Source organism: Pelodiscus sinensis, chromosome 11, assembly GCF_052426305.1.
Source record: "Pelodiscus sinensis isolate ZL-2025 chromosome 11, ASM5242630v1, whole genome shotgun sequence".
Taxonomy (NCBI): Eukaryota; Metazoa; Chordata; order Testudines; family Trionychidae; genus Pelodiscus; species Pelodiscus sinensis.
In genome coordinates this window covers 26,060,421-26,194,891 of record NC_143062.1, presented here as the reverse complement: position 1 = coordinate 26,194,891, position 134,471 = coordinate 26,060,421, and the positions used below count along the sequence as shown (strand labels likewise).

Genomic DNA, 134,471 nt, shown 5'->3' with positions numbered 1-134,471 from the left:
AAAGGAGCGGTGGGACTAGAGGAAAGGATGGATTGGGGAGCTGGGAGGCAAGGCAGGGTGCCAGTGGCTGGAGTAGGAAGACGGTGCATGACTGGAGAGGATGAAGAAACCCTATTCACTTCTTACCTACTCCCCCTTCCTTACCCTCCAGCACTAGCTAATGTAAGAGAAGGGCTAAGTAGTCCACAGGCCACTGCTTGCCCTCCTAGGCCAGATCGGAACAGGTAGGAGGGTGGTTAGATAACTCGACATATCAGTCCACAAGGAGCCTTCATCTCTGTTCCTAACCAGCATTGCATATCACCCCTACCTGAGTTTGTCTGATACAGAAAAGATACAACTCGTGCTCTGACATCTTCCTTTATAAACTAAAAACACACAAGCAGAAAATTACAGTACATTCACATGGATTGCATTTCTCACCCCCCCCCCTTTATTTTTCCCTAATTCCTGCCTGATCTGTCCAGCTCTTTTGCTTCTTTTCTAGAAGTGCCAACATAATGGCTACTTCATATGCTGTTTATACTACCATATAATTTGCACAGTGAATTTCATAGCCAGGGGGTAGATGGAAATGAGAAGAGGAGGTGCACACAAACTCAGATCTGCATCCTCGCCTTTTTTGATTAAATTTACCTCTCTAATATTTTCTCCATCTTTTAGAGAATAGATAATAGGAATTATATTTCCTTGAACCTTGGGAAAGGAACTGAATGATGTAATACAAGCTAGAACTAGTCATCCCTATAAATTGTCTGAGATTACTCCCTCAACCCCCACCTAAAGACTCAGACCTGACAATAAACAAAAGATGAGTAATCAGATAATGCCGAGTTTTCAAATTTCATTGCACTGTTACCTCCTCACAACAAAAATTACTTCACAACCCCAAGAGGGAGAACTGAAGCTTTGGCCCATCTGAGAGCCCAACAGTTGCTAGTGATGGGGCCAAAGCTTGATTCTCACTGTTTTGGGTGGAGGGTGAGAAAGCTGAAACTCAAGGGCTTCAGCCCCAGGCTAGGGCCTGAACCCTGAACACCACTGTCCAAGACTGCAGCTCTTGGGCTTGGGTGCTCAGCCGTGGACCTCAGTCCAGGTCCCATGAAGTCTAAGCCAGTACTTGCAATCCCATTCAAAGGGAGTCACAACCCACTTTAGGCTCCTGACTCACAGTTTGAGAACCATTGCGATAATAGTGTATCACAAACACTGAATGTCACACAACTAGTTTTGTAATCTGGATTCAGTTCTATACTCCCAACTGACAAACATGATTCCTCCCATCACCATATGGTTGCCTTGAAATTCTTCCTTCCTTTGATCATTAGAGGGAAATGTGCTTCCTGCAGGCACAAAAGGAAAACCAGAAACTAGGGCTGAGAGAACAGGGACCAAGAACATTGGGAGGAAAGCAAATGACCAGAATTCCATTTAAATTAATGGAGGATACAGGTCATGCTAGCAAATACATTATCTTTCACCTACTTCCTTACCCCTTGCCCATGAGTCACTTTCAGTTAATCACCAGCTCCAATAACGCTTTTATGAGGAGGCTAATTTATGTATTACAGCAAGCTCTGGGATCAGTTTCATCAGATACTTCCTGGAAACAGCCTGTCAGACAAATTACAGAGCGCAGCCTTCTTTCACTTTCAATTCTAATATAAAATTTCATTGCTCTTTTGTAGCTTATTCTTTCTGCTAGCATATTTAGAGTTGTACCACACAAGAAACATTAAGAGAAGATATTAAAGACAAGAATAAATTATATAAAAGGAGGTTGTCCCTCATGAGAAGCCTTCACCCTAGCCCTGGGCCAATGTAAATAGAAAAATCACATGGGAAATCAGACATCAGAAATGACATGAGAGAAAGCTAGATTAGATCTCCTTCTGGCCATTTCCCTCTCTTTTCTATCACATCCTCCCTATGATTTCAGAGCTCCTAGACATATGGCTTGCCAACCCATATGAGATTTATGACTCTGAAAGTAGCCACTCTCAACTTTATCACTAGAAGATGCAAGCAACCTCATAGTGGACAGTTACGTAAATTTCCCCTTTTGGCATCTGCTTATTTCTAATCCCAAGCAGTTAGTAGTTGGTTTATTCTTTGAGGCATGTGGGTCTCTAACACTTACATTATTTTAATTTTTTTCTAGCAATAGTAACTAGGGATGCTCCTATTATTTATCTAAAGATTCAATCCTTTTTATGATACCTTCACAGGAATTTAAATTCCAAGATGGAGAGCCAGAAGCTCCAGAGTTCTTATTCAAACTGTGACAGTGACTTCTTCCTCAGACCTAGCTAAGTAAGAACTTACTTGCTTCAGTTTCCCCATCTGCAAAATGGGGATAAACAGTATTGACTTAACTTAAACACAAGGGCAATGTGAGGCAGTTAGGATGACCAGATGTCCTGATATTAGGTGTTTGTCTTAGTTATGCAACTATCCCTACCACCATCCCCCTCTCAAAATAAATAAATAAATAAATGGGAGGGGGGTGGGGCCTGATTTTTCACACTTGCCAGCTGGTCGCCCTAGGCCTAGGCATAATCTACTATACATTTTAGGGAGATGTGTCTCTGTCAGTCCGTCCATCCATTTGTTCAATAATGCCTGCTAAATGGACCACCAAATTTGGTATGCATAATTATAATTTAAAGTAAGGTCAGGGTTTAGTTGTGCCAGGACAATGGGATGTGTATGGAATGTGATTATTTCACATCAAATGGAAGAGGAGGGCTCTGATAACAGAACTCTTATACTGCAGAATGATCACAGGGGGGCAGCAAGCGTGCCAGCCCTGGGGGGCAACTGTCCTGTCAGGCACCAGGGAGAAGCCACTGTCAGGGCAGCATGGTCCCCCACACCTGCCAACCCCCTGCCCTGACTCCTGTACCCCCACCTTCCCAGCCCCCTGCCTTGAATTCCTCCCCACCTCAACCTTGATTCTTGCTTTCCTCACACATCCAGGCCCCTGCCCTGAGCCTCACATCACCAAGTCCCTCCCCTGACTTTTGCATCACCCCTATCCACAGCTTGCTGCCCTGAAGGACCCAAGCAACACTGGGTAAATCTTCTAATCAATGACTATTTGTAAAGAGCTGAGCATTGCTATTACAGAGGATTTATTTTTAACTCAAACCTCCTTAAGAGATTTAAACTCTAGATGTTTCTCAGACACATCTGTGCCACTGGAGCAGAAGCGATGCCCACTATTATCGTTTTTAAGAACTGATCACGGGCTAGGGCACCTCAAGGGTTAATACTCCATTGCCAGTTCCAATGATGGCTTCAAATGGTACAGCCCTGACCACCCCTAGCCCTGGCATGTGGATGGCACAGGCCAATGCTCCACTGGCTAATAGGCTGCTGCAGAGGTTTAACAGAAGCAGGGCTAGGAAGAGAATTCAAATCAGAGCCTCATTGTCCCCATTATCACAATGGAGAGAAACCACCCCCTTCACTCACACCAACACCTAGCAATGGCCATTGAACCAGTCCCTTTTAGTCTTATAGTTTCAGATTTGGAGTTTACACTGTGGAGTCAGAAAAAGCAGGCATTCTAGTGCCTTGCGTTTCAAATCAGGTTTCCCCACACTCTGTACCATGGTCACTTCCCACTTGCAGAAGAGAAGACTGGATTAGTATTTAAATATCTGACAGGTTATAGCAATGACTGTTGATATAAGACCCAGAGGCCCAGAATACAGAAGAAGATCTAAGCAATAATTATTTACTCAATGGAGATAGCATGTAATGGGTTCGGGCCTATTTAATCTGAAGTGTAGACATTACTCTTTATTTAAATTTCTGCATTTAAATAAGGGAGTGATCTTGCCTTCTTGCAAAATCCAATTATGCAACACAGATAGAGATCACCTTGCACAGCCCAGTCAATTACTGATGTGAAAACTTTAGGACCTGCTTAAACAGAGGGGCACAGGAGAGAAGCAAGAAGTTGTTGCAGCTCACCTCATTTGAAAGGTTCCTTTAAAGTTTAGCTCTTCCAGCTAAAAAGGAATTTTATGCAGTAGGAATAGTCCTTTGGATGTGAATGGAATAAGTCTCCATTCACTTTGCTATCCCAAGAACATGTACCGACCCTACTTTTTAAGGTAACGTTGTTGTTATCCCCGTATAGTCATCATAATATTAGCAAGCAGTCAGAATATACATGACTTGGAGTTTACTCACTGGCCAGCATCTACAGCAGATTGCATTTTGTTTACTTTTAGCCGGTACAAGAAATGAACAAGCAGGAGAACAAAGAGTTCTAATCTGACTTTACAAGTTGCTAGCGCTGATTACATATAGAGCTTGAACAACTTTGTCTAGTACTATACACATTTTTCTGAAATGGGGTTCTGAAGATGACTAGCTTCTAACAATATTTTGTATTGGGAAAGCACTGCACAAGCTATATACATACTGCAGAAGCTGACATTTGATTTTTCATTAAAATCCTAAATATAAACATCATAAAACTTAGGCACCAATATCACAGTGATGGGCTGCAAATAATGCATCAACACATTTGGACAAGGGTCACTAAAGCAAACCAACAAAACTGTAGTGAAAAAGGTAGTGTGATGGGCAGTAAAAGTGGGAAATATAAATTCTACTTCAGCCCATTTCACTGGCTTGCTGGAAAAATTATTTGGCTACTTTCAGCTTCAGTGTCCTCAGCTGTACTATGGACAATACTTATTGACCGTTGTGAAGCACTTTGAAATTCCTTGTGTCATGTTTGTACAGTACCTGATACAACAGGTCCCCGATTAGAGCATCTAGGTCCTACTAAATGAGAAATTCCAGACAATAAAAAGGTTCTTTAGAAGTTCTGAGTGTTATCATGAGGATCCAGCCTTAAAGCCACAAAATCGATTCTGTTCCAGCTTGTCTTCCTGTTCTGTTTACATGAGGAGAGAAGGAAAAAGCTGAACTCAGATTGCATTTCCAAGGCAGATCTGTGAAGAAAGAATGAGAGAAATTAGCAATGGAAAATGTCATCCAGTCTGTCTCCTCTGGGGGCCAGTCCAGACACTTGTAAGTGCCACGTCCAAGTTCTTCGTGACCTATCCCCACCCTATTGTAGATACATCTCATTAACCTCTGTATTTATCATTTTCTCACTGAAATTTTTATTTTAACTTTGTATCAATTCCTTTTAGCATTGTAATAAGTCTTTAGCTTTGATGTATTAAGTCCTTTTATATAGAGACTTTGTATATTTTCATATAGAACAGGGGTGTCCAACCAGTTAGAGACCAAGAGCCAAAATAGCAGTGGATAGAGTGCGAAGAGCCACATATTATATATTTATTTTTACATATCTATATATAGAAAGATAGATAGATACAGTACACAAAATGTAGTGATAAAAATAACATTACAGAAAATTTCGTACAAAAAAACAATACAAAAGTCTCTAGTCACTTAAAAAAATTCACGGCCAGTCCATAGATCTTCAGGGTACTTGACAAGGAACAAATATCAAATTAAAACAAAACAAAACACCTTTTAAAAATACAGTAATATTCTCTCTCTCTCTCACACACACACACACACACACACACACACCATCCCCACCATCTATTTTAAATTTAACACTACTGCCCTATTATGTCCCATGAGTTTTTTAAAATTAAACCGAACAGAGAAGTAAATTAGCACAATTTGAAGTACCTGTCTCAGACTGCAAATATAAGAGGCTCAGAAACAATAAAGGAGAAACTCATCTCTCAGAATAATTGCTTCAGCCTGGCAAACAATAACCTTTGAATGTTCTTTAAAGAAACACAGTGTAAACCAGGTACATGCGGATTCTTTTTTTGCCCTGGAATTTAAATGTGACATCTGTGTTGGCTGCCTTATTCTGCATCCATGAAGACTTTGAGTTTAAGGTGCTTCAGCTCCACCTTCAACCCAATGCCCCTCCCCTCACCCCCAGAGAAGGCACCCCCACCCCCTGCTCTAACCCAATCCCGCTCCCCTCTTCCAGAACCAGGCACCTCCCCTCCCCCAGAGCCAGGCACCCCCAGCCCCCTGCTCTAACCCAATGCCCTTCCTCAGAGTCAGGCACCCCAGCACTCCCAGCCCATCCCCCACTCTAACCCAATCCTCCTCCCCTCCTCCAGAGCCAACACACACACCCCAGCTCTAACTTAATGCCTGGGTCCCAGAGCCCCTGCCACCACACACTTCTCCCTCCAGGTGCTGGGGTGCATGCGCTGAGCGGCCGGCCGTGAACACGCTCTGGGACACTGTGCGCAGAGAGGCCTGGCCGTGAGCATGCGCTGGGTGCCTTGTGCAGAGCGGTTGGCCTGAGCAGTCCGGGTGTGCGGCTCAGAAGCAGCAGGAGCCACATTTTTTTAAATCAAAGAGCTGCATGCGGCTCAAGAGCCATGGATTGGCAACCCCGATATAGAAACTTTGTATTCAGTCTTTTGACATAGAAACCTTGTATCTTGTAGACTTTGTACCCCTTTTTGTTTGTTTGATTGTCCTGTTGAGTGAACGTGTTACTGGATAAGGCATGAAAGACAAGCACCTCTGGGCACTTGCAAAGGTTGCAGAGGGGATGGAAGTCAGATCCAAGAACAATGGGACCTGTGAAGTGGGCTCATTGAAAGAAGACTGGACATATGGACCAGAGGCATAGTGAGGGTGTTATGCGCCCGGGGCAAAGGCAACATTTGCACACACACACACCCCCCCACAGCAGGGCCCCAAACCTGACACAGCTGAGCCCGATCCTGGGTGAAGGGGAGGGAGCTTGTACCAGGTCTTCCCCCACCCCCTCTAGTTTGGGGTGCCGCATGCACTAACGCATCAGCGGAGGAGGGTTGGGCTCAGGGCAGAGAGGTGGGGAGGAGGCTCCAGCCAGTGGTGGCAGGCAGAAGAGGAGCAGGCGAGCTGAGGGATGACGGAGCAAGAAGAGGATGACTAAACTGGCACTCCCCCCCCCCCCCCACTGAAGTACTGGAGGTGCCCCCTGGGACACAGCCCAGGCGTCTAGCAAAAGCACAGACCATGCCATGCAGAGAACAGGCTTGAAATCTGTCTCTAGCCCCAATGGCCAAGAAGTGGAATGGTGCAGAAATGGGGGTGGAGGGCTTCACGAGCTGAAGGAGGGAAGCCTTGCTGCTGGCCCAGCAATGTGGTGATGAGAGCTGCACTCATCCCTCCACAGCCAGCTGGGGAGGGGGGAAGGACTCTTGCAAGACAACTCCCTCCTGAACTCTTAGGTAGGCTCCACAGGCAATGCTGGAATGCTGAAGCAGCAGGCTCACTAGTAATACTTTGGGTATGTTCAAAGGCCTTTGAGAGACATGGACCAAGCGATTTGTAGTTGAAAGCAGAGCAGAGCAGTGATGGGTAAAATGTGTTACCACCCGTCACTGTTGCCTCTCTCCATAGCTCCCTCCAGGTGCTATTTAAAGAGCACTAGGCTCCAGCCAACATGGTACACACATGAAATGGTACGTGCTAGGAAATCTGTTGGGAACATTTTCTTCTCCTGGCTCCTGTGTCTGCCCCTAGCTGTGTGGAATAGTAATAGAGACGTCGCCGTGTTAGTCTACACCGATGTAGCTACAGATGTAGCTGTGTGACGCTGCTGTTTTCCTCCCTGCCCTTGCAGAACAAGCTAAAGGGCTAAGCTGGCTCCCTCTGAAGTGCCAGCCCCCAGGATGGGAAAGCCGGTGAGCTTGAGGAGACTCTCATAATTAGGGTAACTCTACTCTAGCAGGCCATTTGGGTCTCAAGACAAAAAACAAACCAACAAAGCAATAATAGAAAGACACACCCACCCTGTGCCATCTGCAACAATAGGCAGGACTGGATAGTCTGGTGGGCTGCAGTGGTTAGAGGTCGATCACAGCGGCACTATTCCACACTTCTCTAGGACTAGGAAAGCCATTAGGAATCAGGTAAAAACACATGATATCAGTAACAAAGCATTGTGCCAAAAGACAGCTGTTTCAGAATTTCATGGCCCCAGAGTGTCTGTGCTCCAATCTGGATTTCAGTGGGGTGATTTTGAATTTAGATTTTTTTCAGTAAAGCCCATTTAAAAGAGGCGGCTTTTTTCCATGAGAAAAGGAGCTGAGCAGAGGTGGATATTATCAGGAGGGCAGAGATTCTCCAGGACACTGCTAATAGGATGCCAGGCTATCTGGAATATAACAGCTGCAGCCATTTAGCTTCTCCTCTGAGCACAAGTCTGCATGTGTGCATAGCCCTGATTTCATTAATCTGTTTTTGCTCCCTGGCAGGACAATCTAACATTTTACAGGAAGAACAGGACTAGAGGGGAAGCTGCCCTGCCAATTGTGGAAAAAAAACACCCCAACTTTTAATTTTGGGGCTACTCTCATCAGTAGTGGTTTATTACTTTGTCAGTCTCATGACTTAGTTTTAATCTCAATCAACTAATATTGCCATCTAATCCACTGAAGCCTATAATAGGCTTAGGAATAACAGGGGTTTACATCCTCATTAGTGTTCAGCACTAGATGTCAGAAGAAAGTAACAGCAGCAGTCACTTCTAAGAAAGTAAAATCCAAGATCTGGCTGAGAAGCTGGGGGGTTGGGATGCAGGAGTGGGCAGAGGATGTATAATGAAGAGGAAAGTTGTGAAAAGCCTGAGTCTGCAAAGTGACTATGAATTTAGTCCCACTACTGTCTATAGTGGTGAGTATTCACAAGCAATGTTCCCTCTAATCTTTTCCATTCACGTGCAGAATTTGTAATGTGCATCGTGGCATATGCAAATGTGCACCACCAGTAGAAACAAAACACCTTGCTGTGGGTACTCAGCTAATCAGCTGGGCAACATTTTAATCTCTCATGAGTGGCCACACAAGTGCACAGCTCACAGGGAACACTGATGCCAGGTAATTTTAAGGCAGACACTACCTCCACCTCTATGCCATTTGCAGCTTGGCCTCACTGACAGCACTTCCCTAATTTGCATACTTTGCAGTATATTGATATTAGGGATCTTAGATGTCATGTAATTGAATAGTTATATAACTGCACCAAATCTTATTGGTTACAGGACTATTCAATAGTTCCCAGGGGCAGGGCTAGCAGCCAGTGTGCTCCCAGCCTCGCTCCCAGGGAGTCCCCTGCCACACCACACTGCTGCCTCTGTATCAGAGGCAGCAGCAAGGGGTGGCAGGCAGGAGCCTTCCCTGTGCTTCCTGATGAAGGGGAACAGCCAACAATGTTCCCATAGGAATCAGGGGAATGGGGGTAGAAGAGCTTTAGCCCCCTAGCCCTCCCAAAAGGGCTCCTGGGTGGTAAAAGGCTTGGGGTTGGGGCACATCTGGAGGGGGAAGAGGAAGAGGAGTATCCCAGCCAGCTCCTTGTACCTGCCTGGTGATTTCTGTCTTTTTTCTGTATGGTTTTATGAGAAACAAGCCCATTATAGCACATCCCATTTTCCTGGCACAACCAAACTCTTACCTTGCTTTAAGTTATGATAAGGGGAGGCTGCATAGCAAATTTGGTGGGCCTAGTTCTTTCCTTTTAGGAGTTCTTGACTAGATAGAGACACAGACAAACTCAAGTATATAGTAGATTTAATACCCGTGGTTTACACAGAGTAGCCACATGCTTTTTCTTCTGTTCCCCTCATTCCTTCCCACTGTTTATCAGCTTCATTTCACTGTACTTTGTCTATCTTACATGGCCTCTGAGAAGGGCCTCGTTTGCCATCTTGGGTGCTATGAAAATAAATCCAAAGCGATAAAGGCTGTTGGTGATTCCAGCGATTTTTCATTTCTGAAATGCAAATGTAGAACATCATGTACAGCACTGATGCAACCTTAGGGAGTACGGTGCTGTGGACAGTTGTGGGTAACCTCAGTTCACACACACACACACACACACACACACACACTTACTTCATCAGCAGTCACTAAAATACTTTAATAAGGCATATGAGACCCTACATTCATTTGTACAAGTCAGTTTCAGCTTTTCAGCAAAACAATGCACACACTGCTCTGGCTGGTCACCAACACCCCAGCAGCAATACAGAGAGGGGCAAACTGGGAAATTTCAGCTCACTTCAACAGCAGACATCTAAGCAAGAACACTTGCTACCCAGGGTAGCTTCTAGGGACTAAAGATGAGTTGGGAAAGTGATGGCCAGGCCTCCCCATGAGGAGAGTGTTGGCACTGCTCAAAGAAGACAAACAAAACTAATAAGACCAGTTTAGTTTGTTATGGGTGTGATGTTTCAAGTGGTATCTCTAGGAAAGCTACAAGTGGCAAGTTCCTGAATGCTCTCCCTCTTCTGGCCACCCTCTCAGCCAGCTAGTCCACAACATAGGCCTGGGGAACTGCAGGCAACAGGATTTTTCTAGTACTGCTCTGCCTTTCATGCAAACAGTATGCTCTTTATTCTACCCAAGGCCAGGAGACCTTTGGCTCGGTCTCTCAAAGGCCCAGATCACAACATGCAGGTTGGGCAGGTATGGAGCCATCATTTGCAGCCAAAGAACAAAAAGCAAAGTTTCAAGGAGAGAGGGCAGCTTGTTTGGGGAAAGGAATGCGACCCCCTTCCCTCTCTCCCCCTCCCCGAAATACAAGAGGCAGAAAACTTGCACAGAGGTGCAGAGTTTTGTTTTAGCCTAAGATCACATTTAGTCTCTGTCCAACCAGACACACCCCAGCAGATTCAAATACGCTGCTGTCTCATCTTGCTGCACTTAATTGGACAGCAGGCTGCTGGTATCACATTGCAGAGTGCATTGTGGGAGAGCAGGGATTAGGCAGCTGTGCAGCCAAGATGGACACACAGGAGTCAAAGCTGACAGCTATCTGGGAACCACTTGAACACACACAGTATTTCAATTTCTGTGCAGTGGTCATTCTGTGTACCTGCAGTCTAGCATTGTTAGATACTGGGGTTGGGGAAGGCAATTAGTGAGCATGCATATTACTAGGCAGGGACAGTTTCCCAAGGTAAAGGCACCGAAGGGGTGGTGGAGCACTTCATGCAGGCTGTCAGGGGCAAGTGAGAGCAGCAGGCTGCTGGGGGTGGGAGGAGGGGGGGAGGACAGAGCAAATATCCTTAGGAAAAGGAGAAATCACATTCTAGGTACCTAGCTGGGTATGGGGGGGGGGGGGGGGGGGAAAGATAGTGGGACCTGGCACTGGACAGCTCAGGAGACAGGTCACATTGATACCCAATTAATCTGTGTCAGAATGGAGGATGCTCACAAGAGCCACCGCAAGCACCTACGGAACAGAACCACTCACAAAAGCCAAATCCGGGGTGGAAGGGGTGGTGCTGTGAGCTCGCCTCCCCCGCCAGCTCTTCTGCACGGCTCAGAGCTCGTGGCGATTTAACGGACCCTGGGCAGTTTCCCCCTCTCACTGTGAGCTTTTGCCCCCTCTTAAGAGCTGTGGTGCCCCATGCTGCTGTGCTGGCCCCGCCATGGTGTCGTCACACGGGTGCGGCACTGGACGGTGCAGGCACACGGCTCACACTAGCTGCCGCTGCTACAGTGATTTAAAAGCGGGAGGGAGCCCTGGGACTCCCCCGGCTACCGCAATGTTAACTGCCATGATTTAAAAAAGTGGCAGGGAGCACTGAGCCCTTTTCAATTGCCTGAGCCCCTGGGCAATTGCCCTCTTCCTACCCTCCCCCCTGTGGTGGCCCTGCCTGCAGTAGCTTTGTGAGAATCTGAGGGCTTGCCCCATAAATTTCCGAAGAGAAGCAAGTGGAAGACTCCCTGCATATTCCATATGAAAACCCACCACATTGATTAAGAGACAGAGCACAGCTCAGCCATCATTTAAGAAAGACCCACGGTATCCCTTCCTGCTGCTGTGCACAGAGCACCATTTACACACGGTCCCCAGAGAGCCAAGGAAATCAGTCACCGTGATAGGGCCAGTCCATCAACCAGAGCGCCAGGCCGGTGCTTGAGAACACACAGGGAGCTGGAGGACAGCAGAGTGCGGCAATAGAAACGCACCCCCAGGAAGAAGCCAGCATCTAACAAGGCCGGGAGCCAAGAGAACACAAACGTCCCAAGGTGATTTCAAGGAGGCTCGGGGCTCCTGCTGGTCACCCAAAGCCCATTGGGAATGAGGAAGGAGAGAATCGCTGCAGGGGAAGAGGCCGAGCTCTGCTCCCAACGGCATCTTCCCTTAGAGACGTCACTGAGGCTGCACCTGATAGCCCAGGGGGTCTCGCTTCATTGCGCCATGACCCCCTTCTGACCACAAAGCTACTGCATCACCCCATCAGCCCGAGCCCCATTGCCATGGGGCTCAGGCTTCAGCTTCCGCCCCAGGGTCCAGCAGGACTAATGTTGGCCCTGGCAACCCTATTAAAACGGGGCCACAACCAGGTCCAATGATGGCACAGGAGGCAGTTGCCCTGGGGCCTGCCGATTCAGAGGGGCCTCGGGCTCCAGGTGCTGCCATCAACACTGTGGCACGACTGCAATTCAGGCAGCACTGAGCAGCACCACGGAGCCACCCACCACACCACCCTGGGCCCATTGGTGGCTGTTGGCCCTGCTGGCTGCAACCCACTTCAGAGTCCCAATCCACGGTTCGAGAACATCAGTGATAGACTAGAGTGCATTGGCTGTTGTCCAACTATTCCAGTGTCTCTGGTTAACCATGTTGCAACAGGAGACCCCACACCTGGGCTCACTGAACTACAAGGCTACACAACAGCTGTCCACCCTTTTCATCCAGTGCCCTGGAAATCACTGATCGACCCCCTCTCTGTACTGCTAACTGTTCCTCCGTACTCTGCCGGATCTCACTCCTAGGAGGAGCAGTGACACAGAACAGCAGACAAGCAGCTTTGCTGAAATGAATAGGGGTGGATTATCAACAGCCGGCACCACAAGCTGCTTTGTTGAAACTTAAGTCCTGGGTTTCAGTCTGGTGTTTGATCCTGGCCTGGCAAACAAACAAGAAATGGAGGTTTCCTAGCCAGTCACTAAATGGTTTTAAGTTAAATCCCACTTCATAAACCCTGGGCCAATAGACTGCAGGTTGCACCTCTAAAATCCAGGATTCTCTGGTCCAGCAACATCTGTGGCCTGGCATGACCCTGGATGCTCCAGGACCAGAATCCCAGTGCACTGCAGGGGGACGGAGCCCAGGAGCCAGTGCATGTCTCATTGGGCTGCAAGGGGTGGGGGCAGAGTCCCAGGGAGTGTGGGCTCAGCAGGGTTATGGGGAAGGTGGAGGATGGGAGATCTGGGCTGGTGTGGGAGGGGAAGGGAGTGTGCCAGGAGCTGGCGCGTGGCTCAGCAATGCTGGGGAGGGGATAGGAACTGGCGCACAGCTTGTGTGGGCTGCAGGGGAAGCTGGGAAGCCTAGGGGGGCGGAGTGGGAAGGGGAGGGAGGAGTGGCAGCAGGGGGGGCCTGAAACGTCCTTCCCTGGTCCAGAAAAATCCCTCATCTGGGACCAGTCAGGTCCTGAGGGTGCTGGACCAGGGCGGTCCAACTTGTACAGTCATGGGCTTCATCTGCCCCAGAGGTGTCACGCAGATCCCGGCAAGCAGCGCTCTAGTGCCTGCCACACAGGTGGCCTGGATGAAGAAAATAAAGTAACAATCCTGCATGAGGAAGGCAGGAAGAGAAGCTGTGCTTGAGAAATCCCCAGAGATCTTAACAAAGGAGGGGCAGTGTAAGTGCCAGCCCATAACAGAAATGTCCTAGACTAATGAGAACCTCAGCCATCCAACTGATTGCACATCACACTTCCTTAAACACAGGGTGTGTGTCAGGAAATCCAACGGGGGGAGTGATGTTAGAAACATTAGGAGGCTTCCCAGTGCATTTGTTCTAATTACTCAGTTCATGTCACTGGGGAGGGCTAGGAATCATCAGGGCATAGACACAGTGCAACAGTTGCCACTGACTCACTGCAGACAATAAGACCCACGCAAAGGATCAGACACAACGGTAGCTTCCCTTATGCCAGCCGCCGTCATTCAGTGCTGGGGCACAATGAAAACACACAGCTGAAGAGATGCTGGTCTAATAATGGCCCATTAAACATAATGAAAACTCAAGTGTGTTATCTGTGCCTGTCACCTGCATTCGGCCTGGGAAGGCTAACCAGGCTCCAGGATAATGAGTTTACAGAGGGGAGGCTAGTTTGATTGCTGAGGCCTTTTCTCTCACTGCAGTTACACTGATTAACTGACAGGGTTCCCATCCACCCGGAAACTCAATGACTGAGGGAAACTGCACAGCTCCTCGCCATCCTGGCTGGGGGCAGAGACACTCTCCCCGATGGCATCCTGTGCTCACGAAACGCCACAGGCAGATATCTTCTGCTCCTTCACTTCACAGATCTCCTGTGGTAGAAGGGTCAGGCTTTCCCAATCCCATTGTTCCTGTCCATTTTCTCCCACGTCACGAGAGGGGAGATCCCACACCTGGGCTCACAGAACTACAAGGCTACACAAAAGCTGTCCACCCACTCTTTTCATACAATGCCCTGGAAATCACTGATCAACCCGCTTTCTGTTCTCCGCACACTGCCGGATCTCACTCTTAGGAGGAGCAGAGTGACACCCATTGACAGACAAGCAGCTTTGCTGAAATGTGTAAAGGGCGGGTTATCAACAGCCAGCAACACAAGCTGCTTTGTTGAAATGTAAGTCCCGGGCCAGGTGACCCGTTTCATGATGTTTATGATCAACCTTTCATATTGCCAAATCCCTTCCCCACCCGCCCCAGCCAGAACCGCTGAGATCCAGGGAGCGCACAAAGGGATCCTTTGCCACAGAGAAGTTTGGGGCAACACAAGAATCCTTCAGCTCCGATCAATGTGAACAGCAGCTTTCATCACCCTGATCCTCAGACTGCCCCCATGCATGTGGCTGGAGCTCCCTAGCCCACATGGGGACCTGGTGCACACTATTCTCCAAGAGGTGCCAAAGCAGGTTTTGCTGGAGTCCTTGGCACAAGAGGAGACAGTGCTGAGAAGAGCTTCCTGCCCTAAAGTACAAACTCTCCTGCTGGGCCGAGCTCAGACAGCTCCTGACACGGAGAGAGAGCCTTGAATTCCAGCAGCCTGGCAGGGGACCAGGAGCCAGTAGGAGAAGTGGTCTCTAACAAGCTGATACCCAGAAACATTCTCCGCTGCGCCTGGAGCAGAAGTGTAGAGAGGAAATAGAGTGGCCTTGAGACACAGCAATATGGGGCGGGGCTTTGACAGGAGGCTCGTTGGGGAGCTGCTGACCCTCTTACTGCCTTCTATATGAGCTTCTCTTCTCGAATAAAGCCAGAGCTCAGTATCGCCCTGGCATGCATTGGGGAACCCGTGCTTGGGGGAAGCCCTCTCTTGTGCTGGCAACAGCGCAGGGCGTTTCACTGGGGAAGCTGCCCCACTGGGCTAAGTCTTTCCCGCCACACCTGCATACAGCCCCTGGGGATCTCTGGCTTAAGTTTGGTGGCTCAGGCCCTGCGAGGGGTCGAACAGCGAAGAGGCCATATTTTCCTGCCACTTTGTTTCCTTCATTCCGTTTCCAAGTACACCAGACGAGCTTCCTTGCATGTAGCATTTCCAAGGTTCAATAGGGACACTAACCAATCTTCCATTGCCATCTTCCTTGTTGGCCTGATTTTGACAGTCTTCTGGATGGGCGGCCCACAAGTTCAGAGCAAATGTTCGCGAAGTTAGAAGGCAAAACTTACCTATTTTCCTTAGCCTGGAATAGTCACCAGTGAGATGCCTGCAAGAAGCAATTCCAAGCACTTCATAGAGTGTAAACACTGAATACATTCTGATAAACGAATGCCTATCCTGAGCAAAATTAACATACAAGCAAGCTGGTCTGGTCTCCAGCTATGAGTTTGTCAGTTCTTAGGAAACGCCTGCAGCTTGGGCAAGAGCTGGCATCTGGCCTCCCACCACCATGGGGACTCACAGGCATCAGTGGCCAGACCAGGGCAGAGCCAGTGTAGCTCCACACCAGGGACTGCACGTGTCTCATCGCAGTGTTGCCTCCCTGCTCCCTACAGTTCCAAACTTTTTGCCCCTCTTGCCTGCTCCAGACACAGGCACCGTGGCACAGCCCCCATTGAGCAGGGACCTGATCTGGCTGCCACCAGTGGAGGAGGGTGTGAAGGCCTCTTCCTCTCTCGCTGTGACGCCCAGACCTACCACATGGCATGACTCAAGACGGCAACTGTCCCCCCCGCCCCCCAAGAAATAGTGCCCTTGGTGGGTTTTGTCTGAGAAGGGAGGCTGGCAGGCAAGCCCAATGCTCTGGGAAATTGTCCCCCCTCAGATGGGCTGAAACAGAAAGGAATTACCATAAGCCTAGAACAGCTGTCAGAGCCCGGCACTCCAAGTGCCAGCCAGAGTCCTACCTCCCAGGCAACTGACAGCTCTCACCAGAGCATTCAAAACACAGCCATCCTAGCAGGCCGTATTCTAACGCCCACCGTATCCCCACCTCCCTTTTATCTACCCCATGGGAAGGGCTGAGGCTCTGGGAACAGATACATAGCTAGCTTCAACAGCAGCAGCTTGATTCCATAGTGCTTAATGAAGACCCTTCAAATCTTGGGTGAAGCAGGCTGCCAAGTGAGGTGGAAGCTCTGCTGGAATTAGACTGAGGATGTCTGCACTGGAGGACGTGACCTGCACTAGCATTCAACTCAAACACTTAAGCTACCAGAGAGAGGAGAGTTTGCAGGCTGCTGAGTGCAACATGGTGAGCAGCACAAGGGGGCTGGAACAGAATGGCTGGTTGCTGCTGTCCATTCCAGGCTGGGCAGAGTCCTTTCACTGGAATCTCCTCCCCGAAGAATGGGAATGTTCCCATCTTTTACTCCTTTCTACTCAGAGGCCAGAGCAGTTCGCTTTCTCCATCCCTGCTTTCCCCACCCTTTGCTGGAGACTGGGGAGGGGAATTGGGTTTGGGCTTCCTGTATTTCCCCGCATGGAGCTCCCATTTCTGAAAGTCAGCCTGCATTATGGTAACTCTCACTAAAAGATGTGCAACCACATACTTTGTACTAACATGTAGTGAACACAATCAAGCACGGGGGCGAGCGGCTCATACCATTTTGCACTGCCTTTCCTCAGTCCCCACAAGAAGATACAAGAGTCTCAGACAGTAACCGGATGCAGCAGACAACAGAAGTGTTCTCAGGAGTCCAGCTTTTAAGACTGTTTTATTCCTTTGCAGGTTTACATTTATGTTAGTGATTAAGAAAATACAGCTCCCTTTGACCTTCAGACATTCTGATTGGGAAAATAGATTGGTTTCTATCAGGGTTGTCTGTTAGCTTTGGATCCTCTAACACTGATTTCATGACTCACCCCCTCTTTAGGCTGGAGGGCCACCACAAGATCCCTTTCTGGGCTTCACACCAACATCACACGTGGGGCCCAAGTCCTCACCACACAGACTTCAAGTTTTGCTCATCCAGCTGCTAACAAACCAACCAACAGCTGCCTAAGTGTTTCCAGTTTCATTTCTAACAGCCTCTACACAAAGCACCGCGAAGCCTGTGCAGAACAAGAGATTACAGACCCATGTCAGCCTGCGACCACGTCCGTAACACACAGATTAATCCTTTTCACTAGAGCCGAAGAGACGCTGGCCCTCCAAGCTTATGCACAAGCAAAGCTACTGGAGACCAGGCTCCAGCAAGCTTCAGGCTGCTGGCACATGGAGAAGAGGTACAGTGAAGCAGAACCAACTGCTACTAAGCTCAAGGCAAGAAATCCACAGGTTTTAAGAAGAGAACACCCCACGGGCTTAGCTACAATACACACCTCTGTGGTGCTCCAGAGGCTGGGAAGACATTAGGAGACATGCTGCAGCTTTCAGTTAGCAGGGCACACCTTAGTGCTGCATCTAGGCCAGATGCCTCTGCAAAAATAACACTGCCTGGACAACGGTTACTACTCTGCCAGCACAGTGAGACACTCCCAGTTAATCATCACTACGGGAAAAAGCAGCTGCTGGATGAGGCCGTTAGCACCCCAGGTGCTGGGCTGTCGCTCAGAGAGAAGCCAGGGGACAGGAGGAAGTGAAAGGCTCACTAGACGCAGTACTGGAGACGCAGCTAGCTAGCTCCTTTGCCAGGACTGCAGCACATTTGCACTAGCAGCAGAAAACAAAACAGATGTTACAAAGGCTTCTTCAAAACACTGGCCTACTCCACTTGGTAATGCAGGGAGAGATGTGTGCCGGGACAAGGGTCAACCAAGCTACAACCAAGGCTTTTTACTTTGGGACCTCAGACCCCAGCACTGCTAACCATCCAAAGCCAGCCAGCAGCCAGGTCAGGAAGTCCCTCACTCGCCCTCTGTGCCATCACAGAGCTGTTGGCTGATGAATGCCTTCAGCCCCAGTCAGACCGTGGCACTAGGGCCAATCGTCCTCTTCCTTCCATGCCCTTAAAATGCTTTCTGCTGGGGTGTTCTATCACTGACACTTCTGCAGGGCCTGCCTGAACCCTCGGCCTCACCCGGAGGAATAGAAAGTATAAGCAGGACTGGAAGGGGATGGGAAAAGTGTCAACATGAGACATTTTTGTTCCAAGTGGCTCTCTCTTCCAGTCCAAGCCAGTGGCCAGTTAGCTGGTGCCTGGCAAGATTTCTGGGAACTCCTTATACATTTCCCAGATGATCATTTTGTCCATTTGGCACTGCTGCCCCTCCTCTTCCTCAGCCAAAATGCGCTGCAAGGTACCCTGCAGGTCAGAGAGGCGATGCTGATGCTGCAGGTAGGGTGTGGAACGCATGATTGCATGCATCAGAGACAGATACTCCATCCTCAGCTGCGGGGGGGAGGGGGAGAAGAGAGAGAAACAATGCAATATTTAGAATGAGACATACAACCGTTGCGGCTTCCAAAAAGCATTGCACTGAACAGATGTTGCTGTGTTACCACCAAGAGCGAGACTCCAGCATAAGCACCTGCTTTTCCGTGGGACTCATTAGTATCTATGGCATCTCGGTGCTTTTCCCAGAGCAGCTTTCAACATTTACATCAACAGACCCCCATCATGTACTTCTAGTGAGGGGGCTAGAACCAGGAACACCCTTCCCCTTGGGAGTTCCCAGAGGGAAGGGGAAGCCACCAGTTACCCAGGTGGGGAGTGAACACAGCAAGTGGAAGTAGAAAAATGATTCTCATGGGTAAGTTCTTCCTACAGCTTTCTGAGAGTGGAGGGATGGGAAAATTTTCCTGCCTTTCCCCATTCACACATGATCCCGGCTTCCTGATCACCAGTCCCAAGGGCTAGAAAACCTCATCAGCAATGCAGGGGCTCTAAGATGATAGGAGAATGGGCAACAACTCTCTAAAAGGAGTGGTCAGTCAAGTACCCAGACTGTGTCATTCCTCCTGCTGTCACAAGGGCAGACTGGTCCTGCCACACGCTCCGGTCCTGTTGCCAGAGAGTGCAGCCCAGACTAGAGTTGTTGAGCTAGCAATGGGCCGGGGATCCCAAGGAGTGCCTGTGCGCTGTTTGGCCTAAGGCCAGCCTGCTGAGCAGGCTGAGGACAAGAAAGAAAAGGGACCCAGAAACCCCTGATTAGCCTACCCCAGGGCACCACCCATTACTCCTCTGCGCCATTCTGCTTCACTGCTAGAAACCTCCTCCTCCCTTTCCCACCATGGCTGCGGGGAGCAAGAGACCTCATCTTCCATTGCCCTGAGACGCCCTCTTCCGCCCCAGTCCCAGCCCTAGCCTCTCTGGTTCAGCACCTTGTCCCCAGGGGAGAGATCCGCAATCTGCCGCACAGTTATGTCGATCATCACCATCATGTCCGTGTGGTAGAAGATGTTTGCGGTATCCTTGCTGGCAAAGATGTCCTGAAGGAACTTCAGCACTGAATGCGGCGGCTGAGGCTGGTGCTTGAAGATGCAAACCGGATCATCTGGGGGCCAAGCCGGGGGAAGGGATGGAAGGCAGGTTAGTAGAGAAAAAATGGTCTGTGTTAAAATCTAGAGTCGGCATTTGTTCAAGTCCTCCAGCCACCTTTTGGGGTAAATCTCTGCACCAGGACAGAGCCAGGATTTTACCTCCATGTGCCTTACTGAGGACATTTCCCGGAGGTAGCACGGCAACTCCAAAGCGCTAGTTCAGACACTGTGCCGTGCCTGGGAGAGCACCGGCAAGCAGTGTGCCTAAGGCAGGGCTGCATAATTGGGATGAGGGCTCTGCAGGGCACTGGGCTAAGATCAAACTCATCCGTTAGTCTGAGTATTGATCATTATTTGTGTTTCATTAAAACATCCCAGGGAAAGCTCATTACTTCAGCACCACCCAGCACCCCACAGAACTTGCTGGTCTCCCTGAACAGCCACCCTCATTTCCTTCTCCCTGGTTTATTAATTTTGGTACAAACCCCCCTCAACATCCTGCTGAGCTTGTATTGGAAATGAGCTTTCACCATGGAGACCAGGCTAATCACCTACCCAGAAGCAAGAAAATAATAAAAGCCTCAACGTTTAAATAGGCCAGCCGCATCTCCGCTCTCTTCAGAGCAAAATCTTCTCACACCCCCACTTCTGAAGTGACTCTGGGCCCTCTCCTCTGCCAAAGGGGAAGAAGGAAGCTAGACTAAGTCTCACCAAAAGGTATAAACTCCTGTTGGTTTTTGCAGCTGCTCAGGGTGAGGTGGTCGCCTTGGGCAATGGGGCAGTGAAAGAGTTAAGCAAAGGCTTTGGAAGAAAGTCAGGTGGACAGCATGGGGGCCGTCCGCAGTCTGACTGATGCTGTCCAAAGACCACGATTTACAACCCGGAAATGAACTGAAGCCAGAATAAAGAACTGCAAGTATCAGACACAGGACGGGTTATTTAACAGTATGTCAGCAAAGCAAAGCAACAGGGCCCCTGTGCCTCAGAAGGTATTAAAAGGCACAGTGCAGTGGCAGATCAAGGGGTAGGAATACTTGACATTGAGCAGACTGGGAGCTGAGCTCTGTGGGTTTCTAATGACTGGCGTTACAAATGCAACAGGTTTAACACTATGCTGGTGTGGGAAAGGCTGTGGTCCTGCAAGGAGGAATACTTGGCTCCCAGGGCAGCAATCGCACTGCTGAATAGTTCCTGCTGGGGGATGCTCCTGGCTGGTGAGTGGGGGGGACACCCCTGAACCCTGCGCATGCACACTTGTAACCAACTGATCTTGGCTGGAATGGACTTTTGCCTACAGTTGTCAATTAAAACCGAACCCTGCCAAGCCAAGCCAAGCCAAGCCATTCCAAGAAAAGCTGCACTAATTCCAGCTGCTGTAGTCAGAGGGGACCGGCTTGCAAGAGAACATCAGTCCAGCTGCCATTATTAGCTACTTAGCAGGTGTCATCACCGGGGCTTTATTTCAGACAGTTTCTTCCTCAGGAATGCAGCGCTGCCCACTTCACACTGAGACTTGTACGAGAGCAGCACGCCAGACTGGAGCCAGGAGCTCATCTGCCAGCCGCCCCCTCTCTCTGACCTCTCAATGATATCAGCCTCATCTCGCTAGTTCGGCGCTTCCATTAGCCTTTCCCACCCGCTGAGGATGTAATAAAGTTGCAGAGACACTCACCTCCCCTGTTCAGTAGCAGCAGCACCTTTTCCGTGAAGGTCTTGACGTTGGAGTGCTTGCTCACTGTCGTCATGATCACATTGTGCTCTGGAACTGAGAGATGAAACAGGCTCACTAGCCAGGACCCATCTCTTTGCAACAGATTTCAGGTTGGCGTAAGGGAGCGACAAAGGAAGAGAAACAAAGTGCTACACCTGTCTTCATGCCACTGACCTGGGAAACTGGGGTGTGCACAGAACGACTGTGGTGCTCAGAATGAGAATGCCAGGCAATGTCTTCCAAACTGAATGCACAACTGCTTTGGAATTGACACTGTCCATGCCTGGTGAGCTGGCTTGCTGCTGTCTCCCATGCAGGGGAACAGAGAAGCCTTTGCAAGATTCTGCAAGACTTTCTCTTCTGAAACATCATCACTTTCATTCTGCTTTAGATTCAGCACCAAAAGCCAGAGGACTCTCCCCTCCCGCACTACACCTGGTCAGCAATGCCCATGGTAGGCTGTCACCTTTTCAGACCTCATAAGTAAATGAGGGCTGGGCATGTGTTCATGTAACACTCCCCAAAGGAAAAGCCAGATGCTGATGACGTTCACCACATTAATTGCCCTAAAGCCTTGGCTTGGTGCAAGAGCTGTTCTCTGAGGCAGAATGAGCAACTCTTGATAGGAGATAATAGATTAGAGGAATATGTACATTTTTGCAAGAATAGATGGTTAATCCTAGCATCCTGACCAAATTCTCACTTGAGTTAAATTGCTTGCATAAGATTTCATTTGAATACAGATTTATTTGTCTCTTACTGCTCTGAACCATTGGGTGGAAACTGCTCAAGTGTTTGTGTGAGGGACAGGGATCCCTGTCTATATTGCTTAGGGTGTAAAGTACTTCAGGATTCTTCAGGTTGAAAGGAGTTAGTCTATTAACAGATCCTAAGAAAGTTTTAACTACCTTTGTGAAGGGCTGATACTCTGGAGGCTTGGGAATAAATATTCAACCTACTAATAAGGAGCCTGAACATCATTTAGCAAGTTCTCAGAACAGGAGTACAAGCCATTCTGTTCTCAGCTTTTCCTGACTCTCCAGGTGGGCAATAATCTCCCAGAAATGCATCACCCATCATGTGTTACTGCCTAATTACAGAAGCCAGCAAATGCACTGGGAAACAGTAAGAAAGGCTAATGAATGCAAACAACAGAGAGCGTACGTAATCAGACTCTGCGCAATAAACTTTCATACAAAATTAGAAACAAATAAGTCCTACTGGAATATTAACAAAACAGAACACAAAATACTGGGTGAACTGTTGGATATGTCCCAGTTGCTTTAGCCTTCCTGTCCATAAGGTCAAGGAAAGGGGCATTGTACAGAACAGCAGCAAGGAAACAACCAAAGACAATTACAATGTAGCAACAGGGGATCTTGTATATTCAGGATTAACAAGCAGAATCCAAGACTAGGCCCTAATGTTACACTTCCATCTTCTAATGATTACGGACACCAAACCCTTTGCAAATAGCAGCAGCTGGGACAGTTAAGCTTCTTTCCACAAGACTAGATCTTCTGCTTATTCTTAAGGAGTTCAACATGGTAGGCATGATGAAGGATCAAGAAATCCAGGAGAAAGTGATGCCTAGCAAAATATGTTTATGAGCTTGACCCTAATGTATCTATGTTTAATGAGATTCGGGAGGCACAGCCAGGGATAAGTAGCAGCTCTGCCAATAGCCCGAAGAAGAGAGGAGATTAGTAGTTGTGCAATTATATGGATACATACACTGAAGCAGTCTGTCTCCCACCTCATATGTTCCTGTGAAGTTAACCTATGCAAGTGCATGGCATGATATAAAACCCCACCAAAATAACTGACTAAAAGAGTAGAGAAAATTATGTGGGCTTGGCCCGGCCCAAGGGGCTAACTGGTTTGTGACCAGCTCTTGTTCAGTTGGTTGTATTTTCATCTGGAATCACAGGTGGGGTTGCATTCCCTGACTCCACTGTAAGCAGAGGCCAGGTAATGGAGGAGTTGGGGAGCGTGTTTTCTCTCTCACGCGCATGCCTGAAGACATTTCCCTTAGTGGGCAATTCAAATCACCACCTGCCCCCAAAGGCATTCTCTCTCTAGGTCCTGGCTCAATGCTCACAATGGAAGGCTTGGCAGGAAGAGGGAATAAAGGGAAGTTAGCACAGTGCACCCTGAGATCAAGAGACCCCTCCTTCGCCCCACCGGAATCCTGTGAAAGTAGGAAAAGGACTGTACCACCACTGACCTGGAATGTGGAGATTAAAGGCCAGGAGGACATTAATAAATAGGTCAGGCAGCTGTTCTGTGGTGTCTGAGGGCAGCCCATCTTCAATCACATCCAACAGGAACTGGACGAACTGCGAATTGAGCTGCTCTGTATGGGAGGAGAAAGGGGCTTTCAGTCTCTGTGCTGATCAAACGCACGGTCCTCCCCGACGCAAGACATCACCTGCTTCTTTTACACAAACAGGCACAAATCAGCGGCAATTTCAGCCACTCAGGAGGCAACACTCTGGACACTGGATGGCCTGCAGTGGGGGCCTTTGTGGAAGGAGATGAACAACAGTGCTGGGAGCCATTATGCTGAATAAAAGCACTCTCAAATTCTACGCTAGTGACTGTGCCAGCAGCACACCTACCAAGCACTGGGGTAAGAAGGGATTTATATTCTTCCCCAGTTCTTTAAACTATTTAAAATTAATCCAAATCATTAGTAATTACCTAGCTAATAGGCAAGTGCAGCAGCCCATGCAAACAAGACCACCTACAGGAAATAATCACAGGGTTATACTAGGAGAGGAATACGTGTTGCTGAAAGCTTGGAGAGCATCGTTCTGTGCTTCCCATTTCACTGACTCCAGAGATCATGCACCTTTATTATGGAGTCTAGTGAACAGGCTAAGGAGACTCCCACACAAACCTCTCTACCAGAAGCTACATCTCTCAGGGACGTGGTGAATCCCTCCTATTCCTGTAGTGTACGTCCCTCTGAAGCCATGCCACTGTAGCATTTAAAGGGCTGACAACTCCTTAGGCTTCTTGGCAATGGTGGGCCAACAATTCTCCTATGTTGTGCTGGTGCAAAATTGGGAGAGGGAGTAGAGAAGTGTAGGAGGTTTCTTTCTCTTTCCTCCCATGTATGCCCGTAGCCCTCTGGAGAGCTCTTGGCCATCAGGAGACCACCTGCAAGAGGCCTAGGTAGTGGCTTTCCCTCTGCAATGCATTCAGTTCTTACCATAATGATGATATGGCAGTGGCTCTCCCATAGAGAATATCATAGCCAGCACCAGTGCAGAATAGCACATCTTTTGATGGTCTGCAAGATAAAATCATAAATCCGGCCATTAATACTCCCAAGCATGCCAAGTATCTGCCCTCTGGTTCAAGGTGAGAAATTATTTAAGACATATTGGCAATTCCTCCCTTCCTCTAGGAGGAATCTCAGGTGTGATGCCTAGAAAAGACATCCAGACAATTCATGATGGTGAAGCTGAGGGGCATGTCAGGACTGGTGACATGCTGCAAGACACACGTGTGTCTAATGTTACATGAATCTGACTGCATCCCTTTTTACACTCTTCATATGCCACTGATCATATTCCAGTGTACTCTGAGGGACCAGAGTCACGTCTTCCTATGTCTTTGAGAGCACCCAGCACAACAAGCTTGGATCCTAAAGGAGGCCAGTGGGTATTGCAATGATAAATACATCTGTTAATGGCTCAGTGAGATTATTCAGGAAATCTAGATTCAGTTCCCACTTCAGTTGCCGTATTTAATTTCCCAACACCCATTATTAAAAAAACAAACTAACAAGCAGCATGAGGGGTTTTTTTTTCTTCCTTGCAACTCTCCTAGTGTACCTCAGATCTGACTTACACCACCTACATTAGTTTAATCCAGTTCTTTCATTCTCACAAGCACATGGCTAGTTCTGCCAGGACTCTTCTGTTCTGACATATACTGCGCCTGCTATTCTAATCTTGGACGCCTTGTGAGCATGAGGTCCAGTACCAATCACGAGTTAACACATATGGCATCTCTACATCAGAACCTGCAAGAAAGAGACTTAAAAGATGAGTGATCCTGTAGCACCTTAGAGACTAACAAAAATATAGATTAGACAAAAAGCTCATAAAAGGTAGTCAGGGTTAAGAGGAGGAAACCCATTTTTATCTATGACTCAAGGTAGGATTTGGACCCACATCTGTAGAGAAGACAGACCATTGAATTTGGAAAATACAGTGTGTGGTGGGTGTGGGTGTTGGAAGGGGAGGGCAAAGGGTGTTTGATGGGCAGAGGTTTCCTTTGATACATTTTATTTCTATAGAAACTATGTAATTTATCCAGCTCTGGAGGACATACTCCTGAACTATACCAACACACCAGCTAAGTGCTCCAATGGAAACAGAAGAGGCAAAAGTAATAGAGTGGGAATGAACATGGCAGACAAGTGTTTTCAGTCCATTTGAGGATCATAACCAACATTCTTGGTTTTTCCTCGGGAGGCTCTTAGCAAACATGACAGATGAATAATTAAAGTCTCCTAAGCCATCCCTGGACACCTCCAACAATTTATATAAACAAACAAGAAAAGCACCCATCCTTCTAGCTATCTTTAAATACTCCCTGCTTCAATTGTTAATGTCACAGCTAGTTTTCTTTGCTATTGTATCTGCATTCTTCTGTTTCCATAGCTCAGCTCTGTCTAAGTTTGTTTAAAGTCACCTGAGACTCCAGCACACAAAGCTCAAGACTCAAGGTGTGCATTCTGCTGGCTTTCCAGGATACGCTTCTCTTATGTATCAATCTGTCCCATAGCCTGCAAATCTAGCACAATTTGCACTGGCAGTAGCTATACATGAATGCTCCACAGAATCCCAACCACTGCCTTTCCTGAATCTTAATTAGCTGGTGTGCTTCAGAAGGGGTTTATAGAAGAACCACATGACAGCACATATGTCAAAATGAAATACAGTATATCTATCCCCTCAATTCCAGATGGAGATTTTAGCAAGTGGAGCGTTAATGTTTGTGCTATGCTTTGGAAGTGCAGAGTACAAGATAAAGGCTAACTATTCTGTTCAGTTACTCTATTCTGTTCACTACCTGATAGTGGTTGGATCATTTATACATCAGATATAAAACGAAACACAGAAGAAAAACAGACCCTAACAGGTTGGGCAGGAAGATCCTTTTTACTCTTTGAAAGTGTAGATTCGTTAAAAAGTTTTTCTATCCAACATGTATTTCCATAACAATATCACGTTTATTACAAGAGGCACGGTCTCTAATTCATTTCTAAAGTACATCACTTAACATGCCCCCACTCCGTCCTTCCAGCTCTAAACTAGGGATGTTTAATATTGGTTAACTATTTTTAGTTCCTGGGGGTGAAGCCAGCAGTCACTGCACTCTGGCTCCACTCCAGAGAAGCCCCCATACCACTAATACAGAGGCAGCAGCGTGGGGTGCCAGGCGGGAGCTGATCTATGAGGGGAGCTAGTTTAAAAACCAGCTCCCCTTGTGGACCAGCTGCCTGCCGCCCTGCACTTCTGCCTCTGATAGAGAGGCAGCAGTGCGAGGTGGCAGCAGCCCCTGTCCGGGGGAAGTGGAGGTTTGAGCTCCCAGACCCAGCATGAGTCAGAAGTGAGCCGGGCTGCTGGCCAGACTGCTAAAAAAAGTTTACCTGGGGGGGGGGGGGGGGGGAGAGAAAGGGGGTTGAGAGGAAGAATGCATGTAGTCTATAGCATTAATCTCAAAGCTTTTCCTTATTGACTACACTACTACATCCCTACTCTAAACATGCCAGCAGCAAAGGGTCTTGTGCCAAACAGAGGTTGCTCTTGCATCCAGACTATCAGTGCTGTATCTTACTGCCACTGGAATGGACTGAAACCTGGAGAGCACTTTATTTTAGTGCAGTAACTGTACGATGAGAAGATGATGCCAATGAACCACTGTGACGTAGTGGGGGTACTTGCTGGGCTGTGGTGACCTCTGCTGTCTGGAGCAAGACCCAGCAGGGAAAACCTCACTAGGCAGAGGTAGTGCCAAACTTGTTGAACCAGTGGCCAGACACCCCCTATGGAGAGGAACAAAAGGAAGGTGGAATGCTGCCCTGGCTGGGGGGCAGGGCTTGGAGAGGGTTTGTGAGTTCCGGTCTGGAAGGCAGAGGATAAGGAGCTGGGGAGGGGTCTGGGACTCCCCTATCTCAAGGGGGGGGCACTGAGGCCTCTTAGCCCCAGTTCCTGTAACCAGATTACATCTGTGCTGCGCTGTGCTGGAGGAGCAATAAACCACCCTCAATTCCACTGGCTGGTGCAGTCTGTTTGTGCCATTTCGGGGTGCAGGAGACGGGGAACCCCCAACGCGCCGTCACAACCACGTAGTCTAATACTCCTGAAAAGCATTCCGTATGAACAGTCTCTTACACCCAGACTGAATCTAGTTGCAGTCTGGAGTCAAAGAAAGCAACACAATTACACTCAAGCAGCTTGCCCAGAAATTTTCAGATTTTAAACTCCTTGGGTAGAGGCTGTCTAGGTCAAACTATTTAGTCTCTCAACACAAAATTGAGGAATGTTCATTAATATTCTGAAAAACAAAATTCAGAATTAATCTGTGAAACTCTCTGCTACAAGATATAACTGAGGCCAGAGCTTACTTTACATTTTAAAAGAGGTCTGGACATTTGTATGAATAATGGGAACATGTCATGGAGGCGATGCCAGGGGGGTGGGGATTGGGGAGTGTGGTGTGTGCGCGCGCACCAAGTGTCTCCCCAGATTAGCCTGTGGGGAGCAGGGAGAGTCTCACTACCCTCCTCTCCCTGTCCCCTCATCCCCTACATGCAGGCACACTTGGCTGCTCTCCTTGTCCTTGGCAGCTGGGTGTGAAACAAGGCAGAGACGCTTCTGCCTTAAAGAGCCTGGCTGGTGGTTCACTCATGTACTTACACCCTCACCGCCCAGCTAGGCTCTTTCAGGCAGAAGCAGCTCCACCACTCCCTGCCCAGCCTCCAAGAACAAGGGGAGAAGCAGAACTTGCTGGGGGGGAGGGAAGGGAGGAAGTGCAGGAAAAGCCCCCACACCAGGTAATCTGTGGCCCTGGGCTGGGCACAGGGCAGGAGCGGTTGCTGGGCAGGGGAGAAAGGTTGGGCAGCCATGCGTCTTTCCCTTTATAGCTGGTGACAGCTCCTTGCCCCATATAGGGAGGCACCAGTCACCTATTCTCATTAGCCGAAGTTGTGAACAAATTTTGTATCACAACTGTCCAGTTGTAATTGTCTTACCTGCTCTGCTCAACCATCTGGTGGGGGCCTTTGGCATGGGAAATACACTGGACCCTGCCTATGTTTCTTCTTAGGCTCTGGTTTGTGCTTGAGCATTGAACGCAATGCTGGGACATGAATAAATGCCGACCTTAGAGCAGGGTAATCCCACTACAGATGCAAGTAGATGATTTATCATCAGGCTGGTGTTTTGGGGCATTCCAGCCCCTTCGAGATACTGGATACTCATTGTATCCTCTGCACTGCCAGCACTGTGTTGAACTAAGGCAATAATTAATCATGATTTTTTTTTTTTAGGACCGTACCAATGGATGGAAGGGAAAAAATACCATTAATACAATTCTTGTGGAAGAATACACGACTAATGCAGCTGAGGGGCTCTCCTAACAGGAGATGGCACATAACCCGCTCAAGTGGTTGCTGGGGCAATAAGGCCTGCTAGTGAATTCCTGTCACACATTTCTCAAACTCGCCCAAGTTTCTTGAAGGTCTTAACAGCGCCCACCTCTCCCCACCTCAAAATGCAACGAAGGAAAAGCCGGGCAGGGTAGGTGCTTAATTTGTAATGAAAGAGCTGCTAGGGCAGTTTTTTCATCACTGACAGAGCAAGAGGTGCTGGGGCTATGAAATGCCAAGCCCAGAGATGGGGGCAGGGAGGCAGCGGATTGTCTCCCAAGCGCAATTGAAAAGATCTGACAGTAGAGTTGTGTGTATATTGAACTGCAACAGGGGACGGTAATGATTACAGAGACTGACCATCTGTTTTCCTTAGAATTGTTTGGGTTAATTCTGCCTCGCTGTGTCTTATTATAAGCCCTTCTAACAACACACTGATAGATCTGCAAGCCAGCAGGAAAATGACGGTCCAGGAGCAATAAAACCAAAGCATCTGCCAGAAGACCTGGATAGCAGCCAACATGCCTGTATCAACCCCAGGGTAAAGTGCCTTCTCATCAAAGGCGTCCGGGATCCATGCAGAGAGCTTGAGCCTCAAGTGTTCATCTGTAGCTAGTGAGGCGGGCCCCCATGGAACTCCTGCAGCCAGCTTTACTTCCCCAGTTGCGTGAGGCTTGGCATGGATTGCTCTGGCCCCTACCATCCACAAAAGGGATTAGATATTCTCAATGTCAGACAATGGAGGAGCTGATAGGCCCAAATTAAGCTTAAGTCACTTCACGATTCAAGGTCACTGAATTCAAGAGGCTGTTTGCAGTTGGCTCTCTGGGACAGGAACTCAGTGTATAGCTCCGAATGGCATGTGGATACTTGTAAGGCACCACAAATCTGTGTCTGGGGGGGAAGGGGAATAGATACCCTGCAGGTTTGCCAGGGGCAAGAATACTGGCCTGTATTATCACTTTTTACCACCCACTTTCTCTGCCCGGCTGTTTAAATGAACCGCCTATTGAAGTGAATGGAACCTCAGCACACACAGGGTGTTTGGGCAGCACAGGCAATAGACACCTGATGAGCTGCATCTGGCACACACAGCACACAATCCAGCCATGAGTTTGTATAGCTGCCCCAGCTAAAAGCATTCTCTGCTTTCTGCCACACAAGCAAGGGAAGGTGCAACATGAACACTCCCTATAGGCAGAATGGGAGCTTGCCCTGATGTGTTTTCTCTGGTACTAGATTTAAGTTTTATTCATGCTAATGTTTGAAGTCAGGTTAATGTTATACAAGTCAAAAAGGAAGGCACTGGGCACCTGGAATCAAGCTTGGCATATGAGAAATTGCAAGTACCAGTTACACGGTTCACAAGATATATAACCAGCATTGTCCCAGATAGGGGTGAGAGTTCTCAGGGATCAGAGAACCGGTATTCTTGGGTATGACACTCTATAGTGCAGACAGAGTCAAGTCAGCGGCAGTGAAATGGGATAGGTATATGGGTGTAGTGTGTTCCTTGATCTGTGGGTGCCTTTAGAAAGATATGGTCAGGGAAGGAAGTGTGTTATTTCCCTGGCCGCGTCTCACTGAAGGTCTCGTTCACTCGTCCTAGTGCCGTCAGTGACCCGTGATGTGCTGTGTGTAAATGTCTCTAGACTGTATGATGGCATCAGACACCATCAGCTGCTTCATGAGCCGGGCATTGCACTGACTGACTCCGCACACTCGCAGCAGCGGCTCATTGTGGAGCACCCCATGCGCCCAGAGCTCCCACGATCAGGGTGTGGATCTGGACCTTGTAGCTTGGGCGCCAAAGGTGTTGGCTAACAGGGTGCATTTTTTCCCCCCACCATCTGAATGGATCCAAAGGCTCACGCTGGTAGAATGCAACTACAGTTTGAAGACATCAGGTGATGGTTAGGGAGGAAGGAGACACTGAGAATGCGTCCGAGTCCAGATCTCTAGACTTGGGCTTGCGGGGCTCACGCTTTGCCGCTAAAAGCAGCGGTGTTAGCGCTTGTTTCCCAGACTTCGGAACTTGAGCTCCAGCTTGAGGCACAACATCTGTACTGTTTTCAGTGCCACAGAGTGGACCCCAGCTCAGCGACACTGGAATCTGAAACAGCACAGACATCTCCTTGGAGGCTGCAGGGCAGGAATCCAACAGGAGAACATGAAGCTGTTTCAGTCTCCACTGAGGTGCTTTGCTGTAGCTCAGTACTGAAGACCAATTAGAGGAGCCACAGAGACCCTGGAAAAAGCGTCCTTTCACAGTGTCCCCTCCGGCCAGTTAACAAGCAATGCCATGGTGCTCCACAGGACAGGAGGCCAGTCTCCCTTTGCTGCACGGAGAGCGGCTGAATGCTGCAGCCTGTTCAAGCGCGGTGCAGCACTGCCCCGGCACAAACACACCTGCCTGGAGACAAACTTTATGAATTAGTGGTGGATGCAAAAGAAATTTTGTTTTTAGATGGCAGCAAACCAGCAGTAGCTTTGACCTGGAAACAAGCCCCCTGCTACAGCAAACAGAGCTCCAGCTCCAAGCATCTCTCCTTCAGGCAGAAAGAAACACAATGAGTCATATGTGCTGTATGTGACTGATAAGCCAATGGAATATAAAGAGAAAGTTTATATGGTATAAGCATAACGACCTGAGTCCTTGCCTTATGATTCCCATATGGCCTGTGCTGCCCCAAGTTTCAAGCATTTTTCAATCATTCCCCTTTTGAAATGCATAATGTCAGAGTCTAAGCACAGAGGAGTGCAAAGGGCACTGCATTAGGCTCAGCCCTCATTCACCAAGTTCTCAACAGATTCCAAGGCCAGAAGGAAGCATTATAATCATCTAGCTGACTCCTCTATAACACAGGCCAGAAAACGTTGCCAAAATAATTCCTAGAGTGGATCTTTCAGAAAAACAACCAGTCTGAATTTGTCTCACTTCATCTTCCTGCCACTGGACCATTCAGCCACCAAATGAGCCATATCGATCCTTTCCATTACACAGTGTGCACGGCTAGTACGGGCAGGCGGTCAGCTAGAGACATGGTTAAATTCCAGGATCCCAGCTCTCAGAGGCAGCCTACTGGAATTTACTTAGCTCCAGGGAAATGCGTCTGATGGTCTTCATTCCAAACTGAAGGATAATCTTATTAGTCCCTTTGGAAACCTTGGCGCTCACTCGGAGGACAACAGGTCACGCTTCTGGCAGGTTTCACAACCAGCTGAGATGTGCCCAAGAATTTAAAGTTTTGCCCAAACATCTCCTTGCATGATAGACTTCAAGCCAGGGTACCTGTGCAAGAAGGGGAGACTGACTCATTCACTGAGTCGAAAACTACTCCATAGGCTATCACTGCGTATTAACACTACAGAAAACTGCAAGGGGCACAGGTTGGGCTTGAGGTATTAATAATGGAAGAGACTTTCACTTCATGACTGGTTCGAATTTAGCCCAAGTGGACAATGACTAAAAGCTACCACCAACTGACAGGCTGTTCAGTGAGCCCCCATTTCAAGTGAGGCAGTGGGTTCTCTATCCAGTTTCTAACAGGCTAAGTATCAATGTTAAACCAAAAAACACTGCAACTGACATTAGATGGCCACCTGGCAGTTCAGTAGAACAGTGGTCTCCAACCTTTACACACCCAAGATAATTTTTTAAATGACAGAACAAGCCAAGATCTACCCCATCCCTTCCCATAAGACTCTACCCCTTACTTGAAGCCCCACCCTCCCTCTCTATTCTCCTCATCTCCATCACTTGCCATCCCCAACCCTTATACTGCTGCTTCCCCCCCCCCCCAATTCTTCTGTAGGAAGAGGTTTTTCCAACATTTGGCCTGTCTAGACTGGCCCAAATATCAGAAAAACCCCTTCTTTTGGACGGGAAGAGAGATTTAAAATGATGTGTTTACTGCACGCCGGCCACACGGCTTTGCATCTCAAGCTGCTCTAAGTCACAGGCCTACAGTCTTCCACACACAAACATACCAGCTACTATGCTAATTTTACTTTATAAAGGTCAGGCCCTTAATTTCCTAAATGCGAGCAGCTCCGCCCCAGTAGAACAAGCTAGGAATCACCATCTCACTGAAAGCCCCAAATTTAAGGGAATGAACTGAACATGTTGTGACAACCAGCAGCTGCCAGTCAAGGATTCACAGGGCAAGCTAGGTCTCTGACCCTTCCACAGCTTCTCATAAGTGCACTCTTCTTCGGATTGGTCTACTCTTCATAATTAGACTGACCAAGCTCCTTTGCTCAGGGTTGTGCAAAAGGTCATGTTCTATTCGATATACTTAGGTCGACATAACCCCTAGTGTAGATATAGCTGAGAAAAACACCTCTTTCAGATGCATTACACATTAATTTTAAAAGCCTGTGTTAATGTAGAAAGCATCTACTCTTGACTGACAGATACAGAGACTGCAGTGTAAACATACACCACAATAGGCTGTGGGCCTCCACTTCGCTCATGGGGACCCCTACGGCCCTCCTACTCTGATCCCTGGCATCAAGGGGCATTTCTCTCAATGGCTCCTTAGCTTGGCACTCAGAGAAATTGAATTAAAATCTATACCCAGGAATCTTACCTCTTTCGTCCCTGGTAAGTCTCACTTAATATTGGATTAGGAGATTGCCTGCATGCTGCCAGATTTGATTAAGTCAGACAGCATCTTCCTTCCTGCCTGCCCAGTGGAATGCAGGAGACCCACATTAGAGAGGACTCCCCCTCTGCAGACAGCAAGTTACTAACATGAGCCCCTCAACTCTCTCAAGTCCCAGTAACCCAGCCGGTTTCCATGGGATATTGCTCTTTCCCCAAGATCAGGCAGGTGAAAGACTATGGGGTCAGAAACATCATCTCCCATCCCTATGCCAAACCAGGAATGGCTTGGTTGAGACAAGGTGAGTGAGGACCAATTGCTATGATCTGGCTGTGAGGCTCCATTTTTTCTCCATGGCAGGCTCCACTCGTTTGCTGACTGTTCTTAATAGCCCAGTTATCCATCCCAGGCATAGTTAAATGACACCCTCCCCCAGCCCTCAGATTGCCTATTCCTTGCTGTCAGAGACTCTCTCCAGATAGACTTTAAACCAGTCACAAAAATAACATTTTCTAAGAATATTGCATAAGCCTTCTATATTCTCCACACCTTCCACTGAAGACAAGGCAAATGGAATATAGGCTGATTCCACAGTGGTGTGAGAGGAACAGGAAGTCCAGATATAGCCTGTTGACTTGCTAAGGCAGAGGACAGTGGTACAGTGACCAGAGTATTGGATAGCACAGAAAGCCGTTTACCATTTAAGGAACTGACTAGCATTGCTACTGCTTCTCATCACAAAATGTCACAGCTTTTCAGAGCTAATTGCTCTTTCTTTTTAGTCCTAGTAGAATCCAGAGATAGCAAAGTTACTGAAGGCTACGATAAGCAAATTAACCACTTCACGGACACTCCAGGCTCTGGTAACTGGCACTCTGATCTCCTACTCTTGTCATTAGTGTTGAACCTCTGCGCTTGGCCCCTGGCAACTACCCAATCCCCATTCATCTGTGCACACCCCAGCCTACAGTTAAGCTCCATAAGGGCTGGCAAGAGTGGCCTGACATTCCTAGGATGACTGGTAGTAGTATATAACTGAGCCTTAACCCAGAATTATAGCACCATTTCTATAATGTCCATCGCCTGGTATCCAGAGGCTGATCAGGCCAATTAGCACTATTTAAACTGGTCAGTTACCTGAAAAGTTTGGGAGCTATGTAGATGGAACTTAAAAAAAAGCCACAAACAAACAAAAAAACCCCACACACTTTAAACCAGTCTTGAAGTCAAAACCCTCCCTCAGAACCGCATAGCTGAAGATACAAAGAAAAGAGAAACAAGTGAAGGGAATAATGGCATAACAGTAAGGCAGCCCAATCTATTACAGACGAGGTCTGTGCTGCAGAGACATGCTATTATGTTTAATATTAGTGGCTGGTTAAATGCTGAGTTGCCCTTAATTCATTTAAATCCTATGGAGGCAGAGGTTTGAAAATCTGTCTTACAGGTCAAAAACAGACTCTGATCAGATCTGAATTTACTACAACCTCTGAACACTCTCTCTTGCATTACAGAGGCCTAGCTAAACAGAGCTTTCCTACCAAAACCAACAGGAAGAGACAAGGCAGGTTTCTGAAGAAAATAAACACATCAAATAGACAGCAATAAGGAGAGAATGGCCCTGACAGCTGGGAAAGCAGAAAGTCCTTGGCAGCGGTGTAGTTCTAATGCATGCAAAGTGCGGCTAGGTTGTACAGTGCATTCAGGAGTCAGGATGAGAAATAAAGCACCCCTTCTGTCCCCAGTTCTAAGGGCACACCATCCTCTGGGTCAGCTGTCAGCCCACCGCTCCACACCACAAAGCTACACAAGTGGAAGTTGCAGATAGACTTTGGAAGCTGCCTGATGCCATTCCTTCCAAGGGCTGAGGGGGCTGCTTTTCACTTGCATTAGGATAAGGACTGATATTCCCGTTATTCCCTCCCAGTTCGGTGTGGTTTTTAGAGTTACATCTGATGCAAAGGAGGACACAAGTCCATTGTTCCATTTTCACACAGCATTCGTTAATGCTTTCCTTTCCTGTGTTGCATCTGGCTGTTCGTACAGAGGCAGGCAAACAGTGACAGCATCCTCGCTTCCTGCACTAAGGGTCATGTTGAGCATGGGCATCGTGTAACACAAGGCAAAAGAGAACCGTGCTCAGCCTGAGCAAGTGAACAAGTTCTCAGGGGAGTTTCCAGCTGTAAGGTTTATTCTTTGGTTTTTCTAAGAGTCAGCAGCCTAGAGGGGCTTGTTAAACACTTTTCTTTGTGTTTGACATGGAAGCACCACCCCTTCCCTTAATTAAACTGTACACATTGGCACATTAGCTTCACATGTCTCCCACTCCTCCTCCTCATTAGGGGCCATCTGGGGGAGTTGTTTTCAACTGTCTAGTTTCAGGTAGTAGATGAGGAATAGTCAGCAGAATAAACGAGCTTAAATTGATTAGCAGTGCTCCTGGAAGAGTATTGAATCCAGTATGTTTGGCACAACCTATAGTGACAGCCCCACACACTAGAGCCAGCCCACTCCTGTCATGGCAGAATATTTTCACTTGCATCCAGATGTCAGCTATACTCCAGCTACACGAGGGATCTGAATTCAGCTGGCCTCCGAGGGGGGAGAACGTGTGTGTTCCCAGGGCGATGGTGCAGATGACCCCAGCTAGCCAGGTTTTCTGTTCATCTTAATGACACGTCATCTTCTCTATCTGGGAGCCAGGAGCACTGCATACATTCAGAATGTGCTCTGCATGGCGCTCAGACAGATACCACCTCACACAGGCTACCTGCATGCACTCCGAGGGACAGGTTCAAGATTTCCACATCCCATTCCTACTGTAACCAGTGCATCTGAAGGTGGGAGACCACCAATTCCAGACTGGCAGTAAGAGTGATGCTATTGTCCCCTTAGCAGCAGTCCCTGACCACTTACTGCAGAGGGAAATCTCATCTTAAGAAGCCAAGAGCATGGAAGAAATACTGACGGTTGCACACCTACAAAAGGGACAACTGCACTGCACAGCGAGAGGGCACTTTTCCCGTAAGAATGCACAAGAAAGGGTTACTGCAGAGGAAGAGTTTACAATTGCTCAAATTCGTATACATGCAGTAATGGGATCAGTTAAAGAAAAGAAGAATGACATGTAGTAGAACTGTCACACTGGGGAGATGTGTCAGGCCCCATCACCTCCACTGCTTGCACTGAAAACATGTCTGGACAAGTGGTGAAGAAGTGTAGCATTGGGAACAATCCTGCATTGACTCCTAGCATTGCAGGAATGGAAGATGGGATTTATTCCCATCTACAGCTTCTTGGCAGAAATACATAAGCAATGGTTGACAGAAATAAACTGAAATTAATTTATGCCACTTCCTGCACAGCCATATATTCAACAATAATGTGAGGTGCAAGAATATAAAATGTTATTGATTGTGCCTTCAAAGGATTAAAAACAAAGCTAATTTTTATAAGGTTTAATCAGTTTGATACTTACTTTAAAACTAGGGGTCTGTACCCTCTGCTCGCTACACTTGCCAAACCCCCCCACCACTCTGGGGATAGGTGTCTGGCAAGGGGATAGGGACGGGGCACGCTGGAAGCAGGGTGTCTGGCCAGAGGAGAGTGGGCAGGAGCGGGCTGGGGATGCAGGGTCTCGGCAGAAGGAGTGAGGGGGCGGCGGGGGAGTCAGGCTTAGATGGCAGAGAGGACCAAGCCCCAGCATCTTCCCCCCAGCAGCACAGCCCCCCAAAGCATGAAGCAGGAGCAGCCCATGCCCAGAGGGAACAGTGCAGAGGCTGGCCACAGCAAGTGGTTGAGGGTGAAGGTGGGCAATGATGGCACGTGGACAACATCATTCTGTCATCTGGCAGGAACTTTTTTTAAATTACACACACACACACACACACACACACACACACACAGAGAGATAGAGACACACACACACACACACACACACACACACACACAGACAGACAGACAGACGGGGAGACACAGATAAGTGCACACATCTCCCTGAGAATACTTAGGGTACACTGAACTGGAAGCTAAGGATGGGCTAGAACTCCCAAACTTGAATTCCCCAGTAGCATATAACCTTTCTAATGGAAAGCCAAGCCCCTAGGGAGTCACATTTAGGCGCAGTCCATAACTACAGCTCACCTTGCGTGTGAGTCTGCATGTCGCGAGCCAGCTCCATGGGAAGGACAGAGTTAACGAGAGTCGAGATAATAGCAGCGTCCAAGTTGCACATTGCTCCAAAGCACTTCAGCAACAGCAGCCGCAATGGCACTCTGTGCTCCTAGAAAGAAAGGAATCTTTCCCATGAGACAAAACCACAACTGAGTGCTCTGTGCCAGACCAAAGCCCATCAGGCAGCTTGCAAATCCACATTTATTGCAACCAGTGCAGGCTCATGAGCAGAAGTCCTAGGCAACCCAAAGCTTCAACATGTTATTAGATATGGCTCAGATATTTCCAATGCACAAGTTGATCTTGCTCCTAAACCAGCTTTTAAAAACTACAAATTTAAAACAACAACAACAACAAAACCCTCATCTTTGTGATGGGATCAGCTACTAATGACTGTACTATCGAGGCCAACAAAGGGTATTTGGCAGCAGTAGCTCACTCTGAAATACCATGCATCTCATCCCATAGTTTGACTGTTGTGATGAGACAGATGAAGAGAGACCTGGCTGTAAGATCCTTATTATGGCTCCACCAAAACCAGGTCCAGATTCACTCTGAATGCCTGTGCCTCTTAGAGGGATGCAGAAATTTCATGACCGTATCCAAGTTCTGGGTGTATACTGAGCGATGTTTTATTAAAAACTAACTGCGCTAAAATTTGCTATGCTGTGGCTGGGGACTAAGGAAGGCTCTCTTATCCATGTCTGAACAAGCCTCGGTAGGGAATGATGCAGAGAAACATTTCCATAGGCACGGAAGACAAACTCCCCACTTCTTCCTCTGAACATCAATTTCCTTCCTCAGTCCCAGGGCTCCTCCTCACTACCCACTTGCCTAATCAGAACTGTTTACTAATGTAGAGCCATGCATCAACTAAGAAAGTAGCAACCATAGCCTGTCAGCATTCCCAAGGCATTCTCGGAAATCCTTCCTTTATATTACAGTAGAGCTGCTACACTTCTGTTCCTTTGTGGGGCTACAGAGAAAACAGCAATCTTTACATTTCCGACTGCTTGCAGGTACAGTTCTAAACACCGCTCCTGAAACTAGACTCGAGTTTCACCTCCCCATCTTCCATGTAAGCTTTACACAACCCACAAGTATAATACACAGTTGTGTAAACACGCAAGAAAGGTTTTCTGAAACTCCGTGTAGTTCAAAGTCCAAACAGGGAAAAGTTTTTCATACATTTCATACTTGTTAACCTTTCTCCTTCAGGTCTACAAGGAAACCTCCAGTAGAAAGTAGGAAGAATGCAATGTCTCTTACCATCTGATAATATGTCACAAGGGACATGACTGATTCAAACTCATTCTTTTTGCACATTTTCTTGCAAATGTCAGGATCTGCATCTGTCTGGAAACACAATTGAACAGGTGAGATTGCTGACATATTGGTGTCTATTAGGAACACAGAAAAGCCCCAACTCTCTCTTCCTATCCTACCAGCTTCTCCATCCCTAGGATTTCAGTCTCGACAACCCAACCACCTTACAAAGAAATTAGGAGGACAATACAAAGACACCTCATGGGGAACCAGCTGCCCTAGAGATGCCATGACAAAAAGTGAACTCCTGGAACTGCCTCAAATTAGCATGCAGTCTCTCTCTATTTTACAGGCCAAAAGCATCGGGAAAAGGTGAACAAAGAAAGGTTTTGAAAAACTGTTTGCGTTGCAGTCGCACCCAGAAGCGCCACTCAGGGCTGGGCTTGTCATGATGAGCTCTGTTTATAGACACACACTGAGCTTGCAATGTATAATCATTTTCGTCACATTTGTATTGGCTTCCTCAAACGTGGAAGATCTCACCCTGCAGAGTTAGAAGGTGGGAGGGGAAACATGGAGGAAGCTGGATTAAGCCCAGGATGAGAAGCTGTATGTTTTACAGCCAGTCTTCACTTCAAAACTTCGTCAACCTAGCTATGCTGCTCAGAGGGCACGAAGGTTTTCACAGCTAAGTGCTGGTCCAGCCCCTAGCTACTGTCTCTGGGAGAGACGGATTGACGACATCAGCAGAAAACCCCTTCCACTGACATAACCACCATCTATGCTAAGGCACAGCTTAAGCACTGTAGTTATGCTGCTTTAGCATCTGCAGCATAAATGTGCCCTTGGAGAAGCAGCTGAAACTCATGGATTAGGACCTTCCCCATTGGCCTTTATACAGGGCTGGAAGCAGTGCTTTTAAATAGCCTCCAGAACACCGGCAGAACCAGGCAATGTTAGCACATTAGGCTAGAACACTGAAATTGTTTGGCCTGGGCATGCTGGCCAGCCAAGCCATGAAAGAAGTTTCCAATGGACTCCTGTTTAACAAACCTCGAAGAGTTTTATCGACCTACTTGTATGCAGAGAGGTTTTGGTGGCTTTAACTTTTTAAAGATGGTTGAACAACATACTTATCACTGTAAAACATGGGTGGAGGAGAATTTTGCACAGTGGATTTAAACATGATTCCTAAGCATTGCAGACCTCAGGCAGACAGAGCATTATTCTGAAGCTTGCAACTTAAGTCCCAGGCTGCAGTACAGCATATATACATACCTACTACAGCACTTGTCTAATATTGGGTATTAATAAACAGCAACATAAGCCCTCAAGCAATTAGTCTAATGGTTTCACTAAGGGATTGTCACAAGGGATGTTAGTGTGGCACAAGCTAATGTATGACACTACAATGCCCCAGCATGCTTCAGCTTAACTCACTGTGTGGACATTGCTTAGTGCAGCATAGCATCCTGCCCTTTCAAGCCACACTCCAGGACTTTTACTGCACCATGGCAGAGACCAAACACCAACTTACTGTGCCACAAGCTAGTGTGCTACTGAGTCACGCCTGGCTTGCCAACCACAAACGCACCACAGAAACAAGCCCGCAGGAAAGAATACGGAGAGAGGAATCCAGCTTCACTAAACCTGCTGAAAGTAACCCACCAGGATATGGAGCAGCTCTTCCAAGTAGCAGCAGATGACGTTTTCATCCTCATATAGTGCCCAGCTGCGCTGCTGAGCATCATCTTTGTGCCTGGCCAGATCTGCAAAGATCACTTCAAGCCGCTGCTCATCATGGCAGATCTGCCCCGAAGGCAGCCCAGAACTCAGATTCTGCAAGAGGACAGAAAAGAAATACCAGTAACAGGGGTCCTGACAGTTAGCCATTTTTTGCAGATTGTTTTCATGGGTATCCTTTGCCTCAGTCCGGGCTTATTCACTTAACTAGCAGCAGATGGGTGGCAAGTTTAAAACACTCCCCCTCACCCACACATTGCTATGTTAGCTTCCCAATACTGTTTTCTGGTTCTCTCTCCCTCCCATTCCTGCAAAGCTAATGCATTTACTGAACCAGTGAGAGGAGGCTGCAGAGGTGCAGTCAGAACCCATCTTTACAGCTCCAAAATCTTGACCACAATGCTGGAAAGGCAGTTTGCTTTCGGAGGGTATAAAAATCACGCTTCCTTCTCATCGGAGCTTCCACTGCAGACACAAGGCTAGACAACACAGCAGCTGGTCGTCTCAGTTGGATCAATGAGAAGCCTAACGCTGGACAGCGCTAACAAACATTCTTACAGCCATGGGAGCACATATCTGGGGGTTGTATGGACTGGAAAATTATAGCTCAGTACATAAAAATAATTCCCTCTCTGTTAAAAGGAAATGGAAGTGCCATATGTCTGCAAAAGAGCATGTTTTGTTGGTGCTTTGGAAGGACAGAGCTGAGTGAAGTAGTTTATCAGCTTCTGCTTGTTTTGACCACTACAATCTGTCAATTTCAAAATATTTAAAGGAAAAAAACAACCCACCACCACACTGGAGGCTCCACCCTGTAGTGCCAGCTTGCTTTCCATTTTTACTTTCCCCACATACAGCAGAGTAATAACACTTTCCTTTCCATCGGAGCAGCTCAACACATTTTAAAAATATTAATTTAACTTCACAACACTCACCTGAGTTCTATTATTCTGAGGGTAAAAATCCAATGCCCTAACAATAAACCCACCTTTTTCTGAGACGCAGATACCAAGCACATAAGTCTATAAGCTCATGGGTGGACATCCTTTGAACTCAACAGGATAAATGCAGATTGCCAGGCCAAGAACAGCAAGAGAAACTGCTCTGATACAGGATTCATACTGTACACCAGCTTGGACAACTGGAGCCAGGTCAATCAGCAGAGTGCACGCTTCTATAAGACCTGGTTTTGACCTACAAAATTGGAAGTTCCACCAGGAGCCTTTGGGATGTGATCCCAGCAATACAGAGCATTTTTCTCAGACTCTGAACTGACAGATTTTCATTATATCCATAAATAACAGATGAGTTCATATTAGTACAGAACTTCAAAAGATATTAAAGTACAGTAAGTGCTAAGTATTAGGGTTACTGCCTTTTGGATTAATCTGTGCAGGAATCAGTTCTCTCAATTTGCTTAGGCTCTGCTTTTCTTTATATAACCAAACGAGATGACAATGCACTGTTTATGCATTTGTATGTAGTCACAAAGATCACCAGGTCTTACTTTCAGTACAGATCTCCTAGATTAACAACAACATGTCTGGTAGGATCTACCATGTCCAAAATACTGCCCATGCACGCACATATAAAACCCCAAGATAGCCAAATCTTTGCCATGAAGGGGCCTGAATTGAAATAAAGAGACAAAGATCAGGGAAAGATTAAACTACTACTGAGACAGGTGGCAGCCCAGCCAACCACAATTTGATGGAATTTCATGTGTTACCTTCTGGGATGAGGCCTACCTGGGTGGTCGACAAATACCTTTGATGTCGGCAGGGGAGCGTCCAGACTATCAAGCTGAGCCGACAAACAGCTGATCAGCTTTGTTTGTCGACTCAGCGCGGCAGCCATGTAAATTTAAATGAAGCGGCAATTATTTAAATCGCCGCTTCATTTTACTATGTCCGGTACCCTAATCTACATGCCTCTTTCGCCAGAGGCATGTAGTCTAGACGTACCCTTAGTCTGTAAATGTAAGTTTAGCCTACATGTTCGCTATAAGCCAACTAGTTTTTGTGACTTTCATGGTAGAAGTGGAGATGGCACCAGTGAAACAGGGGACAGGTAGGGAAGGCACAGCATCAGAAGAGGTAAGAGTAGAAGGGGCAGAGATGAAAGGAAGGGGGTGTACCCAGTGTGCAGCTCTGGCAAGAAGTGGCTGAGCTGCAGCAAAAGCCACCAGAGAGCTAAAGAGTTGGCAGGGACCTGGCTTATGATAGGACAGTACCTGTAAGAAATGCAAGTTCCTTTCACCCCTGAGAAGGGGTAACATTATGTAGTGCCTTGAAGGTCAGAACAAGGAGCTTAAAGTTCATGAAATGGAGGAAGGCATAAAAAGTTCAAATTGGGAGTGACATGGTTAAGTTGATGGGCCACATTGATGAGACAAAAGAACAAAAGAGCATGGTTTACAATAACAACTGCATTGCTTTGTGCCATGGGGGGAGGGGGGGGGGAGATCCTCATGTCATCACTATTTCAATTTGAGAACAATTGATTCTTCATTACATGCATGGTACAATGTGCACCAGGCTCGGACTTCAGAGAGAGACAAGAGAGGATGAGAACTAAACTTACAGGTAGCAGGTTTGAAAAACTAAAGGAAGTATTTATTGACACAATGTACAGTCAACCTGTAGAACTCCTTGTCAGAGGATATTGAAGACCAGGACTTTAACAGGGTTCAAAAAAAATTTACATAGGTCCATCAGTGCTATTAGTCAGGATGGATAGGAATGGTGCCCCTAGCCTCTGTTTGCCAGAACCTGGGAACGGGTGACAAGGGAGAGATCACTTGATTACCTGTTCTATTCATTCCCTCTGGGGCACCTGACATTGACCACAGTCAGAGGACAGAATACTGGGCCAGTTGGACCTTTGCTCTGACCCAGTTTGTCCATTTTCATGTTCTTATGAATCTAGTCAACTTCATTTTTGCCACTTATGCAGCACCTCGGCCAGAAAAACTTTTGAGCAGTAACTCATTAGAAACCAGAGCAGCACAAGTTCATATTAGAAAAGAGAGCAGAAATCTTTTTTTAATATAGTACAAATGCTGCCCAGTTGTCTCAAATCATGGACTTGGAACAAGCTCTTGCCAATGCAGCTGAAACCCAGAAACCCTGAACTGCAAACTTAAGTGCAATGCTTAAGCAGGTTTATTAGAGATACGCTGTTCATAATTTGATTAGTGGCATTTGAGGTATGAATTAGGACTTTTTTTTAAACTACATAATTGAAGCACTGAATCAAAGTGTTCTTGACACTGTTAATTACATGATCTTTGTCAGGCTGAGCTAATGAAGGAGGGAATGAGTTGGTTTAACTTCATCCCAATCCACTGAATACTCCTGAGAAAGGCATTTTGGGACACTGTGGATGGACGAGTGGCCAGCTAGATTACAGGCAGTCCCCGGGTTACGTACAAGATAGGGACTGTAGGTTTGTTCTTAAGTTGAATCTGTATGTAAGTCGGAACTGGCGTCCAGATTCAGCCGCTGCTGAAACTGATTAGTTTCAACAGCGGCTGAATCTGGACGCCAGTTCTGACTTACATACAGATTCAACTTAAGAACCCCAGGCATCCCCAAGTCAGCTGCTGCTGAAACTGATCAGCGGCTGATTCCAGGAAGCCCGGGGCAGGAGCTTCCTGTAGTCAGCCACTGGTCAGTTTCAGCAGCAGCTGACTTGGGGACACCTGGGGCAGAGCAGCTGGGGTGCTGCTGGGTTGGTCCAGTAGTGCCGCCTCTCCTCGGCGCTACTGGACCAACCCAGCAGCACCCAAGCTGCTCTGCCCCAGGCGTCCTGATTCAGCCACTGCTGAAACTGACCAGCAGCGGCTGAATCAGGACGCCTGGGGCAGAGCAGCTGGGGTGCTGCCGGGTTGGTCCAGTGGCATCCAGAGTTGCGCTACGGGATCAACCGGCAGCGCCCCAGCTGCTGTACCACAGGTGTCCGGAGCAAAGCCATGGAGCACGGGGGCAGCGGGACAGCCCAGATGCGCCATGGCTGTCCTGCTGCCCTCGGGCTCCGTGGCTTTGCTCTGCTTTGCTCCCAGTCCCCCTGGTCTGCAGACCAGGGGGACGGGGAGCAAAGCGGCGGAACATGCAGGCAGCAGACAGCCCAGATGCGTCTGGGCTGTCAGCTGGCCGCATGCTCTGCGGCTTTGCTCTGCTCCCCGTCCCCCTGGTCTGCAGACCAGTGGGACGGGGAGCAAAGCAGAGCAAAGCGGCGGAACACGAGGGCAGCAGACAGCCCAGACGTGTCTGGGCTGCCCGCGTGTTCCGCCGCTTTGCTTCCTCTCCCTGGTCTGCTGGAGACCAGGGAGAGGGAGGGCCCCGTTCGTAACTGCGGATCCGACATAAGTCGGATCCGCGTAACTCGGGGACTGCCTGTACTGGCAGGATGTTGAGAGAAGGTGTCTTTCAAAAACAAAGCACAAACTGATTAGAACAAACACACTGAACAGTGATTTAAAAATCACAGAAGGTAGATGGAAGAGACTCCTATACTAATCTCTGCATGTGTAGGTTTGTTTCCTGCAGCACAAACTCAAGAGCTTTGACAAGCCCATTTTCAAGTAGGGATGTAAGAGTTTAACTCAGTGGTCTCCAACCTTTTTACACCCAAGATCACTTTTTAAGTCTCAGAACAGGCGAAGATCTACTGCCCCGCCCCTTCCTTGAAGCCCCGCCCTCTCTATTCTCCTGTCCATCACTTGCTATCCCCAGCCCTTATACACTCTGTTAAACAGTTTATTTTTTAATTATGCAATATATAAAAGTAAAATCACGTTTATAGTTATGAAATAAATGGTCTGTTTTTAATGCATGCTATTTTAATGTCAAATGAAGCATTTACAATTATACATTTTGTTCTCTATTTTGTAAATCTAAAATGAAGTATTGATAATTATATATTTTTTTCTTCCAATAACAAAGTCTCAGTGTGACACCTGTGACTGAACAGTATCTGCCAGTGTCTTGAAGTCTGGGTTGTAGTCTGAGATTGCTAGTCGTATACAGTCCATCAGATGGGCATCTGTGATCCTGCGCTCAGCCTGGGAAGCTTGCTCCAGAACAGCTGGAGCTAGACGCAGCCTCCCTGGGCTGAGTGCAGGGCAGCCGGGCTGGAGGGAAGAGAAGTGGCTGCCCAGCCAGCTGGCCATGGCACTCAGCCAGGGTGCACCAAGCTCCACGTGGGCAGGCTCAGAGGAGAAGCCGCCGATCAGCTGGAGCATGGGGCAGCCTCTTTCAGCTGAAAGCCACAGTCAGCTGGCCAGAGTGTTTCAGCCCTTCCAACCTCCCAGCTCCCACTATTCCTCCCAGCTACTCACCTGTGTTGTTGCTCGGTGAGTAGCTGCTCCTCAAATGAGGAAATCTAATGTAAATGTACTGAGCAGGCGCGCAGTTCAGAGAGGGCTCAAGAGCTACTCTTAGAGCCCCTGAGATCTACCGGTAGATCGCAATCTACTGATTGGTGACCACGGGTTTAACTGGTTAACTAATAAGCTGATGGTTATACTCTCACAGGGCTGGGCAGACTGCAAGGCCAGCAGAGCCTGAAGCCTTTGGGGCTGGGAACCTGTTTAATAATGTAACTGATGGAACTGTAATCGGTTACAGGGTTAGTATTTTTTAACCCTTTTTACACCTTTATTTTCAAGTGCCCCAAGTGATCGAGCTTCATTAGGAGACTATTCTACATCCAAGGGGCAGCCTCTGTGAAGGGGCTAACTGGGGCCAGTATCTCTTAGTAGGTGTCCAGAAATAAGCAGGTCTGCTCAGCACAGAGCTCAGTTGGAATGCCTTTTTACACTGTCTACTTGTTTTTGATGATTAAACTCATGTTCTTCTTAGTCTCAACACTCAAATCTCTGCCTTTACAACCCCCCCGCCACAGGCCTTCCAACTGCAATGAACATCAAGCAGTAATGGACTTGAATGAGATTAATCTACTAACAACTATAGTGAGCCGTCTTAATGTAATCTCAGCACCATTCTCATCTCTCCCAACCCCAGGGCCAGGTCTCTGCTTATTAAGCAGCTTGGCAGCTATTACAGCCTTACGGACACGCTGCAGGATCATTTCCAGGAATCAGGCTGTTCCTTGGGAAGGCAACAGACACCTTCAGTGAGTGGACGGAACCATTTTCGTAATTTGCTTGGCATTTGTTTGTTGTTTTTAACAAAACAGCTGGTCCCCTCTGAAAGCCAGGAGAACTGCACACTGCTGCAGGGCTCTTATTTCTGCTTAACAGAACGTGATTATTTTCAGGAGCTTCTCTTGCCACTGCATCCCCACTGCTAACAGATTGTTGATTCTGGTCTGCAAACTCGGCTGCAGAGCGACAATGCTGTTCTTCCCACTGCTTCCTCCTCTTTTTGTTCCTTTTCTATTCCCCCTTCTCCTCAAGCCACCAGTTCTGGAGAATCAAGGGTGTTTTGAGTATCAACATCCTCCCAGAGATGCCCGTCCAGATCAGCAGTTAGCAACAGCAGCTCCAAGAGGAGACAAAAGAGACTCTTCTGCATTTCACATTGTGCTGCTGTAAATAAAGGCTGGAGGGCAGCTTTTCTTACAAGAGGGGGCTAACCCCCTTCAACAAATAGCAGAGAAGAGCTGGTCTCCTCGACAGCTCTCCCCACGAGACTCTAGTACAGATTAACAGAGACACTTAATTTAATTTATTGAGCCAAACTCTCCAGGATAACCCTCTGAACACGTGACACTTTCATTTAGGAGCAAAATCTTGCTCCCTGGCTGGGCATGTCAATTAAAGAAATCTTCACTGAAAATATAATCCTGTTAGAGAGCAGGATAGTTCTACAGAGAGGCAGAGTCTGGTGTGTACAGATGTTCACGCACGTCACAGGAAGAGAGCAGTTGGTTGGCTTTTGACCACCACATTAGCTACGCTTCAGTAGCATCTTCCAGACTTCGCCTATCAGGTATTCCAGCCATCTGTAGGCCTCCTGAGCCCTCAATTTTGAAAATATGCATGACGTCTCTCAGTGAGGTATTACAGGAACCTCATTTGGTCTGAGGCTAGAGCAAAGCTGATGTACAAGTGCCTCCCAATCACTGATCCTCCTGAACTCCCCACACTTCCAAAGGAGCCAGGGAATGAGTCTCTCTCAGCTGGGAAGAGATAAATGTGCAGAGTGGGAGAAATTTTCCAACAAGACAAAAATGTCATCGGACTTAGGCAACACAATTACAGAAGGAAACTGAGTTCAGTGCAAAGGGCAGATTGCTTCCAGGAGCAACAGTACTGGGCAAAGGTGGAGCAACATTTGGACAAGTGAACAATGAGATCTGTCATGGTTAGTTACAGAAAGAAAGGAGCAAAGTTCACATACATGCATGAAATGCATCACAAACCAGAGCCAGCAAGAATCCACAGGATATTAATGGATTTACATGCTGGTCCCTGTGACCTAGAGACCTCTTGGTATTAACCTACAGGGTGCGCAGTGTTATGGGGATCCCCTCTTGGTCTCTAAAGTTTGTCAGATGACAATGGCAAGGTCTCCACTGAAAGCCTGTTTCACACTGTTCATCATAATCATTGGTAAAGGTATGTGTGGATACTATACAAGGAGTTCTGTACATACACTGAAAATTATGCTGTGTCTTTATGCCAGCTGGTGGAGGGTACTCAGTTTATAAGTGAAGACAATGGATGATTAGACCTACAGTAAAACATGGCAAGAGTGAACTCTCATGGGATTTAGCAAAAGGGATTATGTCTAAGAGGTGGTGTCGTTGCAATGTTTTGCACACCACAGCATGGTGATAGTCCGCAAATAGTCACAAATAGTCACTATGACAAGTGGTCTCTTTTCAGAGGTGATTTCTACAAAAGGTTTTACCATGTATCTGGGGGTGCAGAAGAACATACTGGTCTCTAGGTGAAGGGAGACAAGCAGCCAGTTGGCTTGCTTTACAAACAGAGCACCACAGCTAGTCTTGCTGTTTTATGCTGGAAGAGAAACTTTGGGTGAGCTAATCTTTATGAGACAGGCAAGTATTTTGTTACTTAACATTTTTGCTGGAGCCTAAAATTAAGAACCCATTTGTTTCCATTAATTCTACTGACTTCCTCTTCAATCTCTATTTTATATTTTCTCTATAAACAAATCTAAGTGCTGTAAGATGGAAGCAAGAGATGATCCTAAAATGCAACTAGAAAACTGAGGCATTCCATTCGTTTGGGAACAGCAGACTGGTGAATTCTGAGTGTGTCCAGGGGAGCAGGGTCTCTCACTCCTGGGGTTAGCTTGGAGGGCTCAGGCTCAGCGCTTGCCATTTCTGACATGTGCAGGCTATCTCCAAACAGGGCTCTAATGTAGTCTGGCGTCTCAGACCAGCTCGCTGATATTTTGGTTTGACCCAATGCTTTCTAACACGGCTTGTGCCAATCCAGTTACAGTTGGAACTCCTTTGACCAAAGCAGAGCTTACATTACAGGTCAATAGCTTTATAGCTTGATGATAATGGGCATGCAGATGGAGCCTTACTCCTGTGTCATAAATGGACCTTTGTGTCACTGCAATTTAACAGGAGACAGAGATTTAACTTCTTCTAGAAGAAAATATCTCACACATCAGAAACAAAATTTAAATTACTCATGCATCAGAGAAGGCTCTAAGGTAACTAAATCCCACAGATAGCTTGGTGAGACTTTTCAACGTGCAGCTGTTCAAAAAAGTCAACAAAACACTAGGATGCATAAGAAATGGCATGAAGAAAAATAAGGTAATGTCATTGTGTAATTTAATGATGCAGGCTCATCTGGAATATGGAGTGCAGTACTGGTCACTCCAGCTAAAAAAAAAATATTGCAGAATTAGAGAGAGCTCAGAGAAGGGCAATGAGAACGATTAGGGACTCAGAAAAACTCACTGGAAGAAGAGAGAAGATCGCAATTGTTTGCCTTAGAAAGAAGTTGAATAATAGGAGACATGATAAAAGTACATAAAATAATGAATTGTCAGGAGACGGCATATCAGGAGCTTCTGTTCTTGTAGTGACAGGGAGAACAAGGAGATATTAAATGAAATTAAAAAGGTATCACATTCAAAACCGACAAAAGGAAACAGTTTCACACGATGTGTAGGCAGACTATGTAACTAGCTGTCACATAATATGATAAATTACAGAAACATAAGGGCGGAAGGGACCCTTGAGGAGTCATCAAGTTCAGCCCTCTACTCTGAGACAGGACCAAGGAAATCTAGACTATCCCTGACAGGTGTCTGTCCAATCTGTCCTTAAAACACCCCCAAAGTTGGGGATTCCACAATCTCCCTCAGACGCCTATTCCAGAGCTTAACTACATTTACAATTAGAAAGTTTTTCCTAAATGATCCCGTGTTGCAGATAAGAAGTCCTACCTTCAGTGGACATGGAGAACAATTAATCACAATCCCCTTTATAACAGCCCTTAACATAGGTAAAGACTGTTCTGTATCCCTCTCTCTGATCTTTTCGCAAGACTAAACATACCCAGGTTTTTTGGTTTTTTTTTTATTCTAAACAGTCAGGTTTTTGAAATCTTATTTTTGCTGTTCTCCTCTGGACTCTCTCCAATAGATCTCTTTCCTAAAGCATGCTGCTGAGAACTAGACACAGTACATGTTGAACTTCTCTAGTCCAGCACCTTCAGAACATGACCAATGCTGAACCAGAGAATTTGCCGGACCACAGGAGGTCAACATTGTTTAGCAACATCACCAAACACTTTCACTGTTTACTGAGCTCTTAGAAGACATTTAGAAGTAAATTAGAGCTAATAGCACAGAACACTGAAAACCAGGACTGGTGGCTGGAAACCAACTTTATGGGACCACAGGAAACTTAGCCTGATTTCCATTTTTCACGAGTATGGCCAACTAAAATCATGCTGAATCACAAATATTACTGAACCAGAGAAGATGGTCAACCTGTACTCCAGCTGAGACCTCACCAGCGTTGAATGGAGTACAACAAAAACCTCTAGGCTACGACTACACTGGCCCCTTCTCCAGAAGAGGCATGATAATTTACAACTTTGGAATAGGGAAATCTGCGGGGAATTTAAATATCCCCCGCGGGATTTAAATATCCCCCGCGGGATTTAAATAAACATGGCCACCACCGCTTTTTTCCCGGCTTGGGGAAAAGCCGGAAAAGAGCGTCTAGACTGGCGCGATCCTCCGGAATAAAGCCCTTTTCCGGAGAATCTCTTATTCCTACTTCGAATAGGAGATCCTCTGGAAAAGGGCTTTATTCCGGAAGATCGCGCCAGTCTAGACGCTCTTTTCCGGCTTTTCCCCAAGCCAGAAAAAAGTGGCGGCCATGTTTATTTAAATCCCCACGGATTTCCCTATTCCAAAGTTGTAAATTAGCATGCCTCTTCCGGAGAAGGGGCCAGTGTAGACGTAGCCCTAGTGTATAACTCATAATACTCCTGTTCATACATTCCAGATCATCATTAGTCACTTTTGCAAATACACCACATTGTTGGCTCACATTCTATTAATTACAACTCCCAGATCCTTGTCAGCGATACTCTCACCTAGCCAGTTATTCTCCTTTTTGAAATTTGTTCATTTGATTTGTCCTTGCTACATGTATTACCTTACATTTGGTCCTTATCAAATTTAATTGTGTTGATTTCAGACCCATTTTTCAATTTGTCAAGGTCATTTTGAATTCCAATCTTGTCCTCCAAGAATTTGAATGCCTGCCAGCATGGCATAATCTACAAATTTTATAAGCATATTCTCCACTTCATTATCCAAGTCATTAATGAAAACATTGAATAATATTCAGATCCAGAACTAGCCCATGCAACACTCCAGTAGACACACCCTCCCACTTTGACAGTGAGCTATTGGTAACTACTATGAGTACAGTGTTGCGGCCAGTGATGCACCCATCCTGTGGTAATTTCATAGACCACATTTCTCGGGTTTGCTTACAAGACTGTAATGTGAGACAGCATAGAAAGTCTTACTAAAAGGGCAAGAACTTTACAACATCTAAAAAAGGGACTAGTGTACATTTATCTAGCTAACAAGAATAACCGGAATTGTTTGAAAGGGTATTAAACATCATGCTTCAGGCTTTAAACCAGGGATGGGGGACCTCAGGTCTGTTAGCCAGATGCGGCCCCTGGCTTGCCCGGATCCAGCCACCAAGGCTCAGGACCCCTCCTCCCCCCCAACACTGGGGAGCCTGCGCTGGCACTCCAGCCTCCCTGCTGCCCCACCCCAGGGCAGAAACACACAAAATCTATTAGGCTGAGCCCCTCCCCCCCCCCCCTCGTCCCCGCAAGGCTCTGGTGTGGGAGGGGAACGTGGGGAGTGTCTTTCTTCTTCTTAGTCGGCGGTCATGTCAGTGAGGGGTTTATTTTTTTCCTTCTCACTTGTGAGAGGCCCCCCAACTAATTTTTCTGTGGGTCACAGAATCATAGAACACTAGAACTGGAAGGGACCTTGAGAGGTCATCAAGTCCAGTCCCCTGCCTTCACAGCAGGACCCAGTACCAGACCATCCCTGATAGATATCTATCTAACCTGCTCTTATCTCCAGAGATGGAGATTCCACAATCTCCCTAGGCAATTTATTTCAGTGTTTAACCACCCTGACAGGAAGTTTTTCCTAATGTCCAACCTAAACCTCCCTTGCTGCAGTTTAAGCCCATTGCTTGTCGTCCTATCCTCAGAGGCCAAGGAGAACAATTTTTCTCCCTTCTCCTTGTGATAATCTTTTAGATATCTGAAAACCATTATGTCCCCTCTCAGTCTTCTCCTTTCCAAACTAAACGAGCCCAGTTCTTTCAGTCTTCCTTCATAGGTCATGTTTTCTAGACCAGTGTTTCTCAACCTTTTTTTTGAATCAAATACCCCTTTAAAATAAATTACAAGTACCCCCAGTACCTACAGTTTCCAGACAAATTTTTTCTACCATTGCAACACATTTGTTTAACACCTTAATCATAATTGCCTATAGGCAATAAACTTGCCATAGTACTTATGATTGTGCAAAAAGGATAAATAAAAAAAGTTAGGTGAACATAAAATAAGTCCAATTTTTTTATTCATATATACAGGCAGTCCCCGAGTTACGCGGATCTGACTTACGTCGGATCCGCAGATACGAACGGGGATTTTCTCGCCCCGCAGGACTGGAGCGGCGGGACACCTGGTCCCGCCGCCCGCCTCCTCCGGGGCAAGAAAAGCTGCTCCCCGTCTCCCTGGTCTGCTGCGGGAGCCAGCAGACCAGGGAGATGCTGAGCAAAGCCGCGCAGGACCCGGGGCCGGACCTGCGGCGCTTCCAGCTGATCTGGAAGCGCCACGGGTCCGGCCCCGGGTCCTGCACCGCTTTGCTCAGCGTCTCTCTGGTCTGCTGGGGGGGACGCAGCTAGTGCCCCCCTCAGCAGACCAGGGAGATGTGGAGCAAAGCCTGGGGCCTGTGGTAGAGCAGGTGGGGCGCTGCCGGTTGGTCCCACAGCACTGCTCCTTGGCGCTACTGGACCAACCCGGCAGCACCCCAGCTACTCTGCCCCAGGAGTCCTGATTCAGCCGCTGCTGATCAGTTTCAGCAGTGGCTGAATCAGGACGCCTGGGGCAGAGCAGCTGGGGTGCTGCTGGGTTGGTCCAGTAGCGTCGAGGAGCGGCCGCGCTACTGGACCAACCCAGCAGCACCCGAGCTGCTCTGCCCCAGGCGTCCCCAAGTTAGCCGCTGCTGAAACTGACCAGCGGCTGACTACAGGAAGCCCGAGGCAGAGTTGCTCTGCCCCGGGGTTCCTGGAATCAGCTGCTGATCAGTTTCAGCAGCAGCTGACTTGGGGACGCCTGGGGTTCTTAAGTTGAATCTGTATGTAAGTCAGAACTGGTGTCCAGATTCAGCGGCTGAATCTGGATGCCAGTTCCGACTTGCATACAGATTCAACTTAAGAACAAACCTACAGTCCCTATCTTGTACGTAACCCGGGGACTGCCTGTACACACATACACACGTGCATATATTTGTATACAAATATAAATGAACAGCGATCAATAAAATTACAAGAAAATTATAATTAATATAATGCAAAATTTGAGCTTGTTTGGATTAAACCAATTTTTCAAACCTAGGTTTCAAAATGCTGATGGCCATAATTAAACAGTTTTCTGGAGACATACGATTTCATAATTTAGTTTTTAATTCAGTCATAGCCAAAAACTTGCCTCACATAAATAGGCTAATGGGAGGAATTCTGAGAGAGCTGTGTTATTCTATTTATATTCACTTTTCATTTTCTGCCTGAACACAGCAATGTTGCCAAGTCCCATGCATTGCATCTTTAGTACACTATCAGTAGAAAGCTCAAAAAGTTGCTCCTTTATTTCTTTTGAAATCTCTGCTCTCAATAGCATTTTCATCAAACAGATTCAAAATCCAAAGCTTCTGCCTGTGTTCAGCTTCATCAAAGCTTGGAAATATCGTTCAAAATTTAATTCCAAATTTGTCAAAATGTTCCTTTATTGATGTTTTGACATTCATCCAAAATAATTTCATTTTCCCCACAAAATTCCGAAATATTGAAATGACACAAAATTTCCAAATAAAGCATTATTTTTCCAGAATGCTAATATTTTTCTTGAATGATTGTACTTTATCATGGAAGATTAAGATATTTGTATGAAAACCTTGTAACTGTAGGTTCAGGTTACTGATTTTATCAAATATGTCACAAAGGCAGGCTAATCTGCAAATCCATAATTAGTCTTCAAAATTTTGTACTAAATTGAATTTGATTTCGGTGAGAAAAACTGCAACTTCAGCCTTTAGCTCAAATAGATGGTTGAGCAGTTTTCCATGCAACAACTATCGAATACTGGCATGAAGTAATACAGTATTATGTTCAGATCCCATAACATGGCACAGTGATAAAAAAAAGATGTAAATTTAGAGCCTGTGACTTTATGAGGTTAACTGTCTTCACTGCAATCTCTAGCACAGAGTTTAAAACTTCATTCAGCTGTTTTAAAGCCAATGCTTCTGCGAATGATATGAGTACGCTTTATTAAAGAGTTTATAGTTTTTAAATCGAGCAATAAAACCATTTTGTCGACTACCATTGCTGCTGCTCCATATGTACACACAGATACGTACCACTCCCATGATAATCCGTGTTTCAAAATCTGTTCATTTAACCAGTTAAAAATGTCTTCTGTTGTTTTAGGTCAAAGTCTTTACAGTAGTATTATTTGCTCGCATTCCTTTTTCGTCTTCATCGTCAATGTAGCAAACACCGTTAATTATTTTCAATTGGAAATATCTGTTGATTCAAGTTGTAAAGCAAACTGTTTCTTCTGAATAATTTTTTCAGTAATTTGTTTTATGATGTCTTCTGCCACTTCGTCAATTCTTTTTATTGTATCATTCGAATGTGGGATATTTTAAATTTTGACAACTTCTATTTCACTATACATAATTTTTTCATAGCAGCACTAGATATATTGATACCTTCACATTTTCTTGTAAAATATTCAATGGATTTATCTTTTAATGTAGGATGCTTTGTATTAAGGTGTCATTTCAACAGAGACAGTTTCATACAGTGGTTAGATAAAGTTTCACAGCAAATCATGCAAAGGGAGTATACTTCTGTTTGTAGTAAACCTGAATTTAAGATATTCGGAATTGTTTTTCTTATCTCAGAAGAATTTCCACTTCCACCACCTGCTGTGTGGTTCTCTCACTACTGGTTTTCCCACCTCAAATGTTTCTGACACTGTTTCTGATGTACTACCTTCCTCCAAATCTGCAGTTTTATTCTTTGTTTTCACAAGAAAATCGGTCCATTTTAAATCCAAAACTAAAATTGTACTAATAGCAATTTTATCACTTACTTCAGATAGCAACAAGCGTAATATTCAACTGTTTACATCCATCCACTATGAATGCTGGCAGTTACTGATGCTACCTAGTAGCGAGACATGCCAAAGATGAACGAAGTTTGCCAATAACATACCACTCATCACCACTTGGCCGATTCCGTACCTCCATCTAACCTCGTCTGTATTACATACAAATCCATTACCAGAACTACTTGACCTACTTGAGGCTGTGTTTATTAGAAGCAAAATGGCTGCACCTATATACATTTTGTGTAACGTGTAACATCTCAACATTATCCAAGGCGATGGCAGCATAGGGAGCCACCGTTAAACATCGCAAAATTCAAACAGTCAAACGTCACCATATAGTAAACAAATGCACTTGATTGTGTTGCCCTAAACACAATAGTAAAATGGTCTTCCGGCAAAGAACTGTAAGGTGGAGGCGCATATCCCTCTACTCAATACAGCTAAGGGATTGAAGAAGTTCATGGATTCAACCAAGGTTTGCCGATTGATAACATACCCCAAGTGGGCAATGCAATTTTTGGGTGTAAAAAGTACATAAATAATAAAGCGCTGTAAAACTTAATACAAAAATTCAGTTTTCTCCAGACTTCCGTTGTGTTGACATACTCTCCCACTTCTCTCTAGTATCCTTAAGGGTACTCGTACCACTGGTTGAGAAACACTGCTCTAGACCTTTAATCATTCTTGTTGCTCATCTCTGGACTGTCTCCAATTTCTCCACATCTTTCTTCAAATGTGGTGCCCAGAACTGGACACAATACTCCAATTGAGGCCTAATCAGTGCAGAGTAAAGTGGAAGAATGACTTCTTATATAATTTCTGTTAATGCATCCCAGAATCATGTTTGCTTTTTTTGCAACAGCATCACACGGTTGACTCATTTAGCTTGTGGTACACTACGACTCCTAGATCCCTTTCTGCAGTATTCCTTCCTAGACAGTGACTTCCCATTCTGTATGTGTGAAACCGATTGTTCATTCCTAAGTGGAGTACTTTGCATTCAGCGGGGCCTGATCCAAAAGAAGTTCTCCACCCCTGGTTTAAACCAATGTTAAACTCTGGAGACCAGGCTAAGCACTAATATAGGAGGCAGACTGTCCCCCTCTCCCAGGGCTGGGCTACTGCGTCTCACAGCTTCCATTGGCCAAGAACGGTGAACCATGGTCACGGGGAGCTCCAAATGGTCCTACTTGCAGAATCTCAGATAAATAAAGTGTCTGTCGACCCAGGTGAACCCCCTGGCTACTTATTGCCCACCCTTGTCCTACCCACTGGGATTCTCACACCTTCTATGCAAATATATGGTTCTAGCAACCATCAGAGACAGGACACTGGATGAGAAGTGGACACTGGATGAGAAGTCTTCTGGTCAGATGTGGCAATTCCTACACTCCTGAAGATTTCACACAGTAATCAAGGGAGTTGGAGCTTTATCCCATTACATCTTGTTCACTCTCAGGGCCTGAGTGCTAAATATGATTTGTAAGGACACACCTATGAGTTCTTTGTTTAGTCTAGTTTCAGATTATTCAAGCAGTGCAGCACCTGGACTGGTTATCCCATATATTTTATATGGTATATACACATTTGTGTGTCTGATATTCAGCCCAATAAATCCTCAGACCAACTCCTGACATTCCTGAGATATTTGTGTTACTCTTTCCTCCCTCCACATGGGAAATATGGCCCTGGAATCAGAGGCCAGAGCTGAATGCAAGCTCATATCTGACTTTTCTGTGTGCTACTGCCTAACTCCAAACCCTACAGCTCCTAAAAGCCTGATACGTTAGTGCTTATTGTAACCCTTTGGCTGTGATCAGTTTTCAATTAACATAACGGGGTTCCTATGCATGCCAATTTCAATACATTTTTCAAAACAAACATTTCAGCAAATACTTTTGTAAGCACAAGATTTTCATTTCCCTCATTCTCATCACCTATTAATTGTGTAATTCATTAAAAAAGAAGGCAAGAACAAGAGAAGAGTGACCATACCTTAGGCCAGGCATGTCCAAAGTCCGACCCGCGGGCCAATTGCGGCCCGTGTCCCGGTTTAATATGGCCCCACAGGTAATTTGGTAATATCTATCTTTTATGGCCCCTGTGGCGAGACGTGCTCCCCCAGCCCGTCTCTCGCCTCTTGCCCGCCCCAGTCTCAGTCCTGTAAAGTCCGCCGGGGGAGGGTAGCTCCCTTCTCTGGTCCTTGAGTCTCGGGGCCCCCTGCGCTCCGCCTGAGTATCCTGGCTGTCGGGCTCGGAACGCCCTCACCCGAGCTCGGCCCTTCCCGGCCCTTGGGCGTCCAGTCCGGCCAGCCTCACTCCATCCCGCTGGGCCCGCTCAGCCGTCCCGTTTCCGCCGCCCTCTGGGTCGGCCTGCCGTGCTCCCCGGTTCGGGGTCGCGTCCCCCGGCCGCTGCCCCCCTGGAGCTGCCTGTGGGGAGAGGAAGAACTCCGCCCGCCTTCACCCCTGCTTCCTCCCCCTCTCCTGGCTCCCCAGCGCTCTTTTGAACTGGTGCGCCCAGTGCACCGCTTCCGGCCACGCCGCCGCCCGTGGCCTCCGTGGTCCTAGAGCCTGCCCTGTAGGGCACATCCGCAGCTCCGCTCCCCAGCTCGGCTGCGGGTTCGCCTTGCCCCCGGGCCGCCGTGAGGCCGGCGTGCCCTGCGCTCTCCACCCGCCTCCGACCCCGCGGGCCCTCCGCCTCGGGGCTGAGAGTGCGGGGACGGACCTCCCCCTCACAGCCCCCAACGAATCTCCGAGCGCCGCTCAGGATTAAGGATGAGCCCGGGCGTGTTCGCAGCTCCACGTACCCGAACCCGCCGGGAAGCTGACAGTGCGCAGCGCTAATCACAAGTACTGAGATATTTTCCCAGTCCACAGCTGCAGAGATTGGGAAGTGTCTCAGTACCTGTGATTGGCGCTGCGCGCTGTCAGCTTCCTGGCGGGCTCGGGCACGTGGAGCTGCGAACACGCCCAAGCTCATCCTGAGACTTCACCACACACAGCCACAAAGGCAAGAGAATTCTTGTTGGGCAGTGTATTAGTGCTCGGACGAACACACTTAGATCAAAACCTCTGGCACTGCGCTCACATGATCCCTTCCCCTTCTGGTCAATTTAAAAAATGGCGACTGTAAATAAGAGAAGGAAAGTTGACAGTGAGGGCCGCCGTTTCCAGGACAGGTGGAAAGTGGAATATTTCTTCACTGAAATACGGAATCACTGTGTTTGTCTGATATGCCAAGAGACTGTGGCTGTTTATAAGGAATTTAATGTCAAGAGACACTACCAGTCGAGACATAGCACATACGACAAGCTAACAGGGCGCGACCGCAGTGAAAAGTTGAAGCAATTTGAAGCTGTTTTAATGTCACAACAGCGATTTTTCACAAGAACCCGTGAGTTGAATGAAAATGCCACAAGGGCGAGCTATGAGGTGGCAACGTTAATTGCTAAAAATTGCAAATCTTTTGCTGAGGGTGACTTTATCAAAGAATGCGTTATGAAAATGGTTGAGAATCTCTGTCCCGAGAAGAAGCAAGAGTTTGCCAACATTTGCCTGGCTCGTAACACTGTAGCACGGAGAATTGAAGAGATTTCATCAGATATTAAGAGACAGTTGACGTCCAAAGGAGTGGATTTTGACTTCTTTTCAATAGCCTGTGATGAAAGCACGGACCTATCTGACACAGCTCAGTTGCTGATTTTTATGAGAGGGGTGGACGATGAAATGAATGTGACTGAAGAGCTACTTGACCTCTAGAGCCTTACGGACCAAACAAGAGGAAAAGATTTCTTTGTTTGTTAGTTCCGCCATAGATGACATGAAACTGCCTTGGAACAAAGTTACTGGGATTATTACTGATGGGGCACCTGCCATGGCTGGTGAACGAAGTGGATTATCAACCCTAATCTGTAACAAGGTGATCGAAGAAGGAGGCAAAGCTATTAAACTCCATTGTATATTCATCAACAAGTTCTCTGTGCTAAACATCTCAAATATGATCATGTTATGAAACCGGTGCTAAAGACTATTAATTTTATTCGCTCTAAAGCCCTGTGCCACCGCCAGTTTAAACAGTTTCTACTGGACATCCAGGCTGAATATGAAGATGTTTTATATCACAACGATGTAAGATGGCTCAGTCGGGGGTCTGCACTGCAGCGTTTCTACTCTCTCAGAAAGGAAATCGGAGAATTCTTGGAAACAAAGGGACAACCAATGCGAGAACTATCTGATCCTATTTGGCTGGCTGATTTGGGGTTTCTAGTTGACATAAAGCATCAATGTACTGAACACGAGTCTTCAGGGGAAAGATGCAGCGGTGAACCAGCTTTATTCACACCTCAAAGCCTTTGGAACAAAGCTGCAACTTTTCATAAGGCAGTTGTCACAAACACAGCCCAATACTATACATTTTTCAGTGTTGCAGGAAATAATGAACAGTTTTCCACAGGACAATATCAGTGTGCAAACGAGCAGGTATGCAGCAGACATCGCATCTCTGGCTGGGGAATTTAAACAGCGCTTTCAGGATTTTGCAGCTATTGAAAAGGAGATCAGCCTTTTCTCCTCTCCATTCTCTGTTGACCCCAATGATGCTCCAGATCAGCTGCAGCTCGAGCTCATTGAGCTGCATTGTGACAGCGAGTTACGCAGTCGTCACCAACAGCTCTCTCTTGTGAACTTTTACCGCCAACTGGATAAGAGCCGGTTTCAAGAGATTCGAACATTGGCTAAGAAAATGCTGAGCTTGTTTGGCTCAACGTATGTGTGTGCGAAGACATTCTCTGCTATGAACTTTAACAAGAACCGCGTGAGGACAAGACTAAGTGACTCTCACCTGCGTGACATTTTGTGCATCAAAACCACTGCCTTTGAACCAGACCTAGCCTATGTGCTGCAGTCCAGAACTCAGTTTCACCCTTCACATTAGTGCAGGCAAGTTTTTGCCTGTATGTGTGATGCTAATGAGACACTTCGGAATTGCAAATGCTGCGGGGGATTTAAATATCCCCCACGGCATTTGCATGAACATGGCTCCCGCTTTTTTCCGGCTAGGGGTTTTGCCGGAGAAAAGCACCAGTCTAGACGGGATCTTGCGGAAAATAAACTCTTTTCCGGAAGATCCCTTATTCCTACTTGAAAGTAGAGCTGCAAATGGTCCTACTTGAAAGTAGGAATAAGGGATCTTCTGGAAAAGGGTTTATTTTCCGCAAGAGCCCGTCTAGACTGGCGCTTCTCTCCAGCAAAACCCCGAGCCAGAAAAAAGCGGCAGCCATGTTCATGCAAATGCTGCGGGGGATATTTAAATCCCCCACGGCATTTGCAATTCCGAAGTGTCTTATTAGCATCCCTTTTCCAGAAAAGGGTGCCAATGTAGACACAGCCAAGGAGTGAATTCCCTATAAACATCCAAGATTAGAGTTCCAGTGTGGAAGGAAATTACTCCCATTACAAAATGAGTATCAGATACCCACCAGACGAACTTAGGGGAAATGAAATGTCAGAGGCACGAAAGATCATTTCTTCCTCCTAGATCAGCGTATTGTACCAGGTTCTTCTACACAAGAGGAGCACTACAAATGAATGGAAAACACCACAAGCAAGTCAATCTTCAGAAGAGCATGCTGGGAATAAGCTAGAGGTAACAGAGTCTAAAATTGATTTACTAAACCAGTGATTTGACTTCAAATTAAAACTAGAATAGAAGAAAAAACCCAACTAATTAAGGAACGCAATACAAAGCTTGAAATGAACATGAGAATCACTACCATGTATCCTGATGCTTTAATCAATGTCATCTCACTTCACTTAAAAAAAGAATACCCCATGGATAACTGTTTGTATTGTATGAAATGAAAGGAGGATCGAAAGAGTTTTATGAAGTGTTTTAAAAAAATATGTCCTTGACAAACCTGAAAACTGAGCCACAACCCTGTACATTGTGTCATGCTGTAAATAAAATCCCCTTGAGAACATGGAATGATTTTATATTACCAAGGACATAAGCTTATAGTGATCATTAATTTTGGTCTTGCCCACATACAATTTTTGTATTGTTTAATTACACTGGCATAATTCCATCAGTACAACACCACCTTCCCCCCCCCCCCCCCCCCCCCCACACACACACTATGATTGAGGTTATACCATAATAAAGTTGCCAGTCTTACACAATAATGTGAATAAGCTCTACCAACATAAGAGACATTGGTACTAGAATAATTACATCACAGTAGGAGATGTACTAGCATAACTATTTTGGTTAATAAACCTCCTCCTCCTCCTGACTCAAATAATTATATTAATACAAATACTGTGTATGTAGACTAGGCCTTGGTGTCTACCCTCAGAGAAACACTGCTGAACATATACTGACAGACTACATTTCTCTGGACAGGGATAGTGTCTTTTGTTTCTTTTATAGTACCAAGTACAAAATACAAACATATGGCCTCCCCCATTACAAAATGTAATCCCATGTTCTCTTTGACATGACCACAGCTCTAAAACAGAAGAGGTATGCTTTAAAATCCTACTTCCAGGAACTTGATACACTATCTCCACTTTTACAAGCCACAAAGTTAGAGATGCTTTGCAAATACAGGAAACAAAATCTCTCAGAGCATGATGAAGCACAAAGTACAGTTAGATGGTTGTTTGGGTCTGAGGAAAAGGAAACTGAGCAGGGATTTATATATTTTGGATGTGATCCAGAACATCTGCATGAAACATCAGTTACAAATTCTTTTTGAATCTAGAGTAGAGAGTAAGTATTAGGAATGTTAAAATATGTGTTTTTGTAAACATGCAATCACTGAAATTCTTCCTACATGCACCATCAGAGGCAGCAGCACAGGGTAAGGGGCAGACTGTGTGTAAACATGAGGGTTTACTGATGAGCTCAGGCTCATCAGTTAACTTTGTATATGGATACCTGCTCACATCCCTAGTAAGCATATTGAGTTTGACACCAATTACCCGATGGGATAATTAACCGGATTATGATTTGCTCTAAATGTTGAATACCCATAGCTTTGCACATCTGACTATATCTGAACAATTCACTGTAAACTTGCCATCAGCAATGGAATTCTAATTTTAGATGTTTACAGGTAATGCGCTCCTTGAATTTAGCAAATGGGAGCTGAAATTTATTACCCTCCATTCAAAGGAGGGATTGATTATCCCTACTCAGACACTTGTCTGTTTCAAGGACTACTTCAAGATGAATTCTTCTCTTATTTTTGGCCATGCATGTATAGAATAGAGTGAAATGGTAATGGCTTGTTATTACTTCAAGATGGTGGTATTACGCAAATGATTTAGGCAACTATTCCCTAAATGGCTTAAAAGAGAGCTGAAAAATGTATTGTGGAATAGGCCAAGAGAGAGCAAGAAAAAAAACAGTCTTGGGGAAAAATATTTGGTCTTCCCATCAGGATTGCAAAGATTCAAAGAGTCTAAAAGGTGCAAAGTAAGTTCAGTATACTCTGTGGTCACAAAAAAGTAAGGTACTTAATTATTACATCCACATATGCTGAATAACTATGCATACATTTACCCTGCACAGTAATTCTAACATGGCTGGAGGGAAAAGTGGGTTCATGCACTGAATTATTTTAACAGAAGTTATTTATAAACATCCTTTTATTACTATTCATGGTTCTATTTTCCTCCATTTACAGATGTTGCATTAATATTTGTTCCTCCACTTGCAGAAGAAGAACTGCCACTTTAAAACAAAAACAACAACAACAACAACAACAAAAGACCTCCATCATAACAACCTCCTCTCCAATCCTGTGCTACCTTCCCTGTTTTTAAAAATTTTCAGAGAATCAACTGTTAATGGCTCAAGTTCTTTGGCTAATTCTCTTATGAACTTGGCATGCAGAGTATGTTGCTCGTAGAGGTGTTGCTCATATCCGTTCCAGACCGTCACCTTCCCATCAGTTGGAGTAGCCAGCAAGAAAGAACTGAGAAGGTGCTGGGCCAGGTCATAATGACGAATATTTACTTCACTCCATCCCTAAATTATCTTCTATCTGCTGCCCAACCCTAGAGCCTCAACTTCAGTCTCTCCCCTGCACAAGTATAGCACAGCAATTTTTACATTCCACATATGCCCATCATAGTCTCCATAAATCCAATCCCATTTCACTTATTCAACCAAACTTTTCCAAATTTCTCTGCTTGTTGCCAGCTAAACCTACTTGGATTTTCTTCCCTCTCCACACACTCTTCTCTGATAGCTCTTTACCTCCACGCACTCTCTTTTATTTCAGATTCTTCTTTCTTAAAGAAGGCCTCTGAACTCCAGAAGCAAAATGCACAATATTACTTCAATCGTGTTCTAATATTTTGCCCAGTCCCACTTTGCCAGAGCTCAGCATTTCCTTTACCTTATTTTCCACCAATGAGATGAGGATCTGCTCCATGATGTTATTGATTGCTGGGATGGAGTTTTGAATGTGGCCAATCACTACACCAATAGCAACCCTCGACAGCTCATAGCTGAGGTGGGTGTTCCTGCGCACCAGCTCGATCAGTTCCGCACCTATTGTCTTTGGCACAGACACAGCCTGGCTGCTGGATTCTGGTGCCAACAGCTCCAAAGCAGCTGCCTTCTTATCATCAAGGCAAAGAGAGTTGAAGGCTTCTAAGCCCCCGGAAGGAGCTGGTGCTGTCTTCTTGACTTGCTGATTCTTCTCCCCATCCATATGGAGAGACCTCTGACTCCCTGTTTCAAAAGGTGGTGCTGGGGCAGCCCTCTTGGTCTGGGGAGATTTGGTTGCCCCACCCCTTGCTGAAGTCCCATGCTTCAGGTGGGCCGAAGAGCTAATATCCAAGCTGCGCGATACTGTAGTGTGGGCACTCCTGCTGGGGACTGGGGGAGGAGTGTTGGAGGGGCTGGAAGTGGCTGTTGGGAGACCAGCTTCTGATGCAGTGGAACCAGTGTACAAGGTATCCAGGGAAGCTGTACTCATAGAAGAGGCACTGGAAACAGACCCAGAGGCGATTTCAACAGCATCTGAAAAAGAACAATTAAAAGACCTTAGAAACAACATCAAAGAAAAAGGTGAAAACAAACAGGCATGGTAGAGTCCATTAAGAAGCTCATTGTGCATGCTACCAAAGCAGTTTGACTTCTCTTCCTGGCTCACTTATCTCAAAGCAAAATTGTATTAGGTCTCTCTTGAGCATTCTAGTAAAGTAACCTCTTCAGGAGGGGAAGAAAGCTGTTCTGGGGAGATGAATTCTCTTCAAAAGGCTCACCATTTTAAGGACAAACATAACTAGGAGAAAGGAATCTTTTCCCCTTGGATTAAGCAATAACTTTTTCCTCCTCACCCTCCCCAACATACTGCATGTAGCCAGCACTTTTGATGGATGTATCTGAAAATTTCAAAGTACAGAAGATTACTCATTGCAGCAAGTCTCTCCCTTCTGTAAAGCTCCTTCCCTGCAGCATTACCTGTATGTTCTGCTTGGCGTTAACAGCAAGAAAAAAAACATTTGGCTGACAGGCATCTGTAGCCCAGTCTCTGCACTCTAGGTAATCTGATTACAAACCTGTTCCCTCTTACCACCCTCTCAGCCAGCACACGAGTACTTGCTAGAAGCATTTCTGAGTGCTTTCTCCTGTTGCGTTTTGGCTTACTCTAGCATTGATATTTACACCATTTGTCTAGGGAAATTAGTCCACTATCTAATCAACCTTACTGCTAGGATGTTTTTCCTAATTTCTAGCCTAAATTTTCATTATTCAATTACTTGTTTACTTTGTCCGAGAACGTGTAAAAATGAGGCTATGGATACTTTTATCACATGCCCAGTTACTTGGGCAAAATGTGGCACCAATCAGCAAAATTCTAGATCTGTAAGACAATCAAAGCACTGCTTTAGGCACATGGATTTCCAGGTGAATTTATTCCCATTTTGCATGTGTGAATGTTCACCCATCACTGACTGCTCCTCATTTACTTCTGATTATCCACAAAAAATAATCATCTCCTTAGGCAACAAACATCCTCCCAAACTCATGAGGCAGAAATTCTCTTGGGCTAAAGGGCCAATCACCACTGGAAGAGTCTTTGTTTTTTCTGCTGGCCATGGGTGACATTTTGGTAATCTCACAATCTTTCCTCTAAGTCAAGAGCCAGAACAGTAGCTGCATATCCCTGGCTAAGAAACACACCAACAGGCCTTCCATCCAGAACAAGGGTATTGCAGGATTGGCTACTCCAACTGTTCAGGCCAAAGACGTGTGCTTTTATTCAGCTCTACATATCTCCCATGGAGATTAACTATCATTCTTCATCTTCCTCCTCCTCCTCAAGAAGATCGTCTATGTGCTTCCAGTAGATTCAATGGAATCAGAGGAACATCATGGATTCAAGAGAAGCATCAATCTGAAGGGCAGAATTGCTCACTACTTCAGTGTGGAATAGCTCATTACCATGAGGCAGGTGCTGCCTGATCCAAATTTCAATGGCCTGCCCACAATATGATCAATCTGTACTGCACCCTGCAAGTTCATTTTATAGGACATTAACCAATCTGTGACTGAGTTTGGGGCAGGGATGTAAAATCCTGGGTAGTCAGTTAATCGGTTAAATGTTATGATTAACCAATTCACCACTTAAAGCAGGGGCTGGCTACTCCAGCTCCTGCCGGTTAATCATAGTCAGTAAGCATCACGCATGTGCTTGCTGGTTAACTGGTTAACCATTCACATCCTTTGTGTAGGGAGAGTTTCTCATTATGACAATGTAACTGTATGAGCACAATGTAGCACTGGGGCAATACACAACCACAACATGAACCGTGTCACAACGAAATAACTTTCACAAACATCTCCAATAGGTTCAATCCCTAGAGGATGCAAATTAGGTTTTTTTGCTTTGCTTAGTATTGGCCCAGTAGCACTCTACTGATCAGTACTGCAAGTTCTCACTAACAACAGTTACGGTGTTTGCAGCACATGAAAAGCTGATCTTCCCTGGGTTCCGGGTTGAAGATGCTACACACCTGTCTTTTGCAGACACAAGCCACTGATTATGTAAAAGTCTGACATGGCTATTACATGCACAAAGACCTAGGTGGACAGCTAGCAGAGTCTTACTTGCTAAGCATTTCTTAACAGAGTCTTTCACCGATGTATTAATAGTGAGTGCCCCCTGGTGATGTAATGGCATTATCACATCCAGATTTTTTTCAAAAGCACAAATTTTCATGCTGCCCTGTAGAAAGATCCCTATGATAGATATAGTGTAATTGAATAGATGTGTAACCATGTGAAATCTTAGTGGTTACATGACTATTCGATGGGGGCAGGGCCGGCAGAGAGTGCAACCCAGTCCTGCTCCCAGAAGCCCCCTGCCATCCTGCGCTGCTGACTCTGTATCAAGAGGCAGCAGTGTAGGGTGGCAGGTGTAGGGTGCCAGGGAAGCCAGTTTAAAAACCAGCCGAGGCCACCGCAGACAAAGGCTACTTTGAGGTAGCCAGCCCTGTCCCTGCCCCCCCGCACTCCATCAGAGGTAGCAGGGAGAGCGCCGGGGGAGGAGGGCAGGCAGCACTACAAAAGCCGATTCCCCCGGCACCAGCTCTAAATAGGCTCGCCCTACCACCAGCTCCTACCTCTCCCTCCCCACTGCCATCAATAGGAGACAGCAAGTGTGGGGGGGAGGCAGGTCCACAGAGCCAGCTACCTTCGCGTATCAGCACCAGCCTGCCTGTTTACTCTCCGCACTGCTGCCTCTCATGGGGAGCCTGCTTAAAGCCAGCTCCTCACAGGCACCAGCTCCCATTCCCCCCTTTGCTGCCTCTGATACAGAAGCAGCAGGGAGGAAGGGGAAGTGAATGTAATTGACAAGATAAGCCTGGGCTTATCGCTTAATCAGTTAATCATGTAGTCGACTACACGTTGACATCTCTTTATGATACTCCTTGGCAAATAAATACAAAGGCCCCAAAACATTAGTTATGTTTGTGAGAACAAATATTCTAGAGCTTCTTCTCCAAACACTGTCTTCTGCCAAAGTTAATCCCATCCTAGGAAGTCCAGAGATTACTATGCCCAGCATCCAGAGTTGGTAGGAGAAGCTGCACAGGTGCCAGTCAGCCAAAAATCATTCTGAAGGACCAGGAAATGACCTAAGGAAACACTAGTCCCCAGCATTGGAGCTTTCTGATTAAGACTGATCAAAACTTCAGACCAACATGCATCTGAGCAGAAATCCAAGAGATGCTTTACTGGAGGTACAGACCAAAACCAGCCAGAGTTGCTGCTACCATTACACTTCTTCCTATACAATACTTCAGTGTTGGCTGCTCGTTGCCCCAAATTAGTATATATAACCCAAAGCTTTTCCTTACTTTTAATGTGTGCTTCCATCTGCACATTCTTGCGTTTCTCTGGTGGTGGGGGTGTGACAGGAGCAGCACGTCGTGGCTGTGGCGGGATCTAAAAGGGAAGATTTTAGAGCAATCAAAGAAAGTTACAATCAAAATAAACTCCCTATTATAAACCCTGGGTGCGTGTTAATTTGTTCCTACATTTCTCTCATCATTCCAGATAGATATTAGTAGGCAGCTTCTTACAAGAACAAAGCAGAAACTCTGAAACCCTGCTTTACTCCCTCCCCTTGACAGGAAAAGCCGCCCATGTTTAATTGCCATGTTCAGCAGCACACAGTATGTGTGTCACACAGACCTGCCAAGCATTACTTTTTCCTTATTCCAGATGCAATCCCACACATTCACCATGCCTTTACAGTGATCTCAACAGCCCCACAGTGAGCACATTTAACCACGCTTTTGGAAAGATCCATTACATCAGCTACAAATATCCTTGCAGAAAGACAAAGCTAAGGACTGCAGATAGCTAAGTTCCTTCCTAATTCATACCTCCACAGCAATTTCTTATACAGACACTGAGAAGCTAGGGCTAGAGTAGCTGTGCATTGCCACAATCCCATTGCTGTTCCTTGTTGGCAGAAGCTGCAACAAGAGTTTCTCAAAACTCTGAACAGCTTGTTCTCAACTTAGCAAGATTCTAAGTTTGACCTTTTCTTATGGATACAGGGATCTCACCACGCTTAACCATACCTTTATTGCTCAGCATGTGCATGACTGCAGTTTGCTCCATGTACAGGAAATTGCAGCCAGTATTGAATATAGCAGCCAATTTAAGTAGTATTTCCCCTCAAGGAAGGACACTGCACCAAAACTCAGCGATCTGCCCAGGCAGACAGCTGATCTCCATGTAAAGGCTGAACATGTGGCTTTGGACCTACAAAGACACACACTATTTGGTACCTGGCTGCCTGAGAGATGCCTCTGTCCTCATGTGATAGCACAACTGCTCAACTCAGAAGTGCTCATACTGGAAGTCAGGTATCAGACAGGAAGGATTGTGCCAGTGATCTCAATGAGTTACCTTAACTCAAGCGTGGTCACATGGAGCCCTGGTTTGGTGACATTGAGATCATGCTACAATTCTCCTTTTTTTCAGTCTCTCTCTTCAATGGTATTTGCAAGGAGAGGTATTTATATTGATGGGCTGAGGAGGGAATGGTCTTTTTGACATCCTGAATTTCTCCATGTTTTTAGAATGCCTGTAAAGTGCATACAGTATTACCAGATATCAAACTCTTGAACCAGGCTCTCCAAAAAATAAGGTGATTTTAAGAGCTGTGTTTTAGGTTCTTTTTATTCAGCTTGTTTGTGAGCCACCTGGGGACACGTTCAAGTGTTTCTCTGCAACCATGTGGGTCAAACTTTTGTTCTAAATGAAACACGAGACGCTCTCATAACAACATGACCCCAGCAGCTAGAACTTTACTACAATGTCACAAGACTTGTAGTGTAACTGTAAAAGTTGGCAGTATTGCCCTGAATAAGGCTGGTTAGAAATCTGAATGAGTAAGAGCCCTAAATAATAAATATACACAGGCCTAAAGGAACTACATTGGCGTAAGGTAAACCATGACTTGGCCCCACCAAGCACCATCTGGAGCACATTCCTAGCACCATTAGGCTTCAGAGATTGAAACTTTCCAAGAAGAGCATAGTGACACCATTCTTAAAGTGACAGCTTCCCCCAGACAGATCACTGCAAAGCACTCCAATGGGCTGCTCTACTTGTAAGTCTCAGCTGCATGCTCAATGAGGTCTCATTTCACCTGTGCTCTGCAATCTGGGCTGCCTGATTTTTTTCTTCTTTCTGGGTTCAGTTAAAGAGGCAGCCTTAACCTAAACATTAAACCTGTTACATTCTGGTCACTTCAGACACAACCCCTCCACTCACACAATACAGCGAAAGTTGAGATCAAATGGAAACACTTCAGCTTCTGCTTAAGTGGGAAGGGGGGTTTGATTTGGAGGCAGATTCTCCTCAATGAAAGATTCTTGACTGTAGGAATCTGTTTTCCCCCCTAAGTTCAGGGCCTGGATTTACTTAGATCTAGATCATGTTGTGGCAAGACTAAAGGCTTGTTTTGCAATGGTAAGAGAGAGCATGTTAGTTTTGGAGGTTCAGGAACTATTATGTTCCAGTTCATCGTCCCTATAAAAGTTAGGGATACCAATTGGAACACACATGAGTACGCAGAGCTATGACATGCTTTTGTATCAATTGAGATTGGGAGTGGAGATAAATGGGGCACGGAGGCGGTTTCTTACCCCTTTGTGCCACCCAGCTTTTAAAAAAATACTTTTAGGACAGAGGAGATCAATTAATTCAACAAATTGCCACAATAAACACCTTATACTAGTAAAGCAACACCAGAGTCCAATGTAAACTTCCAGCCTGGGCTTTTCATTTATTTTCCACCTATTCTTCCCTATAGTTTAAGTCAGAATACTAAGTGGGATCTAAATACAGAACTGGCCAGAATCCAGCATTACACCTACTTGCCTTTTAAAAATTATTAGTCTTTGGCTCAAGAGACAGCACAGCTGTGTGAGGCACAATTAGAACAGAAGAGCTCTCTGTAAAATGCTAGCAAAAGGCCCTTCTAGACTCTTGTAAGTGCAGCTGTGCTAAGGTCAGCTCTGTCTTTATGGCCATGAAGCTGTGTAGCTCAGCACAATCACAAAGCAGAAGCCTGCATCCGTTTATAAGATCAGCACAATGCTATTTGGGTGCAGAGGGGGAACAGGCTCATTCTAGGACACTACACTGGCTCCACTCACCCTACCAAACCTGTCACATATTTGACTCCAACAATTATAAGAGTACTGTTTATACAGCAGTCCAAGTGCCATGGAGCTCTGGAAATCTTTCCTGCCCAGAGTAGGTAAGCTAGAACAATTGATCTCTGCAGAATCTAACCTTTTCTTTAATATTCTTAAAAAACATGTAGCACCTCTGCTGTTCAGCAAAGTGGTGAGCAACAGCAGAGGTGCTGGGTGTTCTCTCTGCACACTCAGGAAGGTGGCGACACCTTGATCACATTTGCAAGGGTTCCGTTCACAACTGTGACACTGTTAAGTGGGCAGCACAGAGTTTCATTGCTATGCCTTTCGCTCTCAATAGCTCAGTGAAATGGACCAAAATGCAATGCAGGGAAGGTGTCAATCAGGACTCATGTTGCTGATGGGTGGCAAAGCAGCAAAGGCAAGATTCCAAACAAGGGGAATCTGGAAGAGGAATATAACAGAGACTCTTCTCAGTCCCATCCCCTTCCCATCCCAAGCCAGTGAGACAAGGCATCAAATTGATCTGATACCTGGTATATGGAGACTTGTACACACACACAAAAAAAGCCTCCAGGAAGACCCCTGTAAGAATCCCAGCAGACTTCCTCCTTCCAGCAGTAGGGGTCTGAGAGGGACTCCCAAACCCATTCATGTTCCCTTGCAACCACATGCAGAACTTTTCTCTGGCCAAAGTGGGCAGGAGAGCTGCAGGAACAAATCAGTGCTTCTCCAAGCACTGCCTGGGAAGGAAAAGGAGCACTGGAGAGCTGCATGCATACCATAAGGTTCCACTCTGCATTATTTCAATACAGAATTGCGGAGGTTGTGGATAGCAGGGCAGTGTGGCCTTCTGTCATGGGTACCAGCAGTAGCAAGGTGGGATAGGACAGCAAACTGTGGAGTTAGTGCTGGATAGGATTAGGTGGTATCCTGTGTGCAAGTGTGAAGGGATTATAAAAAGGTATAAAGTGGCCCTTAAAATGCTAAATGTGTGAAATTCTATCCAAAGAGTAGGCACAGTGTTATAGTGGACAAGTGCTACCTGAACTAAAATGAAAAGTAAGTAGAAGTGTGTGTTAGGGTGTGTCAGGGCATAAATTAAAAGAGGGTAGAGTTAAGATTATGTTGGCATTTACCTTACATCTGGGTTTCCGAAGTTTGAGTTTTGCTCAACTTGATATTCTGGAAGGGCACAAGCTATTGCCAAGCAATCTTAACTCCATGTTAATAAAGGATTTTGCCATTTAATTTCCTAGTTTTTTTAAAAATAGAAAGTAGTGCTTGTTGGGAGTTAATGGTCATTTAGACAGCTGTAGCTCTCAATTATGTTTTCAGTGGATACGCTACTGTGGCTAAGTTATAACTGAAAGACTGAGCTTTTCTACAATGCTTTCATCATTAGATCTCAAAAAACTGTACATAATTATCTGCATTTTACACATGGGAAACTGAGATACAGAGCAGTGAAATCACCAAGCCAATGGCAGAGCTAGGAACAGTCCAGTCCCAGTGACCCCTTGCTTCTGTACATTTTGTTAAGAGTGGAATAGGGATAACAGCCATGCTCACAGATCTGCGTGTAGTTGCCAACTGGGCCAGTGAGAAAATTCCAATTGCATGATGGTTACAGTAATTTTCAGAGAGAGAGACTGACTTCTGTCTCATTCTCGGCCCCCCTCCCTACCACTTGCTGCTACATGTAGTCCCCTAGTCTACTTTCTAGCTCCTCTGACCTTTCCCAGTCTATAAAGCCATCTACCACCACTAGAGAAGCCATCAATATTACGAAGTTGCTCCTTCCCTACCCTGCTGCTGCTTACATATATCACAGGCAACAGCTTACTGGAGAGCCACACACCACCTTGGTTATGTAGCCCAAGCTGAACAAGGAGCTGGGACCCCCACTTTCCACCACCACCGCCAGCTGGGATTCCTGCCCTGCATCAGCCAGGCTTCCCCAGCGCTATGCCAGGCCCACCCAGTCTGCCCCTCCTCCAGACCATGTCGCTGCCACACACTGACCTAGAAGGTCAAGGCAGAGGGGCTCAAACACCCCATAGTGAGGCACCTGCCCCAGTCCAGCAGGGAAGAAGTTAAAGCAGGCTAGAGGGAGCCTGAGCAGAGTTCCAGCCAATGAGGAAAGGACTCAGAGCCAATCAGGGACAGCCCTGTTTTTTAAGGAGTTACTCAGCCTAGAGGGAACAGTTGGGGCCTGACCAGGGAAGGTGCAGGATCAGCTCCCAGAGGAGCACATGGAGAAAGCAGTGCTGGGCAGGTTCAGGGGAGCTAGAGAGAGGGAGGCTCCAGCATGACACCTGCCAGGCAGCAGGCCTTGATGCAAGGGCCAGGGAGATGCAGGGTGTTACAGGGGAAGTGGCCCAGGGAGCAGGAGGCAGTAGAGGGGAGAGAAGGAGGCAGGACAAGGCTGCTGCCAGAGGGTGCCTGGGCTGGGACCCAGAGTAGCGGGTAGGCCTGAGTCCCTCCATACCCTCTTGCACCACACCCAGCCACACTGAGGAGTGACCTTTATGAACTATAGCTTGCCCTTGAGGTGAGGGGCTAGCGCTGTGGTGTCCAACATCCTAGCCACTAGTTCTGGTTTGGCAGAGCTGCCGGTCCCTCCCCACCTTGCTGCCTCCCACAGATGCAGCAAGGTGGGGAGGGAGTAGGAGCCGGCACTCACAGAAAGCTGGCTCCCCACAAGCACCAGTTTTCCCCTTCCTCTCGCACTACTGCCTCTGTATCAGGGTGGGGACAGGGGAAGAGGGCGAGGGAGGCTACAGCAGAGCAGCATCCAGTTATCCTAAAAAAGCAGAACCACTTTTCTCCTTTTTCAGATATTTTCCACATTGGATTGGTTTGGTTGCCTACGGAGTAGAGTACTAAGGTAAAGAAAGAAGGGATTTGTTAGGAACCCTATACTCCAGCCCCTTTTTATCTCCAGACTTCGGTTTCCTCAATAAGTCAATAACAAGCTCTACCTATTAGCAGTGACAGAGTAATGGTGCCACTATAAATGCATTCCTCCAAAACAGATGCAGCAATCCTACACCAACATGTCCCATGTCTGAGGGGAACTCGCATCTCTTTGCTACCTGCCACCATGTAATCATAACCTATCCCAAACAATTGCTGCTAAGTCTGTCCTGGTATGCCTCTGTGAAGACTTGTTGATGTCTCAAAGTAACTTTGCTCCATTTAGATAAAATTCTGCTTTTAAGTCACATTTAATGTGTTTTTCCTCCCCAAATCCATTACTACTAGGGATGTCCACAAGAGAAAAAGGAACTTCACTATTCACAAGTTGAGCACAGGAATAAGCAGGCACAGAGGAATTACTAAGGAACAGAGATCTTGTTTTTATGCATATTTAACAAGGAAATAAAAACACAGGTAAAATGAGACCTAAGCAGAACTCTCTCTACAAACAACGTTTTCAAAGTATTCCATGAAGAATCAGCAACTGTTTTAAAAGTTGTCAAAAAAGAAACAGCAGCATAAACAAGAGAAGATCTTTCATGTGTACATAGTCTTGTATCCTCAGGGATCCCAAAGCATTCAAGGAATAAAGCATACACAAGGATCAGGCCTGCCATGCCTGTACAACAGCAAACAATGAAACGACACTATAGTTCAAGGCAACAACTGCAACTGAAACTATATAGGGAACATTATGTATGATAAACAAGGAAGGGATCCTTTAAGTAAGGAATCTAGAAGAGGCCAAGATAGTGTTACCTGGTAAAGACCTTCATCATTCTCTTGGATCTCCGTGTTTGGCAGGCTGTGGTGTCGCTCGTATCCTGTCCGGCACATGCCATTGGGCTGCCGTGCTAAATCCAAATGGTGATCACTGGAGGATGGGGTCATAATCGTTCCCTGACTGGCTGGTGTGTGACCTTTGCGTGACACAGTTTCCTTCCGATGATGGATCAGTTTCCTGGCAGATGGAATGGGAACAGGGGCATTAGGGACATGGGTGAAGAAATCAGTTTAGTGTCCAATGCCAAGAAGCAGAAGTTCATCACTGGACTATGGCTTTACTGAGGATGGAATAAGCCCATCTCCACAGAACTATCGAGGAAGCATCTCTCAGAGGAAGGAAGGGTCTTTGTAAAAGGCACACAATTTGTGAATCAGTGTTCACAGGAGACCTATTGCCATTTCATGGTGCTGAGGATTAGCTGTTGTGCCATACACTTTAGACTTGCCTGTACCTAGCTCTATGGCTCTCTTACAGTGCCTGTGATTGACTGATTTGAGGTGAAGCAGACATACCTCAACATAACTCGAGGTATCAAAAGTCTCACAGCAAGCAACTGTTAATGGTGTATTACAAAGATGCCCCTCTCTCAAACACTGACTTCGCTACTTCAAATAGATTTAGATTTTTAAGCTATGAAAGAAAAAATATACACCAAATCTTCAACATGCTCCTCCCAGTGAAACCCCGCTACAGCAAGCTCTCATACCAGTTCAGCCTCTCCACCTTTGAATGCCACTTGCTTTGTTCCCCAGAAGTAGGCTATTAAAGGGTTACCCTGAAACTGCTGCCTGCTGAAAGTAATATCTATTCTTTGTTTCTATACAGGTTTTTACACTGTCCTCAGCACTGTAGTGTCTCAGAGTCTTCCGGAAGTGGGCTAAGCAATATGGCTGATTTGTGTCACATGTGGAACTATTCTACCTCAGACTCTTTCCCATGGAGAAAATTGTGTGTACAATGCAGTAATGTATTCAGGCTTCTTGGGGGGGATGCAGGGAGTTGAGGTCCGTTGTCCAACAGTTGAGAGAGTTTCTAGAGATGCCCTTCTTGGAGCAAACAACCACAAAATTGTGTATTGTGGGGAAAGAGGGCAAGACTCACATACACAAAAATCATCAGTGCCTATGGAATCAATCCCTTCGCATCTGGAGCTTTAAACTCAACTCAGATCATTCAATGCAAGGATGTGCAAGCCATGTACTTTGCAGAGACCAGCACTGCTCAGGTAGGTTTTTATTTCAGAGCAGGGCAGTTAGACGCCATTCTACTAGCTGCATAGTCTTTTGCATATGAGGTATGTAGCAAATTCAGCCTTGAAACCACTTAGTAGTACTGTCAGGATCCTGAAGTATTACTTCTCTAAGCGATCGTCTGGAAAGCGCCTAGCTGTTTCAGGGTCACTGGCTGGACAGCAGACGCAGAAGGTACAATTACGATGGTACTGCCAGAGAAGACAGTCCTGGCCTTGAAGGAGCAAGGACCAAGGGAAGAAAGCAGCAAGGAGTCTAGACCTTAACACAGCATCAATGACTTCAGGGGAGGGATTTTTTAAACAAAAAGCAGATTTAAAGATAAAGGTTGAGGCCAAGTGACCCAACAGATTGGGGGCAGGGAGAAAGGAACCAATCAAGAGCGCAGACAGCCATGCTGAGCCTCTGGGCAAGGTTCCAAGCTCCCAGAAGGGGTGGGGCTGGGAGCAGCCAGTCTTTCGCACTGCCTGGACTGTTGCATCCCCCTCTCTCCCCGAGCTGCCCAGAACATGTGGTGCGGCACCCCCACCTCCCCAGGCAGCCCTCCGAGGTGGCTGGAGTGTGCTGTGCGGCACTAACAGCAATGTTGCCCTCTTCTTCCCTCCCTCCACTCCAGTCAGCAGACCTTGAACCAGCAGGAAAGCTGCATCCGAGAGGGTAAACCGGAAGAGCCAAAAAGGTGCAAAATCTCTCCTCCTGATCTGGATTGCAACTGAACTGGAATATTCACACACACAAACACACACACACACACCCCCTCCCAACCAGTTCCTTGCACTTAGAGAACTCTCAAGCAAACTTCTAGCTGATCTGATGCCCCAAACCACATGTGGAGGAATATACTGGCAAACAGGTGCCCAGTGATTTGGAGAAGCTGCACGGTTTGGCGGAAAATGGAATTATGGGCAGACAGACAAGGTGCTGCAGCGGCGACTGGACACTCAGCCATTCATCACCTGGCTCTCACATCAATGAGTTGGAGGGCTCCCTCACAGCACTGCAGTCCTTTGTTTGCTTAGCAGAGTGGGGCTTTAATCACCAACGGCCAACCCAGCCATCCCTCGTTAACCACACCCAGGCCTGGAACATGCATAACCTCACCACGTGGCTGTACCACTAAGTTCACACTTTCCCTGCCTCTTTGGGACTTAGCTAGCTCTTCTCCAAACTATACTTACTGGAGGACATCCCTCTGCTCCAAGTTGTATTTGCCTCCATTCTTCATAGCTGCATTGTGGATAGCCTCAATGGCTCGGTCAATGGACTGTAAAACCACATCTTGTTCCAGCACCTAAAGAACACAACGTGCCACGTTACCATCTCTTCATTTTGAGATTCCTTTCCATTGCACTTTACGGTAAGTGAAGTTGACAGCATAAGAAATCCACAGGAACAGGCAGCACAGAGAACTCAGCTGACTAATGGGAAAAAGATAAAGGTTGCAATTGCCCTGAACACATATGATTATACCCAGCGTCCACTGTCCTGGCCTGTTCACTACCTCTTTGAAGAATCAACTTTTTAAAAATTGATTTTTTTAAATGTGCAGGTGTACACAAAATGGATTGTCTAGTTGAGATTTATTGTTAGAGACGAAACACACAACACAGCTTCATGCACTTGCCTTCTGGGGCCTGAAATCCAACAATTTATTATATGTAGATCAATTGCAAAGAGCATGGAACAGCTCTTCAGATCAATTTCACATCCAGAGTGCCACAATAAGCTTCTGACTTTTTACTGCAACACACAGTTTATAGCATGCTCATTTCCTTCTGCTACACCTACCCATCCCTGGAATAACATTGAGCCCATATATCTGGAGACCCTCTCATGCCAATTGGCTATAGTCCCATTGGCCCTTTTATTCACATTTTTCTAACTATTTTTCTATTAATTTTGCTGCTGAAATAACTTTCAGATTCCCACTTAAGCAATCATTGTATTATTTGCTCTTGTAGTTACATGCCTGCCAGCAAATTTAGCACGTTTTGTTGTTATTGAAAATATAACACCAGCTTTTCAAAACAAAAAACAAAACACTAGAAAACATTTAATTCATCAGTCAGACCATGACCAAAAGTTTTGGAACAGATTTAACTGTGTCAATCATAGTGGCTGTGAATTTAGGAATACAATACTACACCATACTGACAAAATTTAAAACTTAAGCAGTTTCTCAACCTAGCTGACTTACACCTCAGGTTCTGTTTGTGTCTCTGAGGTCACGAATTCTGTGACTTTCCATGAGCTCTTTCCAGGCAGCCCCCAGGCCAGGCACACCAGCCACTGCTGAGAAAGTCTTGCTCCACTCTATCCCCCAGCAGCAAGAGTTTGGATGTTGGGAAGCTCAGGGGAAGGGTGGAGGGCAGGGTTTACGTGGGGGTAGGGTGCTCATCTCCTTACTCCACATGCTGCCTCTGCCTGCGAGCCCTGCCTCCCCACCCATTGCCTAGGAACAGACCATGGTTCCTAGGCAATGGGAGCTGCAGAACCGGGGCACAGGCAGTACATGACACTGAGCCCACGAGCAAGCCTACCCCAGCTCCATCCACCTCTCCCCACAAGTATCTGAAGCATCCTCCTGGGCTGGTACTCTCCAGTGCATGCATCCATGGCACCCTTCTGAGCTATGTTTCCATGAGCCACTGTAGTGCCTCCAGGGCGGCCCCTGCAAGTTTTAGTCAAGGGTATATAGTAAAAAACCATGGACAGGACATGGAATTTTATTTAATGTCTGTGACCTGTTCGTGACTTATTAAAAATACACATGACTAAATCTTAGCCTTAATTACTGCTCATTCTTCCTTTAACATGGCTTGGGACCTTCCATTCCCCAGTTGTTTTGCACTATGGTTTTATCTATTCAGACTTTAAATCCTAGATCCATTTCTCCCAACCCACCTAGCAGAAATGGAGGCAGACACCACACTACAGAACTTTCAGGCTAGGCATTAGCAACATAGGCAAGTTGGACCGGAGCAAATGTCTCGCATTACAAGGAATGTCTCGAATGAAAGGACAGGAAAGATTCAGTTGGCCTCTATTCTTGAAATATTCCTATAAGGTTTTGGCTAGTAAGACTTGACACATTCAGCACCTTCCACCTGAATTTCTCCAAGGCCTGGTCTACACTGGGAGTTCAGGTCAAAATTAGACCCATTGAGTCAATTTTCTAAACAGTGAGTCCACACCATCAAGCCCATTCCATCAACTTCAAGGCTGTTAAAGTCATTTTCTGTACTCCTGCTTTCAGGAGGAGTAATGCTAAATTCAACCTTGCATGGCTGATTTTACAATAGTGCAGACACAGTGCTGTGAAAGTTGATGTTCTTGACCTTCTGGTGGTGTCCCACAGTGCCCCATGTTGACCACTCTGGCCTGGACTTTCAACTCTACTGTTCCCCAGATGAACAGGAAAAGCCTAGGAAAAGCCCTGGTCAGCAGGGCGATCAAGACCTCAAAGCAGGCAGCACATATGACCACGAGTTCCATGAGTTCCCAGGGTTGCAGATGAGCACCAGCATAGAGCATTCAAGAGATCCTGGACCTTACTGCTGTGCAGGGAGAGGAATCTATTCTTGCAGAGCTATGAAACAGCAAAAGAAACTCAGATATCTATGCCAAGATTGCAGAGGGCATGGAGGAGAAAGGATGCGCCAGGGTTATCCTATAGTGCAGAGTGAAAATAAAGGAGCCAAGGTAGTCATACAAAAGACAAAGGAGGCAAACGGATGGCCTAGATAATCACCGCAAAGATGCTGCTTCTACGAGCTGCGGCATGATATCCTTGGGGGAAGCCGACCAGCTTCCCTAGCCAGTCCATGGATTTCTCGCAAGACGCTCCTCAGCAGGGCCAGCCCACAACATTTAGGCACCTGAGGAGGGGGAGCTCAAATGACACCCCCATGCCACCTTTCCTCCTGCCTGTCTGTTATGTTCTGTGCCCTCCATCATCTCTGTGCATCTAGAGCAGAGAGAATACATACACACAGCAGCAGACACCATTTTCTACACTGAATCCTAGTGGCGCCCCCTCAAAGTCTGGCACCTGAGGCAGCCGCCTCATGGTGAGGCCAGCCCTGCTTCTCAGGCAGCGGCAGCATGGAGGACAACATGGATAAAGAAGAGGGGGAGAATGATCAGCAGGTGAACAGAGTAACTGATATCACAGAGCCAAGGACTTTTGGTGAATTCACATTTTTTAATCTTGCTAGAAGTGGGTTAAGGCAATTGGGTTTGATCTGTGGTGGCCACTCTGCCTAGACAGCAGGAGGACCCCGAAACAGCCTGTTAACATGTCTGGAGATGGAACGGGAATCTGTCCTGCACATCTCCATAAAGTGCTCATAAAGGAGCTATTTAATCCTTCTCACAAGGTCTCTGGAGAGACCTGCCTTATTCCAGTCTCCATGGTAGGACGCCTTTCCACACCAAGCCAGCAGTACGTGGTCTGGCATCACTGTAGCACGAAGCACTGGAGCATAAGAACCAGGTTGCTCGCCACATAGTCAGCACCTGCTCCCGATCACTCTGCGATTAGGAGAAGAAGACTGATCTCGCATGGCAACCTGGATGAAGTAGGGGAAGATATTAGCTAATACTCCTGCAGTAAACTTCCATTTGCTCATCCCCAATGAAGCATGCCCTGAGCCACTGCCCTGCCGCCATGCACAGCCCTACCTCCGCATCTGCCCAATCCTGCAGGAAGTGAAAGTTGCAATCTCTTGGCAAACGGGGAGGGCTGCCTAACACATGCGTGCCATATGAGCCCCTGCTGCCATGCCTGGACCTTCTCCCTCCTGCAGGCTCATGCCCCAGTCTAACCCTTACCATGCTTGCCACCAAAGCGAGTCCAGCTGCTCTCCTAAAAACTATGTGGCATACCTGCTGCACAGTGGCCACTTGAAAGCGTAACTGTGGCTTTGTACATAACATCGTCACACATTTTGCTTTTACTCCAATTGATTAGGTTTTATGCTCTACAGTGTCTCCCCTTCGCTTTTCATGACAGCAGAAACAGCAGTGAGCCTGCTGTGCACCCTCCTGGCCCCTGACCAGCACAAATCTGCAGGAAAACACAGACGAGGGATGACATATTCAAGGGGCAAATACAATCTGCCCACTTGGACAGGGAGTGCCTAAGCGAGTGGAATCCGCTATTGTAGTTGATCTGCGGGGAGCACGAGGACAGGACAACATGCAGGGAACTGGAAGCGAGGAACCAGGAGAGTCTTGCCATCCATAGTGGTTGTGATGCACCCCATGGAGGCTTTCTAGGCACTCCCTTGTGGGGCAACATTCTCTCCTCATCAAGTTCCATAGTCTCCTCTCTCAGGGGCCCTAGAATGCGGGGAGACAGTGGAAGTCAAGGGCAGCCCCACACTCAATCAGGGCTGTGTCACAAAAGCAAAAGGCTGTCCTTGCATTTGATCCACCCTTCCTCCTCCAAAGCTCCCATCCTAGAGTCCTTTTCTGGCCCTTCTGCATTCCCTAAATATAAACAGACACACACACACGATTTCTGAACAGTCTTTTTATTGCTTGTGTTGAAGGGGCAAGAGGAAGGGGAGGGGAGTTAAAGGCAGGTACACTGAATGCATGGGCACCTTGTTGAGAGCAACATGAATGACTTTGAAAGATAATTTTATGAATGGCCAGTTTTGAAAGCCTCTCTGATTTGCACTGCTCCTTGCTGTGCTCTCCTTATTGCCCTGGTATCTAGCTGCTCAAAACCCTGGCTAGGCGCTGGGCCTCGCCATTCCCCCACCCCTGACAAATAACTTCCCCCCTTTTCTCACAAATATTATGGAGCACGCAACTATCACCACAACAGGAATGTTGCACTGCTGAGGTCTGTCAACAGAATGCAGAATTTTCCCTATAAACAAACACACACAGAAAACCCCAAATTCTATCACCATTCTGCATTTGCTAAGCTTGTAGTTGAACTACTCCTTACTACAGACCAGGCTGTCTGTGTATGGTGCCATGAGCCATGGAAGTAAGAGGTAGGCTGGGTCACTAAGGATCACTATTGGCATTTCAAGGTCTCTGATAGTAACTTTCTGGTCTGGGGAAAAAGTTCCAGCTTGCAACTTGCCAAATAGGCAGGAGTTCCTAAAGATGCATGTGTCCTGCACCTTTCCCAACCATTCCACACTGATGTGGGTGCAGCGGCCCTTGTAATCCACCAGGGCCTGCAGCGCCATTGAAATATACCCCTTGCAGTCTATGTACTCCTTGGCAAGATGGAGGGGAGCTAAGATGGGAATGTGTGTTCCATCTATTGCCCCACTACAGTTCGGGAACCCCAGTGTGGCAAAGCCCTCCAACGTTTCCCAGAGTCACTGCCCTCCGTAGCAGAAGGGTATTGAATGCCTTGGCTACTTAGAGCCTAACAGCACCGACTGTAGATTTCCACACTTCAAACTGATTTCCAACAGGCCAGTAGCAGTCTGGTGTTGCAAGATTCCACAGGGCAACTGGCCACACACTTCTCCACTGTCTGAGGTGGTCTCACACTGGTATTCTTATGCTTTATGATGGGGGGAAAAGCAATTCACAAACTTCCATGAAAGTTATCTTATTCATATGGAAGTTGTGCAGCCATAGCTGTTGGTTCCATGCCTGCATCACTGTTTAGTCCCACCAGCAGGGGCGGCCCATGAGCATAGGCAGACTCTGCGGTCACCTAGGGCACTACCTTCAATGATGTCACAGAACACCCGATGATTACGTCACGGCCATTGATGGCCTTGTAGGCGGGGGTGCTGATCGCATGTTCCGCCTGGGGCGCCAACTGCCACAGTCGGCCTCGGGCCTCTCCTGCCCCGCAGTCTGTAGTTCTCGGACGGTTCCAGAACTGCATTCCATTGCGTCCAGAGGGTCAAATGCTGGCAGCATTTGCCAGTCACTCAACTCATGTGCTTTGCAGAAGAGTATATCCACAGTCTCCCAAGAGTCATCTTTGCTCCAGCAGACCCTGGATATGCTCTGGACATATCCCAGCATTAGATGCAGCATGGTTAATATCATTATCATAATGCTTTGATGCTCAGTGGGATCCACGATAGGTTCCATGCTTGCCCTGTTAGGAGGTCTGTGCAGATAGCCAAGGGAATAAAGGGTGCAAAAAGACAGATTGCTGTTGCTCTCAAGCTGGGGTGGGGGAGGAGGATATGAGTGCATTATGGTACACTAATGACATGTCCCCAGAACCACCCACTGCACAACTTTGGTTCCAGCGAACACTGGGAGCATAACCCAGAATGCAAAGGGGTGTTGGCACTGGATAGCTACCCACAATACAAAACTCTCAAAGCAGACAGTAGCTATCCTAGTAGGAGCATGCTACTTGGAACTACCTGTATATCAAATACCTGTGCACAGTGGGGACATGAACCTTTGACTTAATCAGGTGCTTAAAAAAAATCAACTTTAATATATTTGACCTTATCTCTAGAACAGACATGGCTTAAATATCTGACAATCATCAACACAAGCCTCACTTTTAGGCATAGGGCAACTGCGGTCCAGGACAGACCATGTATGGGGAGTCATTTGTGCAAGGTCAAAACAGGTCAATAGTAAAACTTGTGAGTACTAACCCCAACTGAATGCGCTGACCATTCATCACCACTGCCTGCACTCACTTCAGTGCATGTGGATTTTTGGTTTTAATCAGGTCCACTCTGTCTGAATGTTAAAGCAAGGAAAAATTAAGGCAAGCTTTATGCCCTGCCCATATCACAGAAACCATTTATATGGCCAAAGAGGAACATTTGGAAGCTCATCAAGGATGCACCTTAATTGGCTATGGGAGGGGGCTGCTGCAATGCAATCTCTCTTCACGGGGTCGAATGTGCTGCCTTCACAGCACTGGAGTGCAGGCTCTGATAACACTATGTATTATTTATGTATGGAATAATTACTAAGCTAAATGTGTATTTACAGCTACCTGCAGACAGCACTGAAAAACACCAAAAAAGACAAGGAATGAAAGTGCCTCTCTGAAACACTTCAGTTTTTCAAAGAGAATATTTTTAGTTTTCTTGTAAGACAAGTGATAAGGAGAAACCAGCAGGGGAATCTGTCTTAGGAGACAAATATCTGTTCATTACATACCACAGATATGGCTGAACTACCTTTAACAGCCCAGCATGCAGCCTGGGAGAAAGCTTCCCCAACCTTTCCCTTCCTAGGCAGGCTCTTCCACCTCTAATGAATGATCCCATTTAAAAGCCAAAGCAGAGCTTTCTTGAATATATTGTGTGGAGAAGGGAAACACAAAGCATTTCAGAAAAGGCTTTTCGTGTTCAAGACGACAGGAGAAAACTTAGTTGAGATTCCTTTGGGAAAAGCAGAAAAGAAAAAAAAAATCTAGGGAGGACTACTTCTCTGAAAGCTGCCAACAGTTCCTCTTTTAAAAATGTTTTAGACCCTTCACCTGCAAAGCCCCTGCTTCCTGACTGAAAGTGGGATGCAACAGTTGCTATAGCCCTCAAACCCATCATTGGACTAGTACCAAAGGGCTTACTACCAAAAGATGCACTCAACTCCCAGCACATCAATCCACTGCCTCACCCACAAACTGCACAATGAAAACAATTCTCAAACACCACCCCCAAAATGCACACTACGAGCAAATGACACTTAATTCACTTCTCACCACCACTCCAAGTGTCATTGCTTTTTAGTCAATCACTGCTCAGTTACATCTTCACTTAGGGCATGACTAGATTACACAGCTTTTAGCAACAAAGTTGTTGACACAGCCTTTTTGCTTAAACTTAGGGATATAAAGAGTTAACCAGTAAACCGTAAGCATCACATTCACCCGGGTGATGCTTATTGGGTAAGTAGTTAGCCAGCAGCTTGGTCAGGCCCATGCTCTCACGGGTGGGTGGCCACTTGGGCCAGGCTCCCAACACCCCGCCTGCAGGATCCCAGTTAACCATTTAAACAGGATTTTATATCCCTACTATAAGTCTGCCTGTGTGAATGCTATTGATCAGCACTTTTGTCCACAAAAATACTTCTGCTCCCAATGAGGGGGCTTTGCTTTGTCTACAACCAAGCACTCCTGCCAACAAGCAGCATTCATACTCCAGGTTGTTTTTGTACACATACCCTAAGACAGGAACCTCTTCAGGCCAAGTACAACCTCTCTGGCCTATTAAACACCCTGCTTGCTGTGCTGTTTATGTGTGTGGCATACCTTGTGGTGATTGGCTGTTTGCTCCAGCCTCTCCAAACCTGTCTTATCATCCAACTAATGCCATTGAAAGGACAGAAAAACACAGGCACAGAAACAATATGGCATTTGCTATCTACCTCATTTAACTCTGCTTGTACATTACCTTACTCTTTGGGTGACTGGGCTGTTGAGACTACAAGATCTTCAGGGCAGGGGATTCTCTCTTACTCTTGCCTTGCACAATAGAGTCTCATCCTCAGTTGACCCCTATGCACTACCATATAATCATCATCATAAAGAGAGTCACATCACAGACTTGACTAGCCAGGAATGGCTAGCGTAAGTCACCCACACATTTCTTGAGGTCAATCAAAATGAGATTGTCAAGGTGAGGCTCCATTGATTCAGAAAGCACCATGGATTCTATTCGGGCAAAATTTGTAGTTAGGATTACAAATGTCTTAGCTACAAATTCTTTTCCTCCATAGCTTCAGTAGCAGCCATCTCAGAAACTCAAGAGCAATATCTGCACTTAAAGGCCTGATCTCCTTTCTTTTTCCTTACACTTTTCCTGCTGTACTTTAAAAAGAGCCGTTACTTAGCACAGTGACTGTGGTTCTTTGAGGAGACTGCCTGCATGCCCTCACAATGCAGGAGATATGGGGCTCAAGAGCAAAAGGGCAGAATTTCTCAACAGCAGTATCAGCTGAGGATTATGCACACCCTGTTAATGCATATATAATCCACACATGCGTAGCATGGCTGTGTCACTCTGCTGGCTGGACTATAGGTTTATGAATCTGCTACAGCCTGTGCTCTAACAGGCCTGGGTCTTTCAACTCTGGAAGTAGAGGTTCATGCATTTAGAATCAGAGGTGTGGAGTCTGACCTCCACTGCTGACATCTTTCTCAGAGGCATTTCATTATACAGTAGACTTCCGATAATCCGGCACCCTTGGGACCCAGGTGGTGCCGGATTATCAGAAATGCCGGACTATCAGGAGGTACTCTGGCAGGGGCGGGTCTCGGAGGGGAAGCGGGGAGGGAGCGGGGGTGTGCCAAACCCTCCCTCCTGCTGCAGGGAGGCAGAGCCTGCGAGCGGTGGAAGAGGAGAGCGGTGGAAGAGGAGAGACGGTGACAGACAGGCAGCCACATTCAGGACATTCTGATCAGTTACACTCACTCCGGCTGGATCCACAGCCAACACGCAGTTAATGTACCTTTCCTCTCTACTGCCTGGAGGGGGGGGGGCAGGGGAAGGTAGGGGTCGGTGGGAGAGGGGGAGTGTATATATCCACACACCCCCACCCCACCGATCCCTACCCTCCCCCGTCTCCCATCTCTCCCTCCTTTGGGCAGTAGAGTTCAACTGCTGCCTCTGTTTTTTTGCGCAAGCTCGCTCACTTGATCTTTTTATCCTGGACTATCGGTCTACTGGTAAAAGCAGCAGGGAGGGGAGATGATCTCTTGTGAGTTTCAGCAGCAGCCTGTCACCCGCGGATCTACCCGTTCCCACCGCCCCCCCCCTTCCCGGCAGTAGAGAGGAAAGGTACATTAACTGCGTGTCGGCTGTGGATCCAGCCGCACTTAATCAATTATACTAACAACTTGAAGCAGCTGCAGGAGCACTTCCGCGTTGTAGTTGGTGCCGGACTATCAGGCGTACCAGACCACTGGATGCTGGACCACTGGAGTTTTACTGTACATTCATTCCCTCCAGTTTGAGAATATCGAATAAGGTGTAATTCCAGCTATCACTTAGGATAGATCTACATGCTGCAGCCGTACCACTGCAGACCTGCCCTCCTGCCCCCACCGCCACCCTCACCAGGCCCTGTTCCCTTGTACTCCCTCCCAGAAGCCCCCCTCTCCAAAGCTATGTGACTTGGAGGATTACCTGGGTGCGAGGGGACAGCAGGGATCAGGCCTCACTGGTGATGAGAAGTAGAGCAGAGCACCCCAGGTCTGGCCTCAGCCTGCTCTGGCTGCATCACTTGGGAAGCAGAGTAGAGCAGCTGGGGCCAGGTTATATTGCTGCAGAGCACAGCAGGCTGGGAGATGGGCAACAGAGTGGAGTAGGCTGCAGTGTTGCGCTGGCTCCTGCTGACACAGTGAGTGGGGGAAGGGAATATAACCTCTTGCTTCTGCCCTGAGCCTGACTGCCCTAAGCCCATGGGTCCCATCTGTAGGACTGTTGAGGTGGCTGCTGCAGGGTAGGGATGTCAACGTGTAGATGACTACACAATTAATGGATAAGCCTACACTTATTGGTTAATCCTATTGAGTCCATGCATTCCCTCCCCTTGCTGCCTCTGTATCAGAGGCACAACAGCAAGGAGGGGGAGAGGTGGGAGCGCCTCTCTGAAAGAGGCAGCAGCGCAGAAGGTGAGGGAGGCAGGTGGGAGTCGATATGCACCAGAAGTCAGCTCTCCTCATGTGCCAGCACCACAAATCCACCTGCCTCCCCTTGCTGCCTCCTACAGAAGTGTGTGTGTGTGTGCGCGCGCGCAGGCAGGAGCCGGTGCTTGGGGAAAGCTGGCTTTTAAGCTGTCTCCCTGTGAGTACCAGCTCTGTGGAGCCTCCTGACTTCGCCCTGCCCCTGGGCAGAAGTAGCTGCTCCACATCCCACAAAGCAGTCTCTGCCCACAGGAAGCTCAGACCCCTACGGACATGGGCTGCTGCCGCCCCGCTACCTCTGTACCAGAATTAGCAGCGCGGTGGGACAGGCAGCCAGTCCATGAGGTGAGCTGGTTTTTAAACTGGTTCCCCTCGCAGTCCGGCTCCCCTTGCTACCCTGCGCTGCTCTCTCCATCAGAGGAAGCAGCACAAGGTGGCAGGAGGCTCCCCAGGCTGCTAGCCCCATCCCCAGGGACTATCGAATAGTTGTGTAACCACTAAAATTTGGTTATCCACTACTGCAGAGCCTCCCAAAGCATGGAGCCTTGGGCAGCCCTGCCAAACCATCCTATGACTCTGGTGATGTAGGGCTCAGGAATGGAGGCTGATAGCTCACATAATAACCTTGCAATTCCCCCCCTCTTCCCGCCTTGGTGCCTGGGGGTGCTTGTAATCAATAAATTTAACCAATAACCCCAGGCTTATCAGTTAACTGTTTAGTCAACTACATGCTGACATCCCTAAGATGGAGCACTTGATCAGAACCACAGAAGGAACAGCGGTGCAGATTCCCTGGTAACCATGACAGTAGTGACTGAGATTTTACCTGAAAAAGCATTTATATTGATTTTCATTCCAGAAAAACATTATACTAGGAGAGATTAATTGCAAGCTTGATAAATCCATTAAGCAAAATTGCATCAGAGAGATCTTATGCTCTACACATCCCCTAAAATGATCATCCTCAAACATGAGAAGACTCTTGTACATGTGAAATTCATTTAACAAACAGGTTACATTTAAATTATGCACTTAAATTGTACACAGGAATTCTAGAACCATCCATAAATCAGTAATCCTATCTCTCTACCGAAAGCACGAGTGAATAGACAGCAAACATCACAAAGGCTAACACAGATTTACACTTTGTTCCATCATGGCTCTGCACAGCCCATCAGTAGCACACTTCAATCCGCTGCGACCAGAGCAGCACACCCTTTCCAGGTCCCAAAGGCACTGGGACAAATGCCAACATGCACTTCTCATTCCAGACATCCTCATTCAGCTGATGGCAGTTTTGTCTTAAGAAAATATTTAAGCCCTCTTGAAATTTGATTTTTTTCCCTACTGAAAAATGAAGTACAAAATGTGTCAGTATTCTTGCTATACCTCTCCCAGACATGGGAGTAGAAATTTAAAGTACAATCTGGGTTTTAGCATTTCTTAAAAAACCCTAAGGGGTATACTGACTACAATGACATTCTGAACAGTCCTCTCACTACTCCCCCAATACACCCAAAATCACTTTCCTACTTCTACGTTTTGTATTTGTTTGCAAGTGTCATTCAGTAAAATGTGTGGGCTCTTTAAACAGAGCAAAACTTGTTCAGCAGTCCAGAATAATCATATCTTTCAGAGACGCATTCTTCTAGACAAATAGACCTTGAGTGAGCTAATAGACAATGGACTACAGCCATGCTCTGTGTGTATACATGTGCAAGTTTTACATATTTACTTCATTGGCCTGTCACAGTATGACAGGCCCTGCCAAACTCTCCCTTTTAAAACAAGCTTTTCCTTGCCTTTGGGAGGGTCAGACAGCAAGTAATGATATTCCACCTCTACCAATCTTCCCCAATTCTTCATGCCGAAGTCAGTATGCATATTTCAACAGCTTCCAGCAGCAGTGCAGCTTATTCAGTGCTAGCAATGCTTCAAGAGATAGCATAGAAGGGACCTTGAAAGGTCATCTAGACAAGTTCCCTGTACTCAGGGCAGGACTAAGTATTCTCTCAGCCATCCTTGACTGGTGTTTGTCTAACCTGCTTGTAAACAATGGACATTCCACCACCTCCCCACGCATAGACAGGGGTTCAGATGATTTTACCACCATGTCATTGCTAAGATTCTGCTGACAGTAGTATGAACATCAAGCACTCCATTAGCAGCTTAGCTCTGGTGCAATAGCACTGTTGAAATCAGAATATTTATTTTGCCAGTACAAATGCTCCCAAGGCCCATGGTACAATACAAAACTTATTCTTTATTACTCAAAAATCAGAGATGGACATTACCTAGGAAAGATTACATACTGTACTTTTTCAAGCTTATTCTTTAAGATCTGTACTAACAAGGCAGCAACATATGCATCCAATAATTCAGCAGGACAATAACTTGGTTAAGAACTGGAATAAATTGCCTAGCGAGGTTGTGGAATCTTCATCATTGGAGATATCTTAAGCACAGGTTGGTAGACCTCTATCAGGGATGATCTAGATGGTGCTTGGTCCTGTCATTGAGTACAGGGGACTGGACTCGATCTTTGAGGCCCCTTCCAGTTCTAATATTTTATGGTTCGATGTCATATACAGTACTTATAAATTACTACACATCAGACCTGCATCCTTCGTACTATCATCATAATTTTAATACAGTACAAAACGGGCAGTTTAAAGAAGTGATCAAAGCACTTCATTCTGAATATGCTCCTCAGAACAGATTTAAATTCACATTCTACTAGAAGGCAGAAGTGAAACAAGAAGGCAGAAGTGAAACGAGAACAAATTTAAAAGAACGTTATAAAAAGAATCTACATCAACACAAGCACAAAATGCAAGTCAAATCTTGAGAACTGACTTGGTGATAATTACAAACACCCACGTAGGGAAAACATGCACTCTCTTTCAACTATTGTTTCTATAGCTGATAAGGAAACTGCAGACTGTTTGCTGAAGATGCCACTCAAGAATGAAAAGTATGACAAGATGGTCTTTACATGACTTCAGTAAAAAAAGCATAGAATTCAGCAAGGACAATTATTCGAAACTTCTGACATATGGATGTTCAGCATTCTGTGTAACCTTCAGTGGAAAAAAATTAGTAATACTACTTACAAAAGTCCAAAAATTCTCCTCTGTTGAAATGCACACAAAGCACAAGGAAAATCTGGTCAAAACATAGCACGCATTTCAATTTCTACAACTTTGAAAATTTGCATATATCCACTTTATACCCACACCCATGGATGTCAATGCAGATATTCACAGCTCATTTTTGTGGATACAGATGTAGATGCAGCTACACATTGTGTAGCCGCATAGGACTATCAGTTACATGCTATATGCATTGTGCTTTATTTAATACTTTTTGCATAGAGGTTTTTTTATTTGTATCCCCTCCCCCACCAGTTGTTCCTCTTCCCCAAGGGAGAAAAAAAAAAATCACGACCTTGCTCTGTTGTTAATGCTTATACTGCCGACATCCACAGGCATGGATATTAGCAAGTTCTACAACTTGCTTCAACCATTTCAAGAGAGGGTCTGACTTGAAAGGAGAAAGTCAGAAAAATAAAGCCAAACTGACCTCACTCCCCTGAGCCACTGCTCGCTGCTAGATCAATAGCAACCGTCAGCAAACAGTTATTAAAGTGAAACTGCCAACAGTCTCACAGCACCTCTATCATCTGCAGGGTTGGCCAGGAGCAAAGAAAATGGAAAGCTAGGGGTTTGAGAGACAGGAATCAATGAAGGTGGTAGGTAAGCTGTGGATTTAGACCAGGCCAGACTAAGTCTGCCACATGTAGGACAAATGCAGTTCTCAGGTTCTTTAATAAAGCCACTAATAAGCAAAAGGCACTTCTTACCCTCAAGGAGCAGACTTAGCAGAAAGCCATCACTTAATTTTTCTTCCTGCACAGATGTGAGAATTGCACAAAAAGAACCATCAACGAGACAGAAAATCCAAAAGACCTTTTCAGCAACTGTAGAACCTTAGGGCCCGAGAGCACAGACCGCCTCTTTACCCACCTTTCATTAACATCAGCACAAACTTTCAAGAGGCCATGAGAAGTTACTTAAACAAGGATTATTCTGGACTTGTGAATCAACGAGAGCCTGCCACCTATAGGACCAGTTAACAGCATGGCTGGAAAAGGCATTTTCAGTGTATTGGACACAGAATATATTCAACAGTCAATATGAGGGTAAGTCTGCACTAGAAGTGCTACGAAGCTATACCATAAACACTTACTACAGCATCAAGGCTGTCCCTGGCCCATAGGAGGCCATCCTCACTTCAATGGACGAGTCCAGTATTAGGAAATTCTCGATCCTGCTTTGGTGGAGGGGAATATTTTTTCTACTGGCATTCCCTGATCCTTCCAAAGATGAGAAAGTCGAGTCTAGGTCTATCAGCAGTGCTACCAGTACTGAGACGGGCTCATCTTCCAAGCTAAAAAAATCTCAGAGGAGCAGCTTTAATCTGTAGCTCAGCATTTCTCAAACAGTGGGTTGTGACCCCCAGGAGAGTCGTGAGCAACTTCGGGGGGGGGGGGGGGGGGGGAGAGATTTGGTTTTTCATTTGTGACCCCTCTTCCCCGGGCCACGAAGAGTGGCAGGGTTGCGGAAGGCAGCCGCCAGCAAGCCACACGGCGTGGCTGGGGCTGCAGGACTCCAGGAGCGCAGCTCAGCTGCAGGAGGCGGCACGGCAGTGGGAGAGAGAGGCCAGAGCGGACGTGCGAGTGGTGGCTGGGACACGGTTGGGGGATTGGGTCGGGGCATAGGACCTGGAGGTAAATAAGGGCACGTGGGGGTCAGAGGAAGAGGGGCGGGGGAAGCCCACTGAATGGACGGGGAGCGGAAAAGAAAGAGGCACAGAGGAGAAAGATGGGGGGAAGGAGCCTGCGGGGGGGAAGGGCGTTGAGGACCCCAAACTCCTTGAAGGAATCCCAGGAGGGCAAGGAGTCTGGTGAGAAAGGGGAGAGGAGGCGACCCAGGGCAGTGAGGGGGGGGGTCTCACAAATTCATTTAGCACTTTAGGTGGTATCACAAAGTTTGAGAACCCCTGCTGTAGTTTTAAAAAACAAGTAGTCCTGCGGCACCTTAGAGACTAACCAAAATGTACAGAATTATGGGTAAAACCCACTTCATCTGATTCGTGGATAAAACCCACTTTATCAGATGAAAGCTCATGGTTCTCGATATAGTTGGCTAATCTTTAAGGTGCCCCTGGACTACTCATTCCACCCACGCTTGTAGAGGGAATGGGAGAATGGGGTGAGGGTTAGGCCCATCAATGGGGGAAAGAGTGATGTGGGTCCAGAAAGATAAAAATTCCTTCTGGAGCGGGTTAGGATTCTGGTGCTTTAAAAGGCAGAGTCTCACTGCTCAATACCACCAAGGTCAATGCACTGGGACTCTTAATAAACTGGTAGTTTCTACTGAGGCTGTGACACTACTCCCTTTAACTGAGCAATCATCATCTGTACAAATGGGGTCAGAGTCTTTGGCACCCAATGCTTTGTCTCTGTCAGTACTGTAATAGGGGATGTGGAGAATGGTACTAAAGAGGCCTTGCTTTTATATGCCTGCTGATCCTGACCACAAGAGATAGGAGATCTTAAGTCCCTGTGTCCTGGGCATAAGAACTTGGGTTACAAATCTGGAGTTCACATGTTTGCCACATTTGGCTAAGAAAGGAATGGCAAGTACCACTTTTAGCACAGATAAGAGCTTGTATGAGGAAACAGAGGCTGTGCTAGTGGTCACTGCTGACCAAAAAAATAACTAGGTGCAGGAAACAGAATTTTTAAAGCTCAGAACACTGGGCATACTCTAAAACCTGCATCAGGGAGCAGAGGATTTCCTAGGGTGGAGATTTTAACTACCACATAAAAACTACTAACAATAGCAAATAACTATGCAAATATTGGAAATATTTACAGGAAAATCGCTGAAGTTTCAGTTCTAGAAATTCTAACTCAGACCATGTGCGAGTAAGAAGGAACTTGAGAAGTTTCTGCACTGACCCTTCAGGCCCTTGGTATGCAGCAGGATGAGAGCAAGGGAGCAGGCAAAGACCAACAGAGACACTATCTGCTAGAATTCTCTCGCCTCAGGAACATGGAGTACAGTATACAGAGGGACCAGTAACTAAAGAACAAAGTACTGACAGTGGGCTCTTCAATCTAGCAGGGAAAAGCGTAACACCCCTGATGGTTGGAACTTCAAGCTAAACAAATTCAGAATGGAAATCAGGAGTAATTTTTTTTTTTTTTTTTTTTTTTTTTTTTTAAAGTGAGGGTATTGAGCCATTGGAACAAACATACCAAGGGTCACGGTGGATTCTCCATTATCGGTATTTTCAAAACCAAAAGTGGCTGTTTTTCTGAAAGATCTGCTCTATAATATTTTGGGGATGTTCTCTGGCCTGTGTTATACAGACAGTCAGACTAGATGATCCGAGAGGTCTGTTCTTGTCTGGGCATCTAGGAAACTAAGATTTAATCATGAGATCTAGGATTCTAGCCAATTAATGACGACATTGTGGAGGAGGGGCTCGGATTAATGTGCAGCAACCACTTGACATTTCTGTCAACTGGAGTCCCATTAATCAACAAGGAGACCCTCTGACACACAAGCATTACCTGAGCTGCCATCTTGACTTCTGGGACCAGGATAAGATCCCTGCACAAGTCAATAAGCCCTTGAAGCAATATTTGCCCACATGCAGGAGCAAATTTTCAGAGAAAACATTAAAAGGGGACAACATCTGGGGTTTGGCATCGGACAGTGTCATATGGCACTTAAAGATTCATCTTTAGGTCTAGAATTGCACTGTTTCAGTTCTCCACCATGCATTCTTTAGGAAGCCATTACACCTGGGTCAGGCTAACAGCAATCCCTTGGTTTAAAAAGAAGTGAAGCTTCTAAGCCAGCATGTCAGAATTCATACAGCAAGATGAAATGTGGTCTACACATATAATAATCCCTGAAGCCTGCCCAAGTCACTCTGGGGAACTCTTACAAGAAACAGCTTAAGATCACACACAAGTATAGGCTTTCCAAATCTCATAGCTGGAAGCAATTTCCCTCCATCCCCCCACTCACTGGAGCATACAATATCATCCTTTGGATAACAGCCACACAATTCTCTCTAAATGCTTTTATCTCATGCCATCAAGATAATGAAGAAAATAAGCCTGAAATCAATTCCAACGAAGTCTGCAGTGTTGGGATTTGTTAATAAAGATGCTAGGGCAGACACACTTCATTAACAAATGACAGGTACTTTTTTGGGGAGCTGTTTTTATTTTATATATTTTAATTGGTTTCTGTTATTTCCACTCCAGCTTATCTGATGAAGTGAGTTTTGCCCAGGAAAGCTCATGACACTATACATTTTTGTTAGTCTCTAAGGTGCCATAGGACTACTCATTTTTAAAGTTACAGACTAACACAGCTACCCCTCTGAGATTTGTTTTTTAAAACTAGAAAGCGCCAAGGAACTCTGCTACCTTCAGACCAACTGGAAAAGAGCGCTCTGCTCCAATACCTTTGATTCTGCAAAGCTTAAGGAAGTCTGACTCCGAAATTATTTCCAACACACACACACACACACACACATTCTTTATACACCATCCACACATGAATCACACAGTATCAGTGACTGCCATATCATGAGCTTTAATTTGATACTACACATGACACTTCTTACAGATGCATACTATGACAGTAGTATAGTGATAGAAATGTAGCCGTGTTAGTCTGGGGTAGTTGAAGCAAAATGCAGGACAATGTAGCACTTTAAAGACTAACAAGATGGTTTATTAGATGATGAGCTTTCGTGGGCCAGACCCACTTCCTCAGATCAAATAGTGGAAGAAAGTAGTCACAACCATATATACCAAAGGATACAATTAAAAAAATGAACAAATATGAAAAGGACAAATCACATTGCAGAACAGGAGGGAGATGCGGGGGAGTGGGGGCAGGGAAGGAAGAAAGGTAAGTGTCTGTGAATTGATGATATCAGAGGTAGGGAGAGTGGGATGTTTGTGAGTTAATGGTATTACAGGTGATAATTGGGGAAACTGTCTTGGTAATGGGTGAGATAGTTCAAATGTTTGTTAAGTCCTTGTTGGAAAGTGTCGAATTTTAACATGAATGACAGTTCAGAGGATTCCCTTTCAAGTGCAGATGTAAAAGGTCTTTGTAGCAGAATGCAGGTGGTCAAGTCATTGAGAGAGTGTCCTTTCTGGTTAAAATGGCAAGAAACTGTTTTCTCTTTGTGATCTTGTCTGATATCTGTTTTGTGGGCATTAATCCTTTGGCGAAGTGTCTGAGATGTTTGTCCAATGTACATAGCAGACAGACACTTTCGGCACATGATAGCATAGATTATATTTCTGGATGCGCAGGAATATGTGTTCTTGATCTTATAACTCACTTGGTTAGATCCAATAATGGTATCAGCAGAATGAATATGTGGACAAAGCTGGCAACGGGGTTTGTTGCAAGGGAAGGTACCAGGGTTGGTATTAGTGTGGCATGTCCTGTGGTGGTTGGTAAGAATCATCTTGAGGTTAGGTGGTTGTCTATAGGAGACTATGGGTCTGTCTCCCAGAGCCTCTTTGAGTATGGTATCCTGTTCCAATATAGGCTGTAGTTTATTGATAATGTGTTGGACAGGTTTAAGTTGGAGGTTGTAGGTGATGACAAGTGGTGTTCTATTGTTGGTTTTCTTGGGTCTGTCTTGAAGTAGATGGTTTCTAGGTATTCGTCTGGCTCTTTCAATTTGCTTTTTTATTTCTCTGGGTGGGTAGTTGAGATTTATAAATGCTTGGTAGAGCATCTCCCTCCTGTTCTGCAATGTGATTTGTCCTTTTCATATTTGTTCATTTTTTTAATTGTATCCTTTGGTATATATGGTTGTGACTACTTTCTTCCACTATTTGATCTGAGGAAGTGGGTCTGGCCCACGAAAGCTCATCATCTAATAAACCATCTTGTTAGTCTTTAAAGTGCTACATTGTCCTGCTTATGACAGTAGTGTGTTAGGTAGAGTAATTGTGTCAGGAGTGCACATAATGGTTTGCACTGTGGGGCTCTTAAGGTCACAATCTAGTATTTTGTTCTTTTACAAGAAAAAGTGACCCAGTTACCACATACAGCACGAAGTGAATACAAAATTAAGATGCACCTAACCCTCATCACTGCTGCAAGTTAATAAACCTTGGATTCAGGGCAACTAGCTTTCTCATGTAGCAACTAATGGCTCTTTGCTCAGAATACTATTGCATGCTACCACGGGGAGGAGAGGGCAGAGGGAAACAGAGAAATAGATGCAGTAGCTAATGAATCATGTTTTCAGTCTCATTTCTATTCCTCCCACATGACAAGTCTCACACCATTTTGTAACAAAGGTTTTGCTGTGTGAAATAAATCAGGGAAAATGTGGTTTGGCAGGTCTCTTCCATAAAAGAGAAAGTTTGTATTTATTCAAGATACAGCAACAGCAGAAGTGAAATTGTGTTACTTTTGAATCTGATGCTTCTGCCATTATAAGAATGGTCAAACAATCAGGGTACATGGTGGTCAAAGTCAAAACAGTCCAAAGACTGAGCAAAATAATATAAAAAAAATTGAGAAAAAACTGCATTCATCTTCATCAATCTCTGAAGAAGCTGGTCTCACTCACCAGATCTCAATTAACACACACAGGAATACTTTCAACGCACATCTGGCATTTCAGAGTTCCCCCTATTCCTGAACTTGCTGAAAAAGAACATGGTTTTGATTCCTCCCATGGGGCTAGCTCTGCAACATCAGAAGTCATTTCCATCCAAAGAGAAGGTGGGCTTGAGCACTGATCAAACTCAGTTCTAAATTGAAAAACTGCATAGTTGACAATTTTGTACTGCAGGGGGAAAGAAGGTTGCACCAGTTGCTCAGGCTGGCTATCCACTGACAGAGCAATTAAGCAACGCAATGCATGCAAGGAGTAGAATTTGGTTCACATCCCCTCAGACTGCCTCAAGAAGCCACTTATGGGCATCAAAACACTAAAAGATCCAGTTTCTCTGGATTTTAGCATTTGAAGTCTAGAAGCATTGTGAGCAGACCAGATCTCATGGTATTTTGATCCCACATAGGATTCTGAGACAGAGGTCTACAGTTACAAACACAAATTTTAAGATGTTCAGATTTATAGGAGTTCCTGCAAAGTCCTATTCACCAAGATGGCACTGTCCAGCTTTATAGTCCCACAAAGACTTTTCCCCTAGGAGACCAAAAGGGTGCATAAGGAAGCTGTTCACAGCCATATATAGAAATCTTGGTCAATCCATTAGGAATGCAAAGGGTTAACTGATTACCTGGTAAGTAAGCAGTTAACCAACAGCCTGGCCGAGCTGGTTGTGGCAGGGAAGCTGATCCAGCCCAGACAGATGTGCCAGTTAATGCTTAGTGGGTAAGTGGTTAAGGATGTAAAAATGCAGTTTAAAAGGGGATAGGAGGACAGGCAGGGAGCTGCTTCTGGCCCCTACTGATTAATCAGAACTAATAAACCTCATCCATTAAGGGTGAGACTTACTGGTTAGCCAGTTAACGCTTTACATTGACCAAAGATTTCTATATACGTCATGGCCAGCCCAGCTGTGCAAGAGCAGCCCCCCTACCCACATCACTGAAGCAGAACCCTGCCAGGCTGGAGTAGACCTCCACCTGTGGGATCCCAGTTAACTAGTTAAACTTAACATTTAACCAGTTAACTTTTTAAACCAGGATTTTACATCCCTGCAGACCACACAGATCAGGACCCTATTTCAGAAGAATCCCAGCAGTCCACAAGACAAACATAAAATATTTTCATGAGCTTTATCTAGGATTCTCACTTCTACTGATAACTGAGATTATGTAGACTGCAAATTTAGGTCAGATATTTGTATCTCCCCCAATTTATGGGTCAACAATGATGTAGAAAGTCCCGCTCACAGCCAAAAAAGAATGAATTCATCTCCAGTCCTATATGGGAAGAGAATAGATGGAAAAGGGAACTGAGCTTTTGCACCAAGTTTCATATTGCCTCTATGTGACAAAGATGATTACAGGGCTGGGAGTCAGGAACCCAAGTTCCAATCCCCGCCCCAACACTAACTTCCAGGGGAACCTTTGGTAAATCACCAAACTGTCACTTCTCTGCCCCAGTTTCCCCACTTGTAAAATGAGAATAAAATTTACCTAGTGTTATAAGCGTAGGTGTGAGGCTTACCATATTAGTATTTGTAAAATGCATTGAGGTTTTCAGATTACACTTAATTCAAAAGTTTGTGAAAGTGAAACTGGACAACATTTTAGCAAAGGGTTCAAATGGGGATTTCTGTATTGATTATCAAGTTTAGGGGAGGGACTGGGAAACATGCCAGACTCATCTTTCTCATTATATCTCTGCTGCTCCTTCAATCCCATCAATATAAGCTCTTGGGAAAGATGCATTTACTTGCAGAATTCTTCCTACTTTGCTCAATTACTCAACTGTAATCTTCATCCACTTGCCAAGACTTGAAAGTGGCTACTCCTTCCCCTTTAGAAGTTAATTCTCATTGACTCCTGAAGAAGATGACAAAGCAATCCACATGCATACATTTAACAAATAATCCCAAATCCAACACACAACAAGAAGAATTGCAGTCTGTCACCCACCCTTGTTAGATCAGTTTCCTCCCTTCATGCTGTACAGCATGTTTACTGCATTTGTTCAAAGCAGAGTCATTGCAGGCACAGAACATAGCAAGACATTTAACACACTGATTTGTCCTTTTCATATGTGTTCATTTTTTTTAATTGTATCCTTTGGTATATATGGTTGTGACTATTTTCTTCCACTATTTGATCTGAGGAAGTGGGTCTGGCCCACGAAAGCTCATCATCTAATAAACCATCTTGTTAGTCTTTAAAGTGCTACATTGTCCTGCATTTTGCTTCAGCTACCCCTGTCATGGAGAAAGGTACTCTTCTCATAGCAATTAAACTAGACTGAAAAGGGCATTCCTATCCCTTTGAATTGACAAGGCACTTTGCAACAAACACTACTATAAATAATAGATCAGACATAAAACAGTGAAATACACTGATCTGGGGAAGATCTGTTACAGCCGGAGTACCAGTTGAGTGCGAAGCTGGAAGTGGACACACTTGGCCCTTGGCAACAGTAAGAAGTCTGCATTCAGAATGCATCTTGTAGTGTAAAACATTACACAACGGGAATGGCTACTGACAAAAAAGGTTTCAGAATAAGCACCTCCCCCACACCCTGTTTGGAACAACTATAGAGCGTGTGCATTGAGTTTAAAACCTTTGCACGTGTAACTCCACTAGAATCTGACACTCAAAATTTGGGATATGACATTGCTTATATAGAACCTTGTCTCAAGTTTAATTTTCTTGCAGACTACAGTGTGATGGTTCTGTGTTAAGGCTATTTGTATTTCTTTTTCTAATAATACCCCTTGTGGAATTGATCCTTTTACCACTGCCCAGACCAATAGCTCAGTTACTGAATACATAATCTTGTCTTGGAATAGCATAAAGTTAAAATCCTTCATCGGGGAATAAGCCAAGATGTTATTAAAAATTCTGTTTATATTCTTAGCTATACAGGGAAGGGAAGAGAAAGGCAAGGTTGTTTCTTGGAACAGAAGCAGATGCATGCGTTTTCCAAATTTCAGCATCAGACAAAGCTTACTTGATATTCTGGGATTTGATTCCCCCCCCCCCCCCCCCACGGGCACACAAATATACCTGTATCATGCAAGGATTGTCCTAAGGTTAGCAATGGACTAAGATGCGGTATCTGGGACTAGTCTTGATTAGCTTACACTGTGCCTTATCAGTCAGCTGCAAACAGAAGAAAGTGTGCATATCTTCCTCCCTTCCCAATGAACTCCTTTCTAACTCCAAGCTGTTGCTCCATCACCTTATTGCAGAGGGTCCTGTAGAGAACCACTAACGCTGCCACACAACCACTTCTCACTCAAACTAATCAATCATCCCAATATATATGACAAAGACATGAGTGATTAAAGGATTGGAAAACATGCCTTTAGTAATAGGCTCAAGAAACTCAATCTATTGATCCAAATAAAGAAGGTTAAGGTCATGACTTGATCAGATTTTAAATATCGACATGGAGAAGAGAAATTTGCTGATGAGTTCTTTAGTGTAGCAGAGAAAGGTATACTAAGACCCAAAGGTTGGAAGTTGAAACTAGACAGATTGAGACTAGAAAAAGACATAGTTTTAGCAGTGAGGGTGATTAATTTTATCAAGGATTATGTGGATTTTCCATTATCAAAGTCCATTGGTACCTGTAAGTGGAGCATGTAGGTGGCCACCCACAAATCTTCAGGTGCTACCCAACTGATTGACAAACTGCCCACAGCAAGCACCATGGATTTCTATTGGTATTGAATGCCTGCACCTGTCTCAGTACACACAAAATTTATTCCACACACGGATGGAAAAAATTAGAGGGAACATTGCTCAAGTCATTAATGAGAACAGCAGACCCAGGAATTACCCTTGTGGTATGCTATTAGCTATGCCTTCCCACTTTGACAGTGCACCATTGATCACTATGCTTTGAGTATGATCTTTCAACCAGTTGTACATACATTTTATAGTAATTTCACCTGGACCACATTTCCCTAGTTTGCTTGTTAGACTGGCTAAAACCTTACCAAAAAATCAAGATAAATCATGTCTACTGCTCCACCTCTCCCCACAATACTATGTCAGTAATTAAGTTGGTTTCACATGATTTGCTCTTGACAAATCCATTCTATCAATTCCTTATAAGCCTATTATCCTCAACATTGTTTAATAATTTGTTTAGTATCTTTTAGGTATCAAAGATAAGATGACTGGTCTATAATCCTCTGGGTCCTCACTGACCTGCTTTTTAAAGACAGGTACTACATTTTAGGGATATTAAATATCAGTTCTCTCTTTACTACATTTACCCTTCTCCAGGCCTCTGGAAGCTCACTCATCTCCCATAAGTTCTCAAAGAGATTTTGCTAATGGTTCCAAGACTGTTTTAGATAATTCCTTAGGTAGCCTATGAAGAATTTCATCAAGCCTGTGAATCCGAATACATCTAAAGCATCTAAATATTATTTCCCTCTTGTTGTGTTGACTATCTATTCACCATTAATGTTTTTAGCGGAGACTGAAGTAGGGATATAAGCAACTAGCCGACTATCTGATAGTCGCTTCCTGCCCTTGCTGCTTCTATCAGAGAAAGGCAGCAAGGGGGGAGCCCATCTCCACGGGAGGCAGGGCAGAGCAGGTAGAGGCACAGCAGGAAATGACAGGAGTGGAGATTGAATCAGTTTCCAGCAGAGCGCCTGTACATTTCAAAAGCAGAAGCCCTGCAGGGAGCGCAGGGCCAGTGGGGGACTCCCGCTGCCTCCCCGTCCCCCGTCCCCCGTGGGGGCTTTTTTGAAATGTACCTCTTGCCACAGTTCAAAGGCAGAGGCGCACTTATCAACTAATTGAATAGTCAATAGAAATCCCATCGACTATTCAAGTAGTTAATCTAAATTTAGACTGAAGCAAAACAAGCATTAAACAACTCAGGCTTCATCCGTTATTAGCTCTCCTTGCCCAGTAGGTAGAGGGAAAGTGTAAGTATTCATCTCTCTTGCCCCTAAGGCCGTGGTCACCAACCTGTCAATCGCAATCGACTGGCCGATTACGAGGCCTCAACCAGTTGATCGCGAGGCGTTCCGGGCCCCCCATTTTCTCCCACCCCCAAGAAGCCCCACTACCTACCTCCAGCAACAATGGAGGTAGTGGCAGCTTCCAGCGGGGTAGATGGAAGTCCTGCTGCTGTGCGTCACTTCCAGGGGTTCCAGAAATGCACTGGCTGCTTCCTTGCCCCAGGTCTGCAGCGTGCCAGGAACTTACCAGGAGAATCCCCAGAGGCGCACGCTGGGACTTCCCTTCTCTTCGGGAAGGAGAAATCGGGCCTGGAGGGGGCATACGATGGGGGTTTCCCTGTACTGTGGGAGGCTCATGCAGCCCTGGAGGAGGTACGCAACGGGACTTCTTCCTCTGGAGGGAGCGCAGGTTTCCCTGTTCTGTGTGTGGTGGGAGGAGGGGAATCAAGCCCAGAGGGGGCGCGCGCCAGTGGCTTCCCTGCTCTGTGGGAGACACGCGCCGGCCCCAGAGGAGACACGTGACAGGACTTCTTCCTCCGTGGGGGACGCGGGGGTCGGCCCCAGAGAGGGCACGGGCTTCCCTTCTCCGCAAGAGGGGGGAAGTCAGGCCCAGAAGGGGCGAGTGACAGGGGCTTCCCTGCTCCTTGGGAGGCACGCGCTGGATCCGGAGGAGGCATGTGACAGGGCTTCCCTCCTCTGTGGGGGTGGGGGGCGAAGGAGTCCTGGGAGGAGGTGGGTGCAGGGGACTCTCTGCCCCCACTGGCACCCCGTCCCCTGCCCCAGCACCCACTAGCACCCTTCCCCTGCACTATGACCCCTGCTCCCACCAGCACAGTTGGGGCTACATTAGTGAGGCTTGGGGGGGTTTTGGAGGAGGTTTTTTTTTTTTGCATCTCACTTGTGTGGCCCCAACTGACTTTTCTGTGGGGTAGTGACCCCTGACTCAAAACAGGTTCCCTGCCCTTCTCATAAATAAAGACAATGCAGAAACTTTTTGTGTTTGACATAGTATTTTATTTACAAATGAGACCTGGTCAACAAACGCCCAATTGGGGCTAAGCCCCCATCTGGCCACAGCATCATAACACTCCTGCACTGTCCACCCAACCCTAGATCTGAGCCTATCATACACTGGAACCCCCTGCCCTGAGCCCCTCACATACACCAACAAAATTCCTGAACCCTCACATCCAGATGTCTGTGGCTTGCTTAGTACCCCAACCCTCCATCTGACCCCACCACTGCCTGACCTGGAGCCCCCTTCCTGAGCCAGCATCCCTTTCTCCACCTCCTCCTGCATCCAGATTTCCTCCCAGAGCTTGCACACCTCATCCCTTCCCACATCCAAATCCCTCCATTCCCACCCCAGAGCCTACACATCCTGTCTCAACCCAGCAAGTGTATGGCTAGGCTGCGGGAGTTTCAGGATTCCGGAGATATCCCAGAAAAACTCTTTTGCATCCAGGAATGTGTTTGTTTGCTCTTCCTCTTAAAAAAAAAAAAAAAAAAAACATGCTCTTTTGGTAACCCCTATATTTCTCTTTCCATGAGGAATAAGGGGGCTTCCAAAAGAAGGGGTTTTTCTGACATTTGGTCCTAGATAGGCAAAATGTTGGAAAAACATCTTCCTACAGAAGAATTGGAAAAAAAAGCAGCAGTATATGGATTGGGGATAGCCAGTAATGAAGAGGAGGAGTGATGGAGAGGAGGAGAATAGAGAGGGCGAGTGGGGCTTCATGGAAGGGGCAGGGTCTTGGGGGAAGGAAGATCTTGGCTTGTTCTGTCATTTAAAAAGTGATCTTGGGTGTAAAAAGGTTGGGGACCACTTCCCTAAGGTATGTGACAAGTGCTGGGCAAGAACTCCTGACTCAGGCCTCTGTCACACCAGCTGTCATTAAAGGAAGTAAAATGGAGCTGGCAACAGAAAGCCTGCCCCTAATATAGCTATATAAAAGGCTATATAAAAGGCTGGGAGGAAGGAAGGGAGGAGAGAGTGAGGGAGCAGAAGCAGCACGATAGCTCTTCTCTCTTGGGTACAGACATTAGAACCCAAGCTGTGTACAGTGAAAGGGAGGTGGAAGCATAACATGTAAAATAAGGGTGGAGAACTTCGTGCTGGGGATCACTGACCCAGAGAAAAAAGTCAGTTGTGGGAGACATACAAGTTAGAAGTGCAAAAAACAAACCAACGAACAGTCCACCCTCATGGACCTGGCCGCCAACAGAGAAGCAAGGTGGGGGGGGGGGGGGGAGGAGACATTCACCTTGCTCCCCTCAAGCGCCTAGGGCCAACAAGCCCTCATAGGTGGAGCCAAAAATGGGTTCAGTACGTGGAAGAGGGCTGAGGTGGAGAGAATGTTCGTGTGCTGTGACACGTTTATATTTCTATACCTGATTTTGTAAGCAAGTTGTTTTTAAGGGAGATGGCACTTGAGATATGCAAGACAAACAAGATCCTTTAAAGGGGTACAGTAGTCCGAAAAGGTTGACAGTCACTGCTTTAACTGGTTTCAATGTAAAATCTCCATGTTTAGGCTATCACTTTGAGACTTCTGATGGTCCCTCCTGCCACCCATTTATGACCACTGTACACATTTACTAAGCATGTTCATAAATGCCTCTTGTTCAGGAGTAATGGGTATGTCTTGTGGGCCACGAACATAGATCATATACAGCAACCCACAGCACAGAAACAAGTTTCACTGGATTCAAAAAAGCTTAGTTATTTTTAATCAATATGCCATAAGTGAGGAGAACCTCTCACAGCAGTCAAACAAACAAAAAAGCTAAAGATCAATAGTGTATTTCTACTTTCATCATCATTCCAAACTGAAATATTCATGTTAAAACATTAAGTCTTTAGCTGCAGCAATTACAAAGGGTTATAATTCCCTTGACTGAGTAATTTTACTTGCAAATAAAATTTCATCTCAAAGCATCAGCAGCCCTACACAATATCATCTCCGCTATCCTGACAGCCTGAAGAAATGCTGGTTTATTTCAGTTTATTGAGAGGGCTTAAAATTGCAGAGCCAGCTGTAAATCACTGTCAGCTGCTTATTCCCCAAAATAAAAATGTATTCTTAGCCTAAATGCTTTTTCAGGATCCGGATGGGTCAATGCCCTGATTAGGCTCTCTCCTCCATTAGAACCTCCACCATATCAGAAGATAGAAAAAATTATTCAAGTTCTACAGAAGTGTAAGAGATTTACAATACAGATTGCACTTATGTACATTTATCGGCACTGTTGAAGAATGAGTTGTTGTTCTTACAAGGGAACACTCTAGTTACATAGGGTGATACACTGTACTCACTGAACTCATTGTGAAAAGTCACAGCAGAGGACCAGAATGACACACAGTTTATCCATAAGCTGTTGCAGAGAGCCTTTATTAGGCAGAACTCCATGACCGCAGGAAGCGACCGGTACTTACTGCATCTGAAAGAGTAAAAGCCTTACAGAGCTTCTGGTCAACTGTGCAACACTGAGCACTTCGTAACTTCGAGCTCTTATTGCTGTCACTCTCGTCTGCCACCTCCTCCTCAATTAGCTCAGCCATCGGACATACTTCACTGTTTAGATCAGTGGTTTTCAACCTGTGGTTCATAGATCACAGGTGACCCGCACACTATGTTTAAGGGGTCCATGAAAGGTGACTATACAAATAAAGTTTCGGAGCACAGAAAAAGCATTTTGTTTTTCTGAGTAATCAAAAGGATGTGAATACTGGGGATGTTAAAAATATTTTTCTGTAAATGTGTAGCCACTGAAATGTTCAGTGGTTACATGTTGACATGCAAGGGGAGGCAGCTCCCACCAGCTGCCTGCTCTTCCCCAACCCACCCACACGGGCAGCATGGGGAGGCAAGTAGCATCATGGAAGCCAGTAACCCTCCTGCTCCTCTACCACCATGCTGATGCCACTAATAGAGAGGCAGCAATGCAGGGGGGCAGGTAGCTCCCCAGGAGCTGGTGCTTGCAGGGAGCCTGTTTAAAAGCCAGCTTCCCACGAGCACCAACTCTCACCTGTTTTCCCCCTGCTCTGCTGCCTGATACAGAGGCAACAGCATGGGACAAGGGGGCCTTGCGTGTAACTGTGAAAGTTCACTGATGAGCCTGGGCATGTAAGCTATCATATCCCAAGTGAATTCCCCACCCTACAGGTCAAAAGCTGGACGTGTTGTCATTATCTTAGAAGCTCTCAGTTCAGTGCCCTATTTCATGCTGCCTTAAAATATCATGCCAAGCATGTGCAATATTTATCACTGAATTCTGTTCAGTCAGTTTTCAGTCTAAGTCTTCTATGGTAAGGGCTCGCAGACGGGTGGTTGAATTTGCAGAGGCATCCACGCCTCCATTGAAAACGTTTTAACAGATCTGCACATCCAAATGAATGAAATTCACTGATTTAGAAAATAAGCTTTATGGGACAGGAACTGCCTTATTTTGCTTTTGTAACTCACCCAGAGCAATGGGGTCACAGGCAATGATTTATATAAACCCATAGTGCATGTGTTCCACCAATATTCAGGAACGTGGGCCCGACCCCACCAATGTTGGGGCTTATACTTTCAGAGCCATAATGAGGCAAGGCAGGGCCGAGGGGGAGGGGGAAGAGGAATGGAATGGGGGCAGGGAAGGGTGGAATGGGTATGGGCAGAGTGGAGAGGGACAGGCTTGTGCAAGGTTGCTTGCTGTTGCCAGAGCCAGGCCCCCAGCTAGACCCCCAGGTTGCCATGGACTCCACGTCTCCCTAAAGCACAGGACTCCACAAAGCGGGCAGTTGCCCCAGTCCATCCTATGGATGGGATGTCTTTGCTTGGAGCGGTTCTGGGCACCACCAAAAATTACCTGCACCTAGCCCCCATGAATGGAGTTCCAATCCTGCAATACAAAATAATAAAACAATGGGGAGTTTCAAGAATTACCTCAAGTTTACACCCTAAAGCAACCTGGGTCATATAGCTAACATTGTTATTCCTAGGTGTATAAATAAATAGCTAGTCCTTGTCTAAACATCACTAAAATACCATTCTCAATACTCTGCTCCAAGAACAAATTTTACAGATTGCTAACACATGGACTGCATGAAGTAGTATTTTAAATTAATCATGTTCCTGTGTACTCGGATATAAAAGGACAGGGTAAATAGCAGCCCAAGACACTCCTTAAACATTTTAGTTCTCTTGATCTGCCTTTCCAAATTAGGCAGTCCATATTGTTTCACCACCCCTCCCACACAAACACTGTCCTACTCACTATCTTACTTTGGTTGGTCTCTAGACCACCTATATTCCTGCTTTTAAAGATAGGGAAACACAAACCAAATGCAGTATACAAATTAGGGAGGGCTCAAATGATTTTGACAACTGTAGTGTAATATTTTCCATGCTATTTTTTATTCCCTTAATATAGCCATGCAGCAGCTCATTTGTTTCAGGACAAATGTTTCTTTCTAAAGTGGGAACTATCTCCACATCAAACTGCCACTTATTTTTGATAAATGCTGGTCCAGCAAAAGGAGGCCAGTGTTTTGCAAGACTGACATTATCTCCTCACCGTACCCAATGTGGTATTAATCACTTGTTTTTAATAATAAATTAGGGATTGGGGCAGCGTATAAACTGAGCCACACAGGCAAAGCAAAACTGAAGTTTAAGCATATGGTCGAAGATCAGAAAAAGACAGCTATTTCAAACTGCACAGCACTGGGAAAAGAGAGAAGCTTCTCTATTTTAAGTCCTGAGTAAAATATTTCATAAATTATGTGAAAGCCAAGTTGGGCCTCAGAGGCTCTGATTAAGGCACTGAGATCAAAGTGAGGCATAGCAGCTGCAAACAGGAAGCCCTTCTCCAATCTTGAGGCGCTAACCTTGCCTTCTCTAATAATTAGCTTAACAGAAAGTTGAGTGACTAGTCCCTTCTTACAGGAGGAAGCCATGTAACAGTGGAACCGTCTCTCTCTGCCAGGAACTTTTGTCCTGAGAAAGAGGAAGGTTGATTATTCACAATCATAGAATCATAGAATAATAGGACTAGAAGGGACCTCGAGAGGTCATCGAGTCCAGCCCCCCACCCTCAAGGCAGGACCAAGCTCCGTCTACACCATCCCTCACAGATGTCTATCTAACCTGTTCTTAAATATCTCCAGAGAGGGAGATTCCACCACCTCCCTTGGCAATTTATTCCAATATTTGACCACCCTGACAGGAATTTTTTCCTAATGTCCAATCTAAACCTCCCCTGCTGCACTTTAAGCCCATTACTCCTTGTCCTGTCCCTAGAAACCAAGAGGAACAAATTTTCTCCTTCCTCCTTGTGACACCCTTTTAGATATTTGAAAACCGCTATGATGTCCCCCCTTAATCTTCTTTTTTCCAAACTAAACAAGCCCAGTTCATGAAGCCTGGCTTCATAGGTCATGTTCTCTAAACCTTTAATCATTCTTGTTGCTCTTCTCTGCACCCTTTCCAATTTCTCCACATCTTCCTTGAAATGTGGTGCCCAGAACTGGACACAGTACTCCAGCTGAGGCCTAACTAGTGCAGAGTAGAGCGGCAGAATGACTTCACAAGTTTTGCTTACAACACACCTGTTGATACAACCTAGAATCATATTTGCTTTTTTTGCAACAGCATCACACTGTTGACTCATATTCAACTTGTGGTCCACTATGACCCCTAGATCCCTTTCCGCCATGCTCCTTCCTAGACAGCCATGGTATCACAATGGTCATTTTTCCACAAGTTCACTCCTTTTTACAAGGAAAAAACAAAAGTCCCAGAGCAACAAAAGGGCATGTATTTACATTGAAAAGAGAACGAATTAAGATCACCTCTCTGGTAAACAGAGTCTCCCAAAGCTAAAGGAAAAACTAAGTCTATCTCTGCACAGTCAGTGCTTTAGATCCCTTTTATTTCCCATCTAGGCCCATCACTTTATTACCACACCTATAACATCAGTATCTCAGAGCCCTAGTCCTGGATAGGATGTGAAAGTGTAGCCATGTACACATTCACAGTGACAAGCAGCCTCCAAGTAAGTGCAGGGAACCAGCTTAAAAGCCGGTTCTCCGTGCAAACCAGTCCCCAAGGAGCCACCTGTATCAGAGGCAGCAGTGTGGGGAAAGGGGGGGCAGACAGGAACCGCTTGCGCCCCACTGAAATTTTCAGCAGGTACATGGTTACTTAAGCTAGGGATGTTTGACAGCAGGTAACAGAACAGTCAACTAACCGCATGAATTCTTAGTGGTTATTCAACTATTCTACAGTCTCTGGGGATGGGGATGGTAGACAGTGCAACCTGGTCCCACTCCCGAGGAGCCCCCTGCCACCCCACACGGCTGCCTTTGTATCAGTGTGGGATGCCAGGCGGGAACTGGTCCATGAGGGGAGCCAATTTAAAAACTAGCTCTCTTCGTGGACCGGCTGCCTATTGCCCCGTGCTGCTGCCTGTGGTACAGAGGCAGTAACGCAGGGTGGCAGCAGACCCTGTCCACAGGGGTCCGAGCTCCCCGCAGACAGAGGCTGCTGGAGAAAAGGGGGTGGGGGAGGCTGCTGCAAAGCAGCCTCTATCCGCTGCAAGTTGCTCCAGCAGCAGCCCCTGCTTGCGGGGGATCTGCTGAAGCTTCTGTCCGCAGGGAGCTCGGACCCCGCGGGGAGCAGCCTCCCCTGGGCCTTCCTCCCCGACACTGCGGCTTCAGACAGAGGCAGCAATGTGGAGGGACAGGTAGCATCATGGAGTTGGTGCTGGAGGTGGGGGGGGAGAAACTGACTTTTAAGTGCATTCCACCCAGCACCAGCTCCTGCTTCCCTGCACCTTGCTGCCTCTGATATAGAGACAGCAAGGGGGGGGAGGGGGGGAAGAATGTAAGTAGTCAACTAGTTGATAATTCGATAAGACAAGATTTACCCGTTAATCCAATTAACTGATACACCGTCCACTAATGCAGTCACTGCAAATCTACAGCAACAAGTCTATTATTTCAAGGGTATTCATGAGATAATGCTTGTCTGGAGAGTATGACATGAAGTAGCAGATCCTAGTGGTCAATCAGATCCAGAATCTGGACACTAGCTTGGGGCCAATACCTCTACAGCAAGATCTCTCATCCTTTTTGATATCATGGACTAGTTTGCTGCCTGCCTAACTATCACAGATATCTCAGGGTCACCACCGCTCTAGAGAAAAACAGTAGCCCCTCCCTATAACAGTCTTGTCATTTCAGTCACATACTTAGCCAGCAACATGGGAAACCCCATGAGAGACTGATTGTCACAAAAGAGTCACGAGGATACAGGACTCAGAGATTGCAACACTAGTCCTCTTAACCAAGTGTCGTCAGTAGTTCGTATCTTACTGGAACCTTCTGTTCTTCACCACACATAAGAACCCTCATAGTAACCTTCACAAGAAGGATAGGAATTATTCCGTTTCAGAAAACAGCAGAACAAAAAGGAACAGCCAGTAACTAAAGAATTCAGGTTACATATTAGAGAAACGTTTTTAGAGAGTCAGTAGTTGGATAGTGGAAGCTCCCTGACTGCAGTGATATCAGGAAAGATTAGATATTTCACACGTATTTAGTCTCTCTGGTTGCTAAAATGCTTTTCAGTGTATACAAAATAGTATTTTTTACATGCAGCCAGCTCTGGGGTGGCAGGCAGTAATCATCTAGCACACAGTAACAATGCACAATAGTGAGATACAGGAGGGGAAAAAATTAGCTAAGAACAGAAAGGCAAACCCTAACTTATGAAAAAAATCATCAGGAGAGATCATTAAAGTATACACAGAGCAGACAAAAATCCTACCCTTTAAAGTCTCTCTTTAAGCCCAGTACTCTATAAGACAGCTAAAGCAACTATTCTCTTACAGTCAGCCTTAAAAACCGTAGCGGGTCAGATTCTATGTACCAAGTGGCCTTTTCTGGCCTTGTCGTCAACTGCATCGACCTCACTGATGGCGAGTAAGCAGCTTCTACTGTTGTGGTGGTACAATTCAGGTCTTCATAGGCTGGAAGCCGGAAATTGGAACAGTTCCAGATTCCCATTAAGTAATCACACATCTTAGCATTAGGATAGTAACATATGGGCTATTTAACCCAGTGAAAGGATCCTTGTTATTCGTTACACTCATCTTTCTCCCCTTTCACCAGCCAGCCACTCTCCTCCCTGACACAGAGAATAAAAACCCTGCTCCAGAGGAAGCTTTTAAATTGAAATTTTTACTACTTCGTAAAAAACTTCAAAAGGCTCATCTTCTGTAATGAATGACTGTCTCGGACTGAAAAGCCAGACTCCAATTTAATCTCCATATTCTTCTGCCATTCAGAAACCACTTCAGTGTCACTCATGTCGTTTGTGATGAAAAACTAAACCTTCTGCCAATTGGCTCCTTCCCATTTAATCAGAAAATACCAAGCTTTTGTGTTGATGATTTCACTACAACAGCATCTGCCTGGCATTAGCTATTAGCAGCACTTGTCTCTGCTATGTCAGTAACTCAAGGCAATTATTTTGTGCCATTACTGGACAGCTCAGTGTCAGGTGTAGATTCTCACTTGTTTGATCAGCAGCACCTGTTAGCTTTCTAGTTTGTTAGTTTTGCTTGCAAATATTGCTATTTCAGAGTCTGCCAGCACATCTCTATTTGCAGTTTAGTGCTCAGCCAAGACTTCATACAAAGTCTAAATTCAAGCAAGCAATTACTTTTGCTTCAAATTCTGTGCTTGCTCTAAGGCAAAAAGTAGGAGGCGGCCCATGTTCTTTCCCTCAAGCTTGTTCTACACTTAAAATTTATACCAACAAATCTATGCTGGTTAGAAGAGGGGTTTATTTCTTTAACCAGAAAAGCTATACCAGTATACACCCTGACACGCATGCAGTTTATACTGGCAAAAACATGCTTTTGTCCGCATAGCTCGTCTGTCTTGGAGAACTGGTATAAACTGTGTCAGCAGGAACATGTTTATTCCAGTATAAGCTACATCTTATGCTGGAATGGTTTGCCAAATACATAACCCCTCAATCTGAAACAAATATTCACCATCAACTTCACACCCCGTAACAGAAACACTAAGCCAGAAACCAATGCCAACAACCACCCCATTACCAACTGTCCATATCTACCCTAGTTACCCCATCATAAGACCTCACCACATCAGCTATACCAGCAAGGCTTTGTTCACTTGTATATCTAATATATGTGCTATCATGTGCCAGCAATGCCCTTCTACCATGTACCTTGGACAAATTGGACTGCCTTTACACCAGGGGTGGGCAAAATGGCCTCTGGGGGCCAGGTGCGGGCCAATCAGGCATGAAGCTTTCTTTGCTCTGCCCCCGCCCTGAGAGCAGCATGCAGCGCTTCGCGTGCTCCTCCACCCCACTAGGAGCATGCGGCGCTTTGAAGCACCACGCTGCTCACAAGGCAGGGGCAGAGCGAAGAAGGCTGGGGGCGGGGGGCAAGAACTATCTGGCCTGGGAGTGGGGGAGCATGCAAAGCCTCCTTCCGCATAGAGGCACATGGTGCTTTGAAGTGTCAGGCGCTGCTTGGGGCGGGGTGAGGGAGAAGAGAGCAGAGGAGGCTTTGCACACTCCCCCGTCCGCAAGCCCTAATTGGCCTAGGGGCAGGGGAGCGAGGAAAGTCTCCTCCCATGCCATAGGTATGGGCACCTTGGCAGATTGTGGGGTGGGGGTAAAGGCACTCCCTCATCCCCAGACTAATCATTACCGGGGGGTGGGGAACCCAGAAACTGTGACCCCACCCCTTCCTGTGTGGCCCGGGGCCACTTCAAAAATTTCCGAAGTGGCCCCTGGCAAAAAATTATTGCCCACCCCTGCTCTATACAAAATACTAAATGGACACAAATCAGACACCAAGAATGGCAATGCACAAAAACCAATAAGAGAGCACTTTCACCTCTCTGGACACACAGTTACAGACTTGAAAGATACCATCCTTGAGCAAAAGCCACTTCAAAAACAGACTGCAGCATGAAACTGCTGAGCTAGAATTCATATGCAAATTAGACACTATCAAAATGGGTATGAATAATGACTAGGGATGTAAAAATTGTGATTAATTGGTTAAACACAGCGCCCAGTACAATCAACCATTTATCTGATTAAAGTGGGATGGGAGGGGGGCACTCCAGCATTGGTAAGGGGGCCACTTCACCCCCGGGATTGGGCTAGAGTCTGGTACCCTGTGGGAGCTCCTGCCTCCCCCACGGACACTACCATCACCACTGTAGTTCCTGCCTCCCTCTCCGTGGGGGCTGCCACCACCATAGCTCCTTCCTCTCCTTTCACTCTCCCCCGAACCACTGAAATCATCTTTACTAATCCATAACAGACAATACAGAACTACAGCAGTGAAAAATGTATAGAAATATGAACAGCAATTAAATGTTTTTAACCAAACTGTGGTTAACTACAGTTGGCTCTAATCCCCCAAATCATGCCAGGTACCATGCATTCTTTCCTTTGCTTGGTCCACCACCTTTTTTTTTTTTTAAAGGCATCAAATGTGTCTAAAAAAAAGTTTGCTTCTACCTTTGAGTCTCACCATTTCATGACAATATTGTTTAAATTACTGGGATTCAAGTAGTAAATATCAGCCAGTTTATAAGTGGAGGCCACCAACAATCTAGAAACTCCACTTCTATACTCCCTGAAATCTTAAGAATAGTAAGTTCAGAAGAGGCATTTTTAATAGAGACCATATGTCAGGACTACTCAATATGTGGCCCACGGGCTGCCCGTTTGTTTGTGGCTTGCGGTGCATTTTGGGTTTACACAGGGCTCAACTTACTCCCCGCAGGTAGGAGCCAACACAAAAAAGCAGTCAATATAATGATCTTCTGTTGATATGCATTTTAGTAGATACATTCCTGGACTGTCACTGCTCATTAAAAATGCTATTATATGGGTGGAAATCAGGTAAATATTACATTTTATTAATATCAGCAGAATGGATTTAAACGGGGCCTGCATTTGTGTAGTCTTGCCTTAATCTTTGTATTCATGCCCATTGGTGTGAGAGCACCTATTTGCATATATATTTACACGTACAGGCAGTCCCCGGGTTATGTGGATCCGACTTACATCGGATCCCTACTTACGAATGGGGTGAGGGAACTCCGCACTAGCTGCGCCCCCCCCCCGCCCAGCAGACCGCCGAGAAGCGCCGCGGCGGTCCCACCACCCACGTCCTCCACAACGAGAAAAGCTGCTCCGCATCTCCCTGGTCTGCTGGGGGACCCCCCAGCAGACCAGGGAGACTCGGAGCAAAATCGCGGAGGACGTAGACGGCGGGACCGAGGTGCGGCGCTGCGGGGTCCAACCCGGCAGCGCCCCAGCTACTCTGTCCCAGGCATCCAGATTCAGCCGCTGTTGAAACTGACCAGCAGCGGCTGATTCCAGGAAGCCCGGGGCAAAGCAGCTCTGCCTCAGGTGTCCTGTAGTCAGCCACTGGTCAGTTTCAGCAGCGGCTGAATCGGGGACACCTGGGGCACAATATGTACCAGTTCCGACTTACATACAAATTCAACTTAAGAACAAACCTACAGTCCCTATCTTGTACGTAACCCGGGGACTGCCTGTATATGCAACCACATTTAAGCTGCGGCCCTCAGCATGTGCTGTGAGTATCACTGTGGCCCTTGGAGCTTCCAAAGTTGAGTAGCCCTGCTGTATGTTCTTCCTAAAGAAGCAAAGGCATGAATTTCACATCTGTATTATAAATGAGGGAGACCTGAAAATAAGAAATGACTTATAAAAGGTAATTATTCAGGTTCAGACAGTGCCAGGAAAAATTCACCTGCTGTCTGCAAAAATTCCCCTTCGACATTATTTTAATTTCCTTTTAGGGATGTAAAATCCCATTTAATCAAAATGTTATGTTTAACCAGTTAACTCAGGGCGAGATATGGCCTGTCCAGCCCACCAAACTGCCAGACCCGGTTGGCGACTGCCTCTCCAGGACCCTTAGCACAGAGCAGCTCACATTGTTTTAAAGGCTGACTGCTCTCTGCTCTGTATGTGGGGGAGGAAGGGGGGCGGCTTTGTGCACTGCCCCCACATCCAGCAAAGTCTCCCAGCTCCCAGGCTACGTCTACACGACGAGTTTTCTTGGCAACAAATATACTAATGAGGGGCTAATTTGCATGAGTCAATATCTTTTGCATATTTTCTGCCGATCCTTTTTGCACTAGGCGTTTTGGGGCAAAAACAAGCAGTGTGGACATTTTCTTTTTGCGCAAAACCCCCTTTTTCGGCAAGATCGGTATACCTCCTTTTTTGGGGCATAAAGATCTTGTGGAAAAAGGGGGTTTTGTGCAAAAAGAAAACGTCCACACTGCTTGTATTTGCACAAAAAACCCTAGCGCAAAAACAGATCGGTAGAAAATATGCAATGAGATTGTGACTCATGCAAACGAGCCCCTCTTTAGTATTTTGCCGAGAAAACTCATAGTGTAGACGTAACCCCAGTGGCCAGTTTCTGGCCACTAGGAGCTGAGAAATTGTGCTGGGGCAGGGGCAGCGTGCAAAAGCTCCTCCCCCAATCCCTTTTGCTTTCATCCCCCACCCAGAGCAGAGCCACATGCAGCAACCTGGAACTGCAGACAGGCAGGGAGCCTGCCTCCGGATACTGTAGGGCTGCTGGCTGGGAGCCACCTAGGTAAACACCTCCCAACCAGAGCCTGCCTCTAGCACTCCACTACCTCGCTTCCCTCAACTACATATCCCAAGTCACCATCTTCTCCTGCCGCAGGTCACCAAGCAAACCCTCTGTACTCCCTCTCCCCACCTCCTCCAGGTCACAACTCCTTCCCAGACCCTGCACTCCCTCATACATGCCTCCCCCAGGCTAAAATTCTCCCTCTCCTGCACTCATACCCCCTCCCGGGTCCTGCACCACACTCCATCTCCCCACCCCACAGCACAACCCCCTCCTTCACCTAAACTCCCTTTCAGACCTCACACTGTTTCCTGCACCCCCAGTTCCCTACCCCAAGCTCCCTTCTACACCCAACCTCTGTCCCGGACTCCACATGCCCCCCACAGAAATGCGGCCCTTGACCTCTTAAAATCTTGGAGCGATACCCCAATCCAATTGCCCACCTGTGGGTAAACCACTTAAATGGGAGCAAGAGGATAGGGGCTACTCTAGCTAGGCTAGAACACCCCTAGCTCCACTGTGCTAGCCAGGCTGGTTAACTGTAATTGGTAAGCATCACCTGGTAAAAGTGACACTTATCAGTTAACAGATTAACTGGTTAACCATTCACATCCCTATATCCTTTTTTATGAGATTCCTCTGGGAAGCAATAGCAATAAGATGTTTACTTATTTTGACTGTGATTGTTGGAACATGGACTGCTTACCAATAACTTGACTGCACTATAAATGATCCTACTGACTTGTTTGCAACGGTCCATTGCTGACATGCTCTCTTTGCCTGCTCAGTACACCCTGTCACTAATTGTTAGCTTCATTATTCTTGTAGTGCTCGTAGTGACATTAATTACTTCTCCGTTTAATTAGCATCAAACTTATTAAATAGAGATGTGGTGTATCTTGTTTGCATTCTTGTCTCTATCAGTCCATTCAACTGTCTAAAGCAAGGCTTAAGTCACAAAAAGGTTTTTCCATATCAGGTCTACTTAGTTTACTAATAAAAGCAAATTTTGACTCCAGACAGCACTGAAAAGCTGACCTCAAAGCACTCTGAAATCACTGAATGAGATGCAGTCAATGTAACTAAGCACTGATATAATTACAGAGCAGTATTCTCATCTGCCTCATGCACGTATGATCACAAGTCAAGTTCTGGTTCCAGAACCTTTATTGTCAAACAACATGGAGCTTTTCTGCCACCTCTGTATTTCCTGGTAACAGGTTAAAATGGCAGTTTGGAAAGTCATGTTTGAACTAAAGGAGAATAAATATGAAGTACCAGAATCTATTTTCATAACATGTCATAACCCTGCTTTCACATTCATTTTAATATTTGTGATTAATATACTATCTCTATAACCATTCTAACCATCTTTAATGCAACCCGTGGCTTGAAAGTACTTCAGTGTGAAAGCAAAATAGAAGGGCAAAAAGGAAGAGAGGGGTTTTCAGATGAGATTTTAAACTACAGTGCTTGAGGCAAAGAAATACAGGAAGATTGCTCCAGAAGGCAGGAGTTGCAGTGAATATGACTTCTGTACCAACCACAGTGAAACTTTGCAGAGGGACAAAAAGGAGGCATGGCACTACTAGATGAGCAGATGAAGCAAGGGAATGGAGAAAAAAATTGCACAAGAAGTACATTGACTCAAGTCCACAGATTATTTTAAAAATATATTGTTTTAATTACAACTTCAGCTTTGTAAGTGCTATGAAATATTTCAGCATGATTCTTACATGAATACAGGCAGTCCCCGAGTTACGCGGATCCGACTTATGTCGGATCCGCACTTACGAACGGGGCTCTCTCACCCCGGAGCTCGCAGGCAGCGGGACCACCCAGAGCGCAGCGGTCCCGCCACCTTGACCTCCGGGGTGAGAAAAGCTGCTCCAGGTGCCCCTGGTCTGCTGGGGACCGTCTCCAGCAGACCAGGGACACCTGGAGCAAAACCGGAGAGGCGGAGGGGTCCCGCGCCTCTGAGGCTTTGACAGAGCAAAGCCTCAGAGGCGCGGCACCCCGCCGCCGCTGCGGCTTTGCTCCAGGTGTCCCTGGTCTGCTGGGGGGGGGGGGGGGAACGCAGCTAGTGGCCTCCCCCTCCCCCTCTCCAGCAGACCAGGGAGACATGGAGCAAAGCCCCGGGCCTGTGGTAGAGCAGGTGGGGCGCTGCCGGTTGGTCCCGCAGCACCGCTCCTTGATCAGTTTCAGCAGCAGCTGAATCAGGACACCTGGGGCAGAGCAGCTGGGGTGCTGCTGGGTTGGTCCAGTAGTGCCGAGGAGCGGCGGCGCTACTGGACCAACCCAGCAGCACCCCAGCTGCTCTGCCCCAGGCGTCCCCAAGTCAGCCGCTGCTGAAACTGACCAGTGGCTGACTACAGGAAGCCCCTGCTCCAGGCTTCCCGGAATCAGCTGCTGATCAGTTTCAGCAGCAGCTGACTTGGGGATGCCTGAGGTTCTTAAGTTGAATCTGTATGTAAGTCAGAACTGGCGTCCAGATTCAGCCGCTGTTGAAACTGATCAGTTTCAGCAGCGGCTGAATCTGGACGCCAGTTCCGACTTACATACAGATTCAACTTAAGAACAAACCTACAGTCCCTATCTTGTACGTAACCCGGGGACTGCCTGTAATCCAATTGAAGTCCGACTATTGTCATGAATAGGAGTTGCAGGATAGGATCCTTACTCAAGTACAAAGGTCTAATCTTAGAGTCACACTGGCAGACCAGGTGCCAGCTCTTGTCAAAGCTATAGGCATCAAATTCATAACACATTCATAGCTGGAAACCAGACCAGTTCCCCTGTACATTCGTAATAACTCAAGATAGGCATCAGACTTCTAAGCATATGATTAAACTCTATGAAATGCTTGTAAATTGCTGCATGCATTAACTTCTCGTAATCTCTATATCCCATGTTATCCAGTGAAATGCAAGTTTTTGTTCTACAGCACCTACAAAAATGTATGGGTTTTCCCTGCTGTTGTGATTACTGCATGAGCTCTCATCATTCTGACTCCTATTAGGGTTGGAAGAGTCTGTCCTCTTATTTTCTATAATTACTAATGTCACTGACTTGACTATAATTACTGCCACTATCATTACAGCTGGTTGTTCTGGCTTCTCCCACATCAGTGCTGGGACAGGCCTGTTATTAGCCCCCATATTATTCTAACTGTTAGTGAAATGTGTGTGACTGATCTGCTGCTAAACATTCTCACTTATACACAGCAGAAGCTACAAATAGCCATTTTCAAAGCAATTCTCTGTACATCTGCTCTAACATACAGATTGTGACAATAACTGCTTAATATAGAAGCAATACTTAATGGTAAATTCAGACATTAAAAGCAGCACATAGCCTATCATCCACTGACTCAATCTCGGGGAGTCAACCAACTATACATCTAGTCTCACTAGTGCAGGCCATGTGAACTTTTCCTTTACCTCCTCATACTCTCATGAGAGCAGAGGATACAGAACCAGCATATAACTTCTTCCATACCGATACCCCCAACTCCCTTGTCTTCTAACACATTATATGTAGGGGCCAACATATAACTTATGTCCTTGGAGTAAAGCTCCATGTTTCTTCTCTATGGTCCTGACCTACAGAAGTTTAGTGCATAACTTGCATCACCAGGTCAGTGTTTCCTGGTCCTTGGCAACCAAAACACCCAAACTGTCACCTCAGCAAATGGTAAGACGACAGTGGACCTCTCAGGCAGTGGTCCTCATACTTGGCTTAACCTCATTATCCTCTACAGCTGCAGACAGGAGTGGCTGCATCTCCTCTGCACAGATCCAGCTGATTCAAGAACTTCATGACTATAATTTGGACATCCTCTGTGTGGGACAGAAAGCTTGTGCATAGACGGTGTTACTAGCACAGCACCCCATGACTTGTTACTTTCCGAGGAAAGAGGCTAAAAAGTAGCTGGTTCCCAGAAGAGATGCCCTCTAAAGACTGCACTACAGAACTTCAGTCAGTCTCTGTAGTACAGTCTCTCTGTTATTAGCGTTAAGCCTCATCCTACAAAGAGGCCACGTTTCATCCTCTGGCATGCCACAGCCAGGATAATGCCCATCCCTAAACGCCCAACTGATTGGCTGCAGCCATTTTAGAAGAGGGCCCCCAAAACCCAGCCTGTGCTCTCCCCTAGCCCACACCCCAACCCAGCCTGTCCCACCACCCAGCCCCCCAACCCAGCCTGTCCCCTCTCCCCCAGCCCCCCCAACCCAGCCTGTCCCCTCTCCCCCAGCCCCCCCCCAGCCCCCCCCAACCCAGCCTGTCCCCTCTCCCCCAGCCCCCCCCCCAGCCCCCCCCAACCCAGCCTGTCCCCTCTCCCCCCCCCCAGCCCAGCCTGTCCCCTCCCCCCCCCCCAACCCAGCCTGTCCCCTCTCCCCCCCCCAGCCCCCCCCCCCAACCCAGCCTGTCCCCTCTCCCCCAGCCCCCCAACCCAGCCTGTCCTCTCCTTCTCGCCCCGGCAGCCCATCCCCCATTCCAACCCGCCCAGCCCCCCGGGCCGGCCTTGCCCTAGGACGGGGCGCCGAGCCCGCCTCGCAGCCCACGTGCCCGGCTCTGACCTGCAGCCGCTGCAGGTAGGAGGCCGGCGCGTAGCCCGTCTCGCCGGAGCCCGCGCGGGTCACCAGCCACCAGTGCTGGTTGCTGCGCTCCAGCAGCAGGAAGGTCTCCCCGGCGGCGAGGGGCAGCGAGTTGGGCTCGGCGGAGCGGAAGCTGTACAGGGCCCGGTACATGGTGGCGGCTCAGCCCGGCCCTGCAGGTGCCGGCTCCCGATGTCAACACGGCCCCACCCACCAGCGTGCTGCGTCATCTGGTCGGTCGACGTCACCGCGTGGCCCCGCCTCCTGGTTTGGCCAGTCTGTTGGGCGTGAGCGCCCCCTGCTGGGTCGGCTGCCCCCAGCATGGCCCCGCCTCCGCACACGGGTCAGCCCCGCCCCCAACCCCTTCTGCAGGAGGCAGCGGCTGCACCCGCGTGTTCCTCAGGCCTGCGTGGCCCCCCCGCAGGGGGCTTCCCCTCCCCTCGCTCCTGGCTTCTATCCCTCCCACTTGGGGCAGCCCCTCCACCCGTGTGACTCCTGCCCCCTTATAGCCGCATGAGCCTTCCCTTCCCCTCCCTCGTGGCTCCTGCCTCCCCGCCATGGGGCATTACCTCCCCTGCCACCTCCCCTCCATGCGGGTCCTGGCTCCTGCCCGGGCCTCCTCTCACCCCTGCACATAGCGCCCCCACCCCCTCATTACTGTCACCCCCAAGCGTTTACCGCCCTGTCACATCACTCCGGGCTCCTGCCCCACATCACATCAGACCGCTGCCACCCCTGGCCCCGCATAGAGCCAACCCTTTGCTGTGTGGCTGCGCTCACTGCAGAGACATTTCTGCATTTAATCATTCCCACTGCTCCCTCCTGGGCTCCACTATCAAGCCCCCATTGCCCTGCTGCCTTCCTCCCCCCTGGGCTGTATGGGACTCTAGTCACAGGGCACAAAGCCCGGATTCTGGAATGTGGACAGAACTTGTATAAAATGGAACTAGCACGGTGCAAGAGTAGCATAGGTCTGACATACATGGCTCTATTCTCTCCCAGCTCCTTGTTACCTTTAGTATGGGGGCCAAATTAGGAGGGCCAGGAAGGGCAAGACCACAGCACTTTGTTTTGGAATGCAGAACAGCTCATTGGACTCCCACTAATTTGCTGTAAGTTAGAGCATCTGCCACAGCTGGGGAAATAGGATAGGATATAATACAGAAAATAGTACAGTACCATTATATAAATCACAGGTTCCCTCTTGTCTAGAATACCCTGTGCAGTATTGATCACCCCATCTCAAAAAGACTATTGCAGAATATTGCAGGTTCAAAGAAAGCAAGGAAAGTTATCAAGGAGCTAGTAAAACACACAGGAAGAGAGCTTGAGAAGATTGGGATATTTACCTTAGGAGATGAATAGGAGGGGACATGCTACAAGTGTATGGCATTACACATAACAGTGATATTTAAGATAACAGTGATATTTAAGAGCTTCAGAGGGGTAGCCGAGTTAGTCTGTACAGGATAAACTTAAAAAACAACAAATAGTCTGGTAGCACTTTAAAGACTAACAAAACATGTAGATCAGTGGTTCTTAACCTGGGGTGCACACACCCCTTGGGGGTGCAAGATGCCCTTTGTGGGGGTGTGAGACATGCCAGATTTTTATGATATATCTTAGATTTAAAACTGACCTACTTCAACGATTTTTAATAAGGGGTACGAGAACATATTTTGAGAACCAAAGGGGTGCAGACTACCACTGATGTAGATGGTATCATGAGCTTTCGTGGGCACAGCCCACTTCTTCAGATGACCAGTGTTAGATGTCCAGAACCAAAAATAAGGAAGGGGGGAGGAGGAGGAAGAAGCAGTGGGTATATAAATATCAAAGGGAAAGCTGAGCAGTATGTAACAAGCAAAAGTGATATTTAAAGATCATTTAAAAAGTTGGGCACCCTTGGGCATCTGCATTGTGGTAGTCTTTAATTACATGTGCCCATACCCTGCTCACCAAACCCCTGCCTCATTTTGTGCATAGGTATGGTGCTCAGTAAATGGGCAGCTATTCAATATTTGTTCATCTTGTTCAGTGTGTGCCCCTACGCCTTATTTACTGCATGTTATTCATACTGTCGAAGCAAAAACACGCTCCTCTATGTTTAGGCGGCTAACAACTGATTGCTTTATTGATCAGTAAAGCAAAGTGAGCCAAACGTGGTCCCAGCAAAGCCGGGCCCAGTAAGGCTGCTAATACAATCAATCCTAGTATCTTTATACCCTTAGCCAAACAGTCTGATGTCAGGGCATCCAATTACAGAAATCCTCAATTAAATTTGGAAAAACAAAGCCTTATCAACAAGATGGCGGACAGGTACGAGGGAGTACATCTCCTGTCCCAACCAGCCCAATTAACACATACCAATAACCCATCCTGTAGGCCTCTTCTCACGGGTTGACAGAAAGTTCACTCTGGTCTACGTGCTTGAGAGAAAAGCTGAAATGGTTTCTGATATACAAGATGGCTTCTAGCTAAACATAAAATAGCTTCTACAATACCTTGCTCTGAGTCTGAAGATAGATTTATTGATTTCCTCACGGGCTCTTCTGTAGTACTCCCCAATTTAGCATCTGAGTGGTGCATAAACATTAATTTATTTTCACAACCCTCTAGTGAGATGATTATTACTATCCCCATTTTACCGATGCAGAGCTAAAGCACAGAGAAAGTAAGGTCAAAAGCAGATCTGAATGGATACAGTATTTTCTATTCTATTAACAAGTCTGAGGTTTTCAATTTTTTTTTCATTCAATAGCAAAACAAGAGAGAAAAATCTCAGAAATGTTCACCCAATACCAGCATGCCAGGATGGAGGGCAGCCCAGAGAGCTGGTCAGGTGGGAGATTGGCCACTAACCTCCCTGAGAAAGTGTAGGTCCCTGGGTTCACCAGCAGTTCACCAGAGGCAGGGCCCTGGCAGCCCTGACTCCAGAGCATCTAGAAGCCATGGGCCTGAGAGCTAGGACTGCAGAAGAGCTGTGAGCTTCATAGTCAAAACACTCAGAGCTCCCAGGTTCTCTATTCCCTGTCAGCCCACCAGATAGGCTGAAATTAGGCATGCAGGGTTCCATTGGCAACTTTTCTAGTCTAAAAATCAACACATTTGCATGGCGTATTTAAATGTTGATTAATCAACATTTTGTGGTGAAAAAATGTTTTGCCAGAAATTTTCCAATTAGTGCTACTCAAAGGTTTCTGATTTCAGATGCCCAGTCTGGGACACCTATAAGCAGATTTTTCAGAGTTCTAAGTTTTCTATGTTAGAACAGGTCCTCCTGTTCCATAACACCACATCAAGGGAACAGTTGATAACACTGAAAGACAGCAAATTCAAAACTGATAAAAGGAAATACTTCTTTGTACAACACACAATCTGTGCAACTCACTTGCATAGGAACTTGGCAGTGGGGCTGGACATGTATATGGATGGGAAGAATATAATTTAATAAAATTAAACAGGGATATAAACGTTCTTGCTTTAGTGTTGAAGTCAACCTCTACCATTACAAGTAGGGAATGAGCTTAGGTGAAACTAGGGTCTGATTCAGTGCAGCAATTACTATGTTCTGAAATCAGTCTCTCATCCATTCGATCCAGGAAATGGCTGCTGCCAGATACGTTTGGGAAGTAATCTTGTATAATACAGCAGGTTATTCAATGACAAAACGAGAGATCACAACATCACTTAAAACGAGACAAAGTTCAAAAAACAATACAAACAATGCAAAAATGGACATGAGGCAGTCTTTGGTTTGATGAATACCCAGCAGAGGGCAGTAAAGGTTTATGAAACAATATGAACACAGTTCATTGTCAGTCTTCTGTACTTCAGAACATTGTTCCAGAAAAGTCACAGTGAGGAGTTACCAGAGCTGTGTGAGCAGATGAGAGGCTGGGACTGGGCTCAGTGCATCAAAACACATCTGTGTCACTTGGCTTATTCCCAACATGGAGACTAGTGAACAATTGTGAAATGGCTCCCAGAGCATTCTGGGTAATCATGAAAATAAACCATAGCACTAGGCTTTCAAATGTTATGCTTCAGCACGGACACAGGGACCATTAGAAGTGGAGCAGTTTCCTCGAAGCAGGTTTTCAGGCTCTGTGCTTCCTCTCGACCTTCTAAACACCCAGGCCCTGATTCCGAGTGTTGTCTTTCAAGAGACATCACCCAGTGGATAGGGGGCAGGAGGCTAAGGTAAATTTACACACAATTAACCTGTGCCACTTATGTCCCTCTGAATTCTAGACCCTGCCAGAAGCCCAGCTGGCTTCTGGTGTGACTTAGCCCCAGCACACAAACCACTAGTCTGCCATCCTTGAATGGCTATCCATATTCTGACAGCTCAGAATAACCACAGCACAGTGCACACTGGGCACACAGTGAGCATGCCCCTAAGTCAGTGCTGTGCAGGAAGACAGAGAAACTTTCTGAGTGTAGCTGAGAGGCCTGGCCACTGTCTGGACTTAAAGGCCTGGTGCAGCAAATAGATGTTGGGGCAGAGCTGCATGTAGGAATTCTGAAGCACAGTGGGATGATTGAGGGATATGCAGCGTCTGCCAGCTCCTGCTCATTGAGGGCCATGCTAAAAGGACTGTGCTCTGACTTGATATCCCTCAAGTGAGGCCAGGATCAGTCAGTGGGGTGGGTGAGCCGGGATCAGTCAGTGAGGAAAAGAGAAGAGGTATCTGCCAGCTAGGGGTGCGTCTATACCGCACTATTATGTCAAGATAACTAGCGTTATTTCAAAATAACAATGTGAGCATCTCCATAGCCATTCCATTATTTCAAAATAATTCCAAAATAACGGATGGCTCATTCCAACTTCTGTAAACCTTATTCCACGAGGAATAACTCCTATTCCAAAATAGCTATTTCGAAATAAGGCATGTGTACACACTCCACTGCTGCTATTTTGAAATAGCCCTTCACCAGGGCCATTCTAAGTTATTCCTCCCCAGTGCCTCCTGAGATAGCAGATCTACATTAGGAAAGCCTGCCTCAGACTAATTTTGAGGCTTCCCTTCAGCGTAGATATGTTATTTCAGAATAACTATTCCTGAATATCTTATTTTGAAATAGCCTTGCAGTGTAGACATACCCTAGGGAATGCAGTCCAAGGAGCAAAGCAAAGGAACCCATCTTGGCATGGAAAGTGGGTTCTGTAATGATGACACCAAGTTCAGAGGGAAGGACTAGGACAGTGAAGAAGAGCTAGTGACTTCAGGACAGGAAAGATCAGAGCAGAGATCACAGATGGTGTCACAATGAGACCGTGCAAAGCCAAAGAGGTTATCATGGCAACACAGTAGAGAAGAACTTACAGGTAAGCCAGTAAGATCTAGGAGACTGGATAGAAGTGGAGAAACAAGCAGGCCTGATACAGATGATTGAGCCTGCTCAGCAAACTTTATGATGGAAGAATAGAAAGGGCTTAGTTGTGTTCTGGAAGGGGAAATGGGCACTGCTATTAGCCAGAATGGGCAGGAATGATGTCTCTAGCCTCTGTTTGTCAGAAGCTGGGAATGGGCGACAGGGAATGGATCACTTGATGGTTACCTGTTCGGCTGTTCTGTCCACTCCCTCTGGGGCACCTGCCATTGACCACTGTTGAAAGACAGGATATTGGACTAGATGGACCTTTGTGGTCTGACCTAGTATGGCCATTCTTATGTTCTGATGGTCCATGGTTGTGAGGCTGTCACATGCAGTGAATAGGGATGAGATGTGGCTTGAATCACGCTGGGAGAGAGCCCCAGTGCCTGGATGAGACCCTTAGTACAATAAATGTACAGAGCATACAAATAGAGCTTCCAAGTGCATGTTGCCAGCTCTCATCATTTATCACATCTGGTGACAGTTGATGCTTTTCCTTAAAGTTCCAGCTTCCAAATTCTTAAATAGGGGAAATTGGCTTACCTTTTAAAAAGACTTTTCTAGCTTTTGTGGTTGTAGAGAAAGGCTTGAGAACATGACTTGAGTGCACCCCGAAAACTCTGAAATCAGAGGGCGAAGAAAATCAGTGCAACATGTATTAATCGTTAACTATCTCAGCGTTTTTAAGCTGAGACCTCACTCATGACTGCTGAAGATAGGCGCTGGCAATACTGTAATGCTCATATCAACTCACTCTCCCTATCATGTAGAATCATAGACCTGGAAGGGACCTCAAGAGGTCATCTAGTCCAGTTTCCTGCACTTGTGGCTGGACTATTTTTTATCTAGACCAGCGATGCACAACCAAGACTAGTGAGTGGGCCACATGGGTTACAACTGCTTTGGAGGATAGGGTCATAATTCAAAATGATCTAGACAAACTGGAGAAATGGTCTGAGGAAAATAGGATGAAGTTTAATAAGGACAAATGCAAAATATTCCACTTCGGAAGGAACAATCCGTTTCACACATACAGAATGGGAAGTGACTGTCTAGGAAGGAGTACTGCAGAAAGGAATCTAGGAGTCATAATGGACCACAAGCTAAATATGAGCCAACAGTGTGATGCTGTTGCAAAAAAAGCAAACATGATTCTGGGATGCATTAACAGGTATGTTGTGAGCAAGACATGAGAAGTTATTCTTCCGCTCTACTTTGTGCTGATTAGGCCTCAGTTGGAATATTGTGTCCAGTTCTGGAAACCACATTTCAAGAAAGATGTGGAGCAATTGGAGAAGATCCAGAGAAGAGCAACAAGAATGATTAAAGGTCTAAAGAACACAACCTAGGAAGGAAGACTGAAAGAATTGGGCTTGTTTAGTTTGGAAAGGAGATGACTGAGAAGGGACATGATAGCAGTCTTTAGGTATCTAAAAGGGCGTCACAAGGAGGAGGGAGAAAAATTGTCCTCCTTAGCCTCTGAGAATAGGACAAGAAGTAATCGGCTTAAACTGTAGCAAAAGAGGTTTAAGTTGGACATTAGGAAAAACTTCCTAACTGTCAGGGTGGTGAAACACTGGAATAAGTTGCCTAGGGAGGTTGTGGAATCTCCATCTCTGGAGGTATTTAAGAGCAGGTTAGATAGACATCTACCCAGGAGGGTCTAGCCGGTAGTGGGTCCTGCCATGAGGGAAGGGGACTGGACTCGATGACCTCGAGGTCCCTTCCAGTTCTAGTATTCTGTGATTCTATTCTATTATAAAGCCCAACAAAACAGTCAAAGAATTAAGTGACATTTAGGGATGTTAAATTTCGACTTCAGCTATATAATTAATGTAGCTGGAGTTGCGTATCTTAAGTTGACCTTCCCTTTTAGTGTAGACGTGCTGAGACTTCTTTTTTCAAGACTAATACTCAGCTGCTTCAATCTTCCCTCATAGGTCATGTTTTCTAGACTTTCAATAATTTGTGTTGCTCTTCTCTGATCTTTTTCCAATTTGTCCACCTCATTTCTGAGATGTAGCTCCCACAACTGGGCACAGTATTCCAGTTGAAGCCTAATCAGCAGAAGTAGAGCAGAAGAATTACTTTTCATGTCTTACTTATGTCACTTCAGCTAATACATCTCAGAGGCTACGTCTACACTGGCCCCTCTTCCGGAAGGGGCATGTAAATTTCACGAGTCGTCGTAGGGAAATCCGCGGGGGATTTAAATATCCCCCGCGGCATTTAAATAAAAATGTCCGCCGCTTTTTTCCGGCTTTTAAAAAAGCCGGAAAAGAGCGTCTAGACTGGCCCCGATCCTCCGGAAAAAGTGCCCTTTTCCGGAGGCTCTTATTCTTACTTCAAAGTAAGAATAAGAGCCTCCGGAAAAGGGCACTTTTTCCGGAGGATCGGGGCCAGTCTAGACGCTCTTTTCCGGCTTTTTTAAAAGCCGGAAAAAAGCGGCGGACATTTTTATTTAAATGCCGCGGGGGATATTTAAATCCCCCGCGGATTTCCCTACGACGACTCGTGAAATTTACATGCCCCTTCCGGAAGAGGGGCCAGTGTAGACGTAGCCAGAGTGATGTTCACTTTTTTATAACAGTTTTAGCTTGTAGTCCACAATGACTCCCTGGTTGCTTTCCACAGTACTCCTTCCTGGGTAGTCATTCCCCATTTTGTTTGTGTGCATCTGACTGTTCTTTTCCTATCCAGAGTATTTTGCATTTGTCTTTACCAAGTTTCATTCTGTTTACTTCAGATCATTTTTCCAGTTTGTCCAGATCATTTTGAATTTTAATTCTATGCTCCAAAGCATTTGCAAACTCATGCAGCTTAGTATCCTCCATATACTTTATAAGTGTACTCTCTATGCCATTATCTAAATCATAGATGAAGATATTGAACAGAACCGGACCCACATCTGATCCCTGCAGGATTCCACTTGATATGCCCTTCCAGCATGACGGTGAACGATTTATAAGTACTCTCTGGAAATGGTTTTTCAACAAGTTATGCACCCACCTTATAGTAGCTCCATCTAGATTGTATTTCCATGTATTTCACACATTATCAACCAACCAAACAATGAAGGTGCTAATGGTTCTTGATGACTGTGTAGAATCTGGAGTTGGTCATCTTTCTTTCCAAGTGCAAACTAATGGTTCTTATCAGCCTCTTGTAACTATTTAGTCTTTAAGGTGCTACTAGACTATTTGTTGTTTTTTATGTCTTTCCTGTTACAGACTAACTGGGCTATCCCTCTGAAGCTTATCTACTTACTGGCTCTTTTTTCTTCCTCCCCTCCATTTTTTTCCTTCTCTCCCCTCCCTCTTTGCCTTATTTATTCTTGGATCTGGACTTCCAACACTCTGGTAATCTGAAGAAGTGGGTTGTGCACACAAAAGCTCATGACACCGTCTACATGTTTTGTTAGTCTTTAAGGTGCTATTAGACTATTTGTTGCTTTTTAAGTTTTTCCTGCATTTCCGTAGTTTGTTTGAGAAAGTCAGGCAAGACTGAATCAAAAGCCTTACTAGTCAAGATATATTACATCTACTGCTTCCCCCCTACCCACAAGGCATGTACCTTGTCAAAGAAAGCTCAGGTTGGTTTGACAATTTGTTCTTGACACATCCATGCTGTTATTTATCACCTTATTATTTTCAATGGGTTTGTAAAATTATTTGCTTAATTTTTTGCTCCATTGTCTTTCTGGGTACAGAAGTCAAGCTGACTGATCTGCAATTCCTTGTTTGTAGACTGGCACTATATTTGCCCTATTATGTATACATCATAGGGATTCCCAGGAAAGAGAAAGAGTCTCGTTGGCCTTATAAGTTATTGCTACCACTCACTTGGCAAGGAGATAGTCACTCTCCTCCCTTCCCAGCCACTCTAGTGTTAGAAACCATCTGGTGCTGGCTCCAGAAAAGAAAGAAAAGGTGGAGAATCAAAGTCCAGACTTTGTGTTTCCGTATAGGCTGGCTTGTATTTCAGGGCAAGGTTTCCTTACTTCAGACAGTATCAGACCCATTTTCTATGGTCCTCATAGTCAGATTAATGTCTCCTATCATCCTAGGCATATCTGTGTAGAACAGAAAAGGCTCCTGAGGGCTGGTTCCATTGCAGGTCCACACCACCAGCTGCTTAGACCTAAGTCATAAATCAGAGAAGAGTCTACCCCTTCCCACAAGGAGCTGTGTCCATTTGCCATCCCCAGGGAGACATGGCTAGTAGAGATGTCAGATTCTCAAAGTACAGTGGCATGGCTGGTGCAGAGCATGGCTCTGGCAGTATCCTCCATAGGGCACGCAGTCCCAAGACTGGAAGAAGGGGCGCTAAGTGGGTTGTGAGAGGGAAAGTGTATAAGTTGACATTCATCTGCCATTTAGCCCTTTATTTCTCACTGGTATTTTTTTAGAAACAGCAAAGATTGAGGTAGCCTGATGCACAAGGCCAGGTAGCCCCTCCAGCCAGGTTTTTCTACAGAGAGGGTCTGAGCTAAGCTTGGGGGGAGGCCAGAGATTAGCTTTGTCTCTGGGTATTAGACTCTGTCCAGTGCAGACTGTCTGCCTCACAAGGAATGGAACTTGCTGTGGAAGCTGCTAGCAGCTGGATTTTGATTATCGTAATCTTTTATCTCAAAGAGTGTGTAAAAGAGGCAATGGAAAAGGAAAGGAGGAACCTGGTTGTCTGCTGAAGCCTCCCCTGCATGCAACCATCCCGAAAGTCAGACAAAGAAGCAACAAAAATGAAGCAAGTATTTCATCAAAGCAGCAAAACCCTCTGAGTGCGCAGCTCTGCACTCCCTGTGCCTCTCAACCTGCATCTACACTCTGAACCAGGGGCGTGATGCTCAGCTCGAGGAGCTATACTCACACTAGCTGAGACCAAGCCAGTTAGCCTGCAGCTGTGGCTGTACAACCAGGTGGAGAGGCTACCCTCCCCAAGCACACACACATCCCAGACTCTAGGCATGTAGTCAAAGCAGCTAGCCCCTCCTGTTGCTTGTGTTGCTGTTGCTACACTCTGTTTTTAGCACTCTAGCTCACTGAGAGTTAGCACCAGTGTCTCTTTGCTAGGAATCATACCTCAGCTCCAAGTGTAGACACATCCTCAGGGGATAGGATGTCCCCTACAATCAAGGGTGTCTGCAGCAAGTGTAGATATACTTGAGCTAGGGCCGGCTTTAGGAAGTGCAGGGCCCAATTCGAATCATTTTGATGGGGCCCCAGCAACCAGGATTTTTTGTTGACCAAAAAAGAAAAAAAAAACCACCACAAATTTTGGTTGAGGAAAAAAAAAGTCACAGCCCCTTTAAATCCCCAGCTACAGGGCAGAGTCCCACCTTCCCACCAAACCTAGGGGCCAACTCCCCCTCCCGCAGCGCAGGGAAATCCCTGCGGTCGACACACCCCTCCTGCGGCGCACAGATGCCGCCGCACTCCTCCGGGACCACCGCCCCCTCCCGCAGCGTACCTGGCACACCAGCACACTTCCAGATTTACAGCGTGGGGCCCTCTTGCTTTAGGGTGCGGGGCCCTTTTAAGCACGGGGCACGATTTGGGGGAATCGGGCAAATCGGCCTAAAGCCGGCCCTGATTGGAGCTAACTTTAATCTAGCTCAGAGGTGGGCAAACTCAGGCCCCAGAGGCCACATCTGGCCCTTCAAGCATTTCTCTCTGGCTTGCCCAGCTGATTAGCAGAGAATGCATACTTGCAGACAGCGTGTATTCAGCTGCCCCTCTCCGCACCTTGCTCCATCCTGCAGCCGAGCTGCTTCCAGGATTCTCCTGCTAACTGTACCAGGCCAGGGAGAGAGGGGAGTACTGAAGTCAGGATGTTCCCCTGCCCCTGTACCCCATCTCAGCATAGCAGGGGTCATAGAGGGAGACACAGTCAGCAGAGCTGCTCCAATCTGAAGCCTGTGACTCAGAGGAGTGGGGGTGAGGAGAAAACAGATCAGGACAGATTTCCCTTGGTGGCTTCACTCAGAAACTTAGCACACACACTCTCTCTGTCACTGTCACACACACCATGTCAGTGCCCCACACACAACCAGCGTCACATACACACTGCCACACACTATCCTAGTCTCTATGCCACACACACACTGCTGCACATGCTCTCTCTCTCTCTCTCCCTCCTCCTCCTCCGGGGAGCTTGGAGCTGGCCTGCGACCACATACCAAAATGTGGGAAGTGGTCCCCCTGTGAAAATTATTCCCACTACGGATCTAGTTAGATCAAAGCTAGTTCTAATAACAATAGCAATGAAGCAGCAGCAGCACTGGCCACTTGAACATGCACCCAGGGTCCTGGGTGGGCCTGGCTACCCTATGCAGCTGCCTGTGCTGCCCTGGCTTCACTGCTGTTGTTTTTGAGCTAGCTTTGATGAAAGCTCAGCAAAATCTATGGATGCTACAGACGCCCTTCCTGAGAGCAGGGTAGACATACCCAGAGTGATCAGACCACTGTGCTGTTGAGAGTCAGCCAAGGGGTCATAGATAAAGCAGAAATAACCTTGGCACTTGTAGAGTACAGTGGTTCTCAACATTTCCTTACCACAACCTCATGTTATGAAGGAACAAACCCTTGGGACCAATGTTCCCTGTAAGCTGTTCACTTGTGCAGCTGCTCAGGAGAAATTCAAATGCCGCTCAGCTGGTTTGCAGAGAGTGCACAGCAAGGTTTTGTATTTCTATTGGTGGTGGACATTTGCACATGCCTCAGTGCACATACAATATTTATTCTGCACATGGATGGAAAAGTTTCGAGGCAACATTGCTTGGGACCCCTGGACCCATGTTCCAGCGAGCCCTTGAGGAAAAGTGGGTGGCCACGCTTGCCTGGGCAAGGCGCCATGGTATAATGCTTTATGGACATCAGCTAACTGCTCCTGATGAACAAGGAATGTCTCCCTGCCCTGCATCTGTCCTGGCAGCAAGCTTGCACCCTCTGGAGGAGGGCAGGGATCTGCTATATCTACTGCACTTTGCTGCTTGTTGCTATTGTTCTCTGACCTCTTTCTAAAATGCCTCTCCCCGTCACGGTCACTTGCCCACACTGAGCCCAGCAGCTTCACAGAGCAACTGTAAGGATACAAACAGGAGTTTTCCATGTGGCAAAGAGCACAGAACCTCAGCTCTCGCTCCACAGCACAACATCAAGGGCCTTGAATCACAGCTAATTCCTGCAGCCCAGGCAGGTCAGATAACCAAACACCAGGGGCTGTGTGCGAGCAAAGAGGGAGCGGGACAAAGACTTTCCCTCACACAGCCAAACCCAAACTCCGGAGACCTCAACACAGAGGCAGACAAGGGAGTGATAGCAAGACCCGCAAAACAAAGGCAATTTCCCCCACTGACTGGGGGAGTTCAGTGCCGGTTAAAAGACACAAAGAGGTGGAATGATAAAGTCTGCACTGGCCTCTGCCAAGACACCCGGCCCTGTTCTGACAAAGCTGGATTTCAGCCAGAGCCCTGCAGGCTCGCCTGCCTCTTCCCAGCACTGCAGATCAGCCAGAGGTTTGTGTGTAAACAAGGCTCTGTCCCTTCCAGTTCTGCTGCTGGGGAGCCCATCGTGCAGCCTTGTGGACGTGCACGGCCTTTAAAGGGCACAAACAGCTCCCGGAACTGGAATGTTACAATCGCTGGCTACAGCCTGTTTAGGAGGGTCTGAGTGGGGGAAAGAAGTGTGTGTGGTGGTGGGGGAGTGACCCTACTACCTATACTAGATTATTGATAACTCAGACCTTCAGGATCACATACTTACAGATCAGCGTGCCAGCTAACTCCAGGTGGCAGTGCACATTATAATGGCTAACGAGGAACTGGACTGGAAATTGGCATTGCCCTAGGCCTCTTTAATCTAGCAGAGAAAGACATAATAAGAAACAAAGGCTGGAAGTTAAAGACAAACAGATTGGAAAGAAGGTACCTTTAAAAAAAAAGTAAACCAGTGAGGGTGATTAACCATTGGAACAAACTGCTCAGGGATGTGATGAAGCCTCCCTCTCTGAAGACTTCAGATACAGACTGGTTGCCTGTCGGGAAAATATGCTTCAGCCAGACACCATTTACTGGGCTCTGTGCAGGGGTATCTGGGTGAAATCCTAGGACTCTGACAGGTCAGACAGATGATCAGATGGGCCCTTCTGGCTTTACAGCCGGAGACTCGGAGGCAGCAGAGCAGGATCAAGGCAATGCAGGTTCCTGGCTCGTTAGGAAGCTGGCCATTGCGCTGCTATTTTCTGCCCCCAACGATTTAAGCCTGCACTGGAGAAGGACTTTTCC

The 134,471-nt window shown here is 46.4% G+C and overlaps 1 protein-coding gene across 3 annotated transcripts; it reads right to left on the bottom strand.

Moving 5' to 3' along the window:
* Positions 1-17,174: 17,174 nt before the first annotated feature.
* Positions 17,175-121,037, bottom strand: NCKIPSD (NCK interacting protein with SH3 domain). Of its 3 annotated transcripts, XM_075938841.2 has the most exons (13): positions 120,791-121,036; positions 77,385-77,497; positions 74,929-75,130; positions 68,365-68,452; positions 64,389-65,017; positions 40,999-41,169; positions 39,334-39,420; positions 38,035-38,173; positions 24,830-24,910; positions 23,840-23,968; positions 21,574-21,666; positions 19,743-19,915; positions 17,175-18,810 (listed from the first exon to the last, which is right to left on the bottom strand). In XM_075938841.2, the coding sequence occupies exons 1-13, from the start codon at positions 120,959-120,961 to the stop codon at positions 18,607-18,609; spliced, it is 2,280 nt and encodes a 759-aa protein (XP_075794956.1). In that variant the 5' UTR covers positions 120,962-121,036; the 3' UTR covers positions 17,175-18,606. The 3 variants fall into 3 exon arrangements, with proteins under 3 accessions (XP_075794956.1, XP_075794958.1, XP_075794957.1); XM_075938843.2 differs by lacking the exon at positions 77,385-77,497 and having other exon boundaries at positions 120,791-120,928; XM_075938842.2 differs by lacking the exons at positions 74,929-75,130; positions 77,385-77,497 and having other exon boundaries at positions 120,791-121,037.
* Positions 121,038-134,471: the final 13,434 nt, after the last annotated feature.

Coding starts and splice junctions, on each gene's coding strand:
- NCKIPSD (XM_075938841.2), bottom strand. CDS start 120,961: ATGTACCGGGCCCTGTACAGCTTCCGCTCCGCCGAGCCCAACTCGCTG. Junction 38,174..39,333: donor TTGTGACATATTATCAGATG/GTAAGAGACATT, acceptor CTTTCTTTCTAG/GAGCACAGAGTGCCATTGCG. Junction 21,667..23,839: donor CTTTAATCTCCACATTCCAG/GTCAGTGGTGGT, acceptor TTCATCTCTCAG/TTCCAGAGCACAATGTGATC.